A 144,179-nucleotide genomic window follows, 5' to 3' on the forward strand; every position below is an offset into this window, starting at 1 on the left:
CACAACGTGTTCAGTCTTGAAAACAATCCACTGGATCGCTACTGGTCTTCATCCTTACAGCGAATATGAATTTGTATAATTACTTCCATACGTAGTATTTTTGCGTATGTCTAACTTTTGTCTGTATTGGAGGAGGAAGGGTGAAAGGTAGTGTGATTATTATTATTGAACTGTTTATTTTACAACGTTTTGTATAAACTATGCACCTAAAAAAAATGATTTACGAACTTTCAGAAAAAGAATATCAGTCACTGAGATGATTTGATCAACTGAGATGATAGACCTCCAAGAGGGTACTATTGTGAGTAATTATCAAGATCTTGAAGAAATTTAAGAAGCCTGTGGATAACCATCAGTACAAGAACCTTTTTTATCACAAAATTTACACTGACTACGTGAATATTAATTTACTTGACCATCGGTGGTTAATGTGGTTTTAAAAGTGATATTGTGTGATTTTCGTTACTGTTATAACTAGGAGTATCTCCTGTCTTTCCTAGATCTACAAAGAATGTGGCCCAGAGAACTGATGTGCGATAATGTAACGTGGTACACGTACAATGACTATGCCACGGCTGCATACCGCAATGACCCGTGTTTGTTATTTGTTTATTTTGAGGAAAATTGTTAAACAAATATTTATTTGGCAAGAAAACAGTATTATGAAAGTATTACTGGTAGTAGATTACAGCTGTACTACAAATGTTAAATTTAGTAAGTCAATTTAACGTGTAACGCACAAACTCGGATAACAAATAGTAATAATTATAAAAAGGATGTGACTTGTGCTACGTAAAATTCTTTTATCATCATTATCATTAAAGTAAGCAATTAAAAGTTGTGTAGATTGATGTATGAGTATAAATTGCTGCTTTGCTCATTATGTCTGACTAACTGTCACGTACCATACAGTGTTGTATGTTAAAATTATATATTTCTCAAACACATTTTAGGTTTTGTAGGTATAAATAGATCAAAAACTTTATAATTCTAAAGCACATTAAAGACATACTTTGAACTCAAACTAATAATTCGTTTTTATTTATTTATTTTTTTCTAATCGACATTTAATACACAACTAATGTTATTATGCTTGAATTTCAAAAGTTTTACTTAAAATACAGTAGCTATTTCTAATAGGTTTATTTATAACTACATAAAAAAAATTTACTGTAATAATTACATAAAATCTTAAAAATCAAAATGTTTTAAGCAATTAACATTTATGAATCTAAATTAAACATCAGTAGTACTTTTCACTAAGAATTGTTATACTATAACAGAAAATAAGCTATGGCGATTTCAGCTCAGATAAAATCGAGTCACCATGTAATTCTATCCCACTTCCTCTCCACAGCAAACGGACGCCTCTTTTTAGGTGGAATAGTCCCTCCTGCAGCCAAAGGGTGAGCAGAAGCTGTAGCTTCCTTGCAATCTTTGTCTGTGCGCTACTTAGGATTGCGTTCACCATCTGCAGCGCTTCCTCAGTTTGCGCACGCTGTTTGAGTTTATATGCACTACAATTGGCGTGAGCACCTGTATCGCCGTGTGTGCCACCTGCTGATCTACAACGCAGTTTGAGTTTGTGAACAATGCAGTGTGCATAAGTCTTCTGCAGCGCTAGTTTTCGCGTGCTGTTTGAATGTGTAAAATCGTGTACAACTCATGCACGTCGTAGTTATATGCATAAAAAAATTGTTTGCGTTAGTGAGCACGTTGTATAACAACGTAAGATATGAAGTGGTAAGAAAATAACTGATAAAAATTTTTTTGTTTTACTTTTTAAAATCAGTTTATTATATATATTGAATGTACATAATAAGTAAGATGGTTTAGCTCATTATCTTTTTCTTTAAATACAACATGATACAACGCATTCTTACAGCTCTATACTACTATCGTCATCATCATCAACATCAATCCATTTCGTGGTTACACCACAAGGCTTGAACAAAGTCTTTTATACATACCTTAATACATATTAAAGTAAAATTTTTTCATTTGCTTAACATTATGAAGGGCATACATGAATTTGTAGGCTTCAGTATGATGTGTGCAAATAGTAAGCAATCTTGAAAGTTCAAACGGTGGATAGTCTGTCATATCAGTGACCTTAATGCCAAAACTTTTAAGCCACTTTTTCTTAAACCTCCAATAACATTTATCTTTGTAGCATTTTCAAGGTTCTCCCGTAAATTATTTTCTATCTTTTTATACTCAATTCTTTTTAAGTCCTAGCTTAATCCGTGATAGCAAAGTTCAAGCTATGAGCTCTTATGTTTAGACTTTTGCGGTAATTATCGCCACGTAAAAGGTGTTTAAAAAAAATACTTGTCCTTTTGTATCGTTAGTATTAATAGAAAGGATAGCTAATTCTTTGAGCACGTAATCAATACTTGGTTTTTTAAAACCTTGCTTGTCCATAAAATACTCTATCTTACACTATTATAATATTTAATTTAATTATTTATTAATTTTTTTATAACTCTCATTTTTAGGATAAAACCCTTTATCACTATTCTTGGTTGAGATCTTTTAATACTTATCATTTGTTGTCCAATTACTTATACACTGTTCATGTAACATATTGATGTAAGTATAAATTATTAAACATTTTAATTTTCAAACAACTTTACTGTCTTTATCTTTCGGTTTCACCTCAAATTTTGTTTACAACCTTCATGTCTTTTGTCTGGTTTTTCTTCATTAATTTTTCCCACTATTTTTGTTTTTGTTTATTTTCTGCTTTTTTTTACTCCAGCTGTGGCTCCAACGTTTATCCATGGTAGTTAAGAATAAGATGATGCTATGAAAGCTCTAAATCGACTTTATATTCATTTACTGGTACATTTTTCAATGACTCGTTTTGTTTAAATCCATCGAGGAGGATCAAAGGTATTTGATTGAGAAAGTGATAATTGCCTAGTAAAAGTGCGCAATCGTTGTCATAGCGCGAATTTTGAAGATTAGTATACATACGATATGGCAACGCATACTGATTACGCGTTATATGAAGGTTAAGATCACCGTAAGAAAAATATTGTAAATTTAAATAGAGTCTTACATTTCTTACATTGAAGTGATCAAACATACTAGCACTTACATCTTTCTGATTTTTTGTAATTTGTTTAAAAGGCTAAAAAAACATAACGTGGCTTTTCGAACGGATTAGATGTCTTAACTATCCATATATGTTTCTATGTGCGAGGTAAGACGACATACTCATAACTCCCAAGTTAAAAAATTTATTGACATTGAAACAGAATTTGACACTATTACATAGATTATTGGCCACTACAGCTACAATATTATTATTTTAAAGTCTTTTCAAGTAGCTATGGTTCTGAGATCAGCAGCATTTGCATAAACTGGAGTTTTTAATATAGCATTTATATCGTTTCTTGCTCATGTAAATATAAGCTCATGTTTTACATGGAGATTAATCCTACTATAGTCTTTAACAAAACCTAAAATCATACGTAGTGAAAGTATAATATCAAAGAAGCTATTATCATTAGCAAAATCATCATCTTCTTTTCCAACACTAAGCAAACCAGTTATCATAAACTTTTTATCATGGCAAAGTTATCACTTATTGTTCATAGGAGATATTAATCTTACATTTTTGCACTTGTCTACCTCTGTGTCATTTATCTCATTTCTTATTTCTTTAAATAAGTGGCTGGTGGCGTTGCTTATTAATACAGTTTTGTTATTGCTGTAATACCATCTGCTTTAACTAACCTTCCATAAACATGTAAAGAACTTCTGGATTTTTAAAGACACAAATCCTAATATTAAATTTAAATATGAATTTTATTGGTGTTACCATGTGTTGCTGCTACATATGGCTGATGAGCATGAATCTCGTAGGGCACAATAGATTAATCAAATGTGACTGGAGACTGAATACTTAGAATCTCATCCATCTTGTATACAATAAAAAGAGTTCTTAACTTATCTGCCACCAGGATTTCTTATTTTTAGACCAAGACTTTTCAAGAATTATATGTTTTGAGTGGCTTGTTTTCGACGGGTTGGCTGTTTTCTTAAATGTCTTGATGGACTGTTTTCTCTGAAGTCTTAGCGGTTTAAGAGCTCGTTGTTAACTTAGTAATAAAGAGCATATTAAGCTGCCTTTATGTTTTGTTTGATTACAAGTTGTACCCATTATAAAGAAGGTTTTATATGCAATCCTATAGTTGTGACTTTGCCACAAAAATTTACTAAATCACTATCTTGATCTTCTATACATATTTGTATATTATCAATGATACGTCCAACAATCATTTAATGAATTTTTTATGTAGAAACTTTAATAATTTTTTATGCTAGTGGTACAGCTGGGAAAAACTTATAAATCGTGTGCACTTTAATGTTATTTATGTATGCTCAACTCGTGATGTTACATTCAACTCTCAATGCGTTTATATTTAGAATAGCTACATGTAAGTGTAAAATATGAATGATGTTATTGTTTAGAACTTGCTGAGTGAAACCTAATAGACAGTCCATAGAATTCATAAGTCTCAAATCAATAGAACGGGTGCACTTGATAACACGTCAAAGTGCATTATTGTTTTGCGTTAAATGAAGAGTTATGTGGCGAGGATGTAATACCTCAATCAAAAATTCTCTTATATCTTAGAGCTCATAACTACCAGCTGGTAATACAATAACTTAATTGTCAACGTAAAATTAAAAAATTTTTATTAATATTTCAAACTAAGTTTAATGACAAAAGTTGTACAATGCAGATAGCAAAACTGTATTTTAAGAATAATTAAATAAGTAGAAAATACTGTGCTTCTTAAACAGATATAGTACAAGAGAGACGTAGTGTTAGTATTTTTTTGATTGTTGTCAAAGTGTAACTAAGAGGTATCTCTCGATGCAAGAAAGTTATACTTGCTTTAAAAAAATCTTTAAGCATAAATGACTGCAGTTGTAAGAGTCAAACATTTGATAACGCTGATGATTATATTTCACCTTATGAACTTTTAGATATAACGTAAAGTGAATAGGTAGCAGCAGATCTCTAAAACTATCAAAATATACAACATTACTACCAGATTTTTGATAAGCTACCCAGTAAGTTCTAGGTCTATTTTTATCATCAAGATTTACTACAGCTGTCTCAGAAGAACGTTAGCCGTCAGCAGGTAAGTCGTTTCTCATGAATACTCTGCAAAAATAAGGAAGTTATAAAATCTTAGAATATTTTATTAAATCTATGGCAGCCATAACTTGGTCACGTTATTTTACTGCTTTGAACTTTCTTTATTTTTGCTATCTTTTTTTTCTTTCAACAGTTTTTACCGTAAGACTTCAAATAAACTCCTAATCAGGTTTTATAGAATTCAAAATTAAGACCTTTTTCTGTAGTAATAGTTTCAATGGTTCGGTTGTGTCTGTAACTCTCAGCTATTTTTTATTGACGGACTTAGTAGCATTAATGCTCTTTATTATTCCAACTATTCCATTGGCTATAACACCGGTTGAACTTAAACCAGCAAACAAAGGAATCAGAGGTAGGACTCCACCAATTTGAGTAGGAAAGCATTAGATGCAGGGAATTTTAACACGCTTTTTACCGCTAGATTTTTTAACCATACTACAAGCACCTTTTGAAGTACTCCTAATGACATCTCAAGCATTTATGTTTCTGGTGTTCATGTCTTGTCAGGCAGCTTTAATAACTGCACTTAGAGCGCTACCTTGTCATTTTGGAGCTCTTTTTTTTCTTTTTCATTTGTTAATATTTTTTTCTCTTCTTCTCTATCTTAAACCCAATATCAAATTGACTTTTCAGCTTCATAATACCAGCCACTTAGGAAGCTGCTGCTTTTTTGCCAATACTTGAATGTAAAGCTGTAACTCTTTGCCTAGCCCAGCTCAAATTGTACTTGCTTCGTGTCTGACTTTTATATCTTGTCAACTTTTTAAACATGCTTTATCACGCTCTTTATACGATGCATCCAACGTAATAACTTCTGAATCTCCTCTAGCAAGATGATTAATAAGCTTAGTACCTGGATCACAATACTGATAGCCTGACAAATGAAGCTCTACTGGTAAAGGTTTTATGATTTTATTTACAAGACCTTGTTTTCTGTTACGAGGCATAATAATGATGATGCATAATGATGATGGTTGCAATAAAGAGCTAAAACTATAAAAGCATTCTACAGTAAAATTAAAAGATCAGTTGTAACTTATTCTTCATGCAAAATAGACATGAATTTTTAAGAACAATTCATAAAATTACAAGTTCTGAATTTTGACGTCACTGTAAAACAAGAAAAGCGTTTAAATTAATACAGTAAACTACTGCCTGACAGGATTTGCGCATTATTTTGCTGTCCATTTAATTTTGGCAAAACTAATGGCTTATAGTCTTTAACTGTGCATCTTAATGAAGTCAAGTTTAAAAATGTGTACGTGTATACAAAATCGCTACAGCAAACAAAGTACAAGATCTTAAAAGAATTATTGGAGCCTTTAGAGAATATAAAATACTCACTTTTCGGCAAACATGAAACTTTAGTCTCACCAGATAATGCTTTACCAAATTCTATAATGATTTTCGATGATACATCTTGTGAAAAACAAAATAATGTTAAAGCCTTTTTCTGCATGGGTAGACCAAAAAATGTTAACTGCTTCTATCTTTGCCAGTCCCATGCTTAAGTACCAAAGCAGCTCGTAAGATATAATTTTACATTCTTAGTTTTATTTCGTTAAGATAATGTTATTTGAGGAATGCTTACAATAATCGCGTAAGCTTGGACATGTGCATTTAATCAACTAATTTATGCTCTAATCGCTGGAATGATTATGAACAAGGATTTTTTGTTATGAACAAGGACAAGCACATCAATAATGGCCGCTACAAAAAAAGCTTTGACAATTTTGCTATTTATTTATGTATGTACATTATGTATTAACAAAAGAAGGTTACGTCAAGTTTAACGTTCGATGTCAGTTAGTGGGGGCACGAGAGTCAGTTAAAAAAAAGTAAGGACTGTTGAGGCTTGGGAAAACTGCTGCTTAAAAAGTGCCTCGTTAAACTTTCAAACCCAATAACAATAACAGGCTCTATCATGGAAATCACTGTCAAAACAAAAAAAAAAGAAAAATCGTTAGTGATAATCTTATTACTCACAATTGTTCTGATAGTAAAAACGATGAAAAAATAACAAAGTTAAAACAGTGAAGCGTAAGAAAAAAAGTTCACTTAAAGTGGTATAACATTCAAGTCTGCCATCAGTAAAAATGGTGATGATACTGATGATTTTATTTACAAACACTTGATCGAAATCAGAAAGACTAATGAGATTTAAAGTATGAAGTACAAAAAGAAAGTCATGTGTACCAGCCTGGAAATTTCCGAATAGACTTTGAGAATAATCATATCAAAATAAGTAATAAAAATTATCTGATAACTGCTGGCTTAATAAAGCAACTCTATAAAAAGTATTTTAATAGATCTATGGTGGTACAGGATGATTTTAAAAAAAACTACACAATATAATAAACTTTAAATGTTTATAGAAAAAAGTTTCAAAAAACCAAAATTATACGAACTCACTATAGCAATAAGTTTTATAAAAATGTTGTTGCAATGTTCGATATCGTGGTATGCAAAAAAGGTGGCTTGCTGCTATCTCCTTATAAAACTGCTCGAGTAACGCAATAAGTAGATTATATACATTGAGATAATACTCAAAAGTTAGCAGATCGCTTACGTTAGTCAAGACCTGAAAAGTCAGCAGAAAATACAAGTCATGAAAAAAATAATATTAACCATCGAAGAGCTTTGTGAGGAAGGGAACATATATATGTATATATATTTTTTTTTTTTTTTTATATTATAGTGCTCTACGTCCGGCTCCTTTGATAAGGGCACTGCTATGGGCACTTAGCACTTTGGAGAAGGAAGGGAAGAGGGATGGGAGGCCTCCCATTACTGGGAGGGGGGTAGGGGGAAATTAGGCAATTATGCTGCGAGGAGGTCGCCTAAACCCTCCTCGAGGAGCATTGCGTGGTGAAAAAGCACATGTGAGACTCACAGAGGTACTTGCCCGAAAGTCGCACTGGCCGGGAATTGAACCACGGTCTCCCGCGTGCCAATCCACGACCCAGCCGACCGAGCCACCGCGCGCTCTATATGTATATATATACTAGTGGGGCTTACGCCCCCCTGCGCGCACTGCGCGCTAACCCCCCAACTTTCGAATATTTTATAAGAAATACATTTTTAAAATTTTTGTGTATTTATTCTTATTTATTCTTAACTTTTTCAGTTACACAGTAAAGTATTTATTGGAAAATGATAAATATTGGAATATGATAAATTTGACGTCACCATGTCAAATTTTTAGTAGGAATTTGTGATTCCTGATACATTAAGTTATCTTGAATCATTCAAGTTATTATCTGAAATACAAAAACACGTAAACTTTTTAATAGAATCCAAAATTCTATTCATGTTAATTAATATTATTAAACATACATTAAAATAGGAAAATCAAACGAACTACATGAAGAAATAGTAGATGAAATTAGTAGTTACGTGGATGCTAGATATGTTAGTCCAATGGAAGCAGCTTGGAGACTTTAAGAATATCCAATTTGTAGTAGAAGTCATACAGTTGTAAATCTAGCTGTTCATCTTTAAAATAAACAAAAACTCATATTTAAAGAAAATAATATCAAAAATGTAATAAAAAATTATTAAACACCCCTTACAGCTTGGTTTGAATTAAATAAAGTAGATGATTTTGCAAAATTACTAAAATATGTTAACATTCCAGAGCATTCCATTTTTGACAATAAACTAAAAATTTGAAAAAAAAGGAAAGTTACACTGAAAAATATTTCTATAGGTAGATTAAACATGGTGACTCAAAAAGATCATAAACGCTTTTTTTAAAACTTATTTTAAATAAATTACATGGGGCTACATCGTTTGAAGACGTTAAAAAACATAATGGAATAACATATAAAAATTTCAGGGATACTGCAATTGCAATGTGTTTAATAGATCATGATTCTAAAATCGACAATATTTTTAAAAAAGCCATAAGAATAATGTTTCCATACCAGTAAAAACAATTTTTTGCTTAGTTTTTGATTTCAGAAAACATTCAAGGAAATAAAATATGGAATGAATATAAAAAATATTTTACGGAAGACTTCGATAATAATAATAATAATTGTACATATCAATCAAATTTTGGTATTAGAAGGTAAATCATGTGAGTCTTTTAGTTTACCAACACCAACCATTAGGAACTATACAAATAATTGCAATATTGAGAAAAAATTTTTCAGTGAAAAAATGTTCGATATAATGTACACAAATTTAAATGAAAATCAAAAAAAAATTTTTTAAACTGTTTGTGAACAGGATGAAAAAATATATTTCATAGATGGTCCTAGTAGATCCGAAAAAACCTATACAAGACCTTATATAATACCCTCATTTATCACTTTATTTCTAGAGGTAAGAATATTTTGTCAATGGCTTGGACAGGAATTGCATCTGTATTACTACCAAAAGGTATAACCAGTCATAGAACTTTTCGTTTACCTCTATACTTAGATAATATTGAAAGTGTATTTTTAGAATTTGAAACGGAAAAAAAAGATCAAGGGAAGTTGATTTAATAATATGAGACGAGGCTTCTATGATTCCGAAAAAAGCTTTAAAAATCGTTGATAGATCGTTGAGAGACTTGTGTAATACAAAACTTTGCTTTGGTGATAAATTAATAGTATTAGGAGGAGATTTTTGACAAATCCTTCCAGTTATAAAAAACGGTAATAGAACTTTAATAATAGAAGAAACTATGAAATCATTATTTTTATGGATCTTCTTCAAAGTTTTGAGATTACAAAATAATATCCGTTCTAGTAATAATGAATTTCCAAAATTAGTGTTAAGAATTAGAGGAGGGGACATAGAAACATTTAACATTCCTAAATCCTGGATAACAGATGATGTCTGTACTGAAATATTTAGTAATTACAGCAACTGTTTTCACAATAACGTGATACTAACTTTACATAATAAATAAACTTTTTTTTTAACAACAAGATTTTAAGTAAATTACATGGGGAAACTAAAACTTATTACAGCATCGACACTGCAACATATAAAGGTGTTGATAAATAAGATGATAATATTTGTATAAATTTTCCCGTAGAAATGTTACACAACATTCATGAAGGCTTTCCATCTCATGATCTTAAATTAAAAATAGGTACAAGAGTAATGTTAATTCGAAATTTGAGTATATCAGATGGATTATGTAACTGTACACGATTGCAAATTACTAAATTACTGAAGTATAACGTAGAAGGCAAAATAGTTACGGGAGAACAAGTTGATTATAAAGCTTTTATTTTAAGAATTACATTAAACACGGGAAGTCCTTTATCATTACCTTTTATTTTATATAGAAAACAATTCCCATTAGTTGTAGCATTTGCTATGACTATAAATAAGTCTTAAGGTCAAAGTTTTGATAATGTGGGATTATACTTTAAAAAACCTTTATTTTCTCATAGTCAATTATACGTGGCTTCATCAAGATGCAAAAATCAAAATGGAATTTTTGTTCAAGTCAGTAGAGAAAACAGTTTAGAGATTTAAAATATAGTTTGGAAAAAAATTTTTGAATATAATAATGTTTCTTATATTCATAACATGATTCAATTATTATTTTTTCATGTATAGGTAAAATTTATTAATTAATATTACATATCATGAATGTATATCGTGTTAATCTATTGTACCAATTTCAGCATTAATTTAAAACAAAATAGATATGGACGTAAGACGTGGTTTTATTAGGCTTTATAAGATGACTTATAAAGTGATGCGAAACTTTCATTGTTTATATTAATGATACTCTTAATTAAACTCAAGTGTATGATTGTAAATAGAAGAATTGTGTATTAAAGTACTATATAAGTGATGATAATATAATAATTATGCGCACCAATATATGTGTATATATATTATTTGGCCATAGGGGGTAGGTGGGGGAATGTGGGATGTTTTGAGAAAAAATACTATATAAAATTTCCATGTAATTTGGTAGGAATGTGGTAATAGACTTTAACACATTGACAGGGCTGGCAAAATGCAACGTTACAAAATGCTAACAAAAAAAGTCAGTTCACCAAAAACTTTATGCTTACAAAGAAACCAAGGGATCCAGTAAATCGAAATACAATTGATTGTATTTAAGTTTAGCTGATTGTAGTATTGTACAGTAATCTGTTACTATTTAATTAAATATAAAAACATACATTGTTATTATCCCATGAAGCCATACATGGTTGAACTCCCTGGCTTGAATAAAGACTTATACCATACTTCTATACTTTTCATATAATATTTTGTGGGGGGTCGGTGGGGGGCGGTGGGGGGACATGAAAAAATGTTTGGGGGTCAGTGGGGGGGGGATCGGTGGGGGTGTGGGGGGTTTTGAGTAAAAATACGATATGTCAAAATAAGCAAGAAAATAACGGATTTTTACCTTATTTTGTGGGGGATTGGTGGGGGGCGGTGGGGGGTGTGTGTGGAATGCCTCACTGAGTTAATTATAGTATATAGGAAGATATACACATGAATGTGCACAATTTTTGCTTTAATATCAAAATAAGTGTCGATGTATTCAGTTGAAAATTAGGTGAAACTGAAGGCAGTAGCTAAGGTTCTCTTGGTAACGGATACAAACTTACTACAGATAGGCAGTATGACGTAGAGAACAAAAGACTGTGCATTGTGAAACACCAAAATAATCTCAAGATGCAGTAAAGTATACTTACTTGATAAAAGTAGTTGAAAGATTAAATTAAGAAACTAATAGCTATCAAATTTGTATGTTTAACTAACAAAGAAGTTTCCATTTATTTAATCTGAATAAAAAAACTTAAATCTAGACACTGAATCAATAAATCAATTCGTTGAGAAACTCCATAAGACCACAAGACGTAATCATCATTGTCGAAAATTCAACATACGTGGTTTAGATGAGACCTGGCTAGCAGACCTTGTAAAGATGCAGACTTACGCTCGTGAAAATAAAAGGGTATCGGTATATGCTCCCTGTAATAGATGTTTGACATCACCACGCCACACATCTTCAATTTAATAAATCTTACTTTTTTTAACCAATTCTAACAATTAAAAAAAAAAAGAAGTATTTAAAGATGTTTGTACAATTAATTTTTGTTGTCTTTTATTCTTTTACAATTTTTTCATTCGTAATTAAAGTGATTTTTTGACTTAAGGACGTTCTTCACATAGTTAGTGGGAGAAAAGTTTAGAGAAGTGAGAGGAACGCTAATGTGTTCAGGAAAACTAAAAATTATGCACACTTTATTCCCTCTTTCTAAACTTATTTAAAAACCAACTTGTAAGTCTACTTAAAAATTCAAACAGTTCATTAAAATGTTAACTTTTTTACCAAAATAGTTAGAAGATTCCTACAAGTCATAGAAATACCATTGAACATAATTATTCATAAGGTTACATATTAAATATAAATTCTTTTTAATGTTACGTATACAGTATAATAGTACAGTCAAAAGCTATGTTACAGAATCGTTTTTTAATAACATTTTGGGTATTTAATATAAACTAGAAATAAATAACATATCGTATGTGATAGATGTGAGTGTGATATCACAGATCTCATCAGTGTAAGCAGTAGAAAGTTGTTCTAAAATCACCGGAAGATTTAATCGAAGCGCACAGTCTTGTACTAGCCAGCCTATATATTATTTTTATTGTATTGTGCCGTAATAAACTGTTTATAATTGATAATTCATTATATAATAATCAAAATTATTCTTAATGAACGTTGGTTTACCAATTTTCACAATACCTCCACCTCCTTCGAACATAATATTGTTTCATACAAGGTATTTTTATACTCGAAGTTGTATTATTTGCCATAAGATTTGAAGAAATATAACCTTATACTTGGGTATCCAAGAGGCCACTATCCACTGGTTTCTATGTACCATATTATTAAATAAATTGTACAACATCTTCTTTAAGTAATTTTTTAAGTTTTTATGTATGTATTTAACCAAGATTTTCGATTGAACTGTATGGCTCTATAGATTTCTGTTATACGGAGATCATGACTTACGTGTGGGAGCATGGCCCAATCGTACAAATTTTTGACATTATTATACATAAAATGGTTTCTATCAATATCATCGCAGTTGCCTTTTTCCATGTATCCATTACTTGCTTAAGCATTACGCGATTACAAGATTGAATGATGCCACATTGTATACCACGCTCAAGAAACGTAAGCATGTCAACGTGAGTTAACGGTTCAAGTTTTACCATATACAAGTTAGTTGCACTGTGTTTTTGTTATTATTTTATAATGAAATATTATTTTAAAAAACTATTTTCAAACCTTTGTATACTTTAACATGGCATCACATGTTAAACCAGGCGTTGTATGATAATAATCTGGGTCTAATTCATACAAATCGAGAAGATTGTTTGAAAAATTTTCGTAGAAAAATTAAACGTAAATGTGACAAATTATCAATTTAACCATAAAAATATTTATACTTTTTATTTAAATCGTCTTCCAGATTGATTTTATTATCGATATCGTTATTATCAATATAAAATCTGTCTACAAGTAAAAGGTGAACATGGTTTTTTTTCTGTTAGTTGATACATGACTGAGATAAATATTATAAGTATACTTTTAAACAAAAAAATGTATAAATTAACCAAAACGTTGTTTTGTTTCTGAAATCCCCAAATTTTGTTAGGGTCAACACGAAACTCAACATCATTTAAATTCGTCTCGTTTTTGTGTCTTTTATACTTTTAGATACGATTTGCATTTTTATTTACTGGATAAAATAGCTTATTTAAAGCGTTAATTGTCAGTAATTGCAATATTTTCACAATCTTTTTTCTTTTAATGTAGTCTAGTAAGTGTATGTATACAAATTTTTTTTTTATATTATAGTGCTCTACGTTCGGCTCCTTTTTAATGAGGGCACTACTATGAGCACTTAGCACTTGGGAAAAGAAAGGGAATAGGGATGAGAGGCCTCCCATTACTGAGAGGGGGGTAGAGGAAAATTAGGCAATTTTTGTGGCGATAAGGTTGCCTAAGACCCTCCTCGAGGTGCATTGCGTTGTGAAAAAGCACATGTCAGAAATCACAGATGTACTTGCCCGTAAAGTCGCACTGGCCGCAAATTGAACCACCGTCTCCCGTGTGTCAATTCTTGACCTAGTCAACTGAGCCACTGCGCGCTCTATATACACAAATAATAATAGAGTCTATACATATATAAGTATATACTAGTAGGGCTTCGCCCACCTGCGCGCTCCCAGCGCCAATCCTCTACTGTTCTAACCAAAAAAGAGAGTCCTTAAATTTCATCTGTTAGTGGGGAGAGGTGGGTGCTCAGAATTGTGTGAGGAAGAAAAGTTTTTCATCTACATTGTTGAATAATAGTTATATATTAATTAGTAAATTTCCACACCACCCAGAAAGTACTATTGTGGTACATTGAGAGTTTTTTTTAGAACTCTCCGTTATGTTTAGAGAAAAAAGTATACATTATTTTTTTATTAATTACATTGTGAGCAACGAAAAGTTTCCATTACTTGAATCACATATAAGTTATTCAAATTTTATATAAGATTTACTTTATGTTATTTTTGTTACTATTCGCATTCTATATTTGATCAATTGATATAAGTGGTTAGAAAAAATTTTTTATTGTCAGATTCAATGACAAATACGGAAATAATTTCTTTACAGTATTTCACACTGTAAATAGAAAAAATCGTATGTACTTTGTAGTATTAGAATTTTATTTTAAACCAAACTAAATATTTTTTAATATTTTAAGAATACACAATATGAAAGTTAGCGTGAAATGGGACGAAAATTGTTCATTCAAAACTTTTTCTGATTTTCTGTATAGTGACGAAGATTTTCTCATGAAAGCTCGTTCTTTAGTAATCAATAATGTTGCTAATGAATGGAAAAATTATTACGATTTTTTAGTAGGATACGTTTACTATCAAAATGTAAAAAGTAGTGATAAATTTATTAACATAATGTCAAAAAATGGGACTTATGGTACAAGTATTAAAATCAAAAGCTTCGTAGATCTATTTGATGTTAACGTTATAGTTAATTCCTTGAACAACAATATTCGAACATATGGAAATTTAAATAGTAATCTTAAACTAAAAACTAATCGTAAAGGAAAAATAGAATAAAAAATATTGCAATTAGTTGATTAAACATTGTATCTCCAAAGGATCCTGAAAGATTTTTTTTTTAAACTCGTATTAAATAAAGTTGATGGTTTGACATCATTCAAAGACATAAGAACATTTAAAAAAATAAGTAAAAAAGAAGACATAGATGATGAAATACATTTCAGTAAAGAAATGTTAAACTCAATGTATAAAAGTTTGAATGATGACCCGAAAAATATATTTCATATTATTTGAACACAAAAAAATAAAATGTTTCTTATAGATGGTCCTGGAGGACCAGGAGAAACTTATTTGTTTAAAACTTTAATTAATTTTTTTTTCCTCAAAATAAAAGAAATCATGTGAATGGCATGGACTAGCATAGCATCAATTTTTTTTCGAAAGGGAATGACTAGTCATAGAACTTCTAGACTTCCTTTACCTCTTAATAATATAAAAAGTGCATTTTTAGAATCCGAGTCAGATAAAAAAATCAATAGAAGTTGATTTAATTATTTGGGATGAGACATTAATGATTCCAAAAAAAGCATTGAAAATTGTAGACAGAATGTTAAAAGATTTGTGTTACACTCAAAAATACTTTGGAAATGAATTAATTATTTTAGGAGGTGATTTTCGTCAGATTCTCACAGTGTTAAAAAATGGTTATAGAAAGATTATACTTGAACAAACTATTAAATCTTTATTTTTATGGAACTCATTCCAAATTCTGAAAAAAGAAATTAATAGTTGTTCTCACGATAAAGAATTTTCAAAATCATTATTAAAAGTTGGAGAAGGGGAAACAAAAAATTCTAACATTCCTAAAAATTGCATCTCAAATAATGTATGTTCTCAAATATTTTATAATATCTATAATTGTTCGATGAACAGTGTTATACTTACATCGCAGAACGAGAACACCTCTTATTTGAATAAACGAATTCTAAAAAAATAAACAAGAGAAATTACAACTTACTATAATATAGATAACGCAACTTATGGAGGGATCGATAAATCAGACGACAATATTTATTTTAATTTTCCGGTGAAAATGTTGAGCAACATTCGTGAAGGATTACCACCTCATGAACTTAATCTAAAAATTGATACAATAGTGATGTTACTGAGAAATTTAAGTATATCAGATGGTCTCTGTAATAGAACACATTTACAAATCACAAAATTATCATAGTATAATACATAAGGAGAAACAATAACTGAAGAGAAAATTGGAAATAGAGTATTCATTCCAAGAATAATCTTAAACACAGGAGACTCTTTGACATTACTGTTTATTTTGTATCGTAAACAATTTTCAATCGTTGTGGCATTTGCTATGACAATAAACAAACCCCTAGATCAAAGTTTCGATAGTGTAGGTTTGTATTTAAAAAAAAACCCTTATGTTCTCATCGTCAACTGTATGTGGCTTTTTCAAGATGCAAAAATGAAAATAATTTATTTATTTATGTAAAAAGGCAAAAAAATACAGAAATAAAAAATATTGTTTGGAAAGAGATTTTCACATAATTTATTGACTTTACTGGATAATTTCTATGGATAAATCAGCAGTATTTATGGTTATAAATTAAAAGTCACTTATAAATACTTTATTATTTAATAGTTATACATTACATGATGTAAGAAAAATGGTGTGGGAGGCCTGTGGGAGGTCTGTGGAGGGACAGGCAAAATTGTGTGGGGGGCTGCGGGGAGGCTGTGGGGGTCTGTGAGGGGGCTGTTAGGGGTCTAAGAAAAAAGTTAGAAAATCTCGAATAAGCGATGAAAACGGTAGAATTTCAGCTTATTTGTAGGTCTGTGGGGGGTCTGTAGGGGGTTGTGGAGGGTCTGTATGGGGGGGGGGGATATGTGGAATGCCTCACACAAATAGATATATAATATCGGGAGATATATATATATTTATACATATATACATATTATTGAGCTACTTTGTATAGGATTTAGTTTATTGATGTTGATGACTAAATTTAAAATGAAACGTTAAAATTTGTCAAAACCAGCATATTTAAAGTCATATACATTTTGCTCGATGTGTTGTTGCAAAATTCTATCAAACCAATTGTCTAAATTAGTTGTTTGATAAATTGATTGTGACTTTGTGTTAAAGAATTTCATATTTGTATTTAAAATATTATTTTTGGTGGGAACATAGTCAGATGATAACACTGTGTTTACTTTTAGTGCTTTATTCTTGCTAAGAGATTGTTGTATTTAGATAAAAAACTGCTTCACGGCGTCTTTAACAATTTTTTTCAAATCTTAATGTTTTAAATTAACAATCAATCCTGTCATAATTCGTCTATCAAAAGCAGAGATAATTTAGGGGGACTTTTACCTGAACGTTGTGGGTGAGGTTATCTGCGCGAGTCTTGTAGTGCGCTACCTAGGAGTGTGGATCGATTTACGGCTCACCTTCTGGGAGCACATCAGGAGAGCAGCTGACAAAGCGCTTTCACGATGAATTTCAAATGTTGGGGGCTTACGGGAAGCCAAAAGACGACTTCTTGCGTCAGTCTCCAACTTGATCCTGCTGTATGGCGTGAAGATGTGGGCGAACGTGCTAGTGAAAAGATATATCTGGGACTGCCTCACTTCAGTGCAGCACATCGGATCTCTGAGAATCGTGTGCACCCATCGCAAAGTATCCTCTGCTGCCGTTATGGTAATAGCACGAACGATTCCCGTTGTGTTACTTGCGTTGGAGCGGCAAAGGAAGTTCCTGGGCTCCAGTGACGAAAGTGATAGCGACAGGCAAGAGAAAATTTTGACTACGTGGCAACAGGAATCGAGTCGATCTGGTGCGGTTATTGCAAGATCGTTTGTCAACTCCAGCCCACCTGGGCTGGAATCGCCGTAGCTTACCTACTTATAATAAAACATTTAATTTTTAAACTTGTATTTTTATTAACGCTGCATTTCTGTCTATTATATATCCTTGAGCAAAACTTAACTTATTGCAGATTATTAATAGTATATTTCGTTAGGCAAACATATATCGGCAATGAAAAGCTCATATTAGTATCCATATATTATCTATATTACTATTTGTATAACTATCTATACAGTATTCATATGGTATGAGTATTCATATAGTTTTTTTTGACACGCCATGCGCAGGGACTTAATTGCCAGCCATCTGTTATGTCTCTAAAAATCTTGACTTACACACGTTACACGCGTGTGTATGTCGAGATTTTTGCAGAGACATATTAGATAGCCCTAAATCTTGTTTCCCACTCACGTTGTGTCAAAAAACTGTATACACCACACGTTGCAAGGGCTTTGTAACTGGCATGCATGTAGCCATCGCGTTCCTTGCGCACTAGTATCGTAATGTGCTATAAGTATTCACTATTAAATAAATCTCATCTTAGTCGTGCATGCATGGGCGATAAGGAACTCAACTGAATTAAAGTATTTCGTAATAATTAAGTGTCCCCTAAGGGGAGTAAGCAACGGCCATTATAAGTTTAACTGTTTTTTAGTATTTCTTATTACTGAAATGGGCTCTGAGGCGTGCGATCATCGGCGATAGAAGACTCTACTAAGTTTTAGCATTATTTAATAATTAATAGTGCTCTTAGGCATGCAAACATTGGCTATAAGAAGCTTAACTAAATTTTATTCTATAATTCAGTTGGCTTTCTGATTGCCTACACTGTCTTGATTGAGGGCAAATTTAATTAATAATAAGTACTAAAAAATTTTTGGGTTCCTCATTACCAATGCTAACTCGCCTATGGACACATTTAATTTATTAGTTATACTAAAGCTTAGTTAAGTTCTTTATAGCCAATGATTGGATGCATAAGATTGCATATTATTAATACCGAATAAAAAAAAAAATTCTTATCACTTATGCTTGCTTACCAAAGAAATATTTTAGTATTAAAAAAATACTCCAAAACTATTAGATTTTAAATCATGGATGCTTGCTCTCACAAAACAGTATTTTATCAATACTTAATATTAAAATCTAGTTGAGTTTCTTATCACCCATGCTTGCACACCCATAAGACAGATTATTTATAAATGATACTACAAATTATATTAGTTTATAATAACTTATGCTTTTTCAACTAAGAGCAAATTTTATTAATAACAATAGGTAAATAAAATATTTTATTAATAAATAATACTAGAAAATGGTTAGGTTTTTTTTCACCGATGCTTGTTTCCCAAAGAAAACATTTTATTAATAATTAACGTTTAAATTTAGTAGAGTTTCTTATTCCTGATGCTTAGACGCCTATAGAAACAGATTATCATAAAATGACCATAAAAAATATTTTAGTGTTTCAAACGTGTATTACAGTAGACATTAGAATGTTTACAGTAGACAAGTTTAACTACAATATTCATCATAAAAAAAGTTATGTGTTCTTAGTTTACTGAGGTTACTAGACATTGTATTTAAATTTGTTTTAGGAAGATAAGTATCAGTTTCCTACATCTTTGAGGCATTATTGACGTACCTGAATGGTCAACCATCTGCCTAGAGTATTACAGGTTGAGGATTTAAATCTCCAGAGTGACAGATACTGTAAGAAACAGTTTTCTGTTTTCGTTTTAATTTGTAAGTATATGTGATGTACTTGATTACTATCTGAAACAAATAAATAGTGTATAATTCAATTTTTTTTTTAAATATATGTAATAAATTTTAAAACATTCATATGATTTATCAGTTTAGATAAAATTCTATATAAACCTATAATATTATTAATTCAAAACATTTCAACGACCTTGTGAATAAGAAAATAGCATCCTAAAATGATAACTTTTTTATAATATTACGCCCAGTTGCTTAAAAGGTTATTTTAATCATTAAAAACTAATAATATACACTTCTTATTAATATTTATAAATTTTCATTCGTTTCAAATTTTCTTAAAATAATTCACAAAAATACAACTCGACAAGTTGAAATTTAAAGAGTTGGAGCGAAGTATATAATGTGCGCTGTCAATTTTGTGCAATAAGCTAGATCAAATATGCGGAAATATTATTGGTTAATATGTACAACTAATAGTGCACAGAGAGATAGCGCAGATTACGGCTGCAAACTATCTCCAAGTCAGGTATGAAATATGCTGACACGCAAGGAAACATGCTATTTTTTCAGAGAGCCTGGGATGTGAACATCCGCTGCCTATCCAAACCTGGAACTCTCTGGTGCACTGGTACTAACCATAACGAGCACACGCTGTGCTGAGAGGAACAAAGAAAGAGAGGTCATGGAAGCCATGATTGTGAGCATTAGTGTAAGTAACTAGTATTGTGTGACCACTTCTAACTGCTATTTACTTGGATCTTTGGTGCTTGACCACTTATAGCAAGGTGATTAAGTACCCTCAAGTAGTCGAGGCACTAGGGATAGTGACGACACTCCTTGGATGAAGTACCTGGGTCGATTACTAGAGCTATGTTCAAGACACCCAAGGGCCCTGAGAGCAACTTAGCCCTACGTGACTTCTTAAGGATAGAAGTAAGGTCCAGTATTTAGACTTTGTGGCTTATAAATAATCTGCACTAGTCCAACCACATGTATATAGGAGAGATTCGGTGCGAAAAAATTTGGAATTTAACTTATTGTATTTACAGAAATCCATAAGAATTAGTAAAAGAAGATTAACATTCATACTAAAATGATAGCTTATTTCTGAGCCCGAGTTAAAAAGCATCGATTAAAATTCGATGAAATGATCAATCAATTCATTTTTTTTGTTAGAATTTAGCGAAGAATTGGCATCAATATAAATTTTCATTACAGAAGTTTAAAAAAACAACTTCCTTAGTTAAATGAAAAAGAATAAATTCAAGAAATTAAAGAAGAAAGTGTCCTTATTTATTTAAATCTACTCCTCTACAGGTGATTACGAATCCTAAGATTCTTGAAGTCTGTTTGGAAATTTGAATTTTAGTTTGTAAAATATTGTATTAAGTCGTCATTTAGTCTGAGTTTAAAAATCAAATTTGTTTTAAATTTTTATTTTATCTCATTCAGCTTTCGCTTAGAATTTGCTTCGAAATTGATCCATATAATAAATTTAGCTTTCAAGTGAAAGAATTTTCACTTTGCCTAAAGATACAAAAATAAAATTTCTCAGTGTAAGAAAGACTTATTAGACAAATTAAAAAAATTACAAGAAACATACGGAACTTAACATATTTTACTTTTCAAAAAGGGAAAAATCAATGAAAAAAAAATTGTCTATAATAGCTCTAGATACTGCATTGATTAATAGATTATTTAACAAAGTCATTTTAATTTAGATAAAAGCTTCTTTTAGATATTTTTATTCATAGAATTGGCAACTCGAGTAACATCGCTCTTTTACACTAAGCAACAAACCTGCTGTCCAACATATAATCACTGACATTAATTGTGTGTCAGTTCCTAATCAGAGAGTTTCCCCGGTACAGAAAAAATATTTTAAGCCAATTTTAAACTGTTGAGAAAGTAATTCATTTATACTGGAAACTATGAATGTATTTTACTATTGTAAGAGAGATGGACTAACGGTGCTATCACTAGGCAACTGCAAGCATACAGCTTTGCAGACGCCTGGTGCTCTGACAAAGCACGTAGCCGTCAGAGATCTCGTCTGTCCGTCAAAGCATGCAGTCATGCAAGCGAGCAACCGTTTGTCATTGGCTGTATTGTGCATCGTTATCGTAACTATATTCTCTATCTCCTTATTAAATGTTTTAACTTATAAAAAATGTGTTTGCTCATTTTTCATGATCAAGGAATTATCCCTCGTATGGATATAAACATGGTAGCAACTCCGTGGTTACATGTCATAAAAGTGTGAGACCAACGCTAGAAAATTGAGAAACAGTTTTTGTGAAAGGGTACTCTTAAGGTCACACGTAAAGGCAATACGAAATTACAAAAGGAATGAATTTATTATTTTAAATTGTTGCACAAAATGTTGAAGAAGGAGAAGAGTCTTACATAAGTCTATCGTTCGTACAAGACGACTGACTGAATTTTTCTTTTTCGTTTGCACATTATTTTTCAAGCTTAGAGTCATTTATTTTTTATCGCTTTCAAGCTTTCACATGCACAAGCACATATGTTCCCCCACCGTTACCGATCCTCTTTTCGTTATCAAGACAGGAAAAGCGGAGAAAACTCACCAGCCCTTTTTAAGCATTTTTTTTCGAGATTCTTTCCCTCTACTGTCTCGATGCAGTTCCATCTTGCAGCTGGTAAGCAAGGCATGAGAAAGCTCTTTATGTCCTTATCTCCTATACTGGATCTTCATAACAGAGCTAAGCTCACGAGGTCCCGAAAACTATCCAGCTATATGGCCACTAGCTATAATTATCTCGTGTCACGAATAAGAATCCACGCTTTTTGAGACGTTTTTCTCCACTACTTTTTCTTACACTTAAGGCACACGTTTTAGCATCCAAGACCTGTTTGTGTTCTTCAGAGATAAAAAAGTGTCAATCTAACACTGAAATGCTTAAGAAAATTTTTTTATGTGATCGAAGATGTACTTGTGTTTCAGGAGTATATTTACGATAAAAAAAAAAAAATAAAATAAAAAAATAAAAAAAAAAAAAAACAGAAAAACAGAAAAGCTTAGAAAGTTCGAGAACTCATGCAAGTGATATTAAGATGGCAGAATCTTGAATATGGGTATTTAATGGCCAAGACTATGGACACTAAAAAAAAGGATAACGATGTCTCTTGAAATTTTAGAAATGCGTCATAGTAATGGTAAGAGAGATAATATGAACGGACAACTAAGATAGATAGTCTGAAATGATTTCGAAAGCTATAAATTATGTGCAAAGTGCTATTTTAAATGAGCAGCTGAAATTTGTCAGTGATTTGGACATGGCATTCAAAATTTGAAAAGTTTGATGAAATGTACTTAAGGGAATCATCAGTGCTGCAGATAATATATTAAAACAAATTGGAAAGAATCAGTTTATGAAATTAAAAAGAGTCATCAGCTTTTTTAAGTGAATTGGAAAAAGCAGTTGACGAGTTAAAAGCTGCAGGTGCTACAGTGTCAGAAAAAAAATTCATTATTTATTGGGGACATTATCAGAATTGCACTGTTGTAGTGGTAATTTGATAGATCGAAATGCTTTCGTGTCAAAATCAAAAGAATACGAGAAGCAAGAAAGAGCCTGTTACGGCTGTCGTAAAATTGGACATTTCAGGTAAGATTTGCTCGAATGTATGCAATGCTGGCTATGGCAGTCAAGCACAAAGAAGTAGGCACTAAAAATTTCATGGAAATGGAACGCATTAGGAAGCTTTGAGACGCAGAGGCAGAGGCAGAGGCTTAAACAGGCAATGTGGCAGAGTCTATTCGTCACAACAAGATATTTGAGAACAAGGCAACGGCTCTCTTGAAGCATTCTCAGCAACGGTAGTCAAGTCTACTGTAATGCATAGTGAAACAAAAGGTAGACGTATATATGGGTTTTTAGATAGCAGCTAAATGGCTGATGCAGTATATCGTTACGATATTTTCACTTAATTTATTGATTTAAAATATCTACTTAATGTGAATAAAGGTGACGGTAGCAATTAAAAAATGACAAATGTAAGACAAGTTTTAAGTTATTCAAAAATTTTTTAAGTTGTACTTCTATAGGCACGTTATACGCAAGGGTAGATAAACGATTTTACTTCAATTACTTAAGAGAATAATTTTTCTAAAATGTTTTTTCAAAAAACTTGGAAATTAGTGCATCTAGACAGAGCACCTTTCCAATGTATTAGATAATATTTATTCCTACGTACTGATTTTTTTACTTTTGCTGTTAATAAATAGCTGTTTATACAACTTCTCATAATTTTTTTAATTTTTCAAAAACTAAAAAACATTTATTTGCACTAAACAAATACAACAGATTATTTTTATTGTGTCTTATTCTCTAATAATTTTGACATTTGTGAGTAAAGAGATTTTTTGACTCAAGTACGTTCTTCACATAGTTTCTGAGGGGAAAGTTCCCAAAAGTGAGAGGAACGGTAATGTGTGCAGTAAATCAAGCGATTGTTCTTCTTACATGGATGTACTCATAGAAATGCTTTCACGCACACTTTATCCATTGTTTTGAAATTCATTAAAAAACTAACTTGCGCGTCTACTTAAAAATTCAATAGGTTTATCAAAACGTAATTATTTTTACCCGAAAAATTCGGAGATTTCAACAAATCATACAAATTTCATTTAATGTGATTTTCTTATAAGGTTACATGTTAAATATAGATTTCATTGAGTGTATCATACAAAAATTAATGGTACAGTCAGCTGCATTTTTTGTGGATATTTTTCATGCCAGTTCAACATACTTTTAATGTTTGAATAATATCTGTCGAAAAAGCCTATGTGTGATAAACGTCCTTAGAGGACATTCACTGGCATGTGACAATACTCTATTGAAGAAAGCTTTACTTTACTACAGGATAAGTGGTTTTTCCTAATTTTCTATGAACAATTATACTTTGGGTATTCAATATGAACAAGGACAAAGTGTACGATTGTATGTAATAAATGGAAGTGTGATGTTACAGATCCAATCAGCGTAGGCAGTAGGAGGTTGTTCTGAAATCACCGGAAGATTCGATGAAAGGGCACAGTTTTGTACTGGCCAGCGTATATATTTTTTTAATTGTATTGTGCCATGATATATTTTTTATAGTAGTTAACTCATTAAATATTAATTAAAATCATACTCAAATAACGTAGGTATACTCATTCCCACGATAACTGCACCACCTTAGTACACAATATTGTTTCATAGAAGGTATTTTTATACTTGAAATTATATTGTTTGTCATATAATTTTATAGAAGAATAACTTCATACTTAGGTGCCCAAGCACCCACTGTCCACTGGTTGATAGATTTTATAGAATTAATATGTCAAATATATTAAACGTAAAAAATATGACAGGAAATTTTACTAGTCTTACTAGAGTAATGGATAAAAAAAAGTTGTGAAAAATAGTGAGGCAAAAATTAATAATAATAAAGGGGCGCTTTTAGCTACAGCATGTGAAATAGATAAATTACATGAAATGCAAAGTAAAATTGAAATAATGTCAAGATTACTGTTAATTATATGAGTACTGAGAAAAATGGTATCGTACTTTGGGACACGTAAATTTCAAATATTTCAATATGTAATTTTAAAATAAATTGGCTCAAGAATTGCCTAAAGAAAGCGGAAATAAATATATGAAATGAGCTGTTAGTATTGAAAAAAAGATGCATAATTTACCATTCGAGAATAACAGACAAAGGGTAGAAGATACTTTGAAAATAGCTCACACTGATTAAAATGACACTCACAATTTCATTGGATTGAATCGGGAAAAATGTTTTTTAACATTTATTAATGATTATAATAAAATTGTTAGAGTACAGCTGATTTGATCATGAAATAAAGTTTTTAATTGTTTTATTGTACAAATTTATGAAGTTAAAAATTTAATGGAAAAAAATTAAAAAATTCAGATGTGACAAAGTAATAGAGTTACTGAATAGAAGAATTTGTGATTTAGTACACAAAAATGAAATAAGTCTAGATGCATGTCCACCGTATGTGCACAAATTAAATGGTGCAGCTGAGAGATATAATAGATAAATAATAAAGTGCTAGATGCATATTACGTGAAGCTAGAGTAGATAGACGGTTTTGGCCGGAAGTCACATGTGTGGCAGCCTATTTAAAGAACAGGACACTTGCAAATACTGCAGAATTAAAAATACTATTTTACGATATTCTTGGTATTAAACCTGATGTTAGGCATTTGTCAATGTATGGGAGCATTATTTGTACGATTATATGTACGTGCGCCAGAACAGTAACAAAGGTCTAAATGGGATAGGAAAGCAGATTTAAGAATTCTGGTAGGTTATGAAAATGTAGGATATCGAATTTTGATCAATAATAGAGTGACTATAGTAAGACATACAGATATCATAGAAAAGCATAAATATTGCATGAGTTTGAAAGATGATGACAAAGCAGAAAATGAAAAAAAATGTTTGATAAAAATCTGAGCCTAGTGATAATTTTAGAGATGTGGAAAATAATAGCATTTGTCATTCTACTAACAATAAAAATAAATCTAAAAATTTAAAAGATAAGAATATTAACAATAGATCTAAGAAGAAATATGAATGGTCCAACTAGGGATCATGACAATTATGTGTATAATTTATAAAACATAAGGTATGCGATGAGAGTTTTTATGTACGAACACCTTACTAGAGATTTAAAATTAATGTACAAAAAAAAATAAAGTTTAAATAGTTGGGACTGTGATATAGATTTAAATTGGGTGATGAATAATACAGATAGTAAGTCTACATCTGGTTACATAAAACGATTTTTTAGTAATGTAATTTATTGGAAAATACGCCAACAGAGAAGTGTAACAAAATCATCAACATCAGGTGAATTTGTTGTATTGTCAGAGGCTGTAAGTGAAATAAAACTAAAAAAGTTTCAATAGACATTTTTCTTCTTGAAGTTAAAGAAGCTCATTAAAATTTCCACGATCAGCTCCTCGTATATTAACATAGAATATCACCAACTAACCAAGGTTATAGTCAAAGAAAGGGAGTTTGCAAGCTTTTTAATTTTCAATATTGTTCTAAAATTTTTATAAATTATTGAATTAGAATTCAGAAAGTAATGGAATTTTTAACTATAAACGTCCTACCTTCATTCTAAAATCTCTTTGAATTTTCCATTACACCTATTATTTCTCTTTGAAAAAGTGCTTGTATTTCCGAGTAACGGACTTTTATTTTGATTTTAATACTTATTTTAAAAATATCATAAATTACTGTACTAAATGCAAGAATATACTTTAAACATAAAACAAAATAGAATTTAACGTTAAGTTAATTACTTGTAGCTTGAAACAAATTTGTATTTATTTTGCCTGAATTTTTGTAACAGTGTTGAACCCTATTCATGTACGATTTAAATACACTATTTCAGTTTTAAATTTCATACGTTTTGAAAGTTTGAGGAAGCACATTAAAAAATGCAACGTATTAAATAAATTTCTTTGTTCAAAGACAATAAAGTGACTTATTTTTCAAATAATTTTAATGCTACGTCTATGGATTTGAATAGTCTTAATGTATTAAACATAAGAATTATTTAATTAGAGAATTAAAGTAATTTTTAAACATGTATAATTATAAGGGAAATTAAAACAACAAACCATGGAGTATTAATGGGTCATGGGACCCATATGATAAGAACGAGGTTCTTTGAATATGCGATGAGTATAGACATAATTTCTCAGGTAACAAGGGGGTCACCAGACCCACAGGAAAACAAAGCTCTGTAAACGTTAGTACTGCATTCATGTTGTTTACTAAAACAAAAACTTGAAAAAAGAATGAAAAAAAAAAAACAATAGTTTAGTACTCACGATGGTTGAACTTTGTGAGTACTGTATTTATGCATGACGTTCTCACGAAGTTACACTATCGTGAGTACTAAACTATTGTTTTTTTTTTTTTTTAATCGTTTTTCAAGTTTTTGTTTTAGTAAACAACATGAATGCAGTACTAACGTTTACAGAGCTTCGTTCTTCCTGTGGGTCTGGTGACCCCCTTGTTACCAGAGAAATTGTGTCTATACTTAATTCATATTTGAAGAACTTCGTTTTTGCCGTGGGTCCCGTGACCCATTATTACCCCCTGGTTTGTTGTTTTAATATCCTTTAAAAGTTTTTCTTTTTTTTTTTTTTTTTTTCAATTTTTTGTTTTACTTTTTTCTTTGTTTTTTTTGTTTTTTTGTTTTTAGTTCCTTGTTTTGTTTTTTTCTTTATTTCGTTTTTTTTTATTTTTTTGTTTTATTTTTTTTTCATATTAAATTTTATTCCATTTTTTCTTATTGTTTTGTATTTCCTTTATTCAATTTCTTTTTTTATTTTTATAATTAATCTTTTTTTTATTATCTTTTTTATTTTATTTTTTTTCCATTTCATTGTATTTATTTATGTCTTTTGTAATTTTATTTCATTTTTTTTTCATATTTCATTTCATTCATTTAAAAAAAAATTTTTTTTTTCACTACTTTTTTTGCGATTTTATAGCCCATCAATACAATTTTTGTTTTATTTTTATATAATTACTTCATGACATTGTGCCATTATTTGTTAATCAAATTCAAAATAAGTTCCCTTAAAAACCATTAAAATGATATGAAACTCGAAATATAATTATATAATGATCTTGCATAATTTATTGATGATTGATTTAATAAATTACTTTATGTATGAAATTATGTGATATTGTAACACAATTTGTTTGTCGAATTTGTAATAAGCGTCTTTAAAAACCATTGATACGTTCTTGAACGCTATTCCACATGTTTATTTTTTTTTAATTTTATTTATTTTTTTTTTTGTATTATTTAGAAAACAAACACAATTATAATTTACCATGAACCGAATGTATTATCAGTGAATGCATATAAAAATGGAATATTGCAGTTACGAACCACACCATTAGTACAAGAAATCGAATTTCTATAGTTGGCAGCGCTCGTAGCAAAGTGGCAGAGTGGGTAAGGTAGTAGACTCATATGCAGGAGATCGAGGGTTCAAATCTTTTTATAGGAAAGTGTTTTTTTTTTTTTTTTTTTTGGAACTGTAAAAGAAAAAAATTAGTGTGGTAAAATAATATTCAAATTTGTTTAAAAATTAATTGTTTGGAAGTGCGAGGGGTAATGGTGGGTAAAGGTGTGCAGAATAGTAACATGGCACGGTTGGCAGATATACATATATAGCGGGGAGAGGAAAAGTGTATAGAGAACAGTAGGTGAGGGGGACGGGGCAAAGGGGGAAACTTGAGAGGAAGAGACTTTGGGTGAACCACTTTCGTTTCAAAAAAAAAAATCCGTCGGTCTTAAAATTCTAGCCCCCCGAGTACACGACATAAAGAACTTCGTTCTAATAACATTTTATATAAATATTCCATGTTAACACAATGTTACTCCATATTTAAACAATTTTTCAAGTAAAATAAAATGTTAGTTATAAATCGTTTATAAGTATTAAAAAACTATATGTCTTTAGAGACTGTTTCAAATAATCAATTTTTCTTTATGTGTTCTTACTGTAATGCATTTGCACGTAGGCCCCCAATGTGTATCAGTTTGTGTACTTGTGTGTGAGTGGTCTACGCTGCCAGCCACTTGTATCACTACAGTCACTTGATGTGCGTCTCAGTCTTTTTGAATGCTTGCCACTAACAGACGTGTTTATTGTACCAATGTTTATTATTAAAGAATTATTATAAGTTCATGACTGTTTTGATTACGTAGCCCACTATTTATTACATTAGCAATAAGGGCGTTCAATAAGAGTAGCGTAAATAATATAGTTCCGGAAGCCTAATACAAATCGGATTGAGCATGACGTGGAACGAGAAACCGATTGAAGAGCTCAGCTCGTCTAAGTGGAGTGAATTTGCCCAGTTTATTACTTTGCTCAATAAAGAAAATAAAGCAGTGAGAGCCCAGTTGAAAAAAAAACTTTGCATTTGTGGGAAGAGAAAATGCTCTCGGAAGCTCTGAGTGGGCTAACCTGGTTGACCAATAGTGAATTATGTACCGCCCGTGCAACTGTTTTCAGAAGTTCAATTGGCTTGGTGAAAGAGTACGTGGCTAGATTGAAGAGTACAGCAGCCTACTGTGATTTCGGGGCAGGTTTGGATAATTACTTGTATGATAATGACAATTTCTGGAAGAGTCAAGGCAGTGGAGAAAGATGCAGTACACATGCCCTCATCAAGTTAAGGTAGCACTGATTCATGCAACTTCGTTTCAGAGAAATCAAAGAAAACAAATCCACCCAAGGAGCCAACGGGCAGCATGTACTAGGTTTGTTATGGTTGTGATTCTATGAGATACTTTGCTAATAAGTGTACATTTAAAAATTGTAAGTGCAACAAGTGCGGACGAATAGGGCATTTGAAAAATATGTGTAGGGGCATAGAAATCAGCGTGGGTGTGCGTAAGTGTGCCAATACTGCAGCAGAAGAATAAAATTTCATTGAGCACATGGAGTCACTTAATTCTAAATTTCAGAAGCTGTTCAATATTAAAGAATCAGGGTCATTGGCTAGTTAAGATGCACCTTTTATTGTTAAGCTTCTGGTGTGTGGTAGTGCCCTTAACTTTAAGGTGGACACTGGCTTACCAATTACTGTGATTTCTTTGAGCATACTCAACAAAGAGAAAGCATGGCAATCACTATGTGTAAAAAAAACCACATGTCTGTTCAGGTTATTCAATAATAAGGTTATTAACTACCCCTCGGCGTCATGCATGTTGAAGTTAACCATGGAGGGAATATGTTTTTCTTGAGGTTGTTTGTGCAGTCGCTTTTCGGTTGGTTTGATTTTTTCGTTAAACGAATTAAAAATCGAGCACTAATCTTCGCTTCGTTTTAGTAAGCTGATAATAAAAGAATACTGAAATGTAAGTGCTCCGGAAGAAGAAATGATGCTTGAATGAAACCGAAGAAATAATTAATTTTGTATAAAGTTTTGATGCATAAGAGCTCGGCATAGTCAATAAAAATTACGACAGATGCATCGCTGTACAGTCTAGAAGTAGTCCTCTAACTCATTCCATCCAACAGGAATCAAAAACCCGTATCATACGCATTGCAAGTACTAACGGAAGCAGAGCAAAACTGTTCACAGTAAGAGAAGGAGGTTTCAGAAATCGTTGTTCGGGTCTCACAATCTCACCAATACGTCTATGGACGCAAGTTTTTTTTTTAGAAACCATCCACAAGCCACTAATGTTTATTTTTGGTCGAGGAAAGAAGGGTATTCCGCAAACAGTAACCAATTAGATTTAAAGATGGGCCGTGTTTTTTGCGGGTTATAATTTCCAGATAAGCTATTTAAATTAAAATAATGGTTAACCATTCATTCATATTTTCTTACAAGTTGTGAGAGTATCTTGTATCAAGCCTTCCGTATACCCTCCTCCATGACTCCTCTTCCTCCCTTTTTTCTTCTTTCTACAAATTTATGAACCAATGTCGTTAAATTAAAGTGGTGCCAACTTGCTACTCCCAATATTTTTTTTTTTCGACAAGATAATACTCAAATCTCCTTGTTTTATCGCTATAAGGCAAACCAGAAAGTCTAAAGCATTCTTAATTCATAATAAATATACTTGACGAAATTTTCTACAAAGAACTATATTTATTTATAAAACAAAAACATTTTTATAGGTGTGTGCGGATGATATTTTGATTTTACATTTATTTATATTACTAAATATTTATTTGAGATGATAAATAAAGTTATAAGGTTAAAATATTTACTTTTTCCGCAAAACACTCTGTAACATCGAAAATCTCAAAAAGAAAGATAAAATTCGTCCAATGTACACTTGTTATATACTACGGTTGATTAATTTTAGTTGTTTTTAGGAAGTCTCTTTTATAGATGTATATGCTATAGTAGTTGAGCAGTTACTATCGCGTAAAAAATATGTCTTCTTACCATCTCTAAGTTGATGAGGTTAGTAACCCAATATACTGGGGATTCTCTTGCCACACTTTTAGGATTGTAGCTGCGCTACATAGGAGAGCAGTGCTCTCAAATTATGAGGGTAGTGGTACTACATAGTAAGGTATAATAATCGTTTTATATGGCACTGCAGTAGTGCAGAGAAACCATCAAGTACTTACTCATATGCCCTAAAACTACACACACGAAAGTTGTCACAAAAGTAAAAAGCCCACAATCCACCTCTGGAACCATAGTACAGTTGTATTGTATAATCTGAATATGCTTAGAGTATTAACAAAATTAATTATTCGACAGTGATTCACCATTTTTATCAGACTAAGCACTACGTCTAGAGGATTCTATGAAGCCGTGCCCAAGATACTTGTTGTTTTCTCTGGTTGTGTAGGCACGAGAGTCAAACATGAATTTTTTAAAGAGGGAGCAGCAAACGTACGAAGTCGATGGAACCAACTAATTAGGAAGAATCTTATAATTTTAACGTGTCAATTGTGTTTACTTTTTACCCTCTAGAAGGATTACATCACATTTGCATGGTGCCCGTGAAAATATGAACTGCAAACCGCCACCCATTTACTCATGCTATACCCCGATATAATTTGTCTGTATAGTAATGTTCTACCTGTATTCAATACATATTTTTTTGTATGCGTAAATACTTAAGTGATCATCTCCTTCTTTTGTCCTTTTCCAGATGATGTCGATAGTGCAAACTTGTTCAAGTTTTCCTTAGACGTGTGCTTTAGACTAAGCTGCTGCACTTGACTTGTACTTGAGTACTTGAAGTTGCTGGATTGAATAGCAATGGTAACAGAACAAGCAGAATTATTTAAAAGATTACTCAGCTATACATCATTTGGCAGCGTCCTATTAATAGTCTTGGAGAAATGTCTAGTCGTAACTCAATTAATACGCAACGGCTGGTTGTTAGTTAAGCCAACTTGGTTTACAATGACCTTGTTCTCTCAACATTTTCCTCTTCTTTTTCCACCCTCATCTATGCTATAGTGAAAACATAATTATAATCTCTTAAGCAGAGAGAAGGGTCGTGAATATTTTGTTGTTATTTATTTGCTTTTTGGGTACCTGATGGCTAATAATATGCCACATTTACATATTTAATAAATTGAGGGTTTTAAATGTAACCGCTTTTTATTACTAGTTCACATCAGCATGGAGTTACACCGATAAACTAGGAGCTTACAGCAAAAAAGGACATGGGAAAAAACTCACAAAAGTACGGCAAGTGGATAAAGTGGGAAATTAAACCCAATCTCTCCAGGTGAAACGTAACTACTATGCCACTACTAAGGGTACTACTTTACCTTTATAAATATATGTCATACGACTGACAAATATACATATATCACATGGCTGGCGCCAGAGGCATAGCCTTGGCGTTCTATTTTGGACAGACGTCATATGACTGGAGTGGCGAGAGATTGATACCAGTAACCCCAAAAATGTATAAAAAATAGAGCTTGATTGAGCGCGAGATTTAAATTTGATTACCAATACTACCTGGTCAGTAAAAGCAATTTTTTTCTTTTTATTTTTTTTAAAGGATAGAGAGATAGATAAATTATGTTTTTATTTATACTCAGGTACAAATAGCATTTCTTGGAAATGTTAAATTTATTACATAATAATTATAACGATAATGTCACAATACCAAGCTTACATCTATATGCAGTTGAATTTTTTGGCGTTATATCACAGTCAAATGCTTATGCATATCGCATTATGTCAAGAAAGGTCAATAACATATATTATAGTGATATCCTGCACTAACGATATGAGTTTGTAGTACAAGGTTTCCCGCTAGACTCATCTATCAATCAATTATAACATATTTAAAACGTATAAATTATAAATAAATACTAAAAAATAACACATAAAATGAACGCATATACACACGTTCACACGCATACACTAATATGAAAAGACGAATATAAGATACGTTAGCAAACGTGTGCATATGAAACGTCACGATCAGATTAGTTAGATGAGATCAGTCCAAGCTTGCCAGATATTGTTTTACAGCTTGCTAGAACCATGCCAGGGTAGGCAGGTTTCGAATCTCAAGGGGATGGGAGTTCAAGAATCTGGCTTTAGCAACATCGAATGATTTCCGTCTCCACTCAGTCCTCGCAAACGGAACGCTCAGCTCCCGTGCCGTCTCACCCCTCACAGGTCCTTGATGGGTGTAAATTTTGAAGAGAGGCACGAGGTAGCCTAGGGAGCGCAAATGCAAAATTTTGTAAATAATCAAACTCATGTAGTAGTCTCTGCGCGTGTCGACCTGGAGCCAGCCCAGCTCTCTCCTGTGTAGGGTGATGAGCTTATCCCTCCTAACACCCACAACGTATCTAACGCAGGCGTTCTGTAGCGTCTGCAGTCTCTTCCTCTGCTCCAGAGAGACGTCAAGGCACATGACTGCGCAATAGTCAAGGACAAGGACAGCAAAAATCAAAGCAGAAGCGAGCCTCTCACGCAGCGCTCCAGTGGTGTAGTGCCGAAAAAACCAGAGGGTATAAAGTGCACGGTTAACCTTTTTAGTCACGGCAGTGACATGTGGCTGCCACGTAAGTTTCAAGTCAAGAATGACACCTAGGCTCGTGACGGTCTCTGAGAGCGGGACAGACACCCCCCTACCCAGACCAATACTAGGAAGACCTTGAGCTGTAAACTCATTGATGTTACGATTGCTGCCAAATAAGATAGCATGGGTCTTCCTAGCATTAAGCCGGAGGCAGATGCCCTTCACCCAGCACGCAACCGCCAGCGCCGCTCGCTCCCGCCTCCCCACCCTCTCACCTAGAGCCCCCCCGGGCACCGTGGTGTAAGCCTGCAAATCGTCGGCATACATGATCTACTTGACGCCAATTGGAGAAAATACGTCTCGTATATCGTTGACGTAAAGGCAGAACAACAAGGGACCCAGAACCGAACCCTGCAGGACACCAAGATTTGTGCTGATCCACGAAGAGCTACCATTATCTCGAGATTTTACGCACTGCTCTCTATTAAAGAGATATGAAGCGACCCATGAGAGTGCAGCCCTGAAGAATCCCGTCCTCCTTAACCTCTCAAGAAAATGAGTGGGTGAAACAGTGTCAGATGCCCTACTGAAGTCAAACTGTAACAGTTGCGTCATGTGTTTCTTGTCAATATTCAGTCTTACGTCATCTGTCAGCTTCAAGAGTGCAGTCTGCGTAGAGTTATATCGTCTGAAGCCCGTCTGAAGGGGATGAAGAAGTCCTTTATTGGCCAGGTACTCAGAGATCTGATCATGAGTAAGTCGCTCGAGCACCTTCGACAACATGTAGAGCAGTGAGACGGGTCGGAAGTCTGAAGAGAACGAGGAAACCACGCGCTTCTTGAGAGGCATCACACAAGCTTGCTTCTAGAGAGCCGGAAATTCACTTTTGACGAATGAGGAATGGAACAGCCCAACCAGACGAGGCCCTTTTATGGGTAGGGCTTTGACCAGGATGCTGTGTGGGATGCCGTCTTCACCACACGCCTGTGAGATAAAGTGTGAAAATGCCGAGATGATATCTACGATGTTTACAGGCTTAAAGGTAAAGCCCACCTCACTTGCAGATGCTATGATGTTCTTGCAGGCCTATGGATCCTCATTGGCAGATATTGAGATCCCCGGAAAGCATCCATTAATTTTGTCCGGCGTGAGGCCACCCAAGACCTCCTTTTTTCCTGGCAGCAGTCCCAAGCAACGCAGTTCCCGCCAGATTTTACTAGTGCCGTCCACCTCGTTAATCCTGCCCTGATAATATTGACTGCGCGACTCAGATGTTAAGCGATCAGCTGCCTCACGAAGCACTAAGAACTCCTGGAGGAACTTCGAATCTCCGGTGCGTCTGTATCGTCTGTAGGTCGCGTCACGTTTGCGGTACATATGCAAGAGCTCGCCACCAACCCGCTTCTCTTGCGCAGAACAACACGTTTAAACAGAGCTACTGTATCCACTTCCTCCGTTAGGTTAACGACGATGCACTGCAGTGCCTGGTCAGGATTTGTCACTGTCTTTTCTGCTGGCCCTCAATCACAGCCACCCAACACCTCACACAGATCCTCTGATAATACGCTCCGAATTTTTCAGTGATAGAATACTCTGGAGTCCCATGACTCTACAGTCTTACTCAAAGCAACATCGATGATGTGGTGGCGACTGGGAAAGTAGGCAGGAAAGTTACGTGCATCTAGAACGTCCTCGTTATCATCTAAAAAAAGCAAGTCAAGCCCATTAGCAGTAGTCCCCGTAAAATACGTCGGTCTATGTGGAATCAACCAGAGGGCCAACTCATTCGCGAGCCTGTCAACGAACTTCGCGTCTTCAGGATTTGAACGCGGATCTGCATTGAAGTCACCCATAATAATTTTCATGTTGTAATTTAGGCAGTGGGCACAAAGTTCCTCAACGAAGTTATTGGCAGGAAACGGTACGTGGGGGGGACAATATACAACACTGGTAAAAATTGGTGCAGCTGCACCCCTCTGTAGCTCGCAGATAATAAATTCTGGCTCACGAAGTCTCCCCGAAACGAGGTCTCCCCGAGCCTTTTTTTATTTGTTATATTCCTGAGAGACAGTGGGGATAGAGATCAACTGTCACGCAGTTGTAGTGGACAACGTACCTGTAGCAGACAGTGCACACGGCTGCCAATTCCAGAAAATAAAGCCGGCAACTTGATGCCCTTAGCAGCCAGACTCTCACTGCCAAGCAGCAGACGATCGGTCCCAATTTGTAGGCTGGATTTGAGAGTGAAGGAAACCGTGCCGTGAGTCAGAAATATGCAACTTCCACCGAAGACAACACTTACGGAGGTAGTTGCGTAAGAGAGTAAGCAACTTCAATGCAACAAAAAATGCCCGCAGGCAGGGATCGGCAGAAATGCGACACAAAACAGAGTGACAATAGAAGCGTGTGGTGATTACTTAAGCACCGCTGCAGAGAGGAGGAAGATTAAGAAGGGTAGTTTTAATGGTATTGCGAAGATAAGAATTACAAGTGGTGGGTAATTTCTTAAAATAACAACAATTTTAGAAGTAATCAGAAAAGTAGGGAATGTAGAAGCCATCCATGCAAGTAGATTGCGAGAATATTGTTTATTAAACGGTCCTCTCATTGATGGTTATTTAAAACCTCCAATAGAAGCAACAAATTAAAAAGAAACCGTGTTTCAGTTTCATGGATATTATTTTCATGGTTGTATTCTTTGTTTTCCCAACGATCGATATCAAAAGTCAAATAATAATAAAACTTTTAAGGAACGATACGAGAATACTACGAAAACAAGTTTTAAAAAAAAGAGTACGGCTACAAAATAATTAAAATACGGGGGCACGATTTTAACAAATTCACAAAAAATAATGGCAAATATTTAGACTACATCCAAAATCATGCAATTGTAAAAATCTATTCTTTAAACCATCGAGATACCTTTTACGGTGGCCGTACGGGAAATATTGAAACACATTATACGGTTGAAGATAATCAAATAATAAAGTATTAAGACGTTTGCTCACCATACTCTCATATTTGTAAGACAGGTGCATTTTTAGTTAGACATCAAAAAATGAATGCTGGTAATGACTGTTTAGTATTATCAGAAAAAAACTTAAAAAATAGAAAAAACAAGGTCAAGGGCCTAGTAAAATGCACAATTTTAGTACCACGAAATTTATTTTACCGTATATTTCCAACTAAAATAAATAGTCATTCAGTTTTTGGGTTGTGTTGCATACGTATGGTAACATTCTATTAGGAAGAATGTACTTACGAATTAGTGTCAGATAAGGCTTTATCAGGTGCATGGGTATCTGTCGACAAAAAAGGCTCTAGAACTAGGGTGTAAATTATTTAAAATTCATGTCATTTGGCAATATGAAGTTGCTAACTAAGATCCTATTTCTCAAAGTTGTGGTTTACAGAGTACATAGACACTTTTTTAATAATTAAACAAGAAGCAAGTTGGTGGCCCAGTACGGTTGAGACAGAAGAAAAAAAAAATAATACATAAATAATTACGAGCACGAAGAAGGAATTAAGGTAGTAGTTGAGTAAAACGACTAGACGATAAATTTTTCTAAAATTTTGCGGGTAGCTAAAGTTTGCTATAGTTTATTAGGAGTCCAAATTTGGAGATGCCTATTCGTGTAGTTTCGGAGATACCAAAGTCTTACTGTTGATCTTTTAATACGTGAGAGATAAGAAAGCACCGGGTTCGGGGTAGGATTCAAAACGAAATCATTCATAACTCCTAAATGAAACAGTCGATCCTTTAAAAAAAACAACGTGTTATAATTGATATTGTAAATAAACTCAATACAAAATCTCAAAAAGCCTAGTCATACAGTTCTCTTATTTCAGCTTTCTAAAGTTAAAAACTATCGTGTAGTTGCGTGAGAGGGACAATGACAGCTTCACAGTAAAGACTGCATAACCTATACATACTCTATAGTGCAGTGTGCCACACGATATACCTAACTGAACTACTACCTTAAGTTAAATGTCAGCAACATTAACAAAAATCTGGAACTGCGTTTTCTAGTAAAATTATGTTGAAATTTGTTTTGGGACACATCAGGTCAAAGGAAAAATTTACCTCAAACTTATATAGTCAATGGTTATAAAATATAACTCAAGGTATTATTTGATACTTAAAAGTATATAGAAAATTGTCTACCAGCGAATGATAGCATTTTATATGTAACGTTATAAAGAAGACGTAGCGCTTTCTTCTCCGTGTACAAACGTTGCTGTATCTGCACATACGACTGCTCAAGCACGTTTAAAACTATACTTATACGTGAAAAAACTCGATGGAAAAGTTTTGTATTATGATACAGACTTAGTAATATTAACAAGTAATAATAAAAGTGCTAGTGAATATCAATCATCTACTGGTACATTATAAGTATAGTTAACAGATGAATTAAAGATGCATGGTAAAGCATAATAAATAGAGACCTTTGTTTAAGGAGGTCCTAAATTTCATACGTACTGTGTGAATATAGATACAAGGAGGTTTTATAATGTATGTTAATTTAACGATAGTAAATTAATTAACGAAAACTCATTGAACATAAATTTCGATTCTATTGTAACTATGGTCAAACGATGGAATCAAAATAATGTTAAATCAGGTAACACAATAATATTTAAAAATACGATGATTAGAAAGTCTGATCTACATGAAGTGGTAACGTGTCATGAAGAAAAAACGTGTGCAATAGTTTTAAAAAAGTGGCAGTATATCTCGGAAATTATCGTATCCCTTCGGTTAAAAGAAATAAATAAAAATAAATAAAATATCTTCATTGTAGATATAGTTCGTGCAATCAAAAAAGTCTGTGTTGATGGAAATAGTCATGGCCATCGGAACTGTTGTTGTGTGCCAAAGTGCAAGTATTATCCTCCCTATGAATCCTCTTTAAAAGAATAAGCATGGCACTCCCTTTTACATACGCTTGTTAAACTCCAAGCAGATTAAGAGGATGAAGCGTATCATGATGAAAATCGATGTAAGTTTGATTTTATTAAGATATCCTTTGGATATGTAAGAGTGATAAGGTATTTTAACAAGTCAAACGTCACATAGAGACTTTAAAAACTGTTAGAATAAAAATAAATTCATATTGATTGTAGTAAGCAACATCTTCTGTACGGCGTAGATACGACTCGTCCGAGACATATTGAGAGAAAGAGTTTATGTAATAAGGAGGTATATGTTAAATAAACTCTTATAAGCTCATGTAAGCTTAATAAATACATTTATAAGTTGATCTGTTCTCTTCATTGTGTTTGATATCTGGCTATACATTTATTTTATAAAAAAAACCCGTTGAAAATTTGAAATTTAGCGATTAAAGAAACGCTGCTTCGTATAATAAGCTGTTACATTCGCATGTTTTTTAAGATATTAGAACACAAGATCTGTTGCATCTAATCAATACAAATCGTGTTGTAAGAATTTATTTTCGTAAAATTCGACGTTTGGGTGAAGATCAGCGTAATGACGGTGTAATCTATAAATATTGAAACAGTCATTTTATAAAAAGAATATACTACAACTAATGGATTGACAGAATTAAACATAGATGTAGAGTAAAGTTAATGAAAAATGATTTCTAAAAAACAATATTGTCCTAATGTATATGACAATTACTTGATTAAACTCATTTGATACTTTAATTTAACTATTATATTTTTTAAGCTCGATTTAAACATACTGTTCTTTATCCAAATGTTCAAGTTTCGAGAAAGTTTGTTAATCTCCCAAATGTGTACGCTTTTCAACTTTCTACCAGACGTTCCAAGGCTTATTGTGACATTAATTGTTTTACTCATTGATAGAATTAAAAAATAAAAAGCAGATATCCGTCTACAACCAACTGTATGAAAAACATAATGAAACAACTTCAAGATATCATGTTCCACGTAATATTTATAGATCATTTCAAAAGTTCAAGTATGATAAATTATCATGGCTCTGTGAAGTATGACGATAATGTTCAAGAATTTAATATTGTTACTGTTGCTTCAAAGTTTATTTATAATTAACACAAATATGATAACAGATACCTAAATGATAGTAATACAGGATGATGATTTTTAAAATGACTATTGTACGTCTGTTGATATGCACTTGTAAAAGATACAGATAAAATATATTGTAATAATAATGTAAAAAATTTTTAATAAATAGAGTTCTTCCTTGACATAAATGTAAAACCTTTTACTTTTCTCTACTCTTATATTTTCTTGTAAAATTTTTATATTAAACATATATTATACACCAACGCTGTAAAAGAAGAAACAATGATGGTTATAGTCTTGAAAGGTGAGTCACTAGCTTTTTTTATCTCTTTTAGTGATTGCATAATCATTTTTATGATACTTTTGAAAGGGCTTGTTAAGTTAAAGGAGAGAAAAAATGAAAGAAAAGAACTCTTATAAAAAAGTTTGCGTACATATTACTATGACACAGTTAATCATAAGTATGTATTATTGATGATTTTCTCAAACATTAAAGGGAGATGTTGCTACATTCTGCAAAAAAAAGATATCATAAATGCAAGTTGCAACCTGTTTTTTTACTTAGTATTTTATGATATTGACAAGTAGTAAGAAGGAAAAAAGTACCATAAAAGACAAGACACCCCTTCTTAACAGGAAATACGAGAAGAAAAAGAAAAAAATATATCTTCGCCTGTAAAAAAATTTACGACCGATTGACTCTCCAGTAACCAAAAATTTTGTCCAGAGAATAAATATAACTAGAGAGTGTAGTGGTTCAGCATTATGAATTTCATCATAGACATCCAAAGTTTTTACGAGTCTGATAGACATTTTATACCAAAAGAAGTTGTAGGAGTATCGATACAAGCAAACGTCATCGGATATTGGTTAATTGAACCACCCCACCCATTTCAAGATTTACCTCATGATGTAGAAAAACATAATAACCACCACATATTAGAGGTTCACGGAATAAAGTGGTTTAAAGGTGATATTACAATAGTTTATTTTAAATATTACTTTATTACACTTACTACAAATCTTAAGAGAAATGACATGTATGGTAATAATGGAGCTGAACTTATAAGTTCGATATTAGAACAGAAGGTTCATGACTTATCACAAATTCATACCTCGCTTGCAATGAATGAAATAAAAAAATAAAATTTTGCCTTATACCAATATGACTTGGCCTTACAAATCCATGCCCAAAAATATTTTGAAGACAAACAGTTATTTCGTGCACTGCACAGAGCATGTTTGTTAAAAGAATGAATTATCAAGACTTAATCTCTCAAAGCATTGCAAGATAAGAATGCGTCCACAACCATCACTTTCCTATTTTCAAGCCATGGTGGATAGTATCATGCCAATGAAATCATTAACCAACTGAGCTATTCAGGACTCGCATCTTCCAAAATCTGAATAAGGTACTACAGCAACTTTTTAAGTATTAAAAGTATACGAGTCAATCATTTTCGTAGTTGGATACCAAGTCAGGTGATGTTTTTACGCTGCATGCTCATTCCATTTACCCAAGAAAGTAGTTGAGAAAAGGAGAGGGTGGTGTTTGATGTGTACGTAGAGACAAATCAGCTGACGTACATACATCGAACCAACCCATGGGTAGACGTACATCCATAGATATGAGTATACATGTATACGCGTAAGTATTAGCAACGTCACCGTACCATTACAACTGTCATCAACTTGTATTTAACGTATAAGATTTTTAAAATACAATTAGTATAACAAATATTGTCATAGTGGATACCCGATGGCAACACCCATGAACAAGCATGGTTTGTGGTCCAACTGGCTGTGAAAAAACAGTCTTAGTTAAAAGATTTTTAAATAATAAGGAACAAATAACAAAACTTTTAACTGTATTTTATTTTACTACACAGAGTGGCAGAATAATTATGAAAGAAAAAATTTTTTGAAAAATGGACGACAGATTGAATTTTATGAAAGGTTGCCAAAACCATTGGATGATTCAGACGATCCTTATCTTCAAAAACTTTTAATTATTGACAATCTGATGCATGAGTTGTCGAATCCTGCTGTTATAGAAACTTTTAGAAAACAAAGTTTATAAAAATATTAGTGTAATGTTTATTACATAAAATATTTTTCACAAATCCACTCATTTACAACACATCAGTCTGAACGCGTCGTATATTGGTGTATGTGAAAATCCTCGTAATTGCACGCAAATACAGCATTTAACGAGACAGATACATCCTGAAGATCCGAAATTTGTGCAAGAGGCCTATCGAGATGCAGTGGCTACAGGTCATGGTTATCTTATGATTGATTTGATTGGTTGCAAGCAAGATATTTTGGACGTGTTGAAATTCCATGCTTGTATGTTTCCGGACAACGAGTATCAGTACGGGTACCTGCCAAAATATACTACGCTGCAAATGAAAACAGAATCCCTTCCCTAAAAATCAAGAAGTGGCTGCAAAAACATGATGCTTATACTTTACATAAAAATATTTGACAAAAGTATCCACGGTTATCTTACGATGTTTATTTTAGACATTAATTTTTGGAGGCTGATCTCATTTAACTGACGTCATTGAAATACAATAATGGTGAAAGGTCTTTTATTTTGATCGTTATTGAAGTATTAAGCAAGCTTGTATGGGTGTAACTTTTAAAAGATAAGAGCTGTCATAGTGTAACAGAAAGTTTTGAAAAATTCTTAAAAATAGTAAATCCTTATGTTACAAACGGACTGAGGGACTTAATTTTCAGGCAATAAAGTTTAACGCTGTTTAAAAGACAAACCAACCAGCAAAAATAAATAAAAGATATCGATAAAAAGCAAGAAATGTTGAGGGTGAGACACTTTTTAAAATTCCAATTTTCGTCTAACAATAAAAAAAGCAAGAATCAAGTAGACTCAAGGAAGAGAAGCCTCATAAACTCCTCATTGATATTAATTAATGCAAACAGTTGATATAAAGCAAGTGAAGTTGACAAAAGGACACCTTCTTGAGTTTCCAGTCTCATCGATTTGTAATAAAACCGACAAGAAGCAAGTAGGGTTGAGATAGTTTTGCGACCATCAAATTTCGAGTTGCCAAAAATCCTAATTTTTAAGCTGCCGTAGCAGAGCATGTCATTCGAACGTTGAAAGAGCGTATGTAGAGATATTTACCATACAAAAATTTTTATACAGATACGTAGACGTTTCATGAAATTTAAAAAATGGATACAATAATGACCCCCACTCTACAAGTAAGTTAGCACTAAGCAGTGTAAAGATATATAATGCACATTTAGTACAAAAAGATTTAGTCAATTTGCTACAACCTCAAACAATGTAACGTCACAGTCGAAGTGAAGATTAATATAAAGTAGGTGATTATGTCCACATAAATTGCGATAAAAATGTGTTTAAATACAAGAAATTATTTCAAAAATTTTTAAATAAAAAATTACTTGAATTTTTTAAAGACAAGATTTATATGTGTATGATCTCAGTAATTTAGATGGAGAAGAAATTAAGGGGTTTTTTACTCTCAAGAACTTAACCCTGTATACAAAGAGCGTGTCTCAGAGCAAGAGCATAAAATTGACAAGATCTGGAAAACCAGAGGAAAAAGAAAGACAAATAACACTTTGTTAGTTGGGTAGGATACCCTGAAAAATCTAACTCGGGGATAAATTCAAGATATTTGAAAAATAATGCATGATAATAAAGTTATGGTAACTCTACCTAGCAATAGTAGTATAAAATTCTTTCCGAACAACATCACAACAAATTGTTATACTCACTTACCGAAAAAATTAAGCTAAGTGGAAAATGAAAGGTTGAAATTTTCGAGATTCACGTACCATTAACTATTTTACATATTGGACGAGAAGAGGCAGTGATCAGCAAACCAGGTAAAGAAAAAGAACGTTGTATTCAGCACGGTACCTATGACTTTGTGCATAGCTTATGCGAGGAAATAAATAGAAAATGCTTGGAATATTATCATAAAGATAAGACGTGTCAGCAGGAAATTAATGATATTATATTTGTTGGTTTTTCAGTAACAGGACTAGGACGTACAAAACCATGTGGAAAATTTCTGGTTATATCCACTACAGTGAAACGTGTTATTGAATTTAAGAAAGGGTTGACAAAGACTAAACGCACCCGTGCTGAAATAAGAGAGTATTACAGGCTGTTGTTTCATGGTTAGCAGCCAGAAAGCTTATAAAGAGCGGTATCTGATCAACTTTTTATCTAGTCTAATTTATGTGAACTGAGTATTGTTGGTGATACATTTCCATCTTTGCTGAAGATAGTGAATTTAGCCGCTCAGAAAATTTATTTTGGAAACACAATTGTCAAGAGGTATACTCCACCCGCCTACGTACCTCTCCTCGATAATACATTCTATACGATCGATATAGATATAAGATATCAATTTGATAAGCGAATATAATTAGAGTTTGGGACACTGACTGTTGTGTTACATTCTATAAAAGACTTCCTTTAAGCGAGTTGTTACAAAATGGTTTTTTACAAGGGGCATCATACACAGCACAATAGAGCGAGAGGAGTCAAGCATGTGTTTTCAGGGTCATATAGACAGAGAGCGTATGAATTAAGCTCTTTTTTCACTGGACTATTTCAGAGTGCTATGCCTTACATAGTCAGGGGTGCTCGAGCCGTTGGAAAAGAAGCTTTACGAGCGGGAGTAAATATAATTGACAATGTTGGAGAGAACAATGTACCGTTAAAGCACGCATTAAAGAATTGGTTAAACAAATCTTGTAAAAATTTAAAACGTAAAGCTACAGAAAAAATTGTGAAGCTGATGGAAGGATCAGGATATAATGTTTTACCCTATAAAAAAAGAGCACAGTTTCGACGTAGAAGTGGTGGTGTAAACACTTGTTAAGAAGCGCGAAAAAAAGAAGAAAAAACTCGATCAAAAGTAGTTAAAAGAAAAATAGGTGCACATAAGAAAAATAGCAAGAAGAGAAAACCAAATAGAAAAGTAAATAATGTTGGTTGTAAAACAAAGAAAAAGGTGATAAAAAATAAAAAATCTAGACCTGTAGATATTTTTGGATAATCATGTCTTTCCTACATAGTCATACGGACCCTTGCTTGAATAGCGAGTTGGATTTATTTTTGGTTTCTCTCACGCAGACAGCATTAGAAACTAATTAATGGATGCATTACAAACCTGTTTCGTCGTTAAGCAACGAAGGTCTCATAGAATTCGTTATCAGTTCTCAAAACAAGCACTTATAGCTTTAGTAAATAATTTCTTACACTCGATATTCAACCAGGTTGACGTATATTTTTATTAAAAACTTGTGACTTCCCCAAATAGTGCTTACTCTTACAAAGCATGGATTGAAACGCTTTTAAATCATGGTCCTGCAGCAAAATTATCGCATTTGTCAACAAATCTTTGGGAAATAGATGTTGCTGGTTCAATAGATGAATAAGCTAGCTGGAAAAAAATTTAGCTCCTACTAAGCGTCAAGAATATTTAAAAGACGGAAAGGCCATAGACTTAATGGATCATTTATACTGTAACGTATTTAATCAGGGTTAATTATTATTAAATTTCGTCAAAGTTCATTTACGTCTACTACGCTCAAAAAATACTTTTTGCCTCATGGATGTTTCAGCGAATAATTATTCTATCAGCATCACTGAGGCTACGCTTCTCGTTTGGCGAGTAAAAGTTAGCCCTACAGTTTTGATCACGCATGCAAGAAATTTGGCAAACACTATGGCAAAATATCTCATTACGCATGTTTAAGTCAAATTTTTTATCCTACATAGCGGTATAAGCGGTGAATGCTTAAATATAATCTTCAGACGGCTTTCAAAAAGAATCATTTAAGGTTTTGTTGACAACAAAGCCTTTAATGGTGATAAAAAGATAAATCTTTTCAACTTTTAAAACTGTTCTTAAAATGTTTTGTCGTTATACGTTGAAGATGTACAAGTCCCTAGTAATTCGCTACAATTGATTTTTACAGGAAGCACACCTATGTACGTAAAAGCATGTCATACTTTATTTTCGGGCACTGGGATCTACTACATGAATAAGGGAAATAATATTCACAGAAATGAATATCCCAATAGGGAGAATCTGTTTGCATTTAATCTTACGGTCGACCTCTCGTCACATTTTTCAGGTTATTAGAATTCAGTGAAGAATGGTTCAGTACGAACAGAAGTATGCTTTGAAACAGCTCTCACAAAAATCGTTAATTGCGTTTTGTATGTTGAATTTGACAACATATTGGAAATCGACTCCAATCGTTAAGTAGTTATAGATTTTAATTCATAAAGAATCACACATCTATTATTATAGACTCGCTGTAACGACGAAGAGCTCTTTTTAATATACCTGCAGAGATGACCAGTGTTTTCTCCGTGGAATAGTTACCTTTCGTTAAGGTGAGACCGTGTGCTCTCATGGTGAATACGGATAAAAATTTAAAATCAGGTTCGCATTGGATATCTATATATGTTAATATTGAAGGTCATGGGGTGTACTTTGACAGCTATGGTCTTCCCCCCATAACATCCCATCATGTCAATAGGCTTGAAAGAAATTGTGTTACGCACCATTGGAATGTACAACAGCTTCAAAATATTATTTCTAAGGTTTGTGGCAACTATTGTATTGATTTTCTATTTTTCATGTGAACAACTACTCTTTAGACATGTTTTGTTTGTTTTTTTCATTAGATATTCTCAGCAACGATAAAAACACTAAAACATTTCTTAATCGTATCACTAGGCGTAAGAGGTCTAGAAATAATTGTATTGTAACTTACATATGTATTTAAACTAGTAAGTATAGCGTAATCGTAGAATAAAACATTTAAAAAATTTATATACGTTTACATGAAAACTTATAGTGTGTGTTTTTACATAGTATGCGTATTAAATAAATTTTGAACTGTTTTTATTCAAAACCTCGCACACCATCCATTCGTAATAATTTCTTACGATGTAAATTGATAAAAAAAGTAACTTAAAATTATATTTTTAACTTTCAAAGTTTTAACACTACCTCAAACTTAGCAAAATGTTATTGAGAAACGTAAGCATTAGCTGCATCTCTTTAACTTTAACTGACGTTGGACTTTAAATTAATTCATCCTCCCAATTTCTGTGGACTTATAAGTCATAAAGTGTTTGCTTTAAATGTGTAATTATTTTATATAGACTTATGAGTAATAAAGTGTTTTCTCGATATGTGTAATTATTTCAATGCTCTTCGGCTTCTGTAATCCTACTTGCTCAACATTTAGTTTCAGTGTATTTTTAAAACTATCAGCCAGTGGTCGTTCAAATAGTAAAAATGTTTATCAATGTCGTACGTTTTTAGTTGTATAATTTTTTGGCAAGTATCATGATGTGTTATTATGGAATGATAAGTCTCTACACCTATTTAATAAATCATGAGTATCAACAATTTTTGACAAACATCGTGAGATGTTGTTGCAAAAAATAAGGTTTTGAAACCAACTCCTGACGTTATTAATTGAAATTGTTTTTAATAAAAGTAATAAAGTATTGTAAAAAAAAATTAGAAAAATATCTGATGTATGATAACGTAAAATGGATCGGAATAGTTTTGTTACAAACAAACTTCAGTTTCAAAAGTTACACATATGTACCGTTAAATTGTTTTCTCAACATAAAGAATACCACTGCACCAACTTGACTTAGGAACCCATGGATATGTGTTTAGAATATAAAAAGATGAGAAAGGCTTTATGTGCAGCATACCACCTCGTAGGAGAAGCTAAAAGAGCTGGAGTACCTAAGGAACACATGGATATGGTAGCATTTTTTGAGCTGTTGCTGCCAACGCAATATGCTTAAGAGTACAATATAAAATGGTGTGACACAGGACATAAGAAATTACAGGACATGAAATGGTTTTATACAAGTGAATTGTACCCAAAAAAATGTGAAAGGAGATGTTGCGAGTGTCAGTGCCTTTAAGTAAGTCTGATGAGCTTGTGTTTCAAAGCAGTGAAAGAAAAAATAAATAAACCTAGATTTAACTCTGAAATGGTATGTTTTGAAGAATTCGTATGAACAAGTAAAAATATTAAATTGTGTGTTTTCAGAATTAGTTACATACTCTTTAGAGATTTTTTGAAAGAATACAAGTTTTAAATTAAATAGAATTAATAATACAGTACAAGATTAGAACATTCCGTATATAGGCTAAGAATATTATATTTATTATTATATTGTGAGATTTTTGTACAATACATGTATTGAATATAATTAACTTTACTTTTATTTTAAAAATCCACCCACCACCCGCACTTCCTACCTTTACAATACCATAAGAATCACCCTTGTCAATCTCCCTCCTCTAGAAAAAAGTTGTTTTTACCGACATTGCAGTGTCACTAACTGAACTTAAATTTAGTGCGAAATCCAGCGCCATTATTAACTTATTTTTGGGGTTACTGGTTTGGATTCCCCACCACTTTGGTCACATGACGTCTGTTCAAAATAGGACCTCGGGGCCATGCCTTTGGCACCAGCCGTATGTCATATGTATATATACATATATATATGCCAGCCGTATGACGTATATGTATGCCAGCCGTATGCCATATGTCTATGACAGTGTCTGGCAAAATATTACCCTTACTACTTTGGGGCTACCGATTGTGACAGGTTATAGCAGCAATGCATGAGTTAAGATTATTAAAATGCAACTGCTTAAATTATATGAAGCTATTAGTGGAATTTTATTTATTTATACTAGAGTACAACCAGAATTTTCCAAATTATAGTATAATCGTCCTTATTTTTAGAGGTAAAGTGAGGTATAATATTTACACTTTTAAAACAATGCTGGATTAGTAAAAGTTAACAGATCAAAGCTCAAATTAATTATTGTGTTAATCCTAACAATTACTGAATTTGGTAGAAAATTATTAAGTTTAAAGAAACAACAACAACAACCTGCGCTTGACTGATCAAATGTTCAATAAAATTTGGTAAAAAAATTTGTACCTTGCTTGAATATTACCTAATATTATAGATATGCTAATATTACAGAAAATTGTACGGATACGAAAACGTCTAACAGATTTGTAGCTAAGATTTTTTTTCTTGTTAATTGAGTCCTTATTTTATTTTTAACATTATATATATTTAGTTAGAGATTTCTTAAGAATATTGGATCACTTCTGCAGGAGCCAGATTTAGTAGCACCATCCATGTTTAGAACACTCTTGACTTAGCGTACAATAGTGAGGTGTAACAAACGTTTCGGTTTGGTTTTTTGGTTTAGAGAGAACGAGGGGAATTGAAAAATTTTATTGCGTAATGTCTTTACCATACTTGTCTGATTACCACCACATTTTTCAAACTTCTCTTCAAGGTAGCTCCCTTGCGAAAACCTACAGAATTAAATATGTTTAATTTAATAGATTTTGATTGACTTATTCCAAAGGTACCTTTGTTTACATCCCAAGTGAAGCAAAATCTTGAGATATTTGAGCTCAAAGTTGAATTGTTTAACAAGAGCTTAAATAGCAGAATATCAAAATATCAGCTTTACAGGAATTTTTCAACTCACAAAAAAAACCTGGGGGATAAATTATGATGTACTTGTAGAAAAATCTCTGTTCTTCTCAATCCTGTCATATAAAATGCTGGTAATGGGGCATTTTCAAAAGATATTTTCCAAGAAAAACGTGAAAATCAGCTTTATGGTTATAAATGACAGATGGTAGCAGAATACAAACACTTATTGTACTGACGAAGAATATACGTATGTATATACGTATACATACACAAGTGAAATTTTCCTACTTGACTAGAGTGGTAGACAAGGGAGCCACCTCAATCGCATTTAAAGCTAAGTTTTAATATAAAGTGTTGATTATATTTTAATGTTTGACACAAATATTTACTTCTTTTCTACGTAACCCAAAGATAAATATCTGAAATAATATTTTAAATCAATACCTCACTTACTATCTAAACAGTTTATTTTTTAAGCTTTAATATGTTATTAAAGTTTTAAAATTTTTTATAGATTTTTTATGAATTTTAAATCAAAGTTTGTTAATTGTTAAAGTTAACTAAAAATTCTATTTTGAAATTGTACTTTGAATGGGTAGTAAAATTGATAATAACAACAGTTCTACATTAAACTTTTATAAATTTTTAAGTACAAAAACATTTTTAAGATTATCAAACAAATGTGTATAGTTTGCTTATTACATTACATGTTTGTAAGTCTTTGTTCAGAATCTTGGTCGTAAATAGTTGTAAGATTAATAATATTTTTAATAGTCAGATTTTGCAAAAACTTTGTTTGCGTGAGGATAGACATAAGTATAAGCAAAATCATGCTAAATTAGAAAAGAAGGACGAGCAAACTATGGGTGTTCTCCGCAATTGTCACCAGCAAGTAATTGTAGGTTGCGCTTTACGTTACGGTCAGGTCGGTAAGTCAACTACCTTGAATTAACTGGCGCTCTGTTCCGTAATCTGGCCAGTTAAAACAGCAGACGACAATTAACAGCAAAACAACAACAAAAACTTCAAACTTATATCTAACTCACATAGCTTTTTATCATAGCTATCCACAAGCTTTCAAGTGTTAAGTGTTGCAAAAATGGAGATTGAAGCTCCAATGTTAGCAATAATTGTTGACTCCAGTAGCTCCAGTTCTAGTGAATCCGATGATAGTTTATTTGATGACAGTGACGATGAAAATGAAAAAAGACCAAAGCCCAGAGTTACAAATTTTATTGAAACTGTTGTTTATAGATATACTGACAAAGAATTCAAGGAAAATTTTAGGTAAATTATGGCATAGTGCAACTGTCTAACAAATTAATATAATTATGATTCTGATCATTCTTTATATATGTATAGATTGAACTGTAATACTTTTTATTATTTACTTACCTTGATAAGGCCAGACTTGGAGGGTACTCCTGGAGTTGCAGGTAATATGCCCATTGAACCTGAAAAACAATTATTTATAGCATTGTGGTTCTTAGGAAGTCCGGACACTTACAGGTAAACAATTCTTGTTTTTACTTAAAATACAAATAGTACGTAATCCACTTCACTTCTTCATCCGTATAGATCAGTAGTTACTAAATTTGGGGTCGGAATGGCTACAGCGTGGAGATCTGTCAAGAGAGTTGTAAAAGCTATTTGTAAAATTAGTAATTCCTTCATCAAGTAGCCATGTCCTGAAGAAGCAAACAGAATTTCTCAAGTAATAGAAGAAAAATATGGACTTCCAGGAGTAATCGGAGCTGTTGATGGAACACATATAAAAATTCCAACTCCGAAATGAGATGCTCAATCTTATGTTAATCGGAAAAATGTACACACAGTACAACTTTAAGTGAAGAGCAACATATTTATAATCTATTAAATCTATTAATAGTAGTTACGTGTTTCATATAAAACATAATTATATGTATTATAGGTTATTTGCAACGATAAATTGGAGTTCATCCATTGCTTTTGTGGGATGCCGGGATCTGTTCACGACATGAGGGTGTTTAAGTTTTCTGGTGTGCAGCAAATGTGCAACAATGTATACTTCAGAGATCATCAACACATCTTGGGGGACTCAGCGTACACTATCCAGAAGCACGTTCTCGTTCCTTATAGAGATGATGGACATTTGACAGTGGAGCAAACGAATTTTAATAAAACTCTCTCCAAAAGTCGAAACATGGTTGAACGTTCCATCGGACTGTTGAAGTTGCGTTGGAGGTGTTTGTTAGACAAAATGTACATGAAGAGGACGGATCTTGTACCATACTACGTACTGTGTTGCTGTGTCCTTCACAACCTATGTTTGAAACACGAAGTTGAGTTGGACTACCCTATAGTTGTCCCAGACATGGACGAAGAAAATCCTTCGCCACTCAGAGTTGATAATGTTCAGAATCAAGAGAGTAGGCTCAAAAGAAACAATGTACGAGAACTTTTATGTAGATAATTATTCTAATTGACAATACATACGTACTATATACTAAAATTTGCTTACTTTTGGTCTTAGTGTTTCAAATTACCTTTACCTTCCTTATTTAACAAGTATAGAACGTAGTAATACGAAAATACCTTTGTTTACACATCTATTATGATGTATTGCACAGCAATCCAACTACACACTTAATCACATGATACAATAAACGTAGAATTTTTATTATAAAAATATCATACAATCAAAGACGTTGTTAATAACGTAATCTGGAGTAAACACATCTTTAAACTTTTTGAGGATAACTACTTACATACTAATTATTTTTAAGAACACATACTTGGTATATACTGACGCAAACACAGCAATTTATTGTGATGTCACTTAACCAATCTTAAGAATACATAATACAATGCAAAATAATAATAGAATAATACGAAATATTAGAAACTACTTGCTAACTTTGTCTAAAAGAGATTTTAAAACTGACAGTTTTTCTTCTCGATAAGCTTTAGTCTCGGCTCTTTTCAATCGTTTTTTCTCCAGTAGTTCTTGTTTGAATTGCGACTGTAAACTACGTTCTGAAATAATAAAATGGTTGAGCTAGGATTATAAAGACTATTATTACAAAAGAAATACGTACCCATTGATGGACTGGTATTATTTTTATCAAAATTCTTTGTGCCTATTGAGTTTCCGGCAACGGACAACGGTTTCACCCATGGCTTTTTACAAGAAATTTCATACAGTTCCTGAAATATATAAGCTATTATATTATCAAAAATAATTATACGATAAGCCCAAACTAAACAGTTAGCGTACGTTATAAAAAGGACATGTTTGGGAATCATTTCCAGAACCAGCGTTATGATCTTTGATTTTTTTGTAGGTTTTTTTTTAACGAATCCATTTTGACAGTACAATGTTTCATGGTAAAATGGTAACCTTTCTTATTTAGCCCGGCAACAATTAGTTTCCAAAATTGTTGATAAGTCACAGATTGATTACTGTACAGGTCATAATAATCCTTATACAGTGCTAATAACAGAAGAACTTGAACATCACTCCACCTTTGCCGATGGCGAACTAGGAAAATTTGATTTATGCGGAATATTTTAATCAACTGTTTTATTACTCAAGAGAAAAACGTAATTTGTTAATAAATATTTACCAATTTTGTTTTCGACACCACCTTTCTGTTCCGAGTCTGTTGACTCTTAAACTTTACGTGTATTATTATCGGCTTTTCTGGAACCCATTGCCTTCGTAGCATTGAATTCTAAATCCATTGAAGGGTTCAAAGTTGAGATTACCTTTGCATACTGACGACTTATTGCAGTCAGATGGTCAATCAAAAGTTGTGAGGCAAAGGTGGTATCTGGACAGATTTCATACACACATTCATATAGAGTGGTTATGCAAGAGCATATACATAAGATTGATGAACGGTTGTCACTTACCTTTGTGTGCTCGCTCAAACGTGTCTTCATCGACAAATAATTTATACCACTCTTGATTTGATGAGTCGAACAAGTCTAACTGAAAATTCGCAAGCTCTGTATCACAATCAGGTGATTTTTTTGTGGCTAGCGAAGCTTCGTATAAGGCCATTAACTTTGATGAAACCAAAGTATCTACACAATAAGTAATTCGATTAATTATGAAAGACAAAGTACTTAATAATTGTAACCATGCAATATAACAAACCATTCATATTACTCCAAGTACTTGCATCTACGTATAAGGTAATATTGCGGTTAGTAGATTGATCGTACAACTTTACTTTAAAAGGTTTTTCCTCGCTCAGTATCGTACTGAACGACCTATTGTTTATGGTTAAAGTAGAATAATTGTTTTGATCAACCGCTTGGCGTTTCAGCTGGACTTGAGCAATGACTTTTAACCTTAATGTCTCATCTAAGATATAAGAAATTTAAAAATATTTTATTCTGCATAAATAGATGCACACACACACAATGCACGCAAATATACAGCAAAACTCTTAGATTGAAATATATAAAAAACATGAGAAATTGGAATCTGGTTACTGAGAAACTTTTATTTACGTTGATGAGGTAAGAGTGAGACAAATGTGAAGCTTACTATCGCAATTTTCTATCTTCCAAAGTGATTGTAACAATAAGATTAAACACTTTAATGAAATAAACATACCAATCTTTACTTGCTCAGCCAAGCTCTCGGACAGAAGGACTTGGTACTTTTCACCAGACTTTGAATCAACAATTGTTACTTTTTGTTTGGCTGACATAATTAGATAACTAACAAAGTACCCCAAACACAAAGAAACACTGATCACGAAATCTTCACGTTTTTTCTCGACTTTCACGTCGTCTGCTGTTTTAACTGGCCAGATTACGGAACAGAGCGCCAGTTAATTCAAGGTAGTTGACTTACTGACCTGGCGGTAACGTAGAGCGCAACCCACTATTACTTGCTGGTGAAGATTGCGGAAAACACCCCATATGGATTTGATGAGGTAATATTTAGAATTCTCAAGCTACTGGATGACATTTTAGATTAGTTGTTAGATAGTACAAGTGTGTCTGAAATTATTTTAAAATTAAAGTCTAAGAATTTAATACGCACATAATAATGCAAATGTAAGTCATTTCATTAAATATGATGCCACTTACAGCTTTTAATTCAGCTCCTATTTAATAATTTGTTAATTAGTTAAAGTATTCTCCTTATATCACTGGCTTGCACATGAAAAAGATGAAAATGTAAGTATGAAGATGTAATAGGGATGCAAGGTGTTGTATAAGTACACTGAGTACACGTATTATATGTACCTATGCTAACTGTTTCAACGTACTGAGCACAAATAAAAATTAAAAGTGGAGAGATAAAATGCAAAGCGACTTTTGGAGAACTCTAACACCCATCACTGCCAAGTGGTTAGTCCACAGCTATAGTCGATGCGTTTGAGCCATCGATTTGCTGCTTTAAAGCCATAATTGTTGGGCGTTTCACTCATGACTTAAAATCCTAATACGCAGAAAGATTAATTTCATATTATACATAATGCTCAGGACATTGATACAAATAATGGTCTCCTAAGTAGTGTTGGAAGAAAATCTCAAAACCGATGATAAGTAGTGATGTTATGCTACATTATGATGGGTATGTTATCGTCCAGAGAGGTAAATTTTAATGATTTGTTGTATAGTCTTTTTTGTTATCCACAAACTGGTTGGAATCTACTGGCCTCATTCATGTAGAGTGATATGTATAGATACACCTTGACTAGTTTTTCTTTTAATGTTCCATATTACACGCTGAGATTTGATTCAAACAGTTGTAATGTAAAGTCTGTAACGTGACCTGTTGTACAGTAATATTTTAACAAATTTTAACTTCTTAAGAAAAATTTTGCTCATTGTATTAAAAAAAAAGTACTTTAATTACGTACTTAGTATTAAATTAATTTAATTTATACGCACGAACAGTGTGACAATTCAAGCTATCTTTTTTATATAATTAAAATAAGCAAATACTTATCCTTCAATCTTCTAACATTACGATAATTATAAAAAAATTGTAGCTCAGATTATAAAAGATTTTGAATAAATGCATTTAAGTTGCTACATGGTAGGTACCTTAGAATTTTTCAAACTCACTTAAGCTCATTCTCATAAGCTGAGGGCTAATATCTTGATGTTAATTATATTTTAATTTATATAACGTCATAACACTCGAGACTGATAATCTGCTTCAAAGACAAACGAATAAAAACAAGAGTATTACTTGAATTCTAACATATTTCATGGGTTTGTGGATTACATAAATAAGTGTCAGTATAATACACTTAATTTTTATACTCATAAAATCTGTTATTAAAAGAAAATACCATAATTATTTAGGTGTAAGTGACCCGATTCCAAACAGAAAGGACGTTAAAGAGTCTTTTGAGCTATGTAACATATCAGTAAGAGAAGATGAAGTCAATGATAATCAAAGCAAGCTCACTTCCCCACCTTTCAGTCAGTTTTTTTAAATTCAACCATTTTTATATTTTTAATTAGTTGATAAATTCGCTAAGAAGTAATCTTTAAGGTTATTTTATAATTTCGTGCAAATAAGTAAGTGAAAAATTGGAAAAAGCTTTTTCTATAAATTTTAATATGTATATTTTCTGTCTATCTAGAAATAAGAACAAATATCAATGAGAAATCACAAAATTGTAGAGGGCCTAGTATAAATTGGCATAATAATTAAGACTTTATTCCTGGAGATGAACCTAAATTCAAAGACATAAACTTACCAGTATCTGAGTACCCAGATAAGCATAATACACTGGACAATAGTAACAGTGACAGCGCTGATGGCGAGTGTTTACCAGAGGAAATTGACAGTTGTCAAGCAATTGTATCACCAGTTGAAACTGAAATTTTACCAAAAAAAAGCCTGCGAAAATATCTATTGCAAAAACACCTGCTGGGCCAGCTGTACAAAATCCAGGCCAGGTTATTGTTCCATTCAGCGATGAAGGCATAAAGAAATATAAATGCTTCTTTTCTCTGAAGATTCTATCAGGAAAACTCATCGACCACTTACTTAGGAAGCATAAGAACCAGGATGAAGTAAAGAAAATTATTGCTCTACCATCTGCAAAAAAAGTAAAAAAACGTAAACTGTCACTTTTACAAAAGGAGCGATTAAGGAAAATAGCTATTCTCAATTGAAAAGGTTGCTTAGAATGTAACAGAACGATGAAACTAACGGATAAGCCAATGGTTGTTAGACGAGTTGCTATTAGAGGTAATAAAAGTGCACAAGTAGTCAAAACATTGAATGACTTTAAAGTATGTAACTTTTGTCATGCTAAATTTCCTAAAGGATGTATAGCCAAACACTTAGCGACTTGTACAGAGAAAAAGAGTACGAAGGGATTAAATAGTACCATCCAGCATAATATGGTAGTTGATGATGTTCACCAAATTGCAAGTGAATACCTAATACCAGTAGTTGCTAAGCTCTTAACTGATAATATAGGAACGATAGCTAAACGTGATGAACAAATCGTTGTGTATGGAAATTATCGTGCATTGAAATTTCGATCTCAGCCACACAATTTTGATTAAATAAGAGCAGAAATGAGACTTTTATCACGTATTCTTATAGAATTAAGAAGTATGCAACCAGAAATTAAAACGTTTATTGCTGCTATTGATCCTCAATATGTACAATTATTTCTAGACGTTGCTTATAAAATTAGAAACTTTGACAAAATAACAAGTAAGTTACGTACACCATCACGAGCTCGAGACATGGGTAGAGTAGTCTTGGAATGTGCAGAAATCTGGAGTGGAGAGCTGATTGCACGTAAAAGCGATAATTCTGTCAAGAAAAATATTTAGGACTTCCAAAAGCTTTTTAAATTGAGGTTTTCTACTCTTATTTCTAAAACAGTCGCAGAATCCCAAACTTACAAAGAGCTTCAATCAGGTATCAATAAACTTCTATCAGTTAATGATATAAAAACATTCAAAGATCATGTTAACAAGGCTCGTGATGATGCATTTGAAGAACTAAAGGGTGGATGTGATTACACCCAATGGATTCAGCTTCTTTATGCAACTAACGTATCGATTTTCATCTTAAATAGAAGAAGACCTGGAGAGTTAGCCAGACTTCTTATAATCACCTCTGAAAAATATGAGGAAACTTTCAGCAATGAAATCAATAGTCAAATCTATGCCAAAATGTCTGTTGCTTATAAAAAAATTGCAAACAAATATTGCCGAGTCATAACTCGTGGCAAACAGAATAAAAAAAAGTCAACCATTCTATTAAATAGGTAGATGGATGCCTGCGTTGCAGAAATACCTAAGTATTGCAGTGAACCGGGAGTAGTTAAAGATAATCCATATGTCTTTAGAATACCTGGTCTTTACACTCAGCGTCAGCATCTGAATCCAAACCCAATAATATCAAAGTATGCTACTGAATCTGGCGCACAATTTCCAGAACTATTTTGATCTACAAAGCTACGAAAGCATATTGCTACAGTTGGAGTAACCTTGGATTTAGATCAATTGCAAATTTCATACTTGTCAAAATTTATGTCTCATTCAGAAAAGATTTATTGTGATTACTATGAGCAGCCTGATAGTACCAAAGATATATTACATGTCTCAAAACTTTTGGAGTATGACAGTGGTCAATTTGTAGAGTCAAATGATGGCAGAAGAACAGTCGTAGATGATGAAGCATCAAAAGATGGAGATGATCCTGATTGTAGTACAAATAGTAAAGTACAAACAACATTAGCTACGGCAAAAAGTTAGTATTAATCTATAATATGTTATGTTAGTTTATTGTATGTTGTGTATTATATGTTAGTTTATTTATACCTATAAGACAAGATCTAGTCCAACTGATACTTTTATCTTGACGAGTTGTTTGATCGTCTTTATCATTGTCATTATTTTCGTTATCATCACAACCATAACCATTAGTTGTTTTGTTCATTCCTTAGATATTTTGTTTTCTTTTTACACGCTATTATTTATCACCATAGGCTCTTCATTAAAATTTTTTCTTTTCCCTTACCTTGTGCCTGTTGTTTTACATACATTATATGCGCAGTAGATTATTTGTAATTAGCTAATTTTTACAATATATATGTCCCATACAGAGAATTCAAATCATATCTTTTCAAAAATGACACCTACAACTGGACAAAGGAAGAGATGGAATGCTGAGAGTCGTAATATTATACTGAAACACTTCAAAAAAGATAGTTGAAAGAAAATTTCAATACCTGGAGATAAAATTCAAAGCGTAATCGATTCACATCGGGTTCTTAAAGGTCAAACAGTACCACAAATTCGATCTTTCATACAAAGTTATTTAAACCAAGAAATAATTGTCAACAAAAAAAGCCGAAATGATGACAGTGATGATAATGATACTGAAAACCTTGAGCTTAAAAAAAACGACAAAAAAGAAATACTGTTCCTAGTAGTATCTACGTTTACTTTGAAAACCACATTGATCATAAAACATTACCAAACATCGACGAGATTGCTGATGCAATAAAAAAAGTCACCAAACCTTCTAGTTATAAGCCATGTGATATTCGAAAGTTAGTCAAAAAAGCTATTGAATTAAATGACTAAAATATGTTAATATTATGATATACTTGATAAAATTTTTTTAATACAAGCATATGACTATTCCAAACGTGGTTCTATGTTTTAAGTTGGTTTTTTATTTTTTCTCATAGTCAGCTGCTTTAAAAAAAATTTTATTGAAGCAAGCAGCTTGTAATTATTTATCTTATATATTTTATTACAGTTTTTCTTTAAATAACTATAAAGACCTAATATTAAAAATGTAGGCTAGAAAAGCAATTTCAAAGTAAATTAATTTTTAGAATAAGTTAAATAAATATTTAGTCTAGTATCTCTGACTTTCCTGGAATACACAATTATGTATTCAATCTTCGTATAAAGTTTTAATGAAAACTTTTGTTAAAACAGTTTTTTTTCATTATACAAAATTTTTTTTTGCAATGCTAGATTAGTTCTGCAATGTATTCAGCAAATATTTATGTAATAGAACATGCATACATGTTGACATCATACGACCATAATTGTATAAAAAAATAAATTACACTTAAATGTGTATTGTATTGGACAGATCCCTCATTTTTATAAAATGATTATTGTAGTATAATTTTGATAAGTGATACTAAAATTAAAACTATAGCATTGTATTGATTAAAATTGAACTAAATAAAGCTTGCTTTTAATTTCACACATTTCCTTACGTATATGAAATGTAGTCCTCAAACCTTTATTTCCATACCAAAAGCCCCAAGCATTGCACTTTAAATAGTTTAATGTTAGTAACTTAGTTTAAATTTGATTTATAAAACAATAAACAAAAGAAAATAATTCTATAGTTATTTTGTGGGCATTATATTTATATTTATTTAAACCTCTAAAAATATCTTATTCAAAGAATCATTGTAAAAACTAGTCTTATTCAAAAGTATGTTTCAGGTAGAGTAATTAGTGGGCAAAACACAATCTTTTTATTTGTTTATACTATTATCTAGCTTTATTTTAATTCTTAATTTTACAAAACTGGTTATTAGCAATTAAAAAACTTGTTTTTTCAAGATAAAATTACTTATTGTTTAACTTATTCAGCTACCTAATTATACTTAATCAGGCCCACAAGATCTATTAAAAAAAATAATGGGTTACGGCCACAAGAAATGATTTCAATTATTCTATAATATTTAGCCTAAGTCCCTGAGTTATATCAATTTTTAATAAACTAGCAAATTGCACTTACAATTCTTGAAATTTAAATGTTATACTTATAAACACAGATATAATCCTTAAAAATCTGTTTATAAATTAAATGCCATAAACGTGATATGACACAGTTTATTTTATTGGGTAGGATTTATTTATAAAAACTATATAAAAAGAAACATAACATGTACAACATGTATAATCGGTACTCAGTAAAAGTCTTATTATTAAAATATCCTCAAAGCTCTAATTTTACATGATAATCCCCTTACTTCTCATGTTACACTAATTATCCTTAATCTTCTTGTGGTATTTATGTGGCTACTAAAATAATCCTCAAACCTTCATTTTCATACAAAAAGCCTTGAACATCACCCTTTATCTAGTTTGAATTCTATAACTCGGTTAAAATTTCATTTCTAACCTTATAAACAAATGGGAAAATAATTTTATAGTCTAATACTTTAAACATTTTAGGTATGGCTACAGATACAATCCTTAAATATTTATCTCTATATTGAATAATGTAAAAGTCAAACTATGTAGCATTGAAACTTTATGATTGAGTTAGGATTCATTCATTATGATAATAATTATTTACAATGTTAAATCTAGTACAACATGAGTTATAAGCAAACAAATTATTATCTAAGGTAAAAGTGATACTCTAAATATTCTTAAACTTTCAATAGCTTATAACGATTATCCTTAGTTGTCTTATGTTACACCTATCATCCTCAAACTTCTTGTGTTATATCCATAGCTATAAATGTAATCCTCAAACCTTTGTCTCCACAAAAAAGACCTCAAATATTGGTTTCCATATAGTTTTAGTTATATATCTCGGTTAAGATTTCATTTATTAACTTATAAAAAATTGAAAAGTGATTTTATAGTGAGAAACAAATATTTTGAGTATGGCTACAAATATCATCCTTAAAGGTTCATGTCTTTATTAAATGTTTTAAAAGCCAATTAACGTAGATTAAAAACTTGATAGTTAAATTAGGATTTACTTATAATTTACCGATAATCTTCAAACGTCTTATGTTTGACAAAATATACTTAAACTTCAAGTGCGATACATACTTTCACTTTATCTTTATTATCTTTTATCCGAGATAAAAAGTAATGTAGCAAACATTTTAACAACGAAAAGTTAAAGTACTACTTAAAATTATGAAAACTAGCTGCCAAAAATTAAAAGTGAGACTAAGTCCTTTTTATTGAACAAGGTTTTCATAAATAGCTCAAAAAAACATGTAAATAAAAATATATTTTTCACGCTTATGAATTTGTTAAGAGATCGATTGACTTGATACTATTTTAGTGAGTGTCAAACCATGCTGAGATGCAAGTTTCAGGCTTCTTTTATGTAGATGGAGCATTGAATATTGTATTGAGACGATTATAGAAGTTTTCGGATGTTTGTTGTAACATTGGAAGCGAAAAGAAATTTTTTGTTATAACTGAAAGTTTTAAGACAATCAGTTTAATATAAAAATAACAGGCTTATGAGGTGCTGAGGTATTTGTACACTGAGAAAAGTGGTGTTGAAAAAAAATTTGGTACTATCAGGCTGCTCATAGTAATCACAATAAATCTTTTCTGAATGAGACATAAATTTTGACAAGTATGAAATTTGCAATTGATCTAAATCCAAGGTTACTCCAACTGTAGCAATATGCTTTCGTAGCTTTGTAGATCAAAATAGTTCTGGAAATTGTGCGCCAGATTCAGTAGCATACTTTGATATTATTGGGTTTGGATTCAGATGCTGACGCTGAGTGTAAAGACCAGGTATTCTAAAGACATATGGATTATCTTTAACTACTCCCGGTTCACTGCAATACTTAGGTATTTCTGCAACGCAGGCATCCATCTACCTATTTAATAGAATGGTTGACTTTTTTTTATTCTGTTTGCCACGAGTTATGACTCGGCAATATTTGTTTGCAATTTTTTTATAAGCAACAGACATTTTGGCATAGATTTGACTATTGATTTCATTGCTGAAAGTTTCCTCATATTTTTCAGAGGTGATTATAAGAAGTCTGGCTAACTCTCCAGGTCTTCTTCTATTTAAGATGAAAATCGATACGTTAGTTGCATAAAGAAGCTGAATCCATTGGGTGTAATCACATCCACCCTTTAGTTCTTCAAATGCATCATCACGAGCCTTGTTAACATGATCTTTGAATGTTTTTATATCATTAACTGATAGAAGTTTATTGATACCTGATTGAAGCTCTTTGTAAGTTTGGGATTCTGCGACTGTTTTAGAAATAAGAGTAGAAAACCTCAATTTAAAAAGCTTTTGGAAGTCCTAAATATTTTTCTTGACAGAATTATCGCTTTTACGTGCAATCAGCTCTCCACTCCAGATTTCTGCACATTCCAAGACTACTCTACCCATGTCTCGAGCTCGTGATGGTGTACGTAACTTACTTGTTATTTTGTCAAAGTTTCTAATTTTATAAGCAACGTCTAGAAATAATTGTACATATTTCTGAGTCCCATGATAATCTACGAGTTAAGATCTAAAATCGATTAGATTTTCATTAAGATTCTTTTAGTTGTTTCGACGTGATAGCTCAATTTGTGTGTAGGTTATACCGATTGTGTATTACTCCCATGTTAAATGCAAGTTTTTCAAACAACGATTGCTCAATATTTTCCACGTTTACCCCTCTATTTTTTCATAGCAATCGAAAGACAAATACTCCTAAGAGATAATTACAAAATTTATCTTCGAACTTCTTAAGTTACACAGAATATCCTTAAATTTCCATATTCACCTCTAAATTAATTATAATCTTCAAACCTCCATATATATGAGAAAAGCCTTGAACTTACATCTTTGTATAGTGAAATACTTAAGTCAATTGACAACATAATTTAAAAACAATTCATTAACCATCATACGTATTGGCATAAAAAACATATCTTTACTCACGCGTGAGATTGTTATCATAGTATTCGTGGAAAATAAAAACTAATTGCAACTCATTTTTTTTTTATTTTGAGCAAATGGCCTTTATAATTTTCAGTGGCAAATAAATCTTTCATCGTAGGAACATTGATAGTGTCGTTTATAATTTATCTTAAGATTCGTAATAAGGGTCGCAAAAGTTATTTGTTGACGATTTTGTTGTCTTTACAATAACATAACCCTTTGAAATGCATATACATACAATTTAACAGCAAAAATTAAAGTAATTCATCGTGTGGTACAAATTTCAATTTTTATAGGTGTACATTGCTCGAAGAATTTTAAAACTTTTGACCTTTATTTAACGCTGATGTCCCTTTGAAACCTTGAATGCTATAAAAATCAATTTCAAACTGTCAATGTTATATTGATTATTTTCAAATTTCCATTTTTACCTAAATGTCTACGTATAATCCTCAAACCTCCTTAAATATATAAAAAGCTTTAAACTTACAACTCCGTACAGTTTGGTCCTCGCTACTGAAATTTGCATTTATTCTCATTAAAAGATGAAATATATAGACATGAAAAGTAAAATTTCCGTATAGATTTATGTGTTATTTTAATACATTGAGACAGTTTTGCTATGTATTAACAATTACCGTATATATTGTTACATATAAGAATCCTTGAACTGCCAATTCCATATATATATATATATATATATATATATATATATATATCGTAGAACACTTGTCAAGGATTATCACCTCATAAACTAAATCTGAAAATTAGTAAAACAGTGATGTTACTCAGAAATTTAAGTATGTAAGATGGACTGTGTGATAAAACACGCTTACGAATATCGAAATCAATTATACAAAAGGTAAAATACCAGAGAAAAAATTTAAAATGTAGTCTTTATTCCAAAAATACCTTTAGATACGAAAGACATCTCAAAATCGTAAATCATTTTTAATCGTTGTGGCATTTGCTATGACAATAAACAAATTTCAAGGTCTAAATTTCAACAATGTAGAATTGTATTAAAAAAAAACCCTTATTCTCTCATAGTCAATTGTGGCCTTCTTAAAATGAAAAAATTAAAATAGTGTATTTATTCAAGTAAAAAAAAAAAAAAAAAAAATAGAAAATATTATTTAGAAAAAGATTTTCAAAAAACAATGAAAATAGCTCATTTTTTTAAGTAGAAAAAAAGAAAATAGGAAGTATTATTTAGAAAAAGATTTTTAAAAAACAAAAAAAATAGCTTATTTATTTAAGCAGAAAAAAAAAAGAGAAAATATTATAAAGAAAAAGATTTTCTAATTAACAGTTGACTTTACTTAATAGTTTTTATTAATAAATCAGAAATATTTATGGTCATAAATTGTAAGTTACTACATTTATGAATATTTTATTATTAAACAAATGCTTATGACATGACGAATTTTTCTTTCATAATGATACTTCTTCGTTAAAAAAATTTAATTTAGGATTAGTTAGGATAAAAAATCTCCAATTTTTTAAACAAAAGTCATTAAAATATAGTAGCTGTTTTATATTTATTATCATAGCTATTTTCAAAATATTTGGCCAATTGTATTGCCATGAACGTTTAAAACTGCAGTAATAAAATCAAATTTTGATTGATTGATTTACAAAATTAATATACAACTATAATTTGATAACACATATACGTCGACGGAATTAGTAAGAGACAGATGAGCTCTTTCAATTGGGCCAGTATATGTATTAATACAAATGAATTATTTATGTATTAAAAGAATGTATCCATTAATAATATATATAAGGCAAGTATATACAGAGATTCTTATAAATAATTTTCTAATTTAAAATTTAGTATGGGAAGTTCTGTCTCTCCGTGGTTATGATATAGCTGAATTTAGTTGGTTACTTTCTTAACCATTTTCAATGAAGTAATACTTCCATGGTTGTTAATGTTCAATAATCATCTAACGTTTTAATTTGTATACGTAGATGTATCATGTCATATATAATGAATGTGACACTGTTTTAAAATGATAGTAACTGAAACAAAGTTGAATACACTGAGAACTCTACACTTTAAAGTGAATTAAAACAATTTTCTTACCATGGGCCCAAAGTGCAATGGCCGCTTTGCACACTCGGGTCACACTCTGCGACCTTGTTATCAGTTTGGGCCAACGGGCAGAAAAGTTTTTTGCGCTCTCCGGGCCCAAAGTGATTTACCGGGTGCAAAGGGTTTTATTACGGTTTTGAATAAATTATTCATTAACATTATTATATAATCAAACATAAATTCTATATGTCATTAATTTGTATCAAATTCATTTATTTACTTCTTTGACGGTGTGAAAAAATAGATTGAAATAATTGTTTTTGAAACTAAGTAAGGTCAATGTATCTATATTTGTTCGCGTCCATATATTCGCTTTTCTTATATTTTTATTTTCTTTGTATTTAAAGTTTCTGATTTAATAATAAACATATTTGTGTAACCATAAGATAACTAAGAACATAAAAGCCTTGGAAAAAAAATTAAAGTACCCGCACGAATAGCGTATGACAAACTTTACAGAGCTGTTGTTATTATTTTAGAAAAAAGGTGTCTCTTGCTCATTGCGATAAGAGTAGTGTAATACAAATTGTATGATTAGTGTATCCGTGCTTTTTTTATAAACTAGATGCACTGCTTTTTCACCAATTAAAGAAAAAGTAAGAAGTTGTTGCATATATCTTGATTATTCAGGTGAACGAAAATAGGGACATTTACTTATTCTCTTAAACAAACTTTTGTTTACTCCAGACCTCTTGAATACTTGCATGAAAAAAAAAAAAATAAGACAAACAAAAGAATCACTTGAAACTGAAAAACTAAAGCAAATAAAGGAACAGTAAGTATGTTTCTAAGAACATGTCCCAATTTTTATTTAATGTATTAATAAGTATTATAAATTAATATTATTTTTTATCTTTATTTTGATAAAAAAAGTACTCATCCTTAATAAATTATTATTATTAAGTTATTCATTTGAATCTCATTTATAATTACTTCTTGTTCGAGAGCATCATTTCTTACTGATTTTTTTTCGGTATCTTTAACATATATTTTCAACGAACGAACATAGGCTCACATAAGAATGAATTTTAGTACGTTGCAATCTTTTGTGACTGAAAATAAAGACATTTACAAAGATTTTTTTAAACTTGTTTTTCTGTCTGTTTCATATTAAAGTAACTATTTTCATATTTTTTAACTGAATGTCAAAGAGTTTAACTTTGCTTTTGACAAAAATTCATGTGATTTCAATGATTATGGTGTTTAAAAAAATCTCTATCATATTTTTGATAACGTACACGAATAAAGGTTTATTAACCTTATAATTAAATATATTATAAACAGAGATGTTTTATAGTTAATAAAAAAGGGTGTAAAGGGGCAAGAAAAATAATATGGAAAAGCTGAAGGGAAACAAGAAAAACGGTGGGGGGGGGGGCTGTGGAAGGGCTGTGAGGGGTCTCGTTAATAGTAAAAAATGTCAATTTTACGGTAAGAACGGTTGAATTTAAGCTTCTTTGTGGAAGGGCTATGGAGGGAGGGCTGTAGGGGGATATGTAAAATGCCCCAAATAAATAAATTCAAAACACACTGATATATATATATATATATATATATATATATATATATATATATATATATATATATACGTGTAAATATTACATTACATAGTAAGTTTTTAGTTCATGCCTACCGCCTTATAGTATCTCCTACCACCTTGTGCAGCCCTATTAGCCCATCCCATAAAGTAGCGTGAACTTTTACTTGCTTCTACGTGATTTAAGAAAAAATACACATAAAATAAAATCCACCTCACCTTACCATGCGTTACTTTTTACCACCCCTCAGCTGCTTAACATTGCCTCACACAAAAATGTATGCCAATAAAGAAAGAAGTATAACTTATTGAAGGCAGACATGTTTAAGATTCTGGCAGTATTTGCTTTTGGGATTTGAAAAGTGTTTAGTATAATTTGAAAGGGCAATTACACATATATTTATTATTACACACATATTTGTGGGGCCGTATCCCCCTTCAAGTTCTGGGCACCAACCTCCTTTAACAAATCCTAAAGAGGCCAATAAATTTGATTCTTGATTTAATTTTTTAGCAATAGGATTAATTAGTTATGACTTCAAAATTAATGATATATTCTTAGAAGATAGTAATATTTTTTTTTTTATTTATTCCATAAAAATTTCGCTTAATTTTTAATTTTTGAGAATATACAGGGTGAAATAATTTGGAAAGAATATATAGATCTTCACAGTGAAGATTTTATCAATTATTATCATAGTCGTGCTCTTTTACCTATAAATGAAATTTTTTAATTGGAAGGTAAATCTTGTAAACTGTTAAGTTTACCTACTTTTGTATATATTCAAGTAGAGGTTAAGGATAACTGTGGAAAAATCACATTTTGTATATAAATTTTAACTTCTAGGTATAGTAAATTAAATTTAGACAAAATGAAAATTTCTGAAAATTGGAAGTAGTTGATTTAATGATTTTGTATTAAGCTTCAATGATCCCAAAAACAGTATTTAAAATAGTGGACAGAACTTCGCGCGATTTAGTCTATCAGTTGTAGAACTATGATTATACTCAAAAGTATCAAATTATAGTTTGTTTTCTCATATTTTCTTTACAATCTGGATCACGTAGTAATTTTTTAAGACAAATTACCATGAAAATAAACTTTGTTGTAGGATTAATTTATTTTTATGATTCTAAAAATACTTAATATTTTCGTACACTTTGTAATGATATCTTTTTAGAACATTGCTTCTTTAAAAAGATATTACACATTCAGAACAAATTTTCTTTTCATTTATGTCATTCCTATTGAGATGAGTGTGTCTTTTAAACGGTTGTTTTCAAGAATTTTTTCTTCATTCTTCTATTTTCATGCTAAGTTGCGAAACGGACTTAATGTTGCCTAATTTTCATAACTATTTTACATTTATAGCACGTGAAATATCTGATTTATTATTTGTTTATTTTTAAGATCTTCTTTGTTTCCGTAAGTAAAAAAGTGAAGCTTGCACTTCAATAGAGAAGTAAATCTGTGAAAACATTTTGGTATTAAGAGAATAATATTAGTCATTTATGTCTTTGGGCTTTTACTTACATACTCATATTACATGATAAACAATAATGAATACCATTGTTTACTTTCACTTCTTTCATTACTTTAACTTATCATTAACAATAACTAATTTCGAATATATTTAAGTTTACATAAAAATGACAAACTCACAACATATTGAGAAGATAAATAGAAACGTAAAGTTATAAAGTTAGATATTTGAATATTAGGACAATGAGGACCCTTGTAAATTAAAAAAGGTATAATAAATGCATAAACTATAGTAAATATACATAACATTACACAAAGATAGAAAACTTTTTTTTAAATAAGTATTAAAAGGTTTTTTAAACCTTACAAACTTTTGCATGTTTATTGAAATTACTTTTGTCATTAAACATTTTAAAAAAATTTTTACATCTATACGGTTAATTATTTGTATTAATGCGTTCATAAACAGCTAAATATTTTTTTTACTACAAAAATTTATTTTAGTTGAAACACTTAAATAATGTATTAAAATGATTTAGACTGTGTCTATTAAGATAACTTTGTAAAGAACAACACTTTTTGCACTCCTGGCGTATACAATTTTGCAAGTATGATGATTTTTTAAATGATCGTTTGGTTGACTTTTCGTTATCAATTAGGTTTCACATTTATCACAATTGTATTATTTCTCGTTAGTATTAATTTTTTTATGGACGTCAAAATTTCTTATTAGAGAAAAAGTTTTTTTCCAAAATTTACATAAGCGATTTCTTGTAAGTATAACTTTTTATAGAAATTTCTAATAAGCTTTTCTTTAATTATTTTAGAAACGTTAATTCATGTATAATTTTTTGTCTGGGCTGAAATTTCATATTTTGGCTTATTTTTTACAAAAAACAAATACAACTAACTATAAAATAATAATTTAAAATTTATTGGATAAGTTTAATAGATTAGTAACAATGATATTATACTTTATAAATTTTCAGTCACTTGAATTTAAGATGATTAGATAAGCAAACCAACAAGTTTATTCTCTAATATCTAGTTTCATAACCAAAGAAGTCATCTTCAACTAATACTAATATGATCAATATCCAATATCACAAAGAATATATTCTCGTTTTTTACTAAGATAATATTACAAGAGCTTACAAAATAAATGTGTGACCAGTAGTTAATTAATACTTTATTAGCACTACGTCTATTTGAGGGAAGCTGTGCGTGTTTTCCAGTCTCTCGAGCCTGATCCTTTTGCTCTAGTGTCTCTAGCTAATTTTCTCTTACTCTCTCGATTTTTTTTGCGTTTTTTATTTCTTCTTTTCTCTATTTTTATATATTTTAGGCCCAAGCCAGTGGGGGCGCACGCATGTATAGTTATATGCTATCGTACGTAACACGTTCAAAGCTGTGACGCTGACGTCTCCAGAGACCATTTCCTTCTTGATTTGTATTATTGTGATAGGGTAAAGTTTATGTAATGTTATTTGTATTGTAAGGTTTTTTAGTTAGAGAAAAAGAGGTGGTTTAAAGCGTCACGTTTCTGTTTCTTCTACTGGTTAATTTTCGCTGTACCTTATGTGTATACATGTTTGTTTATGTTTGCGTACTTCTCTCATACAAAAAAAAATTACTTATAATTTTTTTATTTACTTATATTACATGATTGTTTATAATGCATTTTTGTTGATTTTTTCATACATACACGTATATATAATTTTATATATAGGCATGAAACAATGAATGGCTCATGAGAACCGGTTTATCCGCACTAAGAAATAAGTAATTGCTACAAACAAGTTTAACTGTTAAATTTATACTTAAATTTTTTTTGTTGAGGCATGTCAAGGGTCAAGGACTTACTGTTTTACTTGTTTCTTGTGATGTTGTTAGTTTTGTGTCTTATTGCTAAGTTTTATTATAAATGTTATCATGGTTATGGCTATTCTTTTTATTGTCTACACAGTTCCCTACTTTTTTGTTTGTTATTTTGCTTATGATATACTACATATATTTCAATAGTACATAGTACTTAAAGAGTACTTCGGTGGGGAAAGTACACTTACTCCTATGATTAAGTTACAAAAAATCCGTAATTTCAGTTACTTTCTGCATATTTATTTCACTATGATAATAGTCATACTAAGAGTTATGACCGATAAGCATTTTATGGTTGTTGTCGAGGACTCCCTAGTCAGGTTTTACTGTGTCCAACTTAATTTATTATTATTATTCTTTTTTTCTTTACTGAGGTTGCCTAGCTGTTTATTGCCTGTTCTTCAGAACGTCACTATAAAATAATGTCATTCCTTCCTGTTAAATTATTGTTGGTTAATGCCAAATTATTTTCCAGTGACGTCTTGTTAGCTCTACGATTCGCGTTCTTCTTTCACCTGTAACCTCAAATTCTTTTATTACACGATAGTAGTGGGGCCCTCAATGAAAAACGGTACTTGGACGCGAATACTGTAATGTAGAAAGAGACAACACGTAGAAAAAGTATACTGAATCTTTGTATCTAACGTAACAGGATGAAAATGACCTGTTAATTACTTGTTATGTTATTAAAACTTCATTAGATCATTACGATTTCACTAAAATAACAAAAATACATTCTTTCTGTAAAAAATTCACCTATTTCACACTCCTTAGAATCTACTAATTAAACAGATCTGTAATGGACTACATGTGCCTGCAACTATATTTGTAAATATAATGTTGTTAATTCTTTTTTTCTGGATAGTTGATAATATTTTTATTCTTGTAAAGTTTTTTTACATGTTTCTTTTGTTCTCATGGAAACACTGGTGTTTTTTTATTATTCGTGCACGTGATCATTTATTTTGTTTTTATAAATAAAACCTCTTTTTGCTTCTAAGAATTAGTTCTGAAAAATTGCAAAGTATAACTAACGATTTGTACAATTATATGTCTTACCAAACGTTAGGTAAACAGGTATTTGCCATGCAAAAAAAGACCTAACTTAAGTATTCTTTTGTCCTTTTTTTTATTACTTGAATCAAAAATAATAATAACGGTAGAGTAATTTATTTTAGGCCTTGTTGATAATATAAGAAATTTTGTTTACGGCTTAGTATAAGACATTTTTTGTTACATATTCTGTTATCGTATCTCATATGCCTTATTAGTGACATCAAATTAGCTGTAATGTTGGTAATTTTTTATGAAATTCAGACTAGCGTGATGGAAATTTGTTAAAGAGAATCAAACAATGCCAATCGATTGTAATAATATCGAACAGAAAATATTTTCTGCTTAGGCTTTTAAAAAAATTAAAAAAATGATAAAACACGTGTTACGTACGATATGCTGGGCATATCATACTGACTCTCCCTAGTAACGACAAGCATACGCTAGTTAAGGACACCAATAGGGTGAACGAGCTTGTATAAGGCCCTGCGAGACATGAATCGGGGCATTTGAGCGTCTTTTAGGCAAGAGACCGAACGATAAGTAGAAAACACCGCGCGAAACACACACACCTCTGCCTTCAAGTAGCTAATAAATAATTGACCAACGAGTTGAGTTCATTTTGTGACGCACCTCCTTACCAGATTCTTAATCCTACGTAGCAGTTTTGGTGCTAGGTGTGGGGTACGGTAAGAGTCGGAATTTTTTTAGTGTTGGAAATGAGCAATAAGTCTTGAATTAAAAAAAAAATATATAGAAGTATGCGCATTACCAAGACAAACAAAACCAGCTCCAGTTGTTCCCAATTAGTTCAGTGGTTTCCTGGCAAAAAACCTCGTTTTTGGAGCCAATATTTTAAAATTAGTAACTCTCTTCCACACAAACATTTAGAGCTCAAATCTGGCAAAATTGTAGCCTTAACAGCCTTCAACAGCCACACTAAATACTACTAAAATCGGACGTTCAGTTTTTAGACCGCAGTTGAATGCCAAAAAAAGGTACTTTGGCAAAAGGGCCTAAAAAAATCGCTTACACAGTTACATGCAACTATTTTGCGAGATCATATTCTTTAATACTTACGCAACATGTCACTAAAGTATTTAATTTTTTTTTGTGTAGAAGTTTTTTATTCGTTCCCGAGATGTCCTTATTTTCAAGACCGCTTAAAATTGAAGCGTACTCGGACGATAACACTGGATTCAAGTTCCAGACAGTAGACGTGGCTTATTCATTGGCAGCTATAATGGCTCATTGCCTCTCACACACTATACCACCCCACGCAAAAAATACCCATGTGAAGTATTTATCAAGCAACTTGCACATAGCAAAAAAATTTGATATTTTAGTGAGTTTGTAGAAAAAGTGTTAATGAATATGATCCTTCAAAAAAGTTGCATCTAACGTTGTAAGCAACTTTTTTTAAGGCCTTCTGCCAAAGTTTTTTTTTTATATTAAGCTGCAGTTTAATTGTAAATTGTAAAATTAATTGTAATTCTTGAAGACTACTAAAGCTATATCTCTGCGTAACTTTAGCTCTCAGTTTTCATGCGAAGAGAGCTATTAATTTTTAAACATTTGCTCAAAAAACTAAATTTTTCGCCATTATCACTCGACTTTTTTCCACACATACTTCTATACTATTTTTTTTTGTTTTAAGGCACATTGTTCGTTTCTAACGCTAAAAATCGTGTTCACTTAGTGACAAATACTTTTTGTTCAATTTCATTAATATCAATAAACATTTTTGTTTCCTACACAATATTTTTGTCAAGCTAGTCTGAATTTCCATTGCCAAAAACTTAATTCGAATCCACAATATCGATTCGTTCTCATAACGCACGTACGTTATTGCCATGTTTCATCATTTTTACTAGTGCGCATGTATGTGATTCCGTTTAGTTTTTGGCCACAAAGTTATGTTTGATCGACCTGCTTTTGTCGCTATACATTTTGTTTCAGAGGCATTTCTAAGGACCCCAAGAAATATAATTTTTTTTGACGTACTTTAAAAAAATTATTTCCTTACAGAGGGTGGTCTCATTGTCTGGATCTCTGTCAGTTATACATTTATGAGTTATTTTATGTTTTATATTTTTTCTCCGTATAATTCGTTATTTTCTTGCAGCACATCTGAGGGCCACGAATAGCATGATAAAATTTCACTTTTTACTACATACTTATACACGAATACGTGTTTAATTCATGTTTCTGTGTATCCTGTCTTCCTGTGCAATACAATATTCGTATGCTTTATTATTCTTTGACTGTGTATTACGTCTATTATTATTATTATTATTATTTGAATTACTATAATTAGTGTTATTTCTATTATTATTATCACTCTTATGACCATTATAATTATTACTATTAAAATTATTACAATTCTAATTTTTATTATTATTAAAATTATTATTTTATTTCCATCCTTCTATTATAAATAATATTTTTATTATTATTATCATTTCTATTATTATGATCATGATTTATATTGTTATTGCTAACAATATTATTACTATTACAATTATTATAACAATTACTATTATTATTACTGTTTGTATTATTGTAATAATTATTATTGTAGTATTATTGTCATTTGGTGGCTTACAGCCATTTTAGAGATTTTTTGGTAGTTGCGGTTTTGGTAAAGGCATTATGCACTTCTTGTTAGCCTCATAACTTTTTTTTTCTCCGTTTTTTTTCTGCCTTCTATGTCCTGTATAAGATCTTTTTAAAATGTTTCTCGTTTAATTAAACCTCATTGACCTCTGGAATGTATTATCTTTATCTTTTGAATTGGTATTCTTTTTGGAAGCTGTGTATGTGTCACCTAACTATTTTTCATACTTTCCAGCAAATCTCTTAGTAGTTGATCCGTAGTAGTATTGGGTTCCACTGGATCTATTATAATTCCTTGTTCTCCTTTAAAACCTTGGCACCTGACATCGAGTCTTACTTTTGCCTGGAATTTGTCGGTAGAATTGTCAAGTATTGGTATGATTTTTTTTATTTATATCAGAACCCTTTTCTGTGCCCTGTTGTAGTTCAATGTACAATAGTAAGTCATTTATCTGCCCCCCACCGTTTACTTTTTGACTTACGTATGGCTTTTGCTCTTCTTATTTTACAGGGTAGCTGGCCTTTTTTGCAGTTATGGGTCTATATATTGTTACTTGTATCCTGCGTTTCAATAAATTAGCTGCCAAAAAAAATTTGATTTATCCTCCAGGCCACACATAAGGGAGCTTAATTCTTAAAGTTTTAGTACGTGCCTCATTTCTTTTCGATGTAGCTTGATGTATTGACAAGTTTTATTACATATACTTAAAATTTCGGCATTAATATAGCGTAGAATTTTGCATGTTTTACCCTTAGTTTTGAGCTACTTAGAACTACTAAGAGTTGTGTGCGTCCTGCACTTGATGCTCTTATTTTAACTTTGCAAAGAAATTCTTCTTCCTATTTACTTTGAGGGCTTTGCATTAGCAATATGTGCTCAGGATAGTTATTATTATTCTGGATGCCCGTTGTGCAAGTGTCTAGCTTGCGTTGTGCTCTCTTTGTCTTAATATGTATATGCGCTTTATCATCTGCATTTTTATTGTTGGTAACGCTCTGCTCACCATGCCTTTTTTCCGGCAAATCCTTTCTGTTACCATCTGTCTTAACTTTTTTTTCAGGCATCCGTTTCTCTCATTCATTTACTGCTGTGTTTTGCTCGGCGTTTGGGGATCACAGCACGCGTCCTGTAAGTCTAAAGGCTCTGTATCCAGATTTTCCATTTTTTAAGGCTAATTATTCATTTTGTACGGAGGTCCTCTGATTCGACAATGAAGATTTCCGTTGTAGTTCCTATAACTATGATAATAACAATTATTTTCATTAATCCTGTTGAATCTATCGTCACTTCTATTGTAGCATCGATTGTCCTGATAGTTCTGGTTATTATTATTATTATTGTAAGCATTTCTGCCAAACTCCCCATTATTTTCGTAGTTGCCTTCGATGTCATGTTAAAACCTTTTGTCATCATAGTTATTATTATTATTGTTGCCACTACATCTATCATTATTCCTGTCATAACCTTGGTTGTTTTGGTTGTTATCATCGTAGTAATTGTTATAATTATTTTTGCCAAACCTGTCGTCACTCCCGTTGTAATCTGTGCTATTCTGATAATTGTCGTTATGATAATTATTATTAGTGTTGCTAAATTAATCACTGCCTCCATTGTAACCTCAGTAGTTTTTGTTGTTGTGATTGTAGCTATTATTATTACCACTTCTGCCTTACATGTCATTGCTTCCGTAGTAACTTTGGCTGTACTGATTGTTCCTGTGGTTGTTATAATTCTTATTGATTATTAGTATTCTTGAAAGTTTTGATTGTACCCAAACAAATTTGGCTTGTCATGGAAAATTTCTTTTCTTTTATAATTATTGTATCAGTCGTGTCAATCGCTCCAAATTATTCTTCCTTTTTGGCTTCTCTCACCAATGTGCAGCACTGACTAGTTCTATATTCCTTTTATCTACAGTATACACAAATTAAGGTAAAAGTTTCGTGACTATTAGTTAAAGTCAAATTTTTTTACGTATTGTTCTTTGCCACCCTATCGTGTTTCCGTTTATTTAAATTTTCTGTCTTTCTGGCATCAACATTGAGTTGGGATATTTTGCACTGTTTCTTCACATGATCTAGCCCATTGCAAAATAAACAGAGATCATAGCATAGATTTGTTCAGCTTTTCGATGCAAGGTGCTCCGAGCACTCTGAGTGCTCCGATTTTTTGAATCCAAATACCTGTTTTTGCTCCAAGCTAACTCAAGTTACTTCTGGTAGTTAATAAAAAAAGTCACGTAACATCAATGCAGCTTTTTAATACAAAATCTGTGCAGAACACTTATAAAAATATGCTGTTATAAAATATTTTTGTTCACTAGAAACGGTTTTCTGTATTACTAATTAATTAAAATTAAAATGGAAACTACTTATATGTGAAGTGAGTGTGCAAATGTTTTGTTATCAGTTGGTTGTACAGTTTATGCAGAGTTGTCTAATCTATGTTAACAAACGAGAACTTTAAATGGTTAATCAAAGGGAAAATGTTAATAAGTTATTGAGTTATCAGAAATGCAAGATCTTAAATTATATAATATATTCTATGTAAAGAATCAAAGTACTAGGAAATTTTCTGTATGAGCTGACAGAAACTGTAGACTATAGGTAAACTCATCGTTATTGTCATTTCTTAACACTTTGAAAGGTCATGGTCATCAACTTCAACATCATTGTCGTCATTTCCTCGTCATCTATTTCTAGATAAATAGGGTACAGTTCTAGCTCATATAACACTTCGTTAGAAAAATAGTTTGATTTTTTTGATTTAATAAAATGGGATGAATCAGATGATGAATATTCACTGAAATAAAAAAACATATGCGTTAAGTGTTATTGTGATGTTATTGTGCAAGAACTACAATGGCTTAGAATCTATGTAACCATTTAGGTTAGATAAAAATACTGTACATTTGAATATAAAAAAATACGAATCAAACTACGACAGAAGTGCACTAAGAGGTAAGCTGAACTTTGAAACAATGTTTAAAATATTGGTATTATTTATAAGAGTATCATTTATTTCTAATTTTTTTATTAGAGAGACGCGAGAAATTTTACCATACAAACAGCATTTACGGGTATACGCATACTTACGGTTTATAGAATACCAAATCGTTAATTACAGAAACTGACGAATGAATTTCATGTTTCTTTGAGCAGACCTAATACCATAGTGACAAATGTATCAGATTTTATTTTTAGTTAGAGTTAACGATATTTTAAGTGGCCATCACCCAAAAGATAAAATATTCCAAAAATTTAAAAGAAATCAAAATACAATAAACCAAACATTATAAGAATCATAAAAAGCACCAACGTTAGAATTAACAGTTCAAATGAATATTAAAACAATTACAAAAATACAAAGGCTTATTTTTCTTCACAGAATCAAGTTGTGAATAATTAAAATCTTTGAACTTCAGTTATATGATTGCACATGGAGAATCTGTATCTAATTCTAAGGTGTTCAAAAACCTGCCTGTTTACAGAAAATCTCTTCATATGAGCTTAGGTAAAACAAGAAGTTTAATTCATATACTTACATATGGAATGTTAGCTAAGCATAACAGTTAATTTTCTTACATCAGATAAATGGTCTATAGTTAATAGTGCTTAGCCATATCTTCGAGATAAAAAAATTCCAAATAAATATAAAAGACTTCACACAAAGGCACAAAAACTTCTTAACACAAGGATATCCAAACGTCAAGTTTATATACAGCACTATATTTAAGTACAAAAACGTAATTAGTTACATAACATACGTTAAAAACCTAGTTCAAGAGTAATTAAATCTTCTGTAGTTCTACATAATAAATTACTAAACAAAGATGACAAGAATTTTGAGCAACCAGTAAATAGCCTTCGTTCAGAAAGATGCTTTCATAACTGTAAAACAATCTACGACGATGATGATGATGAAAAAAATAAAAAGAATTATAATGATAATTTTTTGCTTGTTTTATAGATCTTAAAGAAGCTTTTGATCGTGTGGATAAGAATGTACTAGAAGAAAGACTAGTAGAGATGGAGGTGGTCGAAAGATTAAAAAATAGAATTATGAGTATTTATAAAGAAATAAGAAAAGTTATTAAAGTAGATGAAGGAGTATTAGAGGAATTTTGGACTGATAAAAGAGTGAGGCAGGGATGTCCCTTACGCCCAACTTTGTTTAATGTATACTTGGCAGACCCAGAGGAAGAGCTGAGAAAAGGACAAGTGGGAAGATGAAGTATTGGAAATGAAAAAGTGTGGTGCCTCTCGTATGCGAAAGACATTGTGATCATAGCGGACAGGGAAGAGAAATTGAAGGAAATATTAAAAAGATTTAAAAAGTATATCGGAAAGAAGAAGATCTTAAGTGATACAAAAACTAAAATCATGGTGTTTGAAGAAATGAAGAAGAAAAACAGAGTATAGAAGTATGAAAATTATGATAACGGTAACATTATAAATCGTAACAACGATAGTGATAATTGAAGTCAGGACTGTGTCAATAATAATAATAATAATAATAATAATAATAATAATAATAATAATAATAATAATAATAAGGAAAGGAACAAAAGCAGTGGGTTCAATCTGGGGCCGACTAAGAAGCAGGATTATTGTCTAGTGATGCTACCGGTCCTTGGGATATGGGCACATAAGATACAATGGTAGAGGCTCAGACCTATCAGGCTTTTGCTGAAGATGCAGCAAAACAATCACAGAGCTAAGGACTGCAAGGCCGCACCACAATGTGTCCTATGCAGTGAATCCACGCATAGAGGAGAGAGCACTAATCCTGTGCCTGGATTTGAAGTGTGCAGGGCCTTTAGACAGGTCTTGGACAAAAGAAAACGAAACCTGACATAAATCCCAGAGTTCTCCAAGGAAATATGAACGGGGCAATTGACTTAGATGCTCTTCTGCCAAAAATATTATGTGAAAGAAGAGTAGACGTAGCGCTCATGAGCGAGCAGTTCAGAAACTTTAAGCCCCCTAAGTGGCTTAGCAACGCAACAAATATGTCGGCCATTTCAGTCCCTAGACCAGACAAAATCTGCCAAGATGCAAGTGGATTAAAAATACATTTTGTCTGGTTGAAAAGTCGAGGCATCACGTATGTCAGCTGCTATTTATCACCAAACCCTAGTATCAAGAAATACAGGAGAAGAATAAGTAACCTTGGCGATACAATCAGCGATGGCATGGAAGGCGATCTATTGGTCGCTGGAGACTTCAATGCAAGAGCAGTAGAATGGGAAACGCTTGCAACGAACTCTTACGGCCAAGCAGTCCTAGATATGTTGGCAAGGCTAGGACTGGTCGTTGTAAACAAAAGAAGGACTACGACTTTTCGAAAGCCAGGATTTGGCGAATCAATACCATACATTACACTGGCTTTGGAGAGCCTTGCGCCAAGAGTGAAGGAACGGCAGGTAATCGAGGACGAAAATGGCAGCAATAACCATTATATTATCTTCGAAATCACCGATAAAATGGACAAAAGAGGAATAGCACGCAAATTAGGATAAAATGTTGAGAAGCTGGACACAGAAGGACTAGCGGAAAATGTTGAAAATGGCACTGATATCTAAAACAACAAAATAAAACCTGGACACAACAAAAAGAGTACAAAAACTCACCAGAGGCAACCATGCAACTTCTAAAAACCGCATGCAAGGCCTCCATGCCCAGAAAAAAAGATGGAACAGCAAACGCTCAATTTACTGGTGGAACAAGAAAATTTCAGAATTGAGGTGCCAGTGTCTCAAACAAAAACGCTTTTAAAGGGTTAAAAACAGACCAGAGGCCGGACAAATGTACTTCGAGTACCAGCTTGCAAAAAAGATAATGCAAGCTGCTATAAAGAACAGCAAAAAGCAGTGCTGGCAGACTCTGTGCCGGAAAGTCAATAACGACCCTTGGGGAAGAGCATACCAGATAGTGATGGGAAAACTGGAAAGACTTGCACCAACTGCAAACAAAGATGCGGATACCATGAGACATATCGTGGATATGCTATTTCTGACGCATCCAGAACTCGAGGATCCAGCATTAGAGCTCATAGAAAAGGAACCTTTATGTGCCCAGATGGAACTGGAGCTTGCAGCCTGATCCCTTAAAAACGAAAAAGCTTCTGGACCAGACGGTAAACTGCGCTGAAAAGAAATAGAGTGTACCTGCTCAACTAAAGGTAGGGCAGTACTGACCTCGCTCACACTAAAGCAGAAGTGACCCAAGACTAGTGCTGTTGCTGCATGAGACTTAGGCAGCAGCTGCTCAAGTCGTATGGTGTACGTGTTGAGCAAAGATTTTGTTCTGGATTTTGATTTATACGTTACTACTTATATTATATACATGGAATCAGGATGTCTGTAACTTATCTATTCAAGTAATACCAAATCAACATTAGCGTTTTCTCAAAATCATCCATGGCCAACCACTTGTGTACAAGAGCAATCATTTTTCATCGTATACCTTAAAATATCATTTTAGCATGAAAAAGGGATAATTGATACACTTATTATGGCACAGTGAACTAAAACTTATCTTAAACCTCCTTTGAAACGTGACCAAACCAAAATGCAGTTCTTAGGTTGTTCACTTTCTTTATACATAACTTACCTCTTAATCAAGCCTGCAGGTCCTGGGGTAGCTTGGACTTCAAGAAAAAAATTTCCATGGTAACTTCTTTGTGGCACGTTTATGAATAGAATAAATAGTTTTTTACAAGGTTCACGCTCTGATTGCACTGCGTACAAGAGACAATAAGCATCTGATGGATAGAAGGCATGAGTAGCAGACACCTTAAGATGCGAGTGCCACTGACGTACAAATCTGGAATGTGAGCTCCCCTGACTTGTGCGACTGCTGCATAAGTGACTGAGATTAAAAGTGTATGGGTATTTTGTGTGATTTTTGCACGTGCTGTGGCGTAGGATGCACAATTTCATTTTCAGTGCGGCAGAGGTCTTTAAGACAGTGGTGGGAAAGCACCCACAGCTGTTCTTAAACCTTCACAATACATGTTTGCAGAAGTGTTTTTTCTTAACCCCTTAAAAAAATGCACGGCTGGTACTGATCGATAAAAACACGGAGGAGCCTAACTCCCGGTCATCTTTCAGGTCATTATGCATGCTGGATACGCCTAGAAAGTTGTACAAAAAGCTACTTAAGGCCCGTCTTCTACAGGACATACAAAACGTGGGTGACTTATACGACAGGCAGTACGAAGTCAGAAGAAGGAAGTTTACCATAGGAGTAGTAGACAAAGTAGTAAGAGCAGCTTAAAACACTCAAGACGTATGCCATGGAGCCAGACCCCTTATTCTTCTGGTGGCTTTCGATGTAAAGAACGCTTTTAACTCAGCAGGATCTAAGGACATGCTTCAAGCTCTAAAATAAACATTCAGAACACCAGACTATCTCTTAAGAGTATTAGGAGACTATCTGAAGAACCGCTTCTTGACCTATACGACAACAGAAGGCAAAACAAAGAAGAAGATAACTGCAGGGGAATTTTAGGGTTCCACACTCAAACCCGATCTCTAGAATATGTCATACGACAAACTACTCTGACAGGAAATGCCAGAGAGAATGTTTTTGATAGGATACGTAGACGATGCTGCCGTAGTGATCGTCAAACGCACGATGGAACGTGTCCAGATACAACTTAACCACGTTATGCGAATAGTGACTCCATGGATGGAGAACCACGGACTCGAAGTTGCAGCAGGTAAGATGGAGGTGGTACTCTTGACAAGGAAAGAGATAGATACCATCATCCCCCTCAAGGTACAAGAAGGAGAAGTAATGACGAAGGATGCCGTAAAATACCTAGGGGTGACGCTGGATAAAAAGCTCACGTTAAGCTCACCTTAGGCAAGCAGTGGACAGGGCAGTGGCAAGAGTAGAGGCATTGAGCCAAATTACGCCAAACGTTAGAGGTTCAAAGCCTGCGAAACGTAGGCTCCTTATGTCTATGGCCCAGTCTATTATTTTGTACGTTGCTGAGATACGGGAAGATAAGATAAATGTCGAGTAGAAGAGAGTTAAAATCACCTAAGTTTGAAGAATAGAAGCCTTGAGGATAGCTGGCACCTATCGCACAGTCTCGGAGTGTCTGATAATGGTAATAGCAGGCGTAATCCCTATCGACCTCCTTGCGAGGAAAAGACGATTGAAGCACCTTACGGAGTAAGACCTAGGAAAAAAAGAGGCCAAGAAAAACGCCCGGGAAATTACCTGGGAACGCTGAAAAAAAAGATGGCAAAAAAAATCTAGAGGCAGATGGATGGCACGCCTGATAAAAGATGTCATGGAATGGACAGAGCGAAAACACAAAGAAGTAGATCACAACCTTACGCAATTTTTCTCAAATTACGGTTACTTCTGTTCGTACCTCAACAAGATGTGGAAAACACAGACAGCTGCTTGCGAGTACTGTGACAACGACAAAGATGACTCAGAACATTCGTTCTTTGACTGTATTAGGTGGCAAACTGAACAAAACGTGCTGCAGGAAAGGATTGGAACCTTCAATCCCGACAACGTCATGGATAAAATGCTACTTAACGAAGAAAGGTGGACTGCAGTAGCCCAATACATACATACAGTTCTCCGGGCCAAAAAAGAGGACGATTTTCTTGACGACTAAGTGGAGGTAATGCTTGCCTGGATCTGGTGCCATTGTTTGGGCGTGGGTTGGTGTTTTTGCCACGGCGCTTGAGGTATTCAGGGGGCGGAAGGGTGGTGGCGGAGCTTTGGGGGTAGGGACACCAGGGCATGGCCACGGGGTGATTGATGTACGGGATAGGGACCTGCGAGCGTGCTTGAGTGCATGCAGAGTCCCTCAAACCGCTTTGCTCTGTCATTTTCCTACCGATGAGCGGCTGTGGCCTGGTGGCCCAGGTCTCTGCCTCTCTTACTTTGCGGTAGGTGCACTCCTTGTGCCTTTATTGGGAGTTGCCGGGTTTGGGCTTGCGTTCAGGAGCATTTGTCTATAATTTTGCTTTATTTTTTTAAGTAAACAAAGAAGAGCAGCTCGGACGCATGACGGAAAATACAAAATATACTAGAGGACGCAAATGGTACATGACAAGTTGGTAACGAAACACTAAAGGAAGCCCGAACCAGGGGCTAAGCCTTCGTGGCCCTGGCTTGAATTGTAAATGCAAGAGCGGATTCTGAGCCCAGTGTCCTAGTAGAAAGGTCTTTCTAGTTTAGTGGGTGTGGTCATAATGAGTCCCACAGGGTTCGTACACCTTTCTGTCGTGCATAAAGGCATTCTGGACGACCTTGGAAAAAAATAATGATAATGATAACAAGAACAATAATAACAGTATCGATAATAACGATAGTTATAATAATAATAGTAATAATAACAACTAAAATAATAATGATAATGATAATGATGAGGATAATGATAATAATAATTTAAAAAATTATAATAAATATGATCAAAATAATTATAATAATTATAGCTATAATGGTATTAATAACAAGAATCAAGGTCATAGCAATGGCAACAGTAATAATAATAATGCTTATATTAATAATAAGAGTGACTATAATAATAATGACAATATTTATAATGATGATAATGATGCTGATAAAATAAATCACAAAGAGAAAAATAATAGTTATATTTGTACAAAAATCATATCTAAAATAACATCAACAATTATGATAATGATGACTATTCTGATAATAATTGTAACGAGGCAAAATGGCCTCTATATTCCAAAATGCTCTCGCTGATGCAACGTGTATACAAAGAGCATTAATTTGGCGCTTCTCCGAACTGTTTATTTTTCGGGAGCTGTATACACGCTGAGAGGAGGGGACGAGGACGCCAACGGACAAACAGTTGAGATTCAGAGACACAGCAACGCCAGCAGAAAAGGACAAGGAAAGTGCGAACGCGACTACCGAGACACAGCAGCTGCTATGTATGAGAGTGACTGCGAGAGGAGATACCTGGCGGTGGCAGTGGTGGCGGCCTTTGCTTGAGCAAGAGATCGTGAGTGAGTCGGGAGTAGAGCCTCGAACTGCACGCTTAAACGCGAGCAGTGAGAGCTTCGGTGACTTGACGGGTTTTCGTGGCGAGAGTTGAGAGAGAGAGAGAGAGAGAGAAAGAGAGAGAGTTTTCGAGAAGGTGCGTTGAGTGTTGAGAGAAGAGAGAGGAGTGTGCGTGCGAGACGAGAAGCTGCTGTGTTCTCCTCGGATGACGAGGTCTCCAGATTGAAGACTACGGCCGCTGAGAGAAGAAGCAGAGAGAGAAGAGTTGAGAGAGAGAGAAAAAAAAGGGTGAAGCCGCAGGACGAACGACCCGCTCGAGGACACCGGACGACATCACGCCGGGTTGGAGTCGCGGACGTTTTGACCAGGAGGTGAGGCTAGAGAGAGAGAGAGAGAGAGAGATAGAGAGAGAGAGGAAGTGTGAAGCGTAGACAGTGCGAGAGAGAGTGAGAGAGAGTTTGGGTTGACGAGACGAGGTGTACGAGAGACCGCGAGGTGCATGGGAGGGCCGCCATTTTTCGTGTGTGTTGTCGTGTATTAGGGTAGATAGTAGAGTAGAGAGAGAGAGAGAGAGAGAGAAAGAGTGTATAGCAGTGTGAGAGATTGGGGACGGAGTGTGAGTGTGTGCGAAGTAGTGTGGGTCGAGGACGAGCAGGAGCCCCTCCTGGTCCCGGACCAGCAGGACGTGGTGGACGAGCGCTCGCGGCTCGCAGGTTGTGAGGCGGAGTCGCTATAGCGCCGTCCAGAGGTAGAAGTGAAGCATTGTGTCGTGTATTGTGAAGAGAGGGAGACTGTGTATTAGTGTTAAGTGTTTAATAAAGAAACAGTGAAAGGTATTTGTTGTGTGTAAATTAATAGTTCTCCCGTAGAACTGGAGAGCTCCCGCGCCTATCCCCCTTTTTCAGGAGCAGAAACCCAAGAGGTAAGAGGGACAACGGTGACGAACGCGGTCGAGATTTGCTAACGCTGCGTCGGCACCTCGTTTTATTTCAGTTCAAGAATCAGTGTTACATAATATGTTTATTTATTATAATAAAAAAGATGATTATTGTCATTCTAATAATAAAAATCATAATATTGATAATAATCGTAATTATAATGATAATACTATTGATTACGTTAATAACAATAAAGGTTAAAGTAATGATCACGGTGATGACATGTATGATGACGTTACTAATAAAGATTATGATCATAACGATAATAATGATAGCAATGATGATGACAGTGATTTTTGTAAGTATAATTTTAATAACAACGATTAAAATAATTATAATTAAAAGAATAAAAATTGCTATAACAATTATAATAAGAATGCTTATAGTAATTACTGCAATACGTTTAATGATAAAAATGATAAAGCTGATAATATCAATGATTATTAAAATTATAATAATTATTATAATAATGATAACACTAATAATAACAAATTTAGTCATAGTGATCATGTTGATACTAAAAATCATGATGGTCACAATGGTGGTGACAGTGACAAACATAATGATAATCATAATAACGATAATAGTAATGGCAAGAAATTAAGACAATAATAATGACAACAATAATTATGACAATTACAGTTCTAATAAAGACAATAATAATAAAAGTGATAATAGTTTCAATGTTAATAAAGATCAAAACAATGATAATAATAATGAGGATGTCATTATTCAAATTTATAATAACAACATTCTTAATTATAGTGACATAATTAATGATAACAGAGATAAAAGTTATAAAAATAAGGAGCATAGCAATAATAATAAACATATAAACGATAGTGATAATAATTAAAACTGTAATAATGATAGTAATGTTGAGAATGACAGTTACATTATTAGCAAAAACGTTATTACAACGATGACAAGGACTATGATAGTGGAAGTAATAGTAAACGCACCAATATTCATAATGAAGCTTCGATGATGATTACGATAATGATAATGATGATAATAAGAGTAATATTCATAACAATGACTATGATGATGATTGTGAGAGTAATGATAATAGTGATAATAATGATGATAATGATAGTGATGATCATAATGATGATGATGATGGTGATAATAATGATGATAATAATAATGATAACGATGATAATGACGATAGGAATGAGAATAATATTAATAAGAATGATAAATATTCAATAATATTGGTGATGATGATAATAATGTTAATAATACTGATGATAATGATAATTATATTGGTGACGTTCTTAATAAGAAATTTAAAAATAATTATAACGGTGATGACATTAACGATAATATTTAAAATGATAATATTAATAGTTACTTTGTTAAAAATAATGTTAATAATGACAATGACAATGATAATCAGGATGCTGATAATAATGACTTTCATAATTTAAATTATAAAAACGATGGTGCTAATAATATTCATGATAAGTAACATAATAATAAAAATATTTATGACAATAAAAATAATGTTGACAAACGTAATCGTAGTGATAATAAGTATAATTGTGATGATAACATTAGTGGTGATAGTGACAACCATTACGATAGTTATGATAATAATTCTAGTAATGTTAATAACTTTGACGATGATAATATAAATAATAATAATAATAAATCTTATAGATCTGATAAAGACAGTAATAGTAATGGTTACAATGATGATTATGGTACTTGAGATTATAATAATGATAGTGATAACAACGATGACGATGACAAAATTAATAATAACAATGATTTTCATAAGAATGACATGTTATATGATATTAGCAATAAGAGTTATAAGAATAAAAAGCACTGCAATAATAATAATCGTAATAATAATAGTAATAATATAAATAAAAACAACAAATATGATAGGTAAAACAAGTTTTATGAATGATGATGGCTATAATGATGATGCTAATAATGATTATGATAAGGACTATAATGCCATTAATATTATTGATAATGGTTATGATAATCATAATTATAATTATTATAATAATACTCATAACAATAAAAATAAAAATTGTTATAAGTATGAAATAATTATTATAATAGTAACAATAATAATCATAATAATGATGGCAATGATGATGATGATGATGATGATGATGATGATGATGATGATGATGATGATGATGATGATGATAATGATGATGATGATGATGATGATGATGATGATCATGATGATGAAGATGACAATCATTATTATGATAATAATAGTGATGATGATAATGTAGATAATAAGAATGATGATTAGTATATTGATAACGTTATTAATAATCAAAATTCAACTTATAATAATTATAATGGCATTGATGCTAACGTTATTGCTAATGATAATAATAATAATAATAATCAATTTGATGATAAAATCGATGATGATAATGATCAATAATAATAATAACAGAAGAATGGCAATAATGACAATTAAGCTAATTATTATGATAACAATAGTAAGGACAATGATATAGATTATAAGAATGCTGATTACCATAGTTACAATTATTTTAATAAAAAAATAATAGGGCTGATAATATTTATAAGTTTTAAGTAAATAATAATTATAACGATGATACTAAAAATAAAAATAAAAATTCGAATCTTAGTGATTCTTAGTGATAATGATGTTAATAGTAATAATGATGGTAACAATGGTGGTGATAGTGTCAACCATGACGATAATCATTATAATGATAATGGTAATGGCGATAATTATGACCATAATAATGACAATAATAGTAATGACTATCATAGTTGTGATAAACACAATAATAATAGTAAAGATCATAAAGATAATAGAAGTAAAGATAAAAATAATTACAATAATAATAATGACAAAATATATATCAACAATAAATTTCATTGTAATGACACAATTTGTGGTAACAGCGATAAAAGATGTAGAAAACAGAATTTTGGCAATGATTGTCAACGTATAATTGATGATAATACTAATTAAAGTCATAATAATGATAATTAAGGTGTGAATGACTAAGACGATATCAGCAAAAAATTTATTTTAACGATGGCAAGGACTATAATTATAAAAATAATAGTAAGGAAAACTATATTTATAATTATGCTACTGATGACGATAATTATAACAGGTTAAATAATTGTTTAAACAATGATGATAATGATGATAATGATAGTTATTATAAAAATGATGAAAATAGTCATGATAATGATAATAATGATAATACTGCTGATCGTAAAAATAATGACTACTAAAATGACTACAATGATAATGCTCATAATAATGCTAGATAATAGTAGCCATGATAATGAATAAAACAATGACAATATCAGCAATGACAATAAAAGTAATAATCGTGATAGTTCTATTTATTGCCATAAGAATATACGTGATAATTATGACTATGTCGATGATACAGATTGTGAGTATTGTAATAATAATAACAATTACTATTAATAATAGAAATAACAATAATAATCATAATAATAATAATAATAATGATAGTAATAATAATTATAATGATAACAATGGTGACGATATTGTTAATAAAAATAAAGTTTATAATCGTAACGACAAAATAAATAATAATTGTTATAATAAATATAGTGATATAACTATGTTATTAATAATGATCATTATCTCAAGAATAACGATCATAAAAATAATGATTATTATGATGATAATGATAGTTTGTTAATGACATTAATAATAATAAATGCTATAATAGCGGTAACTGTGATGACATCGATAATGACGTTGTTAATAATGATAATGATAGTCATAATAATGATGATAATAATAAGGATAATGAAACTTACTTTGGTAAGAATACTGTCAATAATGACGATCAAGGTGATGAGAAGAATAAAGATATCAATGACCATAATAATAATAATAATAACGATGCTGACTATGCTAAGTACTATAATTTTAATGACATAAGCGATGGTGCTGATGATATTTATATTGATTAAAATAATAATAATTATTACAACGATCTTAATAACAATGATCATAACAACGCTAATCATGGTGATAATGAGAAGGATAATATTGATGATGGTAACAATGGTGGTGATAGTGTAAGCCATGACGATAATCATGATAATTATAAAAGTAATGACAATAGTCATGACAATACTAATGACTGTAACAATAATGCTTATAATAGTTGTGATGAAGACAAAAATATTATAGTGGAGATGATGATAACGGTTTTAAAGATCATACAAATGATGATAATAATAATGATGACAATGACAAAATTTTTAAAAACAATGATTTTTATTACAATTACATAATTACTAACAACAGTAGTAAGAGTTATGAAATTAAGAATTATGGGAATAATAATTAACGTATAAATAATAATAAAATCGACAAAAATTACGATAAGGATGATAATGTTGAGGATAGCAGTGACGATACTAGAAAAAAGGTTAATATAACAATAACAAAGACGATAATAATAAGAAATTATATTTTAAACAACAATATAAATAATGATGGTAATAATGATGATAATAATAATTGGTAAAACAATGACAATAACGAAGATGATAATGATATAGATTATGATGATAATGACGATAACAAAAGCAATGATTATCTTAATACTGATGATATTACTGATGAAAATGATAATTATTATTTTAATAACTATAATCATAATGGTTTAAATAATGTTAACAATAATAGTCATGATGATAAATAAAACAATAACAATTACAGCAATTACACCACAAATAATAACAATAACAGTATTATTGATTGTAATTAAACATTAAGTGATAATTATGACTATGTCGATAATATGGATCGTAAGTTTCGTAATAATAATAATGATAATAATGTCGATTATAAAAACAGTAACAAAAATAATTATATTTGATACGACAAAGTTAATAATAAGAGTGATTAGGATTATCATGATAGAAAGAAGGTTAATAATAATAATTATAATCTTGAAGATGATGATAATGTTAATAATGATGATAATGATAATGAATTTGACTATAATCATGATTATGAGGATAATAATAATGATGATGATGATGGTGATGATGATAAAGATAATAATGGTAGCGATGATGATAATAATAATGCTTCTAACAAAAACAATATCGAAAATATTGATACTAATCAGCATTATGATGGTGATAACTATGATAATTACTATAATAAAGGTAGTAAAAATAATAATAATAATAATGATAGTAACGATAATGTTAATGACAATGACAATAATAATGGTAATGATAACGATAAGAATAATCATAAAAATGATGATAGGACATCAGTATCAATCATTACAGCGACAATGACAACGTTTAGGATAATGCTGATCATGACAATAGTAATAATAATCATACCAATAATGATGATAAAGATGATGATGATGATGATAATGATAAAGATGATGACAATGATGAAGATGATGATAACGATGATGATGATGATGATGATGATGATGATAATGAGGATAATGATAATGATGATGATGATGATGATGAAGATAATAATGATCATAATGGTCATAATAATAAAAATACTAATAATGAATATGATAATACGTAGCTAGATAATTATGGTTATAATCATAAAATAATTATTATGATCATAACAATGACGATAATTATAACGATGACGGTGCTGATAATGATAATGATGAAAATGACGATAATTTAAACTATCATTATGTTGAACGGATTCTCTGTGAAAAGGAATCGGCGTGAGGCTTATCAGGTAGTGAAACACACAAGACAATGGCAATTTGAAAAGGAATAAATGTATTCAAAAATAACAGAGAAAAGTCAGCAACATATGCATGAGAAATTTTGTATTAAATTAAATTAAATTAAATTAACTGTACTGCAAATAATAAAACAAAGAAAATTAAAGGAAAATACTCGCGTTTGAATATGATACATAAATAATTTGAGAATAGTCTATAGTTTGAGAAAAGTTTGAACAGCACTATAACTGTCATTATGTTGTGTGCACTGTAAGTCACGTTACTTATATATTGTGAAATAAAGTCTTGAAAGTCAAGCACTAGCACAACACACACACAGTTCTCAGCATCCCACTCGTACAATGTCATTGCCATCGATAAAGGTCATCAGCCGAGCGAAGACATGTATTTTAGGTAGAGTACTTGATTTGAGATGTGAAATATTATCCTTGAAAAACTCTGCTTGAATAGACTTGATCCAGAAGAGTTTGGCTTGAGTTATGAGATCCGCCGTAACGGACGTAGAGTGAGGCTGACCTCTGAGCTTGGCTTTGAACTTTTAACATGTGAGCACAACTGTAGCGGTTAGTTGATATGGGTGTTAAAGCGTCGAGCAAAACTTGAGCAGCTGAGATGACAAATCTGACGGCTTGGAAGTGGCCACAAGAACTGCAGCTAGACGAGCCTCTGAACTGTCGTCGAACTGAAAGGTGTCTGGTTGATCAGGCCATCCCCTGTCATCCGACGTCATCCAGACTTGACCATTTCACCACAGATCATGAGATACAAGCTGAGAGGTAAGAAGTCCCTCCGACGCACAATCCGCAGGGTTGTGCTTTTCTGGCACATGCCTCCATTGAGCTGACGGAACAAGGTTAATGATCTGAGTGATCCGACTTCTCACGAAATCTTTCCACCTACTAGGGTGAGATCCAAGCCAAAAGAGAGTTACTGTTGAGTCGGTCCAGAGATGAATCTTGCTTGCGGTGAACTTAACTTGATGCACAACTTATCTTGTGAGCTTTGCCAATATGAGAGCAGCTGTCAATTCTAGCTTTGGAATTGACAATTTTTTGAGTGGAGCAACCTTAGTTTTTGAGCAGATAAATGAGACTGAGGCTGAAGTTAAGTGCGACTTAACAACAAAATAACTTACAGCGCCCAGAGCTGACTGCGAGGCATTCGCAAAGCCATGCAGCTCTACTGTAACTGCTGAGTCGGTGTCAAACCATCTAGGTATTGCGATGGCATCCAGATGAGTAAGGTCGCTTCTCATGTGCAGCCATCTAGAAGATAAGGACTCTGAGATAGGCTCATCCCAAGAAACCCTCAACATCCAGAGCTCCTGAAGAATGATCTTTGCCAAGATTGTAACTGGTGAGATGAATCTTAAGGGATCAAATATTTGAGAGATCTCTCACAGTATGATCCTTTAAGTGGGCTATTGAGAAATTGCTGTTAATTCAAAATAAAATGACAGACTATCTTAGTGAGGCCTCCAATTTAATCCGAGAATCTTAGCCTTGCAATCATCCAATGAGAGTGGTTGAGAGGTGCTCTGGATTGAGTAGATACACTTTGGCGAGTTCAAATGCCATTTAGCCAAGGGCATGCCGCCCACCTTGCAGAGATTCGACAGTTGCTGTGCCTGAACATTAAGCTGGGAGAAATCGTCAGCTCCTCCAAAGATGTCATCAACATACCTGCCTTTTCTCAGGATCTCGGCCGCCTGAGGGTACTTACTCCCTTCGTCTTGGGCAAGTTGTAGCAATGAGCGGGTAGCTAGAAAGGGGGCAGCCCTTGTGCCATAAGTTACCGTTGTAAGATGGAAGTGAGTGTCTCTTTAAGTTTTATCCTTCCATATGATACCTTGCAAATCCCAATCATCGGGGTAAACATTAACTTGCTGGTACATCTTTGAAATGTCTGTTGAAAAGGTCCATTGAAATGATCTGAGCCATAAAATAACATCCGTGATGTTAGTCAAGAGATTAGGGCCAGTGTGAGTAATACTGTTCACAGAGAAACCAGAAGAAGTCAGAGCAGAATCATTGAAAACGACACGAATCTTGGAGGTATCTCCATCCTTCTTTAGCACTCCATGATGAGGTAGATAATAATGAGGTGATCTAGAGAGGTGATCCAAACTGATGGGGTGCATGTGACCTAGCGCTGAATACTCATCCATAAAATCAACATATAGTTTGCCGTAGTCTGGATCACGCTTGATGCAGTTTGAAACGCACTTAAGGCATGCTTGAGCACGCTGTTGAGATTCACCTAATAACGAGGAAGAATTTTTTAACGGTATTCGTACCACGTATCTACCTGATGGATCTCGTAAGTGAGTCTCCTTGAAATGCTGCTCACACTCCTCTTCCTCTGGGGTGAGTGCGTGATCTGAATTGAGTGGAACTTCCTCTGGAACCCAGAACTTAGTAAGTAGATCTTGCAGCTGAGTGTTACTTGTTGAAACGACGTGATGAGACTGGCTAAAGAGGGACACACTGTGATTGCAACACATAGGCCCTGAGATGAGCCAACCAAAGAGTGGAAGCTACACTATGGGTTTATTTGATAGCCCTCTGATGATGTTCGGCTTGATAACTTGAGGGTAGAAATCAGCGCCAAGTATCATTTCCACACCTCGTGACAACCAAAATTTCGGATCAGCTAAACTCAAACCTTGTAAATGTTGCCATTCAGACTTCGAAGCAGAGACCAACGGTATAGAGGCTGATACGGTGGAGAGAATGTGCGCTTCCACTTCAACGTTGAGATCTCGGTAAGTTAAATATAATCTGATGTTGACTCTACCTAGAGTCTTACTGGCAACGCCGCCTCCAATGCCAACAATCGATACTGATGAGTGGGTCCGTCTGAGGTGTAGTTGAGACACCAGAGCGTCCATGATAAACGTCAACTCTGAGCCTTGATCTATGAGAAGTCTTACTGAATGAGTGGCCGTTGAAGTGCGATACGATGCCATTGCAGTTGGCAAAAGTGTCTTACTGTGTTGAGCTTGACTAGATGAGCAGTTCCTTAGTAAGCCTGGCTGAGGTGATCACTGCCTCCGGGCTTTACATGTTGAGAGATAATGGAAATAATTTCTGGGTAATTAGATGACTGCGCTAAGAACCTATTGAGTGTGAGTGTTCACTGCTGGTGCTGCGACCCTAGCGACTGTTCTCAGTCCCGGGGCTCCATGGATCATCGTGTGGTAAACATTACCACACTCTACACAGCGCTTTTGATTCTGGCATCTTGATGCTGCATGACGTCCCAAGCAGTTGTAGCAGAGCCTCTTATCCACCACAATCTTGTGTCGCTGCTCTACAGACATGGCAGCGAACTGAGGACACATAGCGACGAAATGCTTGTCGCCGCATGAATCACACGTATAGTCGTTTCGTTGAGTGACTTCCTTGATTGCAGGCTTGACCTGTGAGTCCTTCTGTTGTTAAGTATCCTTGCGAGCTGTCTGTTAAGTCGTCTGTTGAACCTGACTTGTGTGAGCTGACTGTGGCCTTGACCGCTTTTTTATCTGGGGCTGAGTTGATCCATGCTGTGAGCCTCCAGTTCTGTGAATCATCTCAAGAGCTTTCACCCTACTCACGAGGAACTCCTCAAGATCCACAACTGCCGGGAGTTCCGTATTTCAAGTAGCAGACATTTCCCCTGCCTCTCGAGTGGGCTTGTCAACAAGCTGGAGCAGACCATCCACAAACACGGAATCCAGGATCTGCTCAGGAGTGCCCATAGCGACAATGAGTTTGCGCAATCTTGAGTGCTCCAAGACGACCTGGTTGAGTGAAGCTGGCTGATTAACTTGAGCCACACGAATGCGTCTCAAGGACTCGAAATGCTGAGCGAGCACGAACTTCTTGTTCTCGAACCTCTCAACCAGCGCAGCCCAAGCCAGATCGAGTGAGTCGCCCGAGAGAGGATATCCTTGAATGAGTGCAGCTGGTCTGCCCTTCACGGAGGTGCACAGATAATGAAGCTTCTCTATTTGAGAGAGCCGAGGATCCTCGATGACCATACTCGTGGAGAGCTCCTTGAATCCTAGCCAATCCGCGTAATTACCGTTAAAGCATGGCAATTTAATGTCCGGCAGTCGATTGCCATGGCGAGTGGCTCCTTAAAATGAACTAGTTGAGCTATTATTATGAGTGTCTGGTGTGAGCTTCTCTATTATTTGAGCAATGCGTTGCATGGTGGATGAGTAGTGTTGGAATACTGTTACAGCAGCACTCCTAGTGAAATACTCATGTTGCGTTAGAACCGCTGGGCACGCCATCTCAATTGTATTATGCTCCCTGCCAAAGGTGTCATACAGATCCTAGCACTCAGCCTTCCACTGTTTGGCACAAGCCAACGTCACAGTCTCGCCGGCTTCTCCTATACACTCGTTCAGGACCCAAATACTGCTGATGCGTCCGATATTGGTGATGACCTTTATAAGAAGGCCAGCCGGAATGGTGTTTGCATTAGCCCGGGCAGTCGCCCGCGACATGCCATCCGAGAGCGTCAGCGCTGTTCCGTCGCCAATGTTGACGGACACAGGATCCTGCGGTGGCACGGTTTGTCCTTGCGAAGCCTGAGGGGGGAGCTGATCACGTTCCATGCCCGCAGCCGAGGTCTTAGCCTGCTTATCGGCCATCACGGAAGCACACACTGAGTTTACTGAACGTCACTGATTTCACCTTGAGTGTCACTGAACGCTGAGTGTATACACGAGAGCGTCACTTGAAATCACCACTCTGACGGCCAACACGCCGATCCGGCTTGAAGGACCAAGATGTTGAACGGATTCTCTGTGAGAAAGGATCGGCGTGGGGCTTATCAGGTAGTGAAACACACAAGACAATGGCAATTTGAAAAGGTATAAATGTATTAAAAAAAAACAGAGAAAAGTCAGCAACATATGCACGAGAAAGTTTGTATTAAATTAAATTAAATAAAATTAACTGTACTGCAATTCATAAAACAAAGAAAACTAAGTGAAAATACTCGCGTTTGGATATGATACAAAAATAATTTGAAAATAGTCTATAGTTTGAGAAAAGTTTGAACAGCACTGTAACTGAAAATCACATAACATATATATTGTGAAATAAAGTCTTAAAAGTCAAGCACTAGCACAACACACACACAATTCTCAGCGTCTTGAAAGAAGAAGCTTACTCTGCGTTGTCTGATGTAAACAAACACTGTGCCTGGAAATCAAGACAACTTGCGAATGCTTCTGGGTGAGACTGTCCTTGTGAGATGCCTATTGAGAACTCTGCCACACACGAGTACTTCTATTAGCGCGCACTCGTGCACACCAACAGAAAAACTATCGGTGGTGAAATCACTCCATATTAATTTGAGATGTCAAAAAACAAACCACTGCAGTAAGCAGCACATTATTGTACTAATAACGAGTGTACTGTATGTTTGAGAAAACTTCGTATCAATAAGACGCACCAGAAAAAATCCAATCGTCCTTCTACTACAAGCGATAGATCCGAGTGGCTCTCTATGATAAAACTGAACAAATCAACGGCTCGCTTAACATTCAGTGGGCACCAACCAAGCAGCGGCTTCCTAAGCGCCGCACGACTCAGCAGTCAGCAGTCAGCAGCGGCGCCAACCAACCAGCACACACACACATAGGTGCGCACACAAACAAGCCAACACAGCTGAGATGGGACGGTCATTCTCTAGCTTGATCCACGCAAGTTCTCCAACACATTATAAAGATAATAATTTTGATAATATTATTAATAATAATAATAATAGTAATAATAATAACAATAATGCTGATGATGATTATATTGATGTAGTTGATAATAATAAAGGTGAAAATTATAATGACAGTGATGACGTTGATAAGAATAATGGTGATAATAATGATATTTATAATTATAATACCAATCATGATGATAGTAATTTTAGTAAGAATAATGGTAATATCGACATGGCATTAATTCAATAATAATGATAAGAGTAAAAATGTTAATAACAATGATTACAAGAATGCAAATAGTAAACATTACAATAATTTTAATAATATAAACGATGTGGACTGATAATATTTATGGTTAATATAATACTAATGATTACAACGATACTAATAACGATAATAATGACAATTCTTATCATACTAATAATGATGTTATTGATAATAATAATGGTGACAATGATGGTAACAGTGTCAACCATGACGTTAATCCTGGTAATGATAATGGTAATGGTAATAATTATGACGATAATAATAACAATAATAATAATAATGACTATTATAGTTGTGATGAAGACAATAGTAATAATGGTAATGATGATGATTATGGTAATAAAGATCGAAATAGTGATAATTATAATTATAATAGCAATGAAAAAATTTATAATAACATTGATTTTAATTATAATGACATGATTTATGATAACGGTGATAAGAGTTATGAAAATGACAGGCATGGCAATGATAATTAACATACAAACGATGATGATAATGATTAAATTTAAAATTTTGATACTAATATTGTGGATGACTATAAAGATATCAGCACGAAGGTTTGTACAACGATAACAAGGACTATTATTATAAAAATAATGGTAAAGACAACAATATTTTTATTGATGTTAATAATGACGAGAGGTATACTAAATCAAACGATGATGATAACAATGGTGATAATAATAATAATTATTATAACTAGAATGATAATAATAGTAATGCTAATAATTATATTGACAATATTGCTGATAATAACAACAATGATCATTATGATGACTACAATGATAATGCTTATAATGATGCTAATGAAGATACTAGCCACGATGATGAATAAAACAATGACAATAAAAGTAATAATAATGACAATATATTTAACTGTCATAAGATCATACGTAGTAATTATGACCATGTCGATGATACGGATCCTGAGTATCGTGATGATAATAATAATAATAATGGCCATGATAATGACTATACCAAAAAAAATTATTGTCATAGAAACAGAATGAATAATTACAGTGATACAAGTTACAGTGATAAAAAGCATGTTATTATAAATGACTATAATTTTTAGTATGATGATTATTATGATGGTGATGTCAATGATGATGATCAAAATGATGGTAATAAAAGTAATTATGATATTCATGATAGTCATTAAAAAAATGATGACAATAATGATAATAATAATGTTAATGATAATGATAATAATATCGATGTTGCTGATTATGATGACATTGACAATAATATTGGCAATAATATGACAACATAAATAATGGTATTAACAATATTTGTAATGATAATAATGATAAAGATAACGATTATGACTATGTTAATATTATTAATTATATAAATAATAATAAAGATTGAGACCATAATAACATTAAAAAAATGGCAATACTGTTAACAGAATTAATGAAACCAACAACAATAAAAATTATAAAATTAAGAAAGATGATGCTAATTTAGAATAAAGCTTGAAATGAGAATAATGATAATAATTATAATAATGATGTGATGATGACAATTGTGACATTTCTTATGGAAACCATAATTATAATAATGATTTAAGCCTTGTCAGCAACCTTGTTAATGAAAACAATCATAACAACGATGATCATGCTGATAACGATAATGATGATAAGGATACTAATAATCATGATGATGATGATAATAATGATGATGATATCTGAAGTGATAATAATAATGATAATATTAATGGTGATGATAATAATAAAAATATTGATAATGATTATAATTATAGTGAAATTGGGTTTCATAATAATAAAGACAATATTTATCAAGATAGTTATAATAACAGTAATATCGATTTTGATAATAATAACGATAAAAATGATTATAATAATAATAATGATAATACTGTTGCTAATAATAATCACAATAACAGTAATAATAACGAATATATCTCTTCTAATATTGACAATATTCAGAATGATAATGATATCGGAGAAAATACTCATGACTTTGTTGATAACATTGATTATAAAACTGATATAAGTAATAAAGATAATATCAATATTAATAATAATAGTAACGATATTGTTAATAGCACAGATAATTACAATAATAATAATTATTATAACGTTATGACGATGGTGATAATAACAAGACTTACGTTAATAATGATATTATTAATGTAAATGATGATAATGGTTATTATAGTTGTTATAATAATGATGATGATAAACGTTATCATTAACATATTACCTGTAAAGATAGTAATCATGGTAAAAATTAAAATAATAATTATTATAAAAATGATCGTAACAATGACAATGATATCATTGCCCTTGATCGTGATAAAACCGATAATATTAAAAATATTTATTACTACTTTGATAACTAAAGTCATGGTAATGATTATAATAATTATGATGATGACTTTGCTTATTACAATAAAGATGATGATAATGATGTTGATGATATTGACAATGATCATGTTGATGACAAAGTCTATGATAATAATCATGATGATCATGATATCAGTAATGTTTTTAATGATGACGTCTATTATGATAATAATAAAGATAATGATAATGATGATTATGATAATGATAATGATAACGATGATAATGATGATGATAATGATGATGATAACAATAATAATGATAATTATAATGACCATTATCATAATAATAGAGACCAAAATAGTGATGATAAAAAAGATAGTTGTAATAACGCCAATGATGATTATGATATTAATGTTGTTTTGATAATAATAATCATTATAATTATTATCATGATAACGATAATGATAGTAGTGAAAATAATGATGAAGAGAGTAATAATAGTGAAAACCAAAATAATGATGACGATAATGATTATGACAGTAAGTAAAGTAATACAATAATGATTATGATCCCAATTATGATACTGATAATGATAATTATGATTATAAAAATGATAATAATAATAGTAATGGAAGTAATAGTAATAATGATAACAGTGACATAGATGATGGTAAATGTGATAATTATATTGGTTATAGTAAATACAAGGATAATAACGATAATATTGCTAATGATCATAAAAATTTAAATGATAATGCTAATTGTAATAACTATAATAATAAAAATGTCGATGATAATAGTAACTAGAATAATGACGATAGTGATGTTAAGAATAATGATAATAATTATAATGATGCTAACAAAAATGTCAGTTATGATGACAATGGAAAGAATAATGATGATAATAAGGATTTTAATAATAAACTTTAAAGTTGATGATGATATAATAAAAAATAGTCATATCAATAATAGTAACAAGAAAGTTTATGATAATTATACTAATGCCAATTAGGTTTGTGATAATATTAATAATGTTGATGGTAATGATAGAATGCAAATAATGATGGCGAGTATAATTTGATGATAATAACTGTTAAATGATGTTTTATATCAGTTAATTTTGTCTTTGAATTGAACCTTAAGATGGTGAACTACAGTCTCACGCTTCTCTACAGGCTGCGGGACACTGAATAGTTCAACTATTGGTTTCTTTGTATATTGGGAAGAGGAAAAGCAGTAAATAGAAGTAAAGAGAAAAAGCGTTAAGTTCTCTTCAATAATAATGTCCCCATACCTTTTTCTCGTTTGTTTTATTTAATGTCGTATGATTTATCAGTTCTGCATCTTTTGAGATTCTTAGCTTTGTCTAATTTCAACAAATAAAATATTCTGCAGAGTCTGGTATACTTTTTCTCAGTTTTATGTACCTTTACAATTAATCACAATAATAACTATGAATTAAACAAGCAATTCAACTATCAATTAATCAAGAAATATAAAAAGTGAGACTGAGAAATTGAACTTATATTTGGGAACAACATTTGATGTGCTGTGAAAGCTGCTTACTAAAATGCCGTGCAAAGAAATGCACCTCACACAAAGCTTAAGTTTAAATATCCCAGTCTTACTTGCTATGTGCCTGGGTCTGGAGCGTGCAGGGTCTTGAGACAGGCCCTAGACAAATGAAAAAGAAACCTGACACAATGCCCAGAGTTCTCCAAAAAAACGTGAACGTAGCAATTGACGCAAATGCCTTTCTGCCACAATTACTATGTAAGACGAGGGTAGACGAAGTGCTCATGAGCAAAAAATATAGGAACTATAAGCCACCTAAGTGGCTCGGCAACGCAGCAAATATGTTGGCAATTTCAGTTCCTAGACCAGACAAAATCTGCCAAGACGCAAGCGGATCAGAATTACATTATGTCTAGTTGAAAAGTGAAGGTATTACGTACGTCAGCTGCTTTTTTTTACCAAACATGAGTATTAAAAAATACAGGAGGAAAATGCTGCCAGACTCTGTGCTAATAAGTAAATAATGATCTCTGGGGCAGAGCATACTAGTAAGTAATGAAAAAACTGGAAATACATGCTTCACGCGCTAAAATGCACATTCGGAACAACAGACTATCTCTTAAAAGTATTCAGAGATTATCTCAAGGACCACTTTCTAATTTATACGACAACGAAGAGCAAAACAAAGAAGAATATAACTGCATGGGCATTCAAGGGATTTATACTTAGACCCAAACTCTGGAATACGTCATACAACAGACTGCTTCACCAGGAAATGTCAGAGAGGACGTTCTTGGTAAAACACGTGGACCTTGCCATTGTAGTGATCGTTGAAAGCACGATGAAATTAATCGAGATACGACTTAACCAGGTGATGCACAAAGTGGTTTCATAGATAGAGAACTATGGACTTAAAGTTGCAACAGGGAAGACGGAGAAAGTACTATTGACGTGAAAAGAGATAAATACTTTTATCCCCCTCAAGGTACAAGACAAAGAGGTAATGACGATAGATGTGATAAAATATTTGGGGATGAGGCTGGATAGAACGCTGATGATTTAAAGCCACCTTAGCCAAGCAGCAGGCAAGGCGGTGGCAAGAGTAGTAGCATGAAGCCGACTTCTACCCAACGTTAGAGGTTTAAAACCTGCAAAGCACTGGCTCCTCATATCTAGGGCTCAGTGTATTATTTTTTACGTCACTGAGATATGGGAAAATAAGATAAATGTTGAGCAGAAGAGAGTTAAAATCACCCAAGTTCAAAGAATAGGAGCCTTGAGGATAGCCGGCACCTATCGCACAGTCTCGGAGTGTGCGATAATGGTGATAGCAGGCGTAATCCCCATCAACCTCCTCGCGAGAAAAAAACAATTATAGCACTTTACGAAGCAGGACTGGGAATAATGGAGGCCACGAAAAATGCCCAGAAAATTACCTGTGGACGCTGGCAACATATATGGGAAGAGAAGACTATAGGTTTATGGACAGTTTGCCTGATAAAAGATGTCAAGGAATAGACAGAGCAAAAACACGAAGAAGTAGATTACTACCTTACGCAATTTCTCGCAAATCACTGGTATTTCTGCTCGTACTATAACAAGATGTGGGAAGAGGGTTCAAACACCCTTCTAGGGTGCATAAAGGCATTCTGGACGACTTTAGAAAAAAAAGAAAAAAAAATTAAAACTGTAAAAATATATATAATGATAATAGTTAATTTGATAATAAAAGTAATATTATTAAAATGAGAATTATAATGATAATAATAATTATTATTATTATGAAAATGGTTTTTAAGATGATGACGATGATGATGGTGATGATGATAGTGATGATAGTAATAATAGTAAGAAAAACAGTAACAATAACAATAATGATAATAATAATAAGAATAATAATAATGGAAACAAAAAAATTAATGAAAATAATTATGATTTTATTAGTGGTCATACGGAAAAAAATAATTACGATGATTATAGTAATGACGATGATGACAGTAATAACATTAATAATACTTGTGAAAAAATAAGTAATGATAATGATGATGTTAATAATAAAAATAATAGTAATTATAATTTTGATATGGAGAATAACGTCAGTAATATTTATACTACTCATACAAATAATAATAGTAGTAATGTGATTGATAATGATAATGATATTAGTTATAATAATGGTGATCAAAATAATAAAAAAGTTCTGATGGTAAAAATTATAATAATAAAAATAATAATAATTATGGTAATGATACTTAAGAGAATGATTTCGATAATCATGATTATGGCAATGATGTTAATAATGATAATGATGATGATAATGATAATTATAAAGAATTTAATGCGAAAGATGTTGTTTATAATAATAATAATAAGCATAATAATAATTATAGTAATAAGAAAAACTAATAATTTTAATAATTATTATGATCTTCATTTTAGTCATAATGGTGATAATAAAGATAATAATCATAATTATTATGATAACAATAAAGATTATCATTATTTTAATAATCATAGTGCAAACTTTTGTAATAATAATGACAATGCTAAGGTGAATGACAAAGACAAAAATAATGATAATGAGGCACATTTAAATGATTATTTTTATGTTAATAATGATGATTCTAATAATGATGCCAATAAAATTTAAAAGATTATTCATGATTAAAATAATAATCATAATTATAATAATGGTGATATGGATGATAAAAATTATAATCATGATAAGAATAATAACGATAACAATAATAATGATGATTATTATAAGTAATTATGATAGTAATAAAAATAATGCCAATAATGAAATTGTAAGAATGTTAATTTTGAGATAGTAGAAATAGAAATCATAATGCTTACAATAATACTAATGATACTAATGAGGATACGTGGAATTACTGGGAGCATTTTATAACGGTGTTGACCCGAGAAACTGCTGCGTGAAAAAGACTAGAATATGCAGCACCAAAGCTGATTGTATTTTAGTGAATTTTTCCAAAAGCACTGAAAACAAGGAAAAGTTGACGCAAGCCATCTCACTGGCTATCAGAACCGCAGGTAAGGTACAATCAAGGAGACCTAGAGCTACCTTAGAGGTACTGGACTCAAAGGCAGTTGCTAATAAAAAGGAAGTTTAGGCAGCTATCAAAGAAGCTGTTTAAACCAAAAAGGACCCAGGCAAAATCACAGTAGCTATGCTACTGCTAAATCGATGGCAGAAGAGAATGGCGCTGGCCACAAAAGACAAGGCTGGCGCTTTGTCCCTTTTGAGGAAAGAGACGATAGCAGTGGGATGGATCAGGTGCCGACTAAGGCACAAAATCATCATCCAGTGACGCTCCAGGTGCCTAGGATGTAAGCCCAGGGGATACTACTATGAAGGCCCGGATCAATAAGGCCTTCACTAAAGATGTGGAAAGGACAAGCACAGTCCTAAGCACTGCAAGGCTAAGCCAAGGTGTGTCTTATGCAGTGAATTTGCGCATAGAGGAGAAAGCACTAACTATGTGCCAAGATCTAGAGCGTGTAGGGCTTTTAGATAGGTCCTTGACACAAGAAAAATAAATCTGACAAATTTCCCAGAGTTTTTCAAAGAAACATGAATGGGGATGCTAATCAGAATGCCCTTCTGCCACAAACATTATGTAAGAAATGAGAAGACGTAGCGCTCATGAGCGAGCAGTACTAGAACTATAAGCCACCTAAGTTGCTTAGCAACGCAGCAAATATGTTGGCAATTTTAGTTCCTAGACTAGACGAAGTCTATCAAGATGCAAGCGAATTGGAAAGACATTTTAACTGGTTAAAAGGTAGAGGCATTACGTAAGTCAGTTGCTAGTTTTCATCAAACACTAGTACCAAGAAATACGGAAGAAGAGTAAACTACTTTAAAAATACCATTAGAGATGGCATGGAAGGTGACCTTACGATCGCTGGAGTCTTCAATGCAAGTGCAGTAAAATGGGGAATGCCTATTACAAATTTTAAGTTTTGAGATGTCCTAGATATGGCAGTAAGGCTAGGACTAGTCGTGGTGAACAAAAAAAAGACCACGAGCTTCTGAAGGCTAAGCTTTGGTGAATTAATATTAGACATCATACTGGCATCAAAGAGCCTTGCGCCAAAAGTGAGGGTATGGCACGTAATTGAGGATAAAAAAGGTATTAGTCTCCAATATATCGTCTTCTAAATCACCAATACAATAGACAAAAAAAGTATTGCACCAAAAACAGGATGGAATGTTAAGAAGATGGACATAGAGCAACTAGCGATAAATGTCAAGAATGGCATTGGTTCTATTCAAAGCGATGAAGGAAGCTTAAACACAGTAAAAGAAGTACAGAAGCTTACCGAAGTAATCATGCGACTTTCAAAAACCACTGAGAGGCTTCCATGCCCAGGAAAAAAGATGAAACCGCAAACGCTCAACTTACTAGTAGGACAAACAAATTGATTAGTTACGGCTCAAAAGCCTCAAACACAGATGCCTTTATGAAAGGGCAAAAAACAGACTAGAGGCTGGACACAGGTACTTCGAGTACCAGTTTACAAGAAAGACAATGCGAGCTGCAGTTGAGAACAGCAAAAAGCAGTGTTGGCAAACTCTGCGCCAGAAAGTAAATAACGATCCCTGAAGCAGAGCATAACAGATAATGATGGAAAAACTGGAAAAACTTGCACCACCTGCAAACAAAGATGCAGATACAATAAGGCATATCTTGGATACGCTATTCCTGACGCATCTAGATTTCGAGGATCAAGCAGACTTGAAGCTTATAAAAGAAGTACCCTTATTTACCCAAAAAATGTGGCTAGCAGCTGGATCGTTTACAAGTGGAAAAGCTCCTGGACTAAATGGTATACCGGTAAAAGTCATAAAAATATTAGTGGCAAAATACCCACAACTTATTTTAAGCTCACACAATGCATAATTGCAGAAGGCGTTTTTTACACCTTCTTGAAAAAACGTACGGCTGGTACTGATTCATAAAGGCAAGGATTAGCCTAATTTCCCGTCATCACTTAGGCCATTATGCATGCAGAACAGGTTTGGAAAGTTACACAAAAAGCTGCTTAAGGCCCGTCTTCTATCGGTCATACAAAACGTGGGAGACTTATCCGACAGGCAGTACGGATTTAAAAAAGGAAAGTCTAATATAGAAGCAGTAGAAGAAGTAGTAAAAGCAGTTAAGAACACTCAAGACATATGCCATGGAGCGAGACCCCTCGTTTTTCTTGTGACTTCAGATAAAAAGAACGCTTTTAACTCAGCAAGATGAAAGGACATGCTTCACGCTCTGAAATACACATTCAGAACGCCAGACTATCTCTTGAAAGTATTAAGAGATTATCTTGAGTACCGCTTCTTGAACTATACGACAACAAAAGGCGAAACAAGGAAGAAAGTAACCGTAGGGAGATTCCAGGGTTCCATACTTGAACTTCATCTCTAAAACGTGTCATACGACGGACTACTCCTACAGGAAATGCCAGAGAGGAAGTTTTTGGTAGGATACGTAGACGATGCTGCCGTAGTGATCATTAAATGCACGATGGAACTTGTCCAGATACGACTTTACCTCGTTATGCGGAGAGTGGCTCCATGGATGAAGAACCACGGACTCGAAGTTGCAGCAGGTAAGACGGAGGTGGTACTATTGACAAGAAAAGAGATAGATATCATCATTCCCCTCAAGGTCCAAGAAGAAGAAGAAGTAATGACGAATAATACCGTATCATACTGAGGGGTGACGGTGGATAGAAATCTAACGTTTTGGAACTACCTTTGTCAAGCAGCAGACAAGGTGGTGCTAAGAGTAGCAGCATGAAGTTGAATCCTGCCAATTGTTAGAAGAACAAAGCCTGCAAAACTCAGGCCCCTTATGTCTACAGCCCAGTCTATTATTCTGTTCAGGACTGGGATATGAGAAGATGAGATAAACGTCAAAAAAATAGAGTGAAAATTGGTCATGTTCAAAGAATAGGAGCCTTAAAGATAGCCTGCGCCTATCGCAGAGTTTCAGAGTCTCAGTATCTCAGAGTCTGCGATAATAGTGATAGCGGGCGTAATTTTTATCGAGCTCCTTGCGAGGGAAAGACGATGAAAGCACTTTACGGAGTAGGACCTAGAAAAAATGGAGGCCAAGAAAAACGCCCGGGAAGTTACCTGGGATCGCTGATAAAATAGATGGCGAAAAAAATCTAGAGGAAGATGGATGGCACGCCTGATAAAAGATGTTAAGAAATGGACACAGTGGGAACACAGAGAAGTAGAATACTACCTTACCCAATTTCTTTCAAATCACGGGTATTTTCGCTCGTACCTTAACAAGATGCGGAAAACACAGACCGCTGCTAGCAAGTACTACGGCTACAACAAAGATGACACAGAACATTCATTCTTTGACTGCATCAAGTGGCAGGCTGAACGAAAAGTGCTGCAGGAAAAGATCGGAACTTTCAATCACAACAACGTCATAGATAAAATTCTACTCAACAAAGAAAGTCGAACTGCAGTAGCCCAATACATACATGCAGTTTTCCGGGCCAAAAAGGAGGATAGTTTTCTGGACGACTGAGCGGAGGGGGTGCGAGCGTGGATCCGGTTCCATCAGGCTTAAGTGGGGTTGTGTTTTTGCTGCGGCTTCTAGGGGGTTCAGAGGGGGGGTGGTGGCGGGGCCTTGGGGTAAGTCCGTGGGGTGGTTGGACAGGAGGGGCCTGCATGGGTGCTTAAGCACGTGTAGATTTCCTTAAACCGCTTTGCTCTATCACCTTTTTACCAATGAGCGGCTGTGGCCTGGCAGCCTATGCTTTCGGGTGCTTCGCTTGTGCTGCCTATTTTTCTCCTAGCCGGGCTTCTAGGGTGTGGTTGAAGGGCCATTGGTCTGCAGTATGGGGGCTTGCATGGGTGCTTAAATGTGGGCAGGCTCCTGAGAATTGCTTCGCTATATCACCGTCCTACCGATTAGCGAGTGTACCTCGGTGGCCGAGGTCTCTACCCCTCAGGCTCTGTGGTGGGTGCACTCCTTGCACCTTTGTTGGGGGTGGCTGGGTTAAGGCTTGCGCTGGGGAGCATCTGCCTATTATTTTGCTCTATCCTTCCAAGTAAACAGAGAAGAGCAATTCGGATGCATGACGAAAACTAGAAAATATCTTAGAGGATGCAAAAGTTACGAGACTAGTTGGTAACAAAAGTGTAAAGGAAGCGTGAACCAGGGGCTAAGCCTCTGTGGCCCCGACTTGAAATTTAAATTTAAGAGCGGATTTCGAGCTGGGTGTCACAGGAGAAAGGTCTTGCAGGTTAAGTGGGTATGGTCATAATAAGTCGCACACAGGGGAGGGTTTGAACGCCCTCTTAGCGTGCATAAAGGCATTCTGGACAACCTTAGAAAACAAAAAAAAATAAAAAAAATGGTGATAATGATAATAGTGTTGGTGATGGTGATAACAAAAAAAAGAGAATAGTTAAAATCAATACGATGTCAATAATTTTGATAATGACAATGGTGTTGATCATGATGACAATATTAATGTTGATACGAAAATTATGAGTTTTAATAATAATCAGAAAATTGATGATACTGATAAAAGAGATAATGGTGGTTATAATTGTAATAATAAAAATAATAACGGTATATTTAATGATGACTATAATAATGTTGGTAACAACAATAGTAATAAGGGTGATACTAATAATATTAATAATCATAATTATATTATTGATAGTGTAAGAATAATGATAACAATGACAATAATAAAAATAGTAATAGAAATAATGATAATAATAATAATAATAACGATATAATGAGTATAATTGTCAAGATAGTATTAATGATAATAGTAAAAATAATAATGATAGTCATAAAAATAATAATAATAATAATAAGGAAAACCATCATAATGATAATCATTATTTCAACGCACAGGATATAAAGAATAATTATAATAATAATGATTGCCATAATGACGATATAGATGACGCTTATGTTAATAATTCTAACACTCATGATTATATCGTAAATGGTAATAATAATGCAGATAATGATATTTATAATGGTAAGTACGATGATGATTCTAATGACAATTATAAAAGTTATCCAAGCAATTATGACAACAATGGTAATGTTAATGATGATAATAATAGTAACAATAGTGATGGTGATAATGATAATCATGATAGTAAGGATTACGCTGATGATGATAATAGTGATGGTAATGATGTTAATTCTTGTTACAATGAAAATGATGGTTATAATATCGTTAATGCTAATCATAATGTTTATTTCATTAAAATAATGATAGTTAATATAATAATGATTATGATAACAATCATGGTGTTAGTGAACATGATGATAAGGACAATTGTTATACTAAAAACGAATATAATAATGATAGTGATGATGATAGTAATAGTAAGAATAAAAATAATCATCATTATAATCATTAATTTAACGCTAATGATAATAATTATAATTAAAATAATGAAAATAATGAAAAACATAATAGTAATAACAATAATGACAATAGTGATATAGATTACAATCAATATGATAATGACGTTTGTCTTATTACAAACAAGGGTAGTAAATGTATTACTTATAAAAATAATAATACTAACTAAAATAACTATAAGAATAAAGATATCGATGACAATGATAACAAGAATAAATACGATAGCAATATTAAAAACGATATTGATTATCATAATAATAATTACTAAAACGACAGTTATAATGGTAATGAAATACTCAATAAGAACTATAATGATAATTATACTAATTTTAATGTTCGTAATAAAACTAATAATAATAATATCAATAATAATAGAAAAGATAATGATATTAATGTTAATGTCAATTAGATTTATGATAATATTAAGGATGTTGATGATTATGATAAAAATGCAAACAATAATAATACAAAAACAATTTTATAATTATTATGATAATTACTATGATAAAATTAATAATGTTAATGAAAATAATAATAGTAACAATGATGATGATAATGATAGTGATGATGATAATCATTATAATAATGTTGATTATAATTTTAAAAATAATATTAATAATTATAAAGATATTCCTCATAATTTTAATAATGATGGTTACAACTCATTATAGCTAAGATAATCATGTCAATAATCACGATGATGCTATAAATACTGACATAAATAATGATAAAGTAATCATATTAATAAAGATGATGATAATAACGATGATAATAATTGTGGTAATACAATAAATGATAATGTTAATAATAATAAAAATGAAAATATTTAAAATAATCATAGTAAGAATCAAAATAGTAATAATAAAAATAACAATAACATTCATAAAGATGTTATGATAAGGGTAATGATTACTGTGATAATAATAATGATGATAATGATAATGATAGTTATAATTATTATAATCATAAAGATAATAGTTATAATGATGATTAAAAAAAGAATAAAAATTAAAATAGTAAGAACGATGATATTAACAACGACAGTAATACTTATATTGGTAATATTGATGACGATGATAATACTAAAAATGTTAAAGATGGTTATGATAGTATTGAGAATATCAATGGTGATGAATATGACTTTAAGTATCAAAACAATGATAATGATAACAATAATGATAATGATACTGATAATCATGATGATGATGATGATGGTGATGACAACGATGATAATAATGATGTTGATAATGATTATGATAATGACAATGATGATGATAATAATGATGATGATAATGATGATAATGACGATAATAACAATGATGATGATGATGATGATGATGATGATGATAATGATGATGATGATGATGATAATGATTATTATATTGTTGCTGACAGTTATAATAATAGTATCGACCATGTTGATAATTATTGCGATATTGCTTACTAAAATGGTGATTATAAAGATGATGATCGTCATAATAATGATAATAATCATGATAATAGTAATAATACTGACGATACGAAATTCTAACAACGGTGATGAAAATAAATATGACCACAATTATAATAATAATAATAAAAAAACTATTAACAAGAGAACTCCAGAAACAGTAAAAATGATACAAGAAATTAATAAACTTCAAGGGCATACTGTTCAGTCTTTTATTTACTTAAAAACCTTTTGACTGTCCTTAAGATAGTTCTTTTTGAGTCTCTGAGTTAAAATAATTATAATGAGAATAAATATTAAAACAAATACCATAAACTACAAGTGTAAGCAATTAAATAGAAAACATAAACTTACAGATTATGTAAAGCATTGTCCACTCAACATGAAGTAATATCCATATCTGCTCTAATATAACCGACTGTCTTTTAAGCTGTCTGAATATAATCTAAAGGAAAACTAGGTACATGTGAGTAAGGACAAACATAAATATCAAAAGATTGTATACATGTATAAAACGGAACGAATTCATACACACGATGAAACTCTATTTGTATTCATGATTATTTTAAACAATGTTTGATATAATATTTAAGTACTGTACTTAAATTATTCGTGTCAGTAATCTTATTTACAGTATTTAGCTTAGTAATAAATACCATTTCTGATATTGAACGTCTGTAATAAAAAATTTCTTGGTCGAGTACTTGTACTGAATCGAAGTCAGAAGCGTGGCCATAATCTCTCATATAAGTATACACTACAGACGAATCTTCTTTGTTTATACAATCACGTTTATGTTTTTTTTAATTGAGTATCAACAGTTCTACTAGTTTGGCCCACATAGTGTTTATCAAAATTCATGCCCTCGAAACCATAAATGGAACACACTTTGTTGTGGTGTCAACGCTATCTTTTTCTTAATTATTTTAAAAATTAAATTTACAATCAGATCTGAAGATTACTTTCATATTGAACTTATTAAAACCTTTTCTAAAAATTTTATCGCAGTCTTTTATGTATGGTATTACTAAAAAACCTTTAGGTAAGAAATTCACATTATCACATATAGTCTCGCCCGTAGATTGAAATTTAATTTTTTTCAAAGAATTTTTTGTGTATTTAGTAATGAATTTTATCAGATGGTTGTTAGCCTGTTTAATAATAGAAACTTTTTATAAAATTTGTTTGTGAAAAGATTTTTCAGATAATTTAATGGCACGGTGAACCAAGGAAAAGACGACACCTATTTTTTGAGATACAGGTAAATGTGAAAAATAATTTAAATATGAGTTTGCGTGTGTATCTTTTTTAAACTAATTTGTTTTAATGTTACTTGAGCTATTCGAATGTAGAGTTGTATCTAGAAAGTTAATAGAATTATTTTTGGGTTCTTTTATTGTAAAACTATTGTAACCACCAAATAAGCTTAGAAGTCCTAAAATATCATTGGTACTGTTTTTTTCAACACAAGCTATAATATCATCAACGTCAATTTTAAAATATGCAATTGGAATGGGGCTTGTAAAAAGTAAATCATTACTTAAATCGTGTAAGACTAGTTCTGCTAATATAGGACTGCAAGGCGATCCCATGGCAGAAACAAAAATTTGTCTGTAATATTTATTGTTAAAGACGAAAAAATTATTATTTAGTATAAATTTAATCATCTACAAAAATATAGTCAAAGAAAAATAAGTTTTAAGAGTTAAAATATGCCAACGTCTTTCTATTGCTTGTTTTACTGATTTGAAATGTACATTGTTAGAGAGGGCTACTACATCAAAGCTAACTAGGCAAAAATAGTTTAGAACTTGAAACTGAGAAATTCCTTTTGTGATTTCAAAACTATTTTTTATGTTAAATTTCGATTGTGGTAAATTTGTCTGTAAAAAATTTTATACCCATTTTTAAATAAAATAAGTTAAATAAATAAGTTGGTGAATTAATCGCAAATACAATAAGTCTAATTGGCTTATTTTCTTTATGTATTTTAACTAATCCATGACGTCTGGCTAGATTGCACTTATCCTTAGTAGTAGGAAAAACCTTTCTTTCATTCTTAAGCAAATCACGTGGATCTAATCTATTATAAAAATTATCTAACCTACGAGCAAGACTTTTCAAAGGATTAGATCGTACAGTTTCATAAACATTTTTATTGCCTGGGCTATCTTCAACTTTTGTGATATAATTATTCTTACGTAGTAGAACAAAGGCACCTTTTTTGTCAGCTCTTATTATAATCAAACTCTCATCATGTTTCAAAAAGTTGGTTTACTTTCTTAACAGGTTTATGATATAAATATCTATTGGATCCACAACTATACCATTTAGCTTATTTTTTACAAAATTCAAAATATCTACTTTTAAATTCTCATTATCTTCTGGCTCTTTGATAAATTATTCAATTAGGCTCTTAAAAAACTCCAAAAATATTTTGTTACTATTACAACTATTGTAATTAAGAAAATAATTAAATTTACGGCCAAGGTTTAAAATAAAAATAACTTCTGGTGGGATCTCTAAATTTGTGGGATTATGGATCCAACTAGACTTAATACCAATAATCTCATTTTTTCTTTTTCAGCATTGTATAAAAAAAGGCTTACACTTTTAATATCATCTCTAGATGTGAAATAATGAACTTTGTATTTTCTGAAAAATAATATATCAAAAAAAAAAAAAAAAAAAATTTTTAGAAAAGGTTTTAATAAGTTCAATATAAAAGCAATTCACAGAACTGTTTGTAAATTTAATTTTTTAAATAATTTAAGAAACGATAGCGCTGACACCACCGACAAAGTGTGTTCCGTTTAGGGTTTCAAGTGTAAAAATTATGATAAACATTATGTGCAACAAACTAGTACGACTGTTGATACTCGAACGAAAAAACATGAACGCGATTGTATAAACGAGAAAGATTCATCTGTAGTGTATACACATATGAGAGATTATGGCCACACTTTGGACTTCGATTCAGTACAAGTACTTGACCAAGAAATTTGTTATTACAGTCGTTTAATATCACTAATGGTATACATCACTAAGTTAAATACTGTAAATAAGATTACTGACACCAACTATTTAAGTACAGTACTTAAATATTATATCAAACTTTGTTTTAAATAATTAAATATACAAATAGAGTTTTATCGTGTGTTTGAGTTCGCGCCGTTTTATACATGTATACAACCTTTCGATATTTATGTGTGTTGATACTTACATGTATGTAGTCCTACTTCAGATTATATTCAGACAGCTTGAAAGCCAGTCGGTTATATCAGAGCAGATATGGATATTATTTAATATTAAGTGGACGTTGCTCTACATAATTTGTAAGCTTATTCATTTTATTTAAATGCTTACACTTGTAGTTTATGGTAGCTGTAGTAATATTTATTTTTATTGTAACTATTTTAACTCAGAGACTTGAAAAGGACTGCCATAAGTGCAGTCAAAACGTTGTTAACTGAATAGAGGACTGAACAGTAAGCCCTCGGAGTGTATTAATTTTCCGTAAAAATAGCTAGGATAATAATTATGATTATAAAAGTTGTAATAACAATGTAAATGATGAAAATAATTTTCATTATTACTGTTATAATAAAAATAATAAAAGTGCCAATGAGAACAATAATAATGTCGATAAAAATAATGATGATAATTATAGTGATGATTTTTTTAATGATGATAACATTGATAACAATGATAATCATAATAAGAACGACAATATGGATAACACAGGCATGCAAAGAACGGGTTATCTTTTTTTCTTTCTAATTTAATAGTCGAATCCTAAGTATTTTTTTGTACTGAATCTAAATCTGTTTGCCAAATTTCCCTATACCATCAGGATTTTGAGCAATCCTAACATATTAGTGCCAAAAAGCGTGTTTTTTGCCTTTTTGCGCATTGAATATCTTAAAACTATAAAATCATACAGAAAATCGGACAACGGGATCCTTTTTTAGCATGCCAAAATCTACAGAAAACCATATCGAAAGCGTGAAATTTAAAAAAAACTTTTTTTGTAATACTGAAAGGAAAAATTTCTTGGCACGAAATTGATGATTTTCACGAACACATAATATCATTGTTGCACCTCGTTGTTTAATAATTTAAATTAATAAAATTCATGTGATTGATGTTGATAAAGTCACTTATTATGAGCACATAAAGTTATGCTATAAAAATTTGAAATGATGGACACAAAATTGCGCTTAATAACATGGGAAAGTTATTGTTTCTGACTGTAAGAAACACAGATATCATTCTTATGTTAAGGTCATTTTTAAAAGGTGGCACCTCTTGCGAAATATTAAGATGCGTAGATTAAAATAGATTAGGATGGATGATGATGATGATGATGATGATGATGATGGTGATGATGATGATGATAATGATAATGATGATGATGAAGATGATGATGATGATGATGATGATGATGATGATGATGATAATAATAATAATAAAGAATAGCCTGGAAATTTCATCACTGGCACTTTTTATGGCCATTATAAGTGTTTACGTTCCCTACTTAACCATCGATCTCATCGGTTCTTTTTATAGGCCACCTAAGTGTAAACTACCTTGCCAAAAAATACATTTTTACTACTAGTTCTGGAAACGATTTGCCAACCAAGATACTTTATTAACTAAAGACGGCCACTATTGAACCAAGTCAGCCATTCACTGGCAGTCGTCACAACCGGAGTTGTTCTTCGCAAGGCTGGGAAACCCAGTGACCAACGACCCTATGTTACCCTGTTGACTCTAAGCATTTAATCAGGAATTACTGATCCTCTTTAAGGTCTGCGCTGGGCAAACCTATAACAGCTATGAAGGAAAAAAAGTTAGAGCCAACGGGACAGCCTCCACTGGGCAAGTATAACTAATTAATCTCCCGATCTAAAAACACCAAAACAACTGAATCTGCAAAAAAAGGTGCTTTAGACACCAACGTCTCCGACGTCATACCAGGAGACGTTGGGAAAGAGCACTACAACTAGCTCCAAAGCTTTAAAACTTTGTGATTTTTCTCCCGATCGGTCTGGGGCTTCAACAGCAGGCCAGAGAAGATCATTCTGAGGTATCCAGTCAATCACAATTGATATTAACTGAAGTGAAGAAAGAGCTTACTTAATAAGCTCACCGGTCTTTTTTAAGGCCATTGGACATGGAACTACCTCGCCAACAAATATATTAGAACTCAAAAAAGTTGACACAAAACAACCTTTAGGGGCCGTAAAAGTCGCAAGAGGGTGATTTGAGAGACAAACTCTAAGTTTATCTAATGGATACAATGTCAGGCGTCAATAAACTGATGCAGAAAATTTATCGGGATCAGAACAGCAGTGTCAAAGTCGAAAAATAAATAATCCGTTTCGTGAGAGATCAAATTTAAAATGTACCCTCACAGTATTTTCTTTAACCTTTAAGGATCTAAATTCAAATTTTTTAGTAAGTAGAAGATATATTTGTATTTTTGAGGCAATAAAAATGTAGGGATTAAGCTCTAGAACTTTGTTGCTTTTGTAATTAAAGTTGTGAGATAAGAGAAAGAAAATTTTTTTTGATACATGTTTTTTGGAAGTTTCAAATCTTAACAGCTTTAAAAAATAGCTCTTTTCGTAAATTATACGGGACAAACTGCAAATCAACGTCTCCTTATGTCTAACGATTATTCTATGGCATAAAGAACGCACGGTACATTTCAGCATACTTATATTTTTTCAATTTTTACACCTTATTATTTGACCAAATAAACTATATGGATTTCGAAAAAATGTGTTTTCGATAAAAAGATTTTTGTTCTGGGATGTGTTAGGAATATGTGTAAAATTTCTAACTCAAAACGTTTCACACTACATGTCAACCCACTACAGTGTTTTATTTGGTAAGTCTCAGGCGAAACCAAGATGGGGAACCGCTAGTGGTGTAATAAGTCAGAAGTGAAAGTTTTTCCACAATTAATGCGATAATAAAATGGTTCCTGATGCAGAAACTTACTGTAAAGTGGTGAGTTTTTAAATAACTTATAAAAAACTTAAAATGAAGAAAATACGTTAGCTAAAAAAGCAGAATCAGGAAGATGGAGCCGGAAAAAAAGTAATTTTTTAGGATTGCAGTTTCGGGATTTTGAAGATTTTCCAGAAATGACCGAAAGAAATTTAAAAAAATCATTCATAGAAACCTACCAGTTACATTGAGCAGTATCATATCTGGTAGAAGTCATGGATTAAAATACTGAAATTACTATATAATACTTAACAGAGACACACCTACAATTTTTAAGTTTAAAGTTTAATCTCGATACATCTCCAAAAAGACATACAATTGCTTTATTGACTACATACCTGATACTATTGAATACAGTGCAATACAAAGATTCTGCAGTGAGTGTGCAAACGGCGTTAGAACAATCGGCTGTTGTTCTCACGTGGCATGAATTATTTACTACTTAGCATATGCAAGATATCAATCTTAAATAACTACACCAACTGAAAAACCATCACAAATATTTCTCTAACATGATGTTATATCAGTAATTAACGAATACAGTGACGAAGATTAGAATATATTCTTTAATCATTTACATCTTTATTTTTAGTAGTCTTTTATTTAGAAAATTGAATGTATAATAAGTTAAGTAAAATTCTGATATCGGATAGAATTATTCATCATTTAAATGAATGATAAAAGTCATTTTTCTTCAACTATGTAAGACATGGTTTAGGTTTGTCTTTATTTAAAAAAATGATGTAATAAATTTGTATTATTTTTTTGGATTTTTATTTGCTACTGAGAAATTTTCGAGAAGCTTAAAAGTTAATGCGTTCCTAAAATTGAGGAACTTTAATTGGATAACATATAACAATATCCTAAAGTATCATGAGTTAAACAAATTTAGTTTGTGATTATTTATCCACATTATCTTTAACTTTATGAATCGAAAAAATTTTTTTTTTACTTTTCTATAAAACTGTGCAAAAAATATAAATTTTGATAATATATTCTAAAGTATAAATAGTTTGAGTAAAGCAAGAAATAATACATCAGTTTTTTCTATAATTAATTTAAGGCATATTAAAGCCATTATAGCGAGAAACTGGGTGAAAAAATTGTTTTTGTTTTGTTTATCTAGGTTGCCAAGTCTTAAAAAACTCTGGAAAAATTTATAGAAATAAAAGATAATATAAAACAATTTACAGATTCTTTTGAGTCTGTACCGATAAAACCCTCAGAAGTACGCCATTTTGAAAATTTCGAACGTTTCCTGAAATTTGAATTTTGCATCAAAAATTTTGAAAAAAATATTGGGTAATACAAATTATTTTTGTCTTAATTTTCAAATAAAAATGTTAAAGATCGGTTAAGAAATAGCAGAGATATCCTTAAAAAACAGAAATCCACCATTTTAGGCCTATAACGAATCCATGAGTGGATCGGGATCTAAAAAAATTTTCAAAAAATTTATCTAACTTTACACTACACACATTAATTTTTCTAGATTATTCAGTGCTAAGGCAGTTTTACCCCCATTGTCCGGCTAATCCCTTTTACATTCTGACAGAGATTTTATAGAGCATTGAGACTTTTGTACTAATAGTCATAGCTTTCATTAGCTAAAAGTTTGGCCACATGCCACTAAAACTTAACTAAGGTAGGTTAAATAATCTTATTTTTAATAAAGTCGCCATAGCCAAAGGCTACTGAGTTGAAAAAAAAGATATAGGGTGCTGAATGTTCTAGCCAGAGTTAAATCGCAGCATGTTGATAAGTGGATTCGTATCCATAGGTATATACATAATGTAAAAATACAACTTGTGGAATTCCGAGGTCTTATTTTCGTGCCGTTCTGCACCTTCCATCACGACCCCATATTTGAGGGAGATGTAAGTACTACAGCGCCAAAGGGCCTATACAATGAAACGAAGTGGCTAAAGTTGAAACTAAAACCTTTCCCCCGCACCACCTTGAAATGAGACATATGTATATAGATATAGACATGCGTATGAATATACATGTATGTTAATTGAGAAATGATAACCCCTTTAGTCAGTTTTTCCTGAGTAAATATCCACGAATTGTGAGTTTGGTCTCTGAAACAACTGGAATGAAAATATTGAAATATAAAATATATATATTTTTTGCGAGCTTCTTAATGACAATATGCTTTATATTTTTTAGGCTTTTGAAATTTGCAAACAGACATGGTGGCGTGATGGAAGCGTTCTTGATTGGTCAATCAAAATGGATGCACAACGCCACACCTTATGTTCTTACATCTGTGGAGTGTGTAATACTGCATGCACAGGAGTAAGAGAAGGTGTAATGACAGTACTTCTATATATTTTAATTAAATAACTTTAATTATAAAAAAAAATAAGTGTGGATGTATGAAGAGTGACTGACCAGGAAAGTGTCAGGGACATCACTGACTGACTGCTAACATTTTGCGTCTTGCCGTGCCTGCTCGACACAATAATAATAATAATAATAATGATGATAATGATAATAATAATGATAATAATAGGCATTATAATAATAACATAAATAAGAATCATAATAATATTGATAATAATAATAATAATAATAATAATAATAACAATAATAGTAGAATATGGTTTGCACAGTAGATCTTAATCTACTTATTTTCTCGCTGTATTATAAATACATTACAATTTTATCTCTTTTAAGTTTGTCTGTTTTGCTTTTTTTTTTAGCCAATATTCCAGGAGAACGTCTAAGCTTACCACAAGAATAATTTTTTTTCCCTCTTTTACTTTCACTTCACTCAGTGTTAATACAATTATTTATCTCGAAGTTTCCATTACTTCCAACATCTTTTCTTTTAAAACTTTTGTTTAATACGGTAGCAATTAATTGATCTACATGTGAAGTTGAGGAAGCATCTCAGATGCCATTCGCTGCTGATCTAACAACTTTATTAGTATAAATATAGCCAGATAAAAAATAAGCCCATCTCTGTAGTCTGCTATGAAGTGTCGTAAAAATATGTTTAGTACCAAAAATAAGTTTGAAAGGTTCATAATCCAACTTTAGTATAATATTATTTCTGTAAACATACTGATAAAATCTTTTAAATCGAAATATAATTGCTCCAGCTTCTTTATCAATTATTGCTCTGTGTATTTCTGTTTTTGGAATAATTTTGGATGCGAATGCGATAAGGCGTTCTGATCCATCTTTATAACGGTGTGATAACACTGCTAATAGACCATAATTACTACCATCGCACGCAAATACAAGTTGCTCGTTTGGATCGAATAAAGCCAATACTTTTTTTAATGTTATGTGATTTTTAAGCCAATTAAATCCCTTTTGACATGTGGTTGTCTAATTCCATTTGTTTTTGTTACATAAGTTGTATAATGGTTTCACGTAATCTGCTCTATTTCTCAAAAAACTCTCTTAAAAATTTACCAAACCTAAAAAAGCCTCTAACTCTTCAAGATTTCTTGGAATTGGTGCTTCAGTTACTGCTTTTATTTTTGATGGACTTGGATGTTTCCCCGATTCAATTAACGTATATCCTAAAATTTCAATTTCACGTTTAAAAAAATTGCATTTTTCTGGATAGACGCGTAAATCTGCTTTCTCTAGTCGAGTATAGATTTCGTGCAATATACTTTAATGTTTTTTGTTTGTTTTACCTTTACAATATATATTATCGATATAAATTTTCGTATTTGGTACAACCTTGAATATGTCCTCTAAAATGTCTTTACATTTTTCAGGGCTAAAAACTACACCCTCACCGAGTTTAATGTATTCAAACAAGCCATCTTGTGTAATAATCGTTAGCGCATCTTTTAAATTGCCATCGAGTTCGAATTGCATAAACGCGTGCTTATTGATTAATCTGTGAGTAACATTTACCTACTCGTAACGTATTGAAAATTTTTTCACTTAAAGGTATCAGGTGTCTTTTGATAATTCATTGCGGATTCACTGTCAGTTTAGAATTCCCGCAAATACGTACATCACCATTTTTTTAGCACTGGTAAAATTGGTGTAGCCCATTCACTACAATTGACTTGTACTATATTTCCTAATGGTATTGAACGCTGAATTTCCTTACTTATTTTATCAGTTAAGGTAAATGGTTCATGATATGGCCTTCGTTGTACTAATTTCGCATTATCTTTAACTACTAAATAAATCTTACACCCTTTGTAACAACCTTGCGTATTTAAAAATAGAATAGGAAATTTAGCCAACATTTCTTGCTTAACTAAATTTGTGTCAATTTTCAAAATATTATCCGCGTGTTTATCATTCGTTTATTCTAAAGACAGAGGCCACAGATCGAACGTCTTGAGCCACTGTCTGCTAAAGAGTGCTGGCCCAGTGCCTTTCATTGTATATGTACACACACATATAAATATATTTATATAAACTAGTGGGGCTCCGCCCCCCTGCGTGCTCCGCGCGCCAGCCCCCCCTTTTATTGTGTTATAAGTGTAATTTTTTCAAAATAAGGTTTGTATTAATATTTTTTAAGGCCTTAAAAAATGATGAAATTAATTGTTAGTATAAAAATAATATGTTAAAGTATATTTTACAGAATTCGGAAGACTATGGCATTTTTCGAAAATACTTTGGAATAAATTTTCTACGTTGAAGTATGATTACTGGTCTGTTTTTAAAGAAATATAAAGAACAAGCTGCTAATTTCAAATAAAAGTGGTAAAGTTTATATAGACAGAGAGATGTGCCGTTGAATTTTTGTTGGTGAGCTTTATTATTTCTTCTGGTGGCTCCCTTTCTTAAATGAGCTGTCTATCCTGTATGTGCCAATAGATATTTCTAAGCTCTTATAACTATATATGCCCCCTGCGTGCTCTGCGCACCAACTCCCGTAATAGCAAATTAGATTTACGAAGTATGAAAAAACACCCGAATTATATTAATTGTTACTTGAAATTTAAATGTGTATTAAATGTATATTGATCATAATTAATTACATCAGTTTTTGACCATCACTTTTTATTTTCCCTCACTAATATCAGCTATTACTATGGGATTAGTAAAACACGATTTTCAAAACAGTATAATTATTTAAAAAGCATGTAACGTTATGCTGCATTTTCAACTACGAAGATTTTTCGCATGGTTTATTATGTCTGAAAATTTTTTTGGTAATATTGTTTGAAACAAATACAAAAAGTTTTTTGTTGAAAATTGTAAAGATGATCAAAATAAAGCTCTTTTACATTTAAACGAAATTTTTAATTCTGAGAATATGTCTTGTAAAGATTTCAGTTTACCAGAACCAACAGAAACGATAAAAAAAATATTGATACTGACAATAATGAAAGAATATTTTGTAAACATAAATTCCATGGAATGTTTTTACAACTTAATCATGATAAATGTCGAATTTTTCAAGAAATAATAAAATTTAAAAAAAAAATTTTTTTCATTGATTCTCCTGGTGGATCTGGAAAAACTTTTCTATACAAAAGGTTGATTTATTATTTTATATCAATTGAAAAAAAATTCTTACAATGGCTTAGACAGGTATTGCTTCTATTCTGCTTCCAAAGGGAATGACCACTTACAAAACTTTCAGACTTCCTTTAGAATTAAGCACTATAGAAAGTGCATTCTTCCAGTTTGAGCCAGATAAACAAAAATTACGTAATGTAAAAGTAATTATTTTGGATAAAGCTTCTATGGTATTAAAAAAAGCGTTAGAAATTGCTGATAGGACTTAATAAAATTCATCTAGTAGTAATACACCTTTTGGAAATAAAATAATAATTTTAGGTGGAGACTTTCGTCAAATTTTCCCAGTAGAAGAAAACGGAAGCAAAATTACTATTGTTCAAGAAACCATAAAATTTTCCAATTTTTGGCCTTTATTTAATATTTTCTATTTAACAAATAATATACGTTCAATTGATAGAAAATTATCTTTATTGCTACTGGATATAGGAGAAGGCAAAATTTAAACTTTTATAATTCCTCAGACATTAAAAACAAATGATATGTGTTCTTAAATTTTTAATAATAATGATTCTTTTATAAGTAAAGCTATATTAACATCTCACAATAAATACACTCACTTTTTGAACAAAAAAATTTAAAATAATATGGTAGGAATATTAGTAACGTACTATAGTATTGATACAGCAAATCACAAAGGAGTAAATAAATTATGAAATAATATTTATACTAATTTCTCTACAGAATATTTAAATAGTAGTTAAGAAAGTCTTTTTTCACACGAATTAGATTTAAAAATCAACGCTATTGTTATGTTAATACGAAACTTAAACATATCTGAAGGACTTCGCAATGGTACAAGATTATAAATTACAAAATTATTTACATACAACATCGGAGCTGGAATAATCTCAGGTAAAAAAAAGGAAATAAAGTCTTTAGTCTAAGTATAACACTAAATACAAACAATTCTTCTTTACTACCATTTATATTATACAGAAAACGATTTCCATTTATTTAACTCTTCCTATGGCTATCAATAATTCTTAAGGTCAAAGTTTTGATGCCTAAGGGTTGTACTTTAGAAAACCATTATTTTCTTATGGGCAATTATATGTTGTACTGTCTAGATGTTGAAACCAAAAAAAAATTTTTATTCCAATTGAATCAGAAAACAAATTTAAAATATAAAATATTGTTTGGAATGAAATTTTAGAGTAACAAAAAAACTATTCTATAGTTCATTACTATTTTTATTCTCTTTTGCAAATTTAATCTTTTTTAAAAAAAACAAATTTCAATACCGTCTAGTACCCAGATTTATGTAATCATAAACAATTCGTTTTTTTGGTACATGTTTTCAGATACACTATCATGGATGCAAAATTTTATCAGTGTGATAAATGTAACTCAAAATTTCCAAATCAAGAGTGTCTATCATCGCACGAAAAAATTCACAAAAAAAATTTTTTGTATGTGATCTGTGTAGCATTATAACATTAAACAAGAAAAACTATTTGCGTCACACAAAGGAATGCCAGAACATTAAAAAAATTTTTAAGAGTATTAAATGCGAAAAAAGTTTAAAAAGAAATTATCACTTACAGAGACATTTGAAAAGTCATGAAAAAAACGTTCAAAAAAATATTCGTCAAAATTGTGGAAACGGTTATGTAGGGTTAACTTAATATTTTATTTTTATTATCAAATCATTTTAACAAGCTCTAACACTTAAAAAAAGTTTTGGTGCTCTCTTGAGATCCTAAACAACAATTTAAAATTCACTGAGTCAATATTTAGTATCAAACTGTCTTACAATCATGGTAACAAAATAAAGTGAATTTACGGGTGTACGGTAGATGGTGCGTTTACCTCTAAAAGCAGAGCACCTAAAAAGACATTTTAAAGTATGTAATCAAAATAAACATCGTAAGTTAGATAATTGTAACAAAATTTGTTGTTATGGTCAAATAAAATTATATGTGAAAATTAGACCACTTGTAACGGTTAATGTACAAGGCTTTACTAATATAATTACATTATATATGGGGAAAATGGGGGGGAGCTATGGGGAGCTGAGGGGGAGCTGAGGGGAAGTGGGGGGAAGTCGGGGGAGCGGGGGGGAGCTATCAAAAAAGTAGGATTACTCGAAAAATGCAAAAAAATGAAAGAATAACTACCTTATTTGGGGGGAGCTGGGGGGAGCGGGGGGGAGGTAGAGGGAAGCGGGGGGGAGCAAAATCTTGCTATAACTTTTACGACTATATAATATAGGAAGATATATACATACATATATATATATAATGGTGGGGCTAACGCTCCCTGCGCACTCCACGTGCCAACCCTCCACTAACAGATTTAGTAGACAAATTAACGATATTACTCTTGTATTTATCAATGCAGGCTGAAAATTAGTTTACAACAGCAGAATACGTGACTTACAAACGAGTTATTAAAAGGAATGATTAACTGAACATTATTAAATTAACATAAATATAAATTTTCCAATAGTATTTTAAAATAATATTAGAAAGGGTCTTTTATTACACGAATTAAAATCAAAAATAAATGCTATAGTAGTGTTAATAAAATCTTTAAGTATATTAGACGGTCTCTGTAGAGGCACAAGATTAAAAATAACAAAATTATTTAAGTATAATATAGAAGGAGAAATAATTATGGGAGAAAAAAAAGCAAAGTTTATATTGCTAGAATAACATTGAATACTGGCACTTTATCATTATTACCTCTTATCTGCTATATAAAACAGTTTCTCTTTGTTTTAGCATGTTTTATATTTATTACAAAATCAGAAAAACAGAGTTTTGATTTATTATAATTGTATATAAAAAAACCCTTATTCTCTCACGGACAATTACACGTTGCTTTATTAAGATGTGAGAATTCAAAAAGAATTTTTATTCAAATTGCATCCGAGAATAAATCAGAAATCAAAAATATTATTAAGCTAGATATTTTTCAGTTATTCAAAAATATCTAACTTTAAAGATCGTCATATTAAAACAGACGTATGTTGATTCATAAAAACCATGGAAAACAAATATGTAAAAAATTTGGAAAGGGTTTTAAAAGAACAGATGGGTTAAAATGACACATAAAATGTCATAACAATAAGCTAACAGAATGAATGATTGTTTTAAAAGCTCAATTGTGTTTGTCTATTTAATTGTACCTTCTTCTGAATTCTGTCTTTTACCTAATAAAGTCCTCAAGTAATCAAGAATCTTATATTTGGATAAAGTAGACATGGACCAGAAAGAGATTTGAAATGTAAAAGTTTAATCAAGTTAAACAAATAATGGTATTTCAGAGACACATAGTGAGTAAGGGGAAGCGAAGAGACAGAGGGAGACCTATGATAAGTGACTTAAAATAACACTAAAAACGAGGTACGACTTAGGTACTAAGTTGCGTTGATTTTTTAACATTTATGATGGTAAAACATTAGATAAATAAGAATTTTATTGGCAAGGGAGGTGGGAAAAGTGAAGAGACTTAAAAGTGACGTTAAAACAAGCAAATAACTACGTAAATCAAGGGGGAACTGTGGGGGAAGTGGGGGGGGCTGAGACTAACATTCGTCAATACAACTATATAATGTAGAGAGATAAATCCAATGTATTAACTTTGTTATTAAACTCAACTTTCATGTTGTATAACCTTCCTATCGGTTGTAAAGGAAAACTGCCGTAGATTGTTAACGAGAATTCCCATTTGTCGAGAGTAGCATTTGGAAAACAACTTATTTGATCAGTTTCTGACATTGCTGTTACGTCACCACCTGTGTCCATTTCCATGTTTACATACACATTATTAACGCAAAGTTTCACGTTTAAAGGATTTGCCGTTATGTTATAGCAATCGGTATTATTTAGTATTTTTTCAAATTCAATGTATTTAACATGTAAAAATCTCGATCCAAATTTTCGTTATCAGGATTTTCGTTGTTTTTTTTAACATTCTGTTTGTGATGACATTCTTTATCTGGTTTTGATTTGTTTGTTTCATTTAGCTGAAAAAAATTATTTCCCTGTTTTTTTATGCACACTTTTTCCAAATGCTTTCTTGTATTACAAAAATTGCAACTTTTATCACGATGCTTACCGTCTTTATTGTAATGATTATTCTTTATTCTGCAACAATAGCATACGTACATTTTATCAGTATTAAAATTTACACGCACTTCATTTTTTGAATCGTTGTAGTGCTTCTGTTTACGTTTTCCTTTTTCACAGTTAGCTTTGCTGTACTTGTTCACTGGTTTCGCCTTTTCTTATCCCTGTGCTCCTATATGTTGTATCAAAGTATTATATTCATCCGTGCTAGTCACATTTCTTAGAGCTACTTCTGTATTAATCGCTATCTGAACTGCCTTACTGTACGCGAGACTATCTTTTTTTAAAAGTTCTAGAGGAATGGCGTGATTTGAAATGCCATTTACCAACTGGTCCCTCATCGCTGCATCTCTGTTATCGAAGTTACAATTACATACTAGCTCTTTAAATCTAGCAATAAAGTCACTCATTGTTTCTGTACTCACTTGCTTTGCACAATAAAATTTGCTTCTTTCCATATTTTCGTTATTCTTAAGATTGAGATGATCTGATACTAGCTTTGTTATTTCCTCAAACTTTTTCTCTTCTGGCTTAGAAGGGGCACAGAGCTCGCGTTTTCATTTGAAAGTGTCTGCACCACATTTTGTCAATAAAATAGCGGCTTGTTTTTTATCATCTTTAAAATCATTAGCGATGAAATATAATTTGATTTGCTATATATATATATTCATCCCAATTATTCTTTTTTAAGTGAAACTCGAGTGAATCACCCATGTTGCATGTATCGGTTTTGTATAACTCTATATCACCATTTTGCTGGCCAGTCTCTGCCCTCGGAATCTTCCGGATCTTTGGCAGTATCTTGCTCTGTGTCTGTATTTTTTTCTCCTGTTGTATTATCCTTAATGTCCTTGACTTATTATTCTTCGATAGTGTATACACGTAACTTTACCAGTATCTTACGTAACTCATCCATTTTAAATAAACCGTAAACCGACTTTGGATCATACTCGTTGTTTAAAATATTAATCAACTCTTCTTTGCTTAATCCGTTTACTGAGATTTTTTGTTAGGTCTATATATTCAGTCATAAGTGTACCTACTCATGTAAAATTGAGTAGACTTTCTTTTCTCACTATGTAACTCTAAGATTCTCTTTTTATACTCGTTGCCAAATGTAATGTTTTCTAAATAGTGTGTTATACTGTATGCACAGGAGTAAGAGAAGGTGTAATTACAGTACTTCTACATATTTTAAATTAAATAACTTTGATAATAAAAAGATATATGTGTAGATACATATTAAGTGTGACTGACCAGGAGGGTATCAGGGGCATCACTGACTGACTGCTCACATTTTCATATTGCCATGCCTGCTCAATGCAATAATAATAATAATAATAATAATAATAATTATAATAATAATAATAATAGTAATAATAATAATAACAATAATAATAATAGTAATACTTAGAATAGTAAAATATGGTTCACACAGTAAATCTTAATCTACTCATTCGCTTTCTGTATTGTAAATACATTAAATTATCATGGGTATACACATCTGTTACTTAATGTTTTTAGGTGTAATAGTCAAATATTATATAAATAGATAGTACAAAGATGATGTGCCACAGTAATACGGGTATTACGTGTGAAATCAAGGATTTTCATTCCTTCTGTTGAGTTTTTATGAGTAGTTTAGTACAGTTGATTCTCTTTGTTTATAATGTATTTTTGCCAATTTTATATTCTTTCCCTTTCAGTTTTTTTGACTTTTAGGTTAATTACACAACTTTTTAACGTAGCAGTCTGGCAAAACTTCTCCTTGCATATTTTAGATTCTAACAAAACAGTTTTATTACAAAGTCTAGAAAATACGATACCGATATTATGACTTGTTATATGTATAGTAATTTAATATTCAGAAATGAAAATACATAGTTATCAAGTATAGCATGATACTCAGCTGCAGGTATTTTTTCCATTTGCCCATAAACGGTTGAGGTAATTTTTCTTAAATTGTCTCTTTTAACAAATAGTAGCAATACTTTGCGAGTTATTTTTTTTTGCATTGTGACTGAAGTGTTTCATGAATTTTCTTAACTCAATATTAGCGATGTATACATTTGGCCTTATGCGTAACTCAATTTGCAAAAAAAATGTATCACATAATTATTGCTTGGATCTATATTTGTTTACTTACTTCAACATTATAACTACCTGAAGCAAATATTATAAAGAATTGTAATGAATGTTTTTGTTTGTGAGTAATTTTTGAATCACAATTCCAAAATATATGTCCAATTGAAAGAAAGCTGGAGTATTTTTGATGATTCATCCTTAATTTTATCAGAGTAAAAAAGTTGAAAAAATGTCTCATAATTTTTAAATAATTATTTAATTATTATTTCTACCATAAAAATGCTGGTGTTAACGAGGGTGAATAGGCTTAAAGTTGGGAAGAAAAGTCTACAATAAAAGTTGTTATGCAGGGTAAAAGAAGTTTTAAAGGGACACGGAGTTTAAAAATAAATTCGGTAGTTTGGATCGACATCCCTTTACAGAGATTGTAGAAAATTTCTGTAAAAATCAGTAAACTGGTAAAAAAACTAGTTATTAATAGTAAAAATGTAATGCATGTCCCTTCATAGTATTGGTACTAGAAGTAAAAAGGATGGAAGTATTATCTTCGAGAGTCTCTTGACTGCCTAGAGTAGATTACTCAGCAGGTGTGATATTCTTGCGAAAATCTCGTGTACTATCAGGCATCTCATCGTCAAGCTCAGTAGAACTAGCGATTGAATGAGGATGCTGAGGAAAGCCTAGGGGCTTAAAATAAGTTGGATGGTAAAAAGAACATCCTAACATACATGGTATTTGTTAGTATAAATACTAAAAACGAAAGAAATGGAATTTCTTTGACTTCCTACAGTAGATGCCATACTCCATTAGGTATCTCATCGTTAAACTGAACAGAATCATGAGCATGCTTATCTTGTGACCTGGTAGCTAAGTTTATTACGTCACTATAGATCTATTTTTTTCGACAAGTCATTGGCAGCCACCGAGTTCTATAATAATGTGTATATTTTCTATACATATATATTTTTGAAACATTGTCTAATGTGTGCCCTCGGTGCCGCAGACTACGAGCTAAGAGGAAGTAAAAGGACTAAAGGCAATGACAGAGGTTGAATGTCTGTGAAGTATGGTTGAGTGACTTTATGTATATAAGAGAGCAGGGAGGTGGATAAGCTCACGACGCATTGGTAACAAACCAAGGGCCAAGTTCGTTGCGTCAATGACTTTGTTTAGAAAACCTCCAACGATTTACCAGTTTTTAGAAGCGTTGGAGGTTGTGAGATAAAAAGGAAGGAGCGTGCGCACCTATGCATACTTACTACATAGCGCAGTCAGTATGGTACAATACACCAGATAGAGCATAGCGTGGAGATTATAGTCAAAATCTACAGGGCAGGTGACAGGTGATACAGATAAAAGTAAAGAGAGAGAGAGAGAGAGAGAACCAGAGGAGGAAGGTATCCAGCGAGAAGAGAGGATATCTGCCACGAAGGGAATCACCGGAAGCTGGTGATGTGACCAAGCCACTGCCAAGTTTAGGACGAGACCCAGATAGCGCAGCGTGATCGTAAAGATATAATAAAGGTACTGGGCATAGAATACTAGAGCTAGATATGGGGATAGGAGTATCCGGGTGATCCAAGCGAACAAGTGTGTGAGTACATGTGGGGATAGGATGAATGTTAGAGACGCATGAGTGTGTGCGAGATTTTTCGGGTTAGTGACGCGCACGAGGACGGTAACCGTGATGAGGTGTGCATGACATGGTGTATATGTCTGTGTGTGTGTGAGGTAGGTGCAAGCCTCCAAAAGCCAAGGAGAAGTTTAAAAGCGAGGACGACTGGAACACATATATAGAGTGGTATACTGACCTTGAAGGCACCGTGTAATAATGCTTGTATTTATAGTGAAGAGAGAGAGAGAGAAAGAAAGTGTATTATATTCGAGAGTATGTGTAGACGATGAATAAATAGCCTGAGCGCGCTGTGAAATTGACGTCAGTGATTGTACTTATTCTTAATGAGTGCTCCTCTTTTTCCTTTTTAATTTCCTTTTAGAAGTGTATGGTGTTCCCGGGCGCAACACCTATGGCACACCTCCTGGAGGAAAGGAGTCCAGTATGTCGGGACTAGTAAGTGACGCACGTAAGAGAATGTTTGCAACCGGATCCGGGAGGTTGTTTATCAGCTAAAAAATTCTCGTCACAATCTAGAAAACCAGCAGAATTATGTTTTTCTTTGTCATACATGTTGCTGTACTTTTAAAGCAAGCTCCTTTTGGTACTGCAGAAGATTTAAGCGTGCTACATGCAAGCTCTTGGCTGACTCCTTGCTCATTAGTCGTTTTCAAGGTCTTATTTTAGCTAAGAATTTTTCCATTCCTCGAAACTTTCAAATTGTCCAAATTACTTCTGTCACTTAAATGGAAATCATTAAAAACTAGATTTTTATAGTAGAGTATGGATAATGTACAAACAATGTGTGTATTACTATTATCGATGAAGCTCGTGAATGCTAAAAAATATAAGGGCATTTCAATAGTTTACTTACTTACCATTTTACTTACTATTTTTTATTAAGACAGTCACCTCAAAACTGTCAGCACCCAATTTTGCAAACCTTTTTTTTACAACGCATTTTGACGTCAGTAAAAGGTACAATGGAAACATCCGCTTCGGCACGTTTTTATAAAACTAAACAGAACTGATTTTAAAAAATCCTTTCACCAAAGATTTATTGCTTATTGTTAGACTCATCAGTTCGACTGTATGGACACTGTTACTCATCTGAATGACATTATCAATTTGTTGGTTGGTTATACCGATCCGATTTGTTATTTTTGTTTAATACTCTTTTTTCAGAAACTAAGTTACTGTAGATATTTCATAATAGAAATTTTTTATGAGAATTCCAGTATAAAATAACTTTCAAAGTATCTGCATGCATATATACTAGTGAAATAGTAAAAACTTTCTTACACACTAATAGTGGTACGTAATATTATTTCATACAACAACCCTACAAAACAGTATATTTCATATGTAGAGTACAAAAAACGAATTGTGCAATTTTTTTTTATATGTGCCTAAGTTGCGAACAATATTTTTCGTAATAAGAGCACAAAATGCTAATTTTAAAATAAGGGCAGACTCAACGCCTGCTCATTAGTTTGTGCTCAAGAGCGGGATCAAACTTTGAGCCCAGAGGAACGAAATATTGCTTCCTACCCATAGGCAAAATGTGGCAGGGCGATTGCACCCTGGCGTACTATGCGCACTTGTAAGTCCCCTTTAACTGGTTCTACAAATTTTTTTCTAACTTACATATTTATAAGGTCCATCCTTACAATGTAAAATAAACTACGGTGTAGGAAAACAAAGTCTTACACAATCCAACTGCAATCATTTTTAAAATCTGGGATTGACTTATTACTTTGTTTTTTGTTCATACCTTTGACGTAACAATTAAAAAGTACTTGTAACAAAACTGTAGTATAAACTGTAGTAGAGTCCAGAAAAGTGAATACAGGTCATACGGAACAAATCTGTTTTTATTTTTTAAGACTTAAAACGATTGTAGAACGGTAAAAGCAGCACAAAAACGTTTTCAAAGAGGTACCGGTATCCTAACAAATTTATTTTACACTTTAATTATCACTTTAAGCTCAGATCTATAAAATAACTTTTTCTGAAATTATGTATTAGAAAAACGCATCTTAGGACAACTTATGGAACTTCAAATACTCATTTAATTCATGAAACAATATGTAAATAAAATTCTTGTTGCAAAAAACTGAAACTACTTTGGCACATGCAAGACACCTAGTTTTTATATATCTCGTACTCAGACCTAGCAACAAGCATAACGTTTCGAATGAAAGATTCTGTGAAACATGATTTATGCGTCAAGCATAGTATTTACAATAATTATTGCAGCGCAAGAAACGTTGGTCATTAACAGTGACTGCATCAGTATTCAAACAAAATAAGAAAAAATAAAGCAACTTTACAGATATTACTTGAAGTTATTGTCTTCTTGTTCTACGAGATACTAAAGCCTCGTGTAGATGTTTATTGTTACTTGGCTGATTTCAGCAGGTGCTGTTGCTGCGCATTCATGGCTTATCTTCATCATATTTTTTGGTGTTGTAGGGGTTACTCAAGAACATCTGTCTTATGAGACATCCCATAACTTGAAATCCAAGGGGGTTAGATCAGGAAAGTGCAGGGGCCACACGTGTGTTCTATGTGTTCTAATCCAACGACGTGGTAACATCAAATTTAGTTGATCTCTGGCACAAGCATTTTTATGCACTGGATAAGAATTTTGCTGCCACCGCATTTCAGCAACTGGTATTGGATTTCCTTGCAGCAACTTGGAATGGTTATGAGTGAGAAAGTTCTCTCACCATGGCTCTTGCATTTTGTCGTGAATCACGTGTGAATTTTTGATTCAAAATTTGCCGTCGTGGACCATTTCTCACTGGTCTGCGCCTTTGTCTCCGTGGTGAGTAGACAACTCCATGTTGGTTGTATGTTCTAAGAGTGCTAGTATTGTACAATAAAAATATCAAATGTCCTAATATATTTAACAAAATTTTCTTTGTTGATTTTTTTTTTTCTTCATGCATGTTCTTTTTTACAAGCAAAACTGTGATTGCGTTTTGTATTATTCTTCTCAACATCCACTCTACTCAAAGTTAACTCAGGGTTATTATATTTTTCATTTCTTTACCTATAACTTTGAGTTCTTATGCAGGATTGGATTAAATGAGCCATGCTCACTTAGCCTTATTATCAAGTTATTCAAAATTTTACACTATAATACTAAGAGTAAATAGTTACTTTCGAAATAAAGCTCCTGTTGGGCAGTACTCAATTGGGTACCTAGCCACAAATAAGTGCATTGCAGCTCGAAAATTATTGACATCATTAACTCGGGGCTCAAAAGAATACTCCAACATTCTGTCCTGGCGTACTAATTAACTCATGTCTATTTTGTTGCTTAGATGTGTAATGAAAAACTTCTTTAGATGCAAAACGCAAAAAACCGGTAAAACAGCGATTTTTTCAATTTGTATTGTTTGAGAATGCAAGGGAATCAAAGCTCTCGTATGGCACTACGAAACCTCTTAACTTTGATGTCGTACGTTTAAATTTTTTCACACAATTGTAATTAATTATAAAAGGCAGTATTTTGAAAATTAATTCTTCAGCTGGACAACATATGTCATTGTTCAATAGGCCATCGCCTATCAATTATAATTCATCAAAAGTTAAACCACTTACTTTTTATTGCATTGATCAAATTTTTGCAAAAGATTTATGGTGTAATGAGCTGAAAAAAATGCTTCATTGCAAATTAAATACCATCAATAATTTAAGTACAATCCGTACTGGACCTTCTCCATTAAAAAGGTTAAGCTTTTTCCTGAATTTCTAAAAAACGTGCCCTACCCATGAAAGAAAGCCAACACGGCCCAACAGTGACTCACTATTGGCACCCATTACTGATAGTACTGCTCCCCAATACTAATCCGTGGTTGTACGGTTGTTGATATGATCATATAAGTCCAAAACTTACCATGCAGTACTGGTTGAGTATTGCGCAGATATCACTAAATAATTTATTACTAGATTAATTTTTCTTTGTAAATGGTATTTATAACAGGGATAGCACTATTTTATCTAATTTTTGGCATATTTTCTTCATCGCTTTTGTGCTGACGTTTTCGTAAATAAGGGTTGAACACGAAAGTATTTTTTCGGTTTTATGTTAACAAACTTAAGTTACTTTTTTCACTTTTCTTTCTTTTCATTGTAAAACGAAGATCACAATGCACAATCGTATTGAAGACTCACTTTAATAAATTCAATCGAATTATTTGTTTAAATCACTGAAATATCTTTGAAAATGTATGCTATATGCTTAATTTTTATACCCCACACGGAGCGTGTGTTGCGACTAGAGATAGTTAAAAGCAAATTTGACATGTAGGATCTCTTGATGTTAAAATCGTTATTTTTTCTCTAAGTATTGACTGATTATTGACATTGTACACGGCCAATAGTTGGTGGTGACTATTATTTGACAGACCTGGCTAACAGTCCTGTACCAATACAGCTTTGGAGAATTCGGTCTGATATGATCATTTCGACATTGGCGGGAGTATTAACTAACACCTGGCATACAATTATCATTTTTTCAGTACTTCACCGTAATTAGGCCGTATTGTCAGTCTTGGCAGTTCTTTCATGGGTTGACATAGGTCACCTTCGGCGCATGTAGTAAACTCATTCATTTATCAATAAATTCTTTGCAAACACGTGAAAAATCTAATATTTCCTTATAACCTGGACGAGAATGCGTGTATCCCCACCTAATTAAGGTCAGAGAAAAGTAATTTCTTAGGTCAGCTGAACGAGAATGCACATTCGATTAGTTGTGATATTTTATGGCCTGCACCATCTTTTTTGCTGTAACTTTTTTTACGTTTCGTGCCTGTTGTATTGCATTGGCTGATATACCACAAATTGCTTTATAACCATACAACTGCATGTTTATTATTTTCTGAACATACGTACTGAAATACGTCATTCGTGTCCTCATTAATAAAAAAAAATAAATAAATTCGTTTATTTTAAGTCAAATAGCTGACCTATAATCAGCTAGCAATGCTGTTATTACTTATCGCGACTCGATATTACGCTTTCTTTCTGTGAAGATACAAGAAAAATCGTTTACTACACATGACCAGAGTGTTAAAAACTGTGCCAGTGGGTATGAGGCCTCAGCTTAGCCTCAGATATCACATACAACACAGAGATCTTTAATTATCTGGTCTTGTGTTCTACTTCATCCAATTTCGACTACTTTGGATGTTTTTAAGAGACTGCTGCGTCTACGCTCTCAGTAGGTAAAATGCCATTCTCCACTTATGTGCAACCAACCAGGGCTGTCCCAATGGCCCCGAAGAGATGCACATATTTATCGTGACAACTATTTCTCATCACCCTCAATAATGCGGGACTTAAAAATAAGTAATACACCAGCGAAATGTAAAAATATTATCTAAAACTTTGAGTACTTATTGTGATTCTATAAAAATACAATCAAAAAAATGTTTTACACATTGATTAAAAAAAAAAAATTAAAGCTTTCTAGACAGTTCATTATGACAGATGAATTATAATACAGTTCCATGTTTTATTGTTTGTCATACACTTCTTACGTGCAGAGTTGTGTCAAGATCCGTCGAGTAGTTTCAATGAGATTATACGACAAATATCTAAATAGACAAGACCAATAAAACAGAAACATAAATATTGTTAATAATATCAATAAGTGTTAATTTTTTTGATTGATAGTATGCATTGTACAATAACCCCCTAGAGGGTATGGTTTTGATATATTTGTATCTAAGGTAAGAACAGTACTTTATAGCCAAAGGGGCACTCTGTTTTCACTCCAGGCAAAATCATACTAAAATCTCGACCAGCATTTGATAATTTTTGAATTTGTGACTACAGTACGAAAAAGTAGTTTACCTCTACCTTGATTATTTTTGATAGGCTCCTGCACTCTTGGCAGGTAAACTAGAATCCTCCACTAATCTGCATTCAAACAGGGTGGTTTCGTTTGGTAAGGGTTAAGAAAACTCCTATTTTATACCTGGGGCGTGAAGTAAAGTATACGCGAAAGAAATTGCAATTTTGCTCCCATGGTAAGAAAACTACTACAACATGATACAGATGATGATATCTGGAAAATTATAATTTACTTATGTGTATTTATACATGTACATATATAAAAATAATGTAAAACAGAACTTACCTTATAAAGAATCTTTAAAAATGCAGACCACTTATGAAAAATAAATAATTATAATACATAGTATTACACATAGTAATTAAAGATAAGCAATTTACATTGTATCTCTTATTGTTTATTATACATTATTTAATCTCTGGACGTAGACGTGAACACTTCTACTTTCACGATCAAATCGTCTGAAAAGATAAATGCACCGTAGGCCAAAAAATTTAGTGTAGCAGGCTATAAGAGAACTAGTATCTGTCACCTAGCAAAAAAATTTTCCTCTTTCTGAGTACAATCTAGCAGTTGTAAGATTAATTTTGGCTGCGTTGTAAGGAAATAATAGAATTTCGTTCGGGTTTGCAAAAGCTTAATTTACAAACTGAAAGATTTACAGCACAAGCCAAAGTAAAAGACGATTTTATTAACAATTTCTGAATCTAGACAAAATTGACTACAGACCGTATCTTGACGTAATTTGCTCTTTACAAAAAAAAAAAAATACTAGACATTTCCGATTTTTTAATTTTAATAAATTTCAACCAGATTTTTATCATTTCAATCGAAGACAAATAATCTATATTATTACGAAAATTTTACAATGTATACGAGAAATTATATAAAAATTAAAAATTGTTTATTAAAAATGTTATGCATACCAAATTACAACTATTCAAAATTATGAGTATAAAATTAAGTTATCTAATAAAAATATTTAATTTTTAGAAAATAAATAAAAGTAAAATGGCTTTAGCTCGTGGATTAAGTTGTTATGCATGTGATGAGCATGAAAATCTGCGTCGAATGGTTAGAATAAATATTGAAGATCGTGAAAATGTACGTGTATTTGCTATTGCACAAAGAGAACAGTTTGTAGCAGATCCATTTAGTTTTAGACTAAATATAATAAGACAAAGGCAAAATAACTCTTGCTTTATATGCAATAATGTGAATAACGTACACAGATGCAGAGCAAAAGCTTCTATAGAGTGTATATCATCTATTTGATTAAAATGACCGTTATCTTGTCATTGTCCTTTAGATGAGCAAGGTTACGTTTCTTGTCCTTTACTAGCTGGCTTGCGTTTTGTAAATAAGCATAACATTATTTAAGGTCATATTTTGCATAGGAATTTTATATAAAAGATTAGCTCATGTTTTTGTGTAAATGACATCAAGGAGATTTAGATAAATTTCTTACAATCTTGTTTAAGTATAGTAGTAGACAGGCAACAATTATGGCTGTTGCCACGGTGAGGCAATCTCTCCTGCAACGTTGTGTGCCAGAGAGTATAGCACTAGACCCTATTACAAGAGAGGAATATATTCAACAACATGTCACCAAATTCGCGAACCATTTATACAATTATACAATCCCAATCCAAATAATGATGTAGTGATTGTATGCATAGATAGTACTTACAGTTTACTGTCATAAAAGAAGTAACTTCAGAGCTTTGCGTCAGTCATACTGTCGTCATAAAGGAAGGCATCCTATAAAACCTGCTCTTACTGTTGCTCCAGATGGATATATCCTTGACATACATGGTCCTTACTTTTCTGATGGTTTTAATAATCATGCATCAATACTCAGAAACGAGTTGAAAAATAATGAGACTCTGCGTTATTGGTTTCAACAAGAAGACGTGGCAGTTGTAGACCGCGAATATCGAGATGCTATAGATTTATTAAATGAATTCAGAATAACAAGTAGAATGCCACTATTACAAGAATAGTGTATTTACCCTAACAAAATTATATTCCTTGGTTATAGCATTACAATTTTTTAGAATGAACAATTAATAAACATTTATCACACAATAGTTAAGAAGGTTAAAAATGTCACAGATTTCATGTAAACAAACGTCAATGTTTAATCCATGACATTTCTTAACCTCCGAACGTGATGCGTATACTATCCGAGCGTAAAATTCTCTTATCTTTAAATATAACAATGTTAATGATACAAGTTTTATTATACACATAAAACGTATCAAAAATCTAAAAATATAACAGGCTTTATTATATTATATTTCTTATTTCAAATAAAATCTTACTAAATTATAATATTCATTAAACTAAAATTTAAAAAAACTTTTTATCAGCGAATTTTTATTACTTTAAAAAAAAAAAAAAAAAAAAACGTTTTTGTAAATTATAAAAAGTTTAATGTTATGTTGAGTATTCAACAAAAAAAAATTCATTATAATTCAGTCTACGTACAAAAAAATGATCAAAATTGTTTCAACTTTTTAAAAATTTAATTACAATTATAAAAAATGTGTAACAAAATCAATAGTATTTTTTAAGTTCATTTATTAGTATAAATGATTAAGACTATTTTCTGATTGGCATGATAAATTGTATATTTAAGTAAAAATAAGATAAATTTGTATAAAAATATCAATACTGTCAGCATGAAGAAGTATCCACGAGAAAACTTTAATTCTAAAAAATTTTTACCCTAGTTAGCGTGTTGGTTAAGGCTGGTGGTGCTTAAATAAAAAAAAATAGTTCAGAAAAATAATTAGACTTAAAATAATTAATTTATTAATAATCTAACATAAATATATTAAGTTTCCACTAAATGATTTACATGGAAAATGCTGATGCTGCTTTAGCAGAAAGTATGAGAAGACAAGCATTAAATAGGAATAACATAAAAGACAGAGTAGAAAACAAAAATTTAGTAGAAAGAAATGATTAAAGGTATTTACGATAAAATGTTTTTCAAAGATTATTTGAAACATTTGTCAAAATGAATTAGTGTATTATAATTTAAATTTATAGATAAAAAAGACTGAATACTGATTATTTAGATGATTTTACAAAATTAACGAAAAAATATTTGAAACAATATTGATATTCAGAACATTCCAAATTAAATTGGCACCATCGTATATTCAAGACGAGTTACAAAGAGGAGAAAATGAAGAATTTTAAATAAAGATGCTGGAAAACAAAAACAGGTTACCTGAACCAGGGTTAGTTAAAGTCAGGGTACTTATAATGTATTTTCGTTATCGTAACAGAACACGATATTAATTGTAGATTATTTATTTACCGAAAAAGGATACTACTGTGTTTGCAAAACTAGAGCTCGTATTTTAGAAATATGTGTACATATAACGAGCATGATATAGTATTTTGGTTACGAACAACTACAAGATAACATACACTATCTGTCTTGTAGGTTATTAAATGGAATTAAAGATGCAGAACAACGACCTCTCCAAGGTAATCTGTTTTAAAAGCTTTCTTCTATTTTAAAAAAATCGCAATCACAAATGAAAAAGTATTTTACTCTATGAATGATCCATTGTCATTTTTTCATTTGTTAATTACAAAAAACTTGTAAGAAACTATGTAAAAATTGTAAGTAATCATACAGAATCTTAATAATGAAAATGTATTACACTGAAAATACGTCAATATGTTTTGGAGAAGTTTTAAGGATCCTGGCTCAAAGTCTTGCTAAATGTCATGCTCAAAGCCTTTCTCAAAATGTGGCTAAATTCCTAGATCAAAGTCTAGCTTCGTGTTTTGTACGAAGCATGGCTCAAAGTTCAGCTGAAAGAATGGCTCAAAAACTGCCTTAAAGTTGGGCTCACAGTCTGGTAGAGTGTTTGGCTGAATATCTGGCTTGTTCTCTGGCTGAAGGTCAGGCTCAAAGTCTAGCAGAAAACTGGCTAAATGTCTGGCAGAAAGTCTAGCTGTACATCTGGCTGGAAGTCTAGCCTGATGTCTGGCTGGCAGTCTGGCGAAAAAACTGGCAGAATGTCTGGCTAAAAGTTTGGCTTAAAGTCTGGCTTAATATGTAGCAATTAGTATGGCTGAATACCTGATTTCATGTTTTGCTCAATATCTCGCAGAAAAGTTTGGCTGAAAGTCTGGCTCAAAGTCTGGCTTAATGTTCTGCTATAAGTATGGCTCAAGGTCTAGCTTAATGTCTGGCTGAAAGTCTAGCTCAATGTCTGGCTTAAAGTAAGGCAAAAACTCTCTAAAATATGATGTAAAGTCTGTCTAAAAACTTAGCTCACAATCTGTCTGCAAGTATGGTTAATATCCTGGCTTGATGTTTCGCTCAAAGTTTGGTAGAAAGTCCAGCTCAAAGTCTTTTTAAATGTCTTGCTAAATGTCTTGATCGAAAGCTGGCTCAAAGTCTCTCTGAAAGTTTGGCTGAACATCTGTGAGCAAGTTTCACTAAATTTCATAACTTTTTGCTTTAAGTCTGGCAGAATGTCTGGCTATATATCTAGCTTGAAGTCTGTCTGAGAGTCTGGCTAAAAGTCGGGCCATAAAGATGTATGTACGTCTGGCTGGAGGTCTTGCTCAGAGTCTGGCTCAATGTCTGGCTGGAAGTCTGGCTTAAAGTCTGGCTGAAAGTCTGGCAGAAAAACTGGCTAAATGTCTGGCTGAAAGTCTGGCTCAATGTCTGGCTTCATTATCTGTTTCAAGTATGGCTCCAAGTCTGGCTGAATGTCTGGCTGAGAGTCTGGCTTAAAGTCTGGCAGAAACTCTGGCTAAAATCTGGTATAAAGAATTTCTAAAAGCTTAGCTCCAAATCCGTGTGCAAGTATGATTGGATTCCTGACTTAATGTTTTACTTAAAGTTTCAAAGAGAGTCTGGCTCAACGTCTGTTAGAAATGTCTGAAAAGTCTGCCTTAAAGTCAGGCAAAAGGAATAACTTAAAGTCCAGCTCAAAGTCTTCCTAAATGTCTTGCTTAATATCTTGCTTAAGGCTTGGCTCGAAGTCTCTCTAAAAGATTGGCTGAAAATCTGTCAGCAAGCTTAGCTGGAATTCCTTATAATTTGCTTAAAGTTTGGCAGAATGTCTGGCTAAATATCTGGCTTACAGCCTGTCCAGAAGTGTGGCTAAAGGCCTTGCAAAAAGTATGGCTGAATGTCTGGCTAGAAGTCTGGTTCAATGTCTGGCAGAAAAACTGGCTGAATGTCTGGCTAGAAGTTTGGCTTGAAGTCTGGCTTAAAATTTGGCAGTAAGTATGGCTGGATTCTTGATGTAATGTTTTTCTTATTACTTGGCAAAAAGACTTTCTGAAAGTCTGGCTCAAAATCTGGCTCAAAGTCTGGCTAAATCTTTGGCTGAAAGTCTGGTTCAATGTATAGCTCAAAGTCTAGTAGAAGCTCTTGATAAGGTCTGGTAGAAAGTATGACTGAATGTCTGGCTGAAAGTCGCGCTAAAAGTGTGGCAAAAAGTATAGCTAAATATCTAGCTCAATGTCTGGCAGGAAAACTGACGAAATGTTTGGCTAGAAGTTTGGCTTTAAGTCTGGCTAACAATCTGTCAGTAAGTATGGCTGAATACCTGACTGGATTTTTTGCTTAATGTCTAGTAGAAAGTCTGGCTGAAAGTCTGGCTGAATGTTTGGCTGGAAGTCTAGCTCGGAGTCTGGGTAAATGTCTTTTACGAAGTCTGGCTAAATGTGTGGCTTTGATTTTTGTTTTATGTCTGAATAAAACTCTAAGACTCTATTTTAAAGACTTGAGCATATGTTAATATATGTCCAGTAATTACAAACTACAAAATTACTAAAAAGCCTATTGTTTTGTTGAAATAAAAAAGAAATAGCGCTTATGAGAACATCTTGATTGATATCTTTGAGCTGGTTGCAAATACATCCAAAGAATATTCTTATTATTGATCTTATAACGTTTTGAAACAAGAAATGTATATTGAACGTTTGGTGACAGCAGTATTCAAATGGTTCTTAAAAAATTATCGAAGTTACTTTTAAAACTGGTTGAATAGTAGGTCTTACATCTTTTCTGAAAGCTCGTAGTTATATAATTTTTCAATACCGTAAAAATACTGATCTGAAAATGGATTTGAATGCTTCTCTTACAGTTTGTCTTTGATTTGGTCTTATGATAAATCGCAAACAAGATCTTAAAAATTGTCTTAAAACTGGTCATGTAAAAGGTCCAAAAAAGAGTCAAACACATTATCTCAAATCTGGTCTTATATTAGGTTTTATAACGTATTTTTTAATAAATCTCAAGGTTTGTCTCAACGTACGCCTTAAATTAGTTGCATGTATCACAAGGTATGCATTTAATTCGGTCACTATAAAAGTACTGAGATCAGTAAAGCAATAGGTATTTAAATAGGTCTTAATACACGTTTTTCAACTTATTTCGAAAAATAAGAGTCCAAACAGTTCTCAATGCTAGTCTTAGTGATCATTGCAAATCGGATCCACACATTCGTGAGAACAAAAATTGTTTAAAAAAAAGTATTGAAGTATTAAAGAAAGTATTGTTCTAGTTCTTCACTTTAACAAGAGGCAAAGCACGATTGTGAACGGCCCTGCAGTTGTTAGCAAAAAGGTTGTATTAGAAGTGACGGCCTCTCATCAAAGCCAGCTGCGAGGCAAGAAGTAGGAGGGTGAGTACTGGTGTGTCTAATGAGATCATCAAAGCAAAGGAACGCATTACTATCACAATAATTTATTAAACTTATCTGAGTATTTAATAGGATGGGTTGCAACTCGAGGACGTCAACTGTTGCTAAGTTTAGGGCTTGGATCGGACCAATGGTGAAAAGCATCAGAGCGAGATTGTAGCAACGGCCACCCAGGTAAGAGGAAGAGCACGACTGCTTACGATACTGCAGTTGTTGATATATAGGTCGGATCAGTGGTGACGGCTTCTCATCAGAAACAGCTACGAGGTTTGGAGTGGAAGGGGGTGAAAGTTCATCTATTAATACAAAGTAAAAGTACTGTGTACTTACTACGACAATTGTTGAAGAGTAATATATAGAAACCTATCAGAAAAGGGAATTAATAAAAAATACTCCTTCAATCCATTGAAAACGAAAAAATTGGCACTTAGTACTCGGGGACACTTATTAAATAAAAAATATGTGCTAAGCTTATATAAGACCTTTAGACTACAGTAACAGAGAAAAAAGAGAAAGGAACTCCAAGAGTGCTATTTATGAAATAGGGAAAATATCACATGTAAGAATAACTGTATTGCATATCAAAGTTAAATTTGAAAAAAAAAAAAAAAAAAAAATTTTATCAGAGTTTTTATGATGAATAAGACAGTGAGAAATTGTTAAATATCATAAATGGTTGTAACAATCATATTCAATGGAAGAAGAGCGCATGTATAATAAACGTCTATTGCACAGTTAATTGTGCCTATCTGACTATTTAAACCTCATTGTTAAGACTAAGGGATTATTCGCTCCCTCCTTAGCCTAACCCTTCCATTGAATCTTGCTTCAGTGAGAACTTATCACGCGCTCTTCTCCAGTGGGTGCAAACGGCGATCAAGAGTCAAAAACAATAAACTTACATATATAGTTGTGTATATATACATTCTAAGGTTGTAATGCTTCATGCCGCCTGTCAAACTTACCTTATGACAAATCACCATCCTTAACAATTTTATTTTAAAAACTAACCATTTGCTTCGAAAAGAATTGTTGCATCTTATTCAAGATAAGTTAATCTGTAATAAATGAAATTTTCAGCCAATTTAATCGAGATTGAATATCCTAAGAATTTGTGCAGGGTCTTTTAGAACTTTTGTGAAATTCCAGCGTAAAACTAAAATACATAGAAAGACATACTAACCTGGAGTAAGAGATTTTATTTCACAATATTTTTTATAATGCAGGCTTAGAATATTTAAGAATATCACAGAATTTATTTGTTAGTTTATAAAACTAGCAGCCCCCCGTCTCGGCTTTGCCTGAGACTTACTAAATAAAACAACGTAGTGTGTTTACACGTAATGTGAAAAGTTTTCAGTTAGAAATTTTACACATATTCCTGACACATCTCAGGATAAAAATCTTTTTATTAAAAACACATTTTTTTAAAATCCATATAGTTTACTTGGTCAAATAATAAGGTGTAAAAATTCAAGAAAACAATTATGCTGAAAAGTACCGTGCGTTCTTTATGCCATAAAATAATCAGTGGTCATAAGAAGCCGTTGATTTACAGTTTCTCCCGTGTAAT

The 144,179-nt window shown here is 32.3% G+C and overlaps 2 protein-coding genes and 1 pseudogene across 2 annotated transcripts; 1 reads left to right on the plus strand and 2 right to left on the minus strand.

Annotated features, from left to right (window-relative positions):
- Positions 1 to 33,921: 33,921 nt before the first annotated feature.
- LOC149374820 (uncharacterized) lies at positions 33,922 to 34,743 on the minus strand. The gene has a single exon (XM_089591741.1). The coding sequence runs from the start codon at positions 34,741 to 34,743 to the stop codon at positions 33,922 to 33,924; it is 822 nt and encodes a 273-aa protein (XP_089447867.1).
- Positions 34,744 to 51,065: 16,322 nt separating this feature from the next.
- On the plus strand, positions 51,066 to 79,840 carry LOC149374821 (uncharacterized; annotated as a pseudogene).
- Positions 79,841 to 91,603: 11,763 nt separating this feature from the next.
- LOC149374822 (uncharacterized) lies at positions 91,604 to 93,991 on the minus strand. The gene is made up of 6 exons (XM_089591743.1): positions 93,649 to 93,991; positions 93,331 to 93,531; positions 92,872 to 93,282; positions 92,580 to 92,784; positions 92,159 to 92,390; positions 91,604 to 91,705 (listed from the first exon to the last, which is right to left on the minus strand). Exons 1-6 carry the CDS (start codon positions 93,989 to 93,991, stop codon positions 91,604 to 91,606), a joined length of 1,494 nt encoding a protein of 497 aa, XP_089447869.1.
- Between the last annotated feature and the right edge of the window lie 50,188 nt (positions 93,992 to 144,179).

Source organism: Copidosoma floridanum, unplaced genomic scaffold (genome assembly GCF_036245765.1).
Source record: "Copidosoma floridanum isolate Cflo_tuat_1 unplaced genomic scaffold, Cflo_Japanese_pri ptg000013l, whole genome shotgun sequence".
Lineage (NCBI taxonomy): Eukaryota > Metazoa > Arthropoda > Insecta > Hymenoptera > Encyrtidae > Copidosoma > Copidosoma floridanum.

Bases quoted from the DNA above. Each gene is read 5' to 3' on its own strand.
- LOC149374822 (XM_089591743.1), bottom strand. From the start codon at position 93,991: ATGGCATCGTATCGCACTTCAACGGCCACTCATTCAGTAAGACTTCTC. The intron at 93,532-93,648 runs GTGTGGAAATGA...GGCTCATCTCAG, and splicing joins GAAATTTTGGTTGTCACGAG to GGCCTATGTGTTGCAATCAC. The intron at 92,391-92,579 runs GTGTATCTACTC...TGATCCCTTAAG, and splicing joins TGGCATTTGAACTCGCCAAA to ATTCATCTCACCAGTTACAA.
- LOC149374820 (XM_089591741.1), bottom strand. From the start codon at position 34,743: ATGTATGCCGACGATTTGCAGGCTTACACCACGGTGCCCGGGGGGGCT.